The 137,953-nt window shown below is 45.8% G+C and overlaps 2 protein-coding genes across 4 annotated transcripts; one reads left to right on the top strand and one right to left on the bottom strand.

Annotated features, from left to right (window-relative positions):
• Positions 1–12,934: 12,934 nt before the first annotated feature.
• NEMP2 (nuclear envelope integral membrane protein 2) lies at positions 12,935–45,117 on the top strand. 3 transcript variants are annotated; one of them, XM_075000684.1, is made up of 9 exons: positions 12,935–13,207; positions 24,224–24,339; positions 25,742–25,970; positions 26,591–26,663; positions 31,510–31,603; positions 32,373–32,487; positions 34,091–34,316; positions 41,448–41,624; positions 44,449–45,117. In XM_075000684.1, exons 1-9 carry the CDS (start codon positions 13,126–13,128, stop codon positions 44,684–44,686), a joined length of 1,350 nt encoding a protein of 449 aa, XP_074856785.1. In that variant the 5' UTR covers positions 12,935–13,125; the 3' UTR covers positions 44,687–45,117. The 3 variants fall into 3 exon arrangements, with proteins under 3 accessions (XP_074856785.1, XP_074856788.1, XP_074856787.1); XM_075000687.1 differs by lacking the exon at positions 44,449–45,117 and adding an exon at positions 43,344–44,433; XM_075000686.1 differs by lacking the exon at positions 12,935–13,207 and adding an exon at positions 14,540–14,610 and having other exon boundaries at positions 44,449–45,112.
• Positions 45,118–50,255: 5,138 nt separating this feature from the next.
• On the bottom strand, positions 50,256–96,958 carry MFSD6 (major facilitator superfamily domain containing 6). Its single transcript, XM_075000683.1, has 7 exons — positions 96,751–96,958; positions 78,674–80,237; positions 63,758–63,855; positions 59,919–60,080; positions 59,184–59,282; positions 55,419–55,699; positions 50,256–51,341 (listed from the first exon to the last, which is right to left on the bottom strand). Exons 2-7 carry the CDS (start codon positions 80,182–80,184, stop codon positions 51,177–51,179), a joined length of 2,316 nt encoding a protein of 771 aa, XP_074856784.1. The 5' UTR covers positions 80,185–80,237; positions 96,751–96,958; the 3' UTR covers positions 50,256–51,176.
• Between the last annotated feature and the right edge of the window lie 40,995 nt (positions 96,959–137,953).

Raw genomic sequence — 137,953 nt, forward strand, 5'->3', positions numbered from 1 at the left:
AATGAATTTTTCTAGGTATTGCACCAAGATTGCATAGTATCTCACATAAAGTGGCTAGGTTGGGCAATATGTAAATCAATCCATTCAAAGTGCAGAAGAAGGAATTAGTTATCTTATGTGCACTCTTGTTTAAAGAGACTTTGAAGGATTTTCAGATTTTTTTCCAAGTGTTTACAGTTCTAAATGGCCTATATTAATGTAGCTGGCCTGTTAATCAACAGGTCAGTGCACTTCCACCATTTCTCCTTGTGTAAGGATATATGGGAAGGGGATACTAAACTGTAAAAGATTTTTTGTGAGGCAATCAATGACTTTCCGAGGTACTGTGTCTGAATGATCTGGAGCTGTCCTGAGGACTCTCATGTAAAATGGTTGCTGGTCTTTCATGGTTGTCTTGTCTCCTTAGGTGGCATCATTATTCTTTGAAGAAGAAACAGGCTCACTTATCTTTGGATGGGTACCTTAAGAAACTCACCTGGTTCTCAGTTAGGGCTTTTCTTTAATGACTTAGACAGAATGAAGACTGGAGGAGCTGCAGCACTGGGAGCTGCAGGAGGTGGAAGGAGCCAGGCTGGCAGTCAGCTCCTCTCCTGGTAATTGGGAGAGGGAGGTGGAGGTGTGAGGGGAAGAATGGGACAGGAATGGGGAAGGGAAGTGGGGTGCAGAGGACAGGAGTGAGTGATGGAGAAGTGGTCTGAGGTAAGCAGGATGAAGTTTAATAAGGACAAATGCAAAGTGCTCCACTTGGGAAGGAACAATCAGTTTCATGCATACAGAATGGGGAGAGACTATCTAGGAATGACTACAGCAGAAAGGGATCTAGGGGTTATAGTGGACCACAAGCTAAATATGAGTCAACAGCGTGATGCTGTTGCAAAAAAAGCAAGCATGATTCTGGGGTGCATTAACAGGTGTGTTGTGAACAAGACACGAGAAATCATTCTTCCGCTCTACTCTGCGCTGGTTAGACCTCAGCTGCAGTATTGTGTCTAGTTCTGGGCACCGCAGTTCAAGAAAGATGTGGAGAAATTAAAGAGGGTCCAGAAAAGAGCGACAAGAATGATTAAAGGTCCAGAGAATGTGACCTATGAGGAAAGGCTGAAAGAATTGGGCTTGTTTAGTTTGGAAAAGAGAAGATTGAGGGGAGACATGATAGCAGTGTTCAGGTATCTAAAAGGGTGTCATTAGGAGGAGGGAGAAAACTTATTCTTCTTGGCCTCTGAGGACAGAACAAGAGGCAATGGCTTAAACTGCAGCAAGGGAGGTTTAGGTTGGACATTAGGAAAAAGTTCCTAACTGTCAGGGCAGTCAAACAGTGGAATAAATTGCCAAGGGAGGTTGTGGAATCTCCGTTGCTGGAGATATTTAAGAACAGGTTAGATAGATGTCTATCAGGGATGGTTTAGACAGTACTTGGTCCTGCCATTGGGGCAGGGGGCTGGACTCGATGGCCTCTCGAGGTCCCTTCCAGTCCTAGCGTTCTATGATTCTATGATCTGTTCATCAGTGATAGATACATATGGTAAATAGTAATGTTCTGGGCCTGAATTTTGTTCCTCAGTTCTGTATCTGATGTGTAGTAGGAATCCAGCTAAGATTTAGAATATTGGTTGCATGTCACACACAACAAACAAACAAACAAACAAACCCTAAATTTGACATACTAAGATAAGCCAAAATATATTTTAAGGGCCCACTACTAATTAGATGCTTTAAAGAATGTTGGCCTATTTCTGACCTTACCCATTACTGTTTAAATCAGGAATAAATCCAATGATATTACATAAAGACATATAATGACATCTGAACCAAACTCTTCATGTTCCCAGTATTGTCAAGGGTCTGACCCAAATTTGAGGTTAAAATTAAATATGGATGTCCTATGAATGTGGGATCAGGTCCCGGGAGATCTGCAAAAACTAGAAGCCAAGCAAAAAGAAAAGGGGACCTATTACCCATACCAGCCTACTTAAAGAAACTTCAGATTGCGTCCCCCTTACACATGCTATAAGAGGACAATCAAACATTCCCCATTCCATACCAGTAGTATAACTGGAAACCAGACAATTTGACATATTTTTAAATGTGCAGTTGGCCTCAACATAAGTATTTGGCACTCGGGTTAAGTATGCAGAGTTAAGAGAAAAAAAACACACGGAGTAAGAAATGCAAATAATATGGTCCATTTGCCTATTCAATAACTGCACTAGCATCTCAAAATTCTATTGTTCAATTCCAAACTGAACTTCCGCATGCATTATGAAAGGTATCTAAAGTACGTACAGTTTAGAACTAGCAGACATTCCTAACAGTACAAAATCTGGCCCACTATCTATACATTTCAAGTAAAGCATAGAAATTAGCATAAAACTACTGTAGCAATAAGTAGCTCTATCTATTTTCTTGTAGATCATTTTCCCACAAAAAATAACACCATATTCTGCCTGAAAAATATTTCAAACTAATGCACTCTGAAAAGGCAGTTAGAGATTAACAAAATAGTGTGAAATGGCTCTTTTTTGTCTATTTTTAACATCTAAAAAGACACTATAGTGTACCTGATTATAAACTGTATTATTTGCAAGGCACTTACGGAGCATGAATGATTTGTATTGTCAGAACAAACATTCAACAGAATACACCAAAGCACGTGATGCTGTTTAAAGGGAAATAAAGTTGCTCTCAATTCCAAATAAACTAAGGCAAAGTCAGAAATGTACATGCAGGTATTATGCTATTATGATTACATGGAGCAAGCTAAAAGCAGAAAGGCTGCTTGTTTTGCCATTTTCTCTTGCTTTTCTAGGAAGGCAAATATTAAGTACTTGGGTTACAAATCTCCTCTCACAGTCAATCCCACTTCCTTTGACGTTCCCCTCCCACAAATGACACACAATCCAACACCCACCTGCCAGCCCTGAGAATAACAGAATTGCTGTAGATCTAACAAACCTCCAGCCAAAAAGATAAAACATTTTGTAAATGCACACAAATTATACCATTTGTTTATGTCAAAAGGAAAAAGGTGTAGGTGGGGGAAAAAAGAGGGAAAGACCAGAGAAAAAACCGTAATCACCTGGACTTTGTATAGAGATTTCAACTGTGTTGAGATTAGAATAATCTAGGAGTTTTTAAAAACTACACAATAGCGTGCAAAATACATTTTAACAAAACACTGCTTTACAGTAGTTGGGAAAGAAACAGACTTATTGAATCCATCCTGCAAAGGTTCTCTTCAGCAGCCCCACACCAGAGAATATTTCAGATTTTAAAAGTTTATATTGAAACTATCTGAAACATGTATTAATGAAAAAGTTTCTCTTCATCAGGATATAATGCTTAAATGATCCAAAAATAGCAAGTTTCATTTAAAAAGTCTTAAAATACATATAATACATAGTCTGAATATCCTTAGGGATATTAACCAAAGTTCAATATGCTGGCAAAATGGCTGGGGTCTTTGAGGGAGGGAGAAATGGAATTCAGTGTGTGAAAGTAGAGAGAATTAGATTGTAAGAGAGAGATGAATTATACTGTAATAATAATATAAATTCAAGAACAGAAGAGAGAAGGTTATGTTAATGTTATTTGTAGGTATGCAGGATGGATCAGAGTGGAGCCAGGTGTGTCTGGGGTAACAGAAAAAGGAACATTAGGTGTTAGACAGAAAGTAATTGAGATAACCAGGGAGATATGGACAGGAGACTGCTGAGGCTTGATATGGAAATGAAGATATGTGACTAGTCTCATGGGAATCATGTGAGTCCTGCCCCCTTTTGTAATCTTGTTAATTTTGCTTTCTTTCATCTGTATAAATCAAGGGGTTTGAGCCCTGTATGGCACTCACATTTTCTGGGTGCATTAGCAGAGCAGCTTTGCTAATAAACAGAGTGGTCTGACAAATTTGTGAGTCCTGAGTCTGACTTTGGCAAGTGTTATACCAAAAATTGTATTACTTTGCAAAAAGTTGCCTGCAATCATTGCAGAGGATATGATCTTATTTTAGGGGGTCTCAAAAATTGGGTGACGTAATACAGTGTTATGGACATTTCAGATGGGGAAAAAAAAAACCTCTGAGGGCTTGTCCTTCGAAGGGGGCATGTAAATGTGCCCGAATGGAGAATAGCAATGAGGTGTGGTGCTGCATATGCAGCACCTCATTAGCATAATTCCCACCACGCAAACTTTGAAGTTGCTAACTTCAAAGCGGCGGCAAGGAGTGTCGCCGCAGGCACTTTGAAGTACCTGCGCTACTTCGAAGTTCCCTTAGTCCCACAACATTGTGGCAGTAAGGGCACTTTGAAATTGCATGGGTACTTCGCAGCGCACGTGGCTACACTGCTTGCTGCCGCTTTGAAGTTAGCAAGCAGGAATTAGCCTAATAAGGTGCAGCTTTTGCCACATATGCAGTGCAGCACCTCATTGCTGTTCTCCAGTTGGGCTCTTTTACATACCCCCTTCAAAAGAGGAGGTTAGTGTAGATGAGCCCATACTGTCCAACTGCTGCACATCCCTCATAGAGGATGAACCAGATGCTAAAACCGATGCTATCTGTACTTGACTGGATGTGTGCCTGCTGTCTTTTACTTAAGTTTCCCATCAGGGACTACTGTGGGATCCTCATTTTCTGCAGCACTTATGTTTTCTCTAGCTGCTTCTCAACTAAATATTAATCCTGCTCCTTCTGCAGCAAGTATGGCTGAAACCAGTCAATAACTTCCACCATTCTTTCATATCATATTTGAAAAGAAATATATTTAAAAATAATAAATTGCCTTTAAGCTTGAACAGCAAGCTTTAGCTTAGGGCCCTGGTGTCCAAAACTCTAGCCACTAACCACATGTGGCTATTTGGCCAGTAGAGTGTGGCTAATTTGCTAGAACAATAAACATATTTTTAGAATAATGTGGCTAGTTTGCTATATCAGCAGCCATTATAGGGCAACATTACAATGAAAGTCATGCATCCTGAAAATAAGAGTTATAAATAGGAAATAATAACATTCAGCATCCTTAACTATAGCAGATACCACTGTAACCTCAAGGAATATTTAGCATGGTAGAACACTGTCTAATATATACTATAGCTTGCTTGATTGAAGGTGTCCTCCTTGGACAGGTTTCTGTTTTTAGAGCGTGGTCCCCTAAAGCTACCTTTTAATTCTGATCCATACTGAGTGACTGTAACCGTAAGACAGTTATTGAAAGTTAATTAGCAGTGAAGTTCAAAGAGCTCCAGGAAGGAAAATACAAAGGCAGAAAACTGAACAGAGATCTCCTCTCATGAAGAAAAACAAAAAAACCTCAGATATGTTGACAAAGAATATCTCAAACCTGACAATGGGTTCTTTAGTAACTGTCACTATTTACAAACCAGTTGTTAATGAACATAACTCAGAAGTGACATATTTGTTGGAAATAGTTCTGTTACGTCAATAAACATCACTAACATATCCAGCATTTCAGCCTTGACTACAGTTATGACACAGAGAGGCTGGTAAAGGCAATCTTACAAGTATCCAAATAAGATAAATATAGTTCAAGAAACAAAACTGTTGGTGGCTCCTTTCTTTAGAGTCCGAATTTCATGCTTAGTAAATCAAAAACACTGTACATTGTATCTGATGTAAACTATTTTGGGTTATATTTATCACTGCTTTGGAGCTTGCAAGGCATAACCTACATTTGTATCTGTGCTAAGTGACTGCAAAGTGGGTGTTAAAGGGTACCAAATCAGAATGACAGTATTGAACCGCCTACTTGGCACAGGTGTAAATGATTAGACAAGGTGCAAGGCAGTGGGCAGGCATCGTACATGTTCAAAAAAGCCAAGCTGAAAAATAATATTGTCCACGAAGGCAAAAGAGTTAGCCTTACAAGGGGCAGATCCTATTCTCATTGAATGCAATGGACTTCCCCTAGTGATTCCTTTGGAAATTGGATCAGGTGCTAAATAATCCAATAAATTGTGCAGTGACAAAAGGGATCTGACAAGGCAGAATTTAAAGGACTAATAAAAGATTGACTATAAAATTAGCAATGCTAAAAAGATTTGACATACTTGTGCTTATCAATTAAGAAAATATTTCACAGACACATAAACAAATGCTCAATCACTTTTCTTATTCTCCAGCCACATCCTCACATCTTGCCCTGGTTTGCAGATGACCTGCAAAATAAGAGGGCCAAGAGAAAAGACAAGCACAATGGTGGTAGTCAAGTACAGAATTCAGGTTGCATCTGGTTCAGCAAAGGTTTCGATAAGTCAGACTAAAGGGCTATGTCTACACTACAGCAATTTGTTGACAGACGTTTCTGTCAGAAAATATCTTCTGACAAAGCTCCTATTGACAGATTGCAGCCATACATGAAAGCTTTGTCAATCTGCTCTGTCAACAGATTGTGGCTGGACTGCCCAGGCATGCTCTTGACAGAACGGCCAACCAAGAGACCCAGGGACCCAGAAGCCCTGTCTGTTGACAGAGGGCTTCCCGGAGTGTTCACATGCCTTTTTTATTGACACATTCTCTTGAGAAAGGCATTCGGCCTCATGGGAGAAGCGGCAGAAGGTTGCTGACTAAAATGCCGAGTTCTGTCAACGGTATTTTGACAGAACACATTTTTAATGTGGATGCTCTGCAAGTTTCATCAACAAAACCAGGGTTTTGTTGACAAAACTGTCTAGTGTAGCCGTAGCTAGGGGTTTTTAGAAATCTTATGCTGTAATTGTGAAGGAGGCAAAGAAAAGTTTCTTTGTCTACCCCTATAGCATCTGCAAAATCTCACTCAGGAGATTGGTTTTGGGGAGTAGAAGGCCTGATTAATCTGTGCTGCTCAGTATGGTGGCTTATACAAGTGGGCCCTTTTATGAGGAAAGCCTGTTACTTTCCATATGAGTTGCATGAATCTAGACCAAGCTTTGTGCATTTGGAGGGAAAAGGGGAGAGTGTGCAGAGCAACTGACCAAAAAGACGAAGTGGGTCTTTGCCCACAAAAGCTTATGCTCCAAAATACCTGTTAGTCTATAAGGTGCCACAGGACTTCTTGTTGTTCTCAAAGATACAGACTCACTTGGCTACCTCTCTGTTACTTGACCAAAAAGATTAATAGATCCTCTGTGCTTGAGTTATGTCTGGTATCCCAATCTGAGGCTATGTCTAGACTTCAGGGTTTTGTCGACAAAACAGCCATTTTGTCGATAAAACCCATGGACTGGCCAGATAACAAAGCGCATTCTGTTGATAGTAAGTGGACAGAACGGAGCAGTTTTGTTGACAGCCGTATCCCATTCGCCATGAGAACACCTCTGTTGAGAGAGATCTGTTGACAAAAGGCTGCAGACGACGTTCCAGAGGGCCTTCTGTTGACAGAAGAGACCTCCAGGACACCATGCACTTGTGTTCCACGCAGGTGCCCTGGTGGACACCCTGTCCACAGCAATCACTGCTCTATGGTTCCTGCCTCCGGGCCTTCTTAGAGCCGCAGGGAGCCCAGGGACCCTTGTGGCAGGAAGCTGAGTGCAGGAGCAGTGGCACAGCATGTAGCTGTCTCCAACAACCTCACAGCCACACTCCACCAGAAATGGCTGAATGACACACCCTGCAACCTACCTGGGCCTTCAAGGAAGCAGACCCAGGGGTCCCAGGATCCTCCCCAGGGTTCCAAGAGGTGCGCCCCATCCTGGAGGGGGCCAAGATCCATGCTGTGCTGTACTAGTGGGAAGAGAAGGAAACCCTGCAGGACCCCAGGGACAGGGACCAGAACACCAATAGTTATAGCCAGGTGGCAGAGGCCATGGCAGAATGGGGCCACCCCTACTGCACCCTTGAATAGTTCTGTGCCAAGGTTAAGGAGTCACCACACATGTGTGTGTGGGCCTGGGACACTTGGGGGCAGAACACCTGACCTGTCCCTACTACACAGAGCTGCACTACATCCTGGAAGGAGGTGAGCACATCACTCAGGGCTCAACACCCCTCTGGTTGAGCAGGAGCCCAAGGAGGATGACCAGCCACAAGAGGGGCAGCAGCAGCAGCAGCAGCAGCAGCCTCATTTAGAGAAGAGCAGTCTGGTCATCACCCTGAACCCAGACCCCAGCAACCAAGGTTGGCGAGGGTTCCTCCAGTGAGTGCCCTGTTGGTCACACACCTCAGGGCATGGGAGGCAGGCACCGATGGGCAGGCTGTCACTTGGCTGGCTTGCACAGGACCCCACGCTGTGGTCCCAGCACATTGAACCACATGCAGGGGTAGTGTGCACCGCCCAGACCCAGCAGACAGCCCCTGGGCATGGGTGGCGTTCTACTCACAGGCCTTGTAAGTGTCAGACTACAGGTATGCGTGTGTGTGAAGGGGGGGCAGCACTTGCCACAGCTGGAAGTGGGCTAGCCAAAGGCACCAACATGACCCCAGACACACCAAGGAATATGGCATGTCACATGGGCATGCCTGCAGGTGCGGAGCAGCACCCACTCCTGCAGGCTGCGCTGCGAGCTGCAGGTGTGTGAGTGGGCCCTGGGAAGGGCCAGGCTGCTCCCAGCTCACCCACACCCAGGTGGGGACCCCTTTGTGGCCAGACAGTCTCCTTAGCTTCTAGCCCATTGACTGAGGTGCAGGGGCAGCAGTGGCTAGCATGGTCCTGGAAGCACCTCAGAGTCCCTGTGTGACAGGGCCCACTGTGCACGCCACATATCTTTGCTCCCGGGACAACCCCATCCCTTGGCCTGAGGATGTTGGTTGCTGCTCACAGTGGGGAGCATGACCTCTGTGTCTGTGTAGCGTGAATGACTCAGCATCTCTCCCGCCTCTTGTTCCATACAGCAGGACCAACATCGACTGTGTAGGGTGAAAATCCCTCAGGCAGGCCATGGCTTGTGCTAAAGACCCCCTATTCAGTTCTTAAAGTCTTGAGTAGGCCTATAATATAGAAACCCAGCTAGCATGAATGGAAAAATACCTCTCTGGGCCCCCTTTTCCCTCATCTCTCTCAGAGGACCCAGAGAAGGTCATCCCAGCTCACGCAGGAAGGGCCTTGAAGCCTGAAGAGAGGAATAGCTGCCTCAGCAACCACATTCCAAAGAGAGGCCCTGCATGTGGAAAACAATTCTTAGTACTTTTAGTGATTTGTGCTTTAAATCTTCTAGATAACCACCCCACGCCATGCACCAATGTGGAGGCATCACATCCTCTAACCTATCTTGACATGAACCTGCCATGTATCTGCTTTGTTTAACATGTAGAGGAAACCACCTGTACTGGAGATAAGATGTTCTATAAGCTATGGGTAGAGATACTCTGTAACCTTTTCACATTATTGGTTTACTGTTGTAGCCAGACATGAACCCCCCCACTTGGCCTTTTCTTCCTCTCCCCCCCACTGGGAGAGACAGAGAGAGAAACAAGCAGGGGAGACAGGTAGCCTTTGATGTCCTGGGAACGCAGGTGTGCTGTCTCGCCCAGCCTCTCTACTATACACAAAAACCAGACAGTGAATGGGCTAGCTAATGGCCGCCCTTCTGGCTGATCTCAGTAATTGACACACCTTGATCACTTCCCCAGGAAGAACGGGGAACCCCCGCCCATCACCTTCAAAGGTGCCCAATTGTCCACAATTCACAGGTGCGAATTGAGCCTTGCACCTTCCCTGGGAAACCTGGGGTTCAAACATATTCCTCCCAATTGGCCCCTTGAGACCAGGAAGAAGCGTACATGACAAAAGGAGTATAAAGGGGCTTGGCAGACCACCCCCCCTTTGAGTTTCAATCACCTACACCTGCTGGCCAGGTCTGGAATTAACTCCCGAGACTGGGGACGCCTGGTTCGTATCTACTTCTTCCCGAGGGATTGAGAAAAAGATTCTGGGTCACACCGAATCTAAGAGGCAGGGGTAAGAATTACACCTGTATTACACTTCTTTCCTATAGGAATTGAGGGAAAGACTCTGGTTCCACCAGGTCCAAGAGGTAGGGGTGAAAATTACACCTGCAACTTGCCTTTCTTGTGTACACATTAATTGTATTAGTTTAAGCTAGCTAGTTTGTCTAAAACTTTTCCTAAATTAAATTGTGTTGTTTCCCCTTTAAAAACTGTGAGTACTAACTTGTACTTTGATCATTTGTCTTAGTTAAATTGTTTCTATCTTTGTATAAATAAAAAGTAACTGTTAAAGCCTCTCTAAGTGTAATTTTCCTCTTGCTGCTGTACCCGAACTAAACACAAACCAAAAAACCCAGCCTGCCCTGGCTGCTTAGCGTAGCTGCTGGTGTGGCATCACCCCCATTGCCCCACTGGACCTTTAGCTGGCACCTGGGCATCGGCTCACAACTGTGCTCATTTCGTCTTGCTGCTAGAACCAATTCAGGCGTGGATGATACCGATGTAGTTTCCCCCGACCATCAATAATCTATATAATCAATTGTAATCTACAGTCTGGCAGTAGTCCACTGCATCCTGATGGACAAAGTGACACTCCACCAGCGCTGTGTGTAATAAACCCTCCTGCTTGCTTCATACATGGTGTCCAGACTTTGTTTCAACAGACTGAAGGCCAGGCCATCCCTGGAGCCAGAGCAGGAGGGTGCATGAGGACAACCCTGGCCTACCACACCTGGGAGGATGTAGAATGGCAGTCATGTGTGTGGGACCAGCTGATGTCCCACTGTGATTCAGTCACCAGCGTCTGGCAAGACATGCGGCCCAGCTGCCTGCTGCTGCCTCTACTGCCCTACACCCACCTGCTCTCCTGCAAAGCACCCTGGACCCACACCTACTTCCCTGGGCTATGGCCATGCCCCCTCCACCTCCTTTCCCCCTGCCAACCCAGAACCCCCCCAGTCCCTCCTCGTCCATGCCACCCCTGGTCTTAGCCCCAGCCCAGCCCTGACAGTGGACCCAAACATGCAGCAGGAGGGGATCCCAAGGCTGACACTGCTTGGGGTCTTGCTTCCCTTGGGCTCAAGGCTCCTCTCCATCCCATGTTCTGAGGCCTCCCACCCCATTCCAAGCCTTACTGCATGTCGCAGTTGAGATGTCCTCACCGCTGTCCCAAGCCCACTCCATCTCCCAACTGAGCCCCCCATACTTTGTGAAGTTTGCACATTAAACCAATTTATCATTCACCACAGAAGTATGTGCATTTCTTGTGCAGGGGTTGGGGAGAAGTGAAGGGGTGAAGGGAGGGATTGTGGTGGGGATGGGCTAGGGGCCTGAGGCCTCTGCAGGGGGGAGGTGTTACTGGGGTCCTTGGGAAAAAGCTCTTCTTCAGGGCATCTTGGATCAGCACCCCATCCTGATGGGCCTGGTGGATGGCAGCTATGATTGGCTGCTTATAGGCTCACCTCTCATGGCCAGTGGCTGACCCTCACCCCTAGATGAAGATCTTCCCCTCCCACTCCACAATGTTGTGCAGAATACAAGCAGCTCCCATAAGCTTGGGGATGTTGCGCTCCCCAACGTCAAGGCAGGTCCACAGGCACCTGAACTGTGTCTTGAGGCAACCAAAGGCGCACTTCCCCGGCATCCCAGGGCAGTTCAGGCGCTTACTGAATTGCTCCCTGCTGGGGGTCCAGCTGTCCCGCACACACCATCAGGAGTTAGGCCAACCTAACTGGCATGCAGGGCACAAGGTATTTCAGAGCCTGAGCAATGGAACCAGGCCAGTTGAATGCTCTGAAGGTAGCCCAGGCTGGGGAAAGGCAGTAGCACGTGGTTAGATTTTAAACACAAAGGGTGCATCTACACTCGCCGGCTACTTCGAAATAGCCAGCACAACGTCAAAATAGCACACGTCACATCGACACGCACTGTGTGCTATTTCGATGCTGAAATCGACGTTAGGCGGTGAGACGTCGAAATCGCTATTCCCATCCAAAGATGGGAATAGCACCCTACTTTAATGTTCAACGTCGAAGTAGGGCATGTGTAGACGATCCGCGTCCCGCTACGTTGAAATAGCGGGGTCCTCCATGGTGTCCATCAGCTGAGGGGTTGAGAGATGCTCTGACCAGCCGCTGCGGGGCTCTATGGTTGCTGAATGCAGCAGCCCTTAGCCCAGGGCTTCTGGCTGCTGCTCCTGCAGCGGGGGGGGGTCCATAGTGCGTGCACAGGATCTGCAACCAGTTGTCGGCTCTGTGGATCTTGTGCTGTGCAGGGCAAGCGCGTTTGGGAGGGGCCCTTTAAGGGAGCAGCTTGGGGCTTTGCTGGCCCCTTATTTTGATGTGGAGCACTTGTGTGTGCGGACGCTCCGCGTTTCCTTCCGCGGCGGCTCCTTTTGACGTTCTCTGTCACTACTTCGACACTGAATGTGGATGGCACCAGCCCTGGAGGACGTATTGACGATACGCGTCCAAGTACCCTATTTTTATGTTCTGACGTACAAATAGGCTACTTCGACGTTGAACATCCACGGCACCAGCCCTGGAGGACGTGTAGACGGTATGTGTTGAAGTACCCTATTTCGATGTTCTCACGTAGAAACAGGCTACTTCGACATAGTGGGCTAGTGTAGACGCAGCCAAAGGGTTTAAAACCAGACCCGAGCCAGAGGGCTGTGCGCTGGGGCAGCCCAGGACACCCCGTCGCACAAACCGGAGCGGGCCCCGCCCAGGAACTGAAACCCAAACCCTTCCAGTTCCCGGCTGTCGGGATGTGGCTCCCGGGCCGCACGCACTCGGGAGCGGTCTCGGGGTCGCAGCCGTAGGACCGCCGCGCGACAACCCGCCAGGGACACCCCGCACAAAATGGCGACCCCGCCAAGCGGGCCCGGCTTTCCGGGTCAGGCGCGCGGCCAAGGCCCGGGGCGCGCACGGCCGAGCGCGCCTCAGCCTGCTCCGGCGGCCCAGGCCGCCCGCGAGGCCGCAAGGGTTTAAGCGCTTCCCGGCCCCAGCCGCCTCTGGGAACAGCCTTTGGCCGGGGGGTAGGTCGCTCTCAAAGGCACCGCCGCGGCCTTACGAGCCCTGCCCCAGAGGCGGGGCCGCGGCTCCAGACCCGGCCAGCCGATCGCCTCGGCCCAGCCTCCCGCTGCCGGGCGGACCCTGCGGCGCCGGCCTATCCATCGGCCCGGGCTCGTGGCGTCTCGGCTGCCGGCTCCGCCATCCCACGTGCCCCTTCGAACGGCGGCGGCGGGGCCGATGCCGCCGGCGCGCTCCCCGCTGCGGCTCCTCGTCCTCCTCTCGCTGGGGGCCGGGGCCGGGGCCGGGGCGGCGGGAGCAGGTAACGGCCGGGCGGCGTGTGCGCGGCGAGGGGGAGCGGGGCCCCTGCAGCGCCGCCGAGCCCCGACACTCGCTCGGCCGCCTAGCGCGGGAGCCGCGGCGCCCGTTGGGCCGCTTCGTGCCGGTGTGTGCCCTGAGCAGCGGCCGAGGGCCCGGGAGGTGGACGGGATCGGGCCCCGCGCGCCAGGGCTGGCACCGCCAGGGCAGCGGGCGCTCGGCGCCCGAGGGGGAATGGCCGGTTCGTAAACACAAGGGAACGACGGCGGCGTCCTCTGTGGGCCCGTGCGTGTGGCCTGGGCTAAGCCAACGAGAAGTCCCGCGGCGCCTTAGAGCCCGACCGACCGATACTTGCGGGGGCAAAGACCCGCGCAGCTGGGCAGCCGGCCGGCGGCTTTGCTCCTTAGAGACCCCCCGGGGGAGCTGCCCGTCTCCCCCTGCTGCAGGTGTTCTGCGTGGCCTCGATCTCCTGTCCCACTCCAGGGAGTGACCCCAGATTTAGTCAGACTTTCATTGGGGATCGTGGCCCTTGTCAGAGAGCCTTTGGGGTCATTGTGCACATCAGAGCTGTGTCTACACGTGCACGTTACTTCGAAGTAGCGGCACTAACTTCGAAATAGCGCCCGTCACGGCTACACGTGTTGGGCGCTATTTCGATGTTAACATCGACATTAAGCGGCGAGACATCGAAGCCGCTAACCCCATGAGGGGATGGGAATAGCGCCCTGAACGTCGAAGTAGGGACTGTGTAGTCGTTGCGTGTCCCGCAACATCGACATTGCGGGGTCCTCCATGGCGGCCATCAGCTGAGGGGTTGAGAGACGCTCTCTCTCCAGCCCCTGCGGGGCTCTATGGTCACCGTGTGCAGCAGCCGTTCACCCAGGGCTTCTGGCTGCTGCTGCTGCAGCTGGGGACCCATGCTGCAGGCACAGGGTCTGCAACCAGTTGTCGGCTCTGTGGATGTTGTGTTGTTTAGTGCAACTGTGTCTGGGAGGGGCCCTTTAAGGGAGCATCTTGCCGTTGAGTCCGCCCTGTGACCCTGTCTGCAGCTGTGCCTGGCACCCTTATTTCGATGTGTGCTACTGTGGCGTGTAGACGTTCCCTCGCAGCGCCTATTTTGATGTGGTGCTGCGCAACGTCGATGTTGAACGTCGACGTTGCCAGCCCTGGAGGACGTGTAGACGTTATTCATCGAAATAAGCTATTTCGATGTAGCGTTCACATGTAGACGTAGCCCAGATGTGACCTTGTGGCTATTTGCAGGTGGGTTTTACTAGTGATGGAGGGAGCCATTGAAGGGATCCAAAGTTCACGTTGTAGTATAATTAGTAGAAAACGAAAGTTCAAGCCTTGGGGTCCAGTGCGGTGCTGTCTTTCTGCCATCTTTGTACGAAACCCCACTCTAAGGTTTGCTGCTTTTCTTCTTCTGTTGGCTAGATGGGAGGTAAAGTTATCCTTCTAGGAATTATTATAGTAACTCTGCCAAGGTATCAAGTATTGGAGGGGTGGCTGTGTTAGTCTGGATCTGTAACAGCAACAAAGGATCCTGTGGCACCTTATAGACTAACAGAAAAGTTTTGAGCATGAGCTTCCGTGAGCACAGACTCACTTCATCAGATGCTGCTGATCTGATGAAGTGAGTCTGTGCTCACAAAAGCTCATGCTCAAAACTTTTCTGTTAGTCTGTAAGGTGCCACAGGACCCTTTGTTGCTGTCTGCCAAGGTAGTGGCTGGGAGGACCAGTTGTTTGTCTTCAGAAGATCCAGACTATATCCCAAATCGTGTGTTTTTTGCAAAGAGAAGTCTTCTTCTAGCATTTCAGAGGTCATGGAAGCAGATTGCCTCCAGTCAGTATTGGCAGAGAGGAACAGCCTAGAATTTCTGAAATTTCCACTATTAACCAAAATGGCATTGTCCCACAGAAGGATCCAGAGGGCTGAAGCCGACAAACATCAATATTTTTCTATTCCATTCATTTTCTGAATGAAAATGCTACTAGAATATCTATAATATAGGATATAATTAAAGTATCTGAATAGATAATATTTCATTCTTGGCCTGAAATGGTTGCATTTACTTGTTTGGGCCCTCCCATGCTAGCCAAGAAATGTCATATACAGCCTACCTACTCAGCCATCTTCGCCGTGACTCCCCTAGAATTTAAGGAGATAATAGTAGTGTTATACAAGTTAGATGTGAAGAAATATATTTAAGAATGGGCTCTTCAGTCTAGCAGAAAGGTATAACGTGATCCAATGACTGTGAATTGAAGATAGGCAAACTCAAGTCTAGAAGTAAAGTGGACGTTTTTGACAGTGAAAAGTCTTAACCATTGGAACTGTTTTCTAAGTGTTGTGGTGGAATCTCCATCACTGACATTTTTAAAGTCAAGATTGGGGATTTTACTATAAGAATGATTTTGGAGAAGTTTCATAGCTTGTGTTGTGCAGGAGGTCAGATTAGATTATCACAGTGGTGCCTTCCAGCCTGGTAACCTATGAATCTTATTTGATTCTGCTTATGTGAGTTATACAGTACATGACCACTGTTCATATAACAGCTCCAGTAAAATGGGCGCTCTTTAAAGGACACAGAAAAATGCAATACTTCCTTACTTGACTCATTTCTAGCTCCTCCTTTCTGAACACTCAGATTGCTGTACATAAGACATTGATCTGTAGTGAACAAATCAAAGAGCCTGAGATAGGATTTCAGGGGAAACTGTCTGCTTGAAATGTAGCCAATTAAAAAAAAAAGTTCAAACAGTTGCCGGTACCACACCTGTTCCCTGTCTGATTTTTTTTTTTTTAATTACAATCACACATTTCCATATATAACAGTATTTTCTCTTCCTTGCTGCTGTGTGAGAGATCCATTTATATAAAAGGGCAGCTGACTTAATCAACCGAACAGGGAGAACCATGTTCTATAAATCAAGCACTGTCAAATGTGCAAAGTAAATACACTAAAAAAAAAAATGAAAAATATTTGTCTCCACCTTTTTCAGTTATAATAACCCACGGTCCTTTTTGTAATAATATGTAAAAGCAGTTCACACAGAAGTTTGATTTTTAAGGTGATAGAATCACTTTAAAAACAACAAGAAGTTCTATGGCATCTTACAGACTAGACCGACGTGGAGCTGTGTTTGTACGGGAGCTCTCTTTCAAAAGGCTAAAAATCAAATGACAGCAGTTGAAATCTAGCCTTTTGAAAGCATGCGACTACACACTAAAAACGGATCTAAGGTTTGATCCACTCTTTCAAATGATCACTCTGTTCTTTTAAAAGGGAGAGTCCACATGACTACGTGCGCTCTTTTGAAAGAATGGAGCCAGAGGTGCCGCAGAAGAGGGCCTGTATTTTTGAAATTAAGTGCATGTGTAGACACAGCTTTGGAGCATAAGCTTTCATGGGGAAAGACCCACTTCATCAGATGTATCACTTCAGTTTTATCTGTAGTCTGGCTCATGAAAACTGAGGCAGAGTTTATCTTTCATCAAGGAGAATAATGAAAGCCAGAGGGACTGTTGAGATTCAAGTTGCAGTACTGATGTGTAGCACAAGAGGATTCTATGAAAATGCTTGTTTCATGCATTGAAGGTGTCTGCTCTTTTAGGATTCTGGTCCTGATTCTTTCCGCAGCTTGTACTCTGACATATTTGGACAGTTCCCTTCCCTCTATATTCTTACCTCAGAAACTTACCTAAATTCTGTTTCTCCTGATGGTGAAATCACTTGTTCAAAAGGATCTTCCTTGGTTTATCATTAATCCAGACATCACTCTCAGAGTTCAGGGTGTACTTGAAGTAAAGGATGGCTTGGGTCATCTGGAAGTCCTGTGGTACCTTATAGACTAACAAATGTGCATCTGACGAAGCAGGTCTTTGCCCACGAAAGCTTAAGCTCCAAAATCTCTGTTAGTCTATAAGGTGCCACAGGACTTCTTACAGTTTTTGAAGATACAGACTAACTGAGCTCCCTCTCTGATACTTGGGTCTTCTGATTTTCTTCTGAGAGGAACATACATATTGAGCTTACGATGGTACTGGTAAGAAAACATCTACTAGACCTCCAGGCGTACCTCGCAGAGAAAGCAGTTCTAATATGAAAAGACAGTTACTATACTCACTTAACCATGGCCACACCCTCTGCTTTTGATTCTGGAAGGAATTCAAATACTTTTTGCCCAGGCTGGCAGAAATATCTCTGCCTTAGGGACTGGCTGTCTGGCAGGGAAAATAAACTATCTGCCGACAGTTTGCTCAGTGTAGTTCTGCTAAGAGAATGGAACCTCCTTACCATGGGGTTCAGTTCACTTTTAGCCAGTGGCGGTGCCCATTCATGAATCTAGTTTTGATGTTAGTAAGTGTGGCGCAGTCCCTGGCCCCACCTCACACCCAAGTGCTCCTGTGTTACCCTCAGAGTTCCACAGCCCACTCAGGCCTCTGCAGCCTAGTCCCAGGTCACAGGCCCCACAGCCCAGTCAGGCCTCTGTGGTCTAAGTTCTCCTTGCTTCAGGCTCACAGGGAGGTGGGGCTAGGGGAGCTTGGGCCCTCTCACTCCACCAGGCTCCAGCCCGGGGCCTTGGTGGTGGTGGGTAGGTGACCCCAGTCACTAGCTCAGCGAGGATCCTCACTGCAACACACTGAGGTCACTAGAGACCTTCCCAGTTCCCCATCCTGGGCTACTTCCTACCCAGTTCCTGCTGTGGTCCACCATCCCAACTCTGGCTGTGTTTCCCCCAGCCGCTCCTGCTGTGGACTGCCACTGCAGCAGAGGTTGCTGCTGCTCCAATAGGAGCTCCTTTCCCGCTGCTGGCCAGACCCAAGTCCTAAGCTTCCCCAGCTTTTATACCTCAGCTGCAGCAGGAGCATGCCCGGCAGGGCCTTTTCCCCCCAATAGGCCTGGCCCCCACCCCCCTGCTCAGTGCTGGGTTGGTACATCGCATCATAAACCCTCCCCTTTCAGAGAGGGCCCCCGGGTTGCTCCTCCCCCTCTTGTCAGGGTTGAGGCAGGAAAAAAATCAACGTTTATGTACACCTTTCCTGGCTGGTGTGCCACTTGAAACGTGTATGGCTGCACAGACAAATACCAGTGTGTAATTCGCATGTTTGAGTCATACATTTTTTGCAGCCATTTAACTGTTGCATGGTCTGTTACAAGGGTAAAATGTTGCCCAGTAGGTAATGTAAAAGGCCCTCAATGGCCCATTTTACCGCCAATGCCTCCCTTTCAATTGTGGAGTTCCTGGTCTCACAGGGAAGCAGCTTGTGGCTTACGTAGAGGATTGGGTGTTCTGCTCTGCCCACCTCCTGGGACAGTACCACACCCAGGCCCACCTTGGAGGCATCTGTTTGTAGGATGAATGGACTATCAAAGTCTGGCTGGGCAAGGATGGGCTCCTGGGTTAGGTGGTTTTGTAGTACTCGAAACGCTGTCTCACATTCCTCTGACCACTCCCATCTTCAAGGTTGTTGGTTCTTAGTCAAGTCCATCAGTGGGGCAGCTATGGTGGAAAAGTTACGAATAAACCAGTGAAAATACCCCACTAAACCCAGGTATTGTTGTCCCTGGCACTTCATGGTGGGTGTGGGGTACTCCTGGAGGGTCTACACTTTATCAATTAGCAGCTGCACCTTCCACTTTCCCATGGTATTCCCTGGGTACGTCACCTCTCGCTGGCTCATATGGCATTTGGCAGGATTCGCAGTCAATCCTGCCTCCCCTGGTGCCTGTAGCACCTTCTCTAGGTATCGGAAGTGTTCTTCCCATGTCTGGCTATATACAATGATATCGCCAATGTATGCAGCCGCGTATCCTTCATGTGGGCCCAGTACCAGGTTCATAAGATGCTAAGCCACTGCCCCATGAACCCCAAATGGCAGCCTCATAAATTGATTAGTAAGAGAGAGAAAGCCATGCTAGTCTATATACTATCAAAACAAAACAGCAGTAAAGTAGCACTTTAAAGACTAACAAAAATAATTTATTAGGTGAGCTTTTGTGGGACAGACTGGTCTGAAGAAGTGGGTCTGTCCCACAAAAGCTCACCTTATAAATTGTCAGTCTTTAAAGTGCTACTTTACTGCTTTTCTGTTTTGACATTATAAATTGGTACAGCCCGAATGGTGTCAGGAATGCTGTTTTTTCCTTTGCCGTGGGGTCAAGGGGATCTGCCAGTATCCCTTCATGAGATCTAGTGTTGAGAGGAACTGGGCATCCTCCAGTCACTCTAGCAGTTCATCCACCCGGCTCATGTGTCAAACTCTGAGAGGGCGTTCACTTTTCAGAAGTCGACACAGAATCGCACTGTTCCATTGGGCTTGGGGACTAACACAATAGGGCTGTGCCACTCACTTCTTGACTCCTCAGCCATGCCCAGTGCCAGCATTTTGCCCAGCTCCTCCTGTACAGTGTCCCACATGTTCCTGGGCAGGGATCGATGATAGTCTCTCACCTGCTGAGCTGGGGTGGTAGTGATGTGGTGGCTAGTTAACTGGGTCCTCCCTAGCTTATCTGATAGAACCTGTGGGGACCGGGCAATCACTTTTTGCATCTGTTCTCATTGTTCCACCTTCAACTCGGGTCCGAGGTCCACCGATTTGGGACCCTGGGTCTCCCCGGCTGGTGGCCCGAGTTCTGACTCCAGTGGGGAAGAGGCGATTGTCATAGGTTCATATGGTAGACACAAGTCTCTTTTTCCTCTGCCCTGGCAGCCTTACTTCATAATCCATGGGTCCCACCCCACAAGTCACTTCAAAATGGCCCTGCCATTTGGCTAGCAGCTTGGACTCATCTGAGGGTAGTAAGAGTAACACCCGCTCTCTGGGTTGAAAGGTCCTCATCTTGGTGCTCTGGTTATAGTTTTGTGCTTGGTCCTCCTGTGCATTCCGCAGGTTGTCTTGGGCCAGCCAGTCCAGCTCCTCCAGCAACTCCCAAAGATGCAGCACCTAGTGGACTGACCCCTGTGTGCAGGTTTGCTGCTCTTCCCCCACCTCCCTCACTCAGCCCAGGATTCCCTGTGGGCGGTGCCCGTACAGTAGTTCGAAGGGGAAGAACCCAGTGGAGGCCTGAGGCACCTCTCATGACAAACAGAAGTGCCGGGAACCATTTGTCCCACAGCCGTGGGTGCTCGGAGCATGGCTTTGAGAGTTCTATTAAAATGCTTGACCAACTCAGCTGTTTGTGGGGAGTATACAGATGTCTTCAGGGTGCAAATATTTGGTAGATGGCACAGCTCAGCCATGAGCTTGGAAGTTACGTTGGTCCCTTGGTCCATTAGGATCTCCTTAGGAAGTCTGATCCTCACAAACACCTTCAGGAGCTCATTTGCAATAACCCTGGCTGTTGTGGCTTGTAATGGAATTGCCTCTGGATAGCGGGTGGAGTAGTCCACAATAGCCAGAATGTATTTGTTCCCACTCATGCTCTGCTCAGTTGGGCCCACCGGATCTATGCCTGTATACTCAAACGGCGTCCCTACCATTGGTAGCGGTACCAGAGGTGTCTGTGGGACTCCAGACGAGTTGGTCTTCTGACACTCCGGACATGAGGCACAATAGTTGCCGATGTCCTGATGAATCCCTGGCCGCAAAAGTCACCAGGCCACCCTGTGTAGTGTTTTTTCCTGGCCCAGCTGTCCTCCCCAAGGTACTGCGTGAGCGAGCTGAAGTAGTGCTTGCCAGAATTGCTGTGATACCAGTAGTTGGCAAATGTCCTCCTTCATCTGTCGATCCTTCACCAGGCAATACAGCTGATCGCCCCGGATCTCAAACCAGGGTCCCTGAATCTTGTGCTGCAGCCAAGCCTTCTCCAGGCTAAGTTCCTCAGCGTGCTTCCAGGCCTGGCTTAGGGTAGTGTCATTCTGTTGTTCTCCCAGCAAATCCTCCTTCAGGTTGATGCCCGTCGGCTGGAGGTCAATAGGCGGGGCTGTCCTCTGGGCCTGGGGGCTTCCGCCCAGCCCCAGACTCCCCCAAGGTTCCCTCTGCAGGGTCCTCTGACTCCTGTCCAGCCAACTCTGTCTGCACAGGGTGGGGTTTCCTCCTTTGGCAGATCCTATCAGGCTTCACTTTGCAGGAGGTCTGTGACATGGGGCCAGACCCGGCCTAGCACCACCAGATATGCTAGCTTCAGGGCCACTACCACTGTCTGGGGTTGCCTGTTGACCCACACCGCCAGGAACACCACGATTGTGGGATAAGCCCTCACACCCCCATGTATACATTGCATTTGCACCGTGGTGTTCCCCTGAGTGAGCCCTGTGGCCAGCTCTTCGTGGATTAGGGTTTGGCTGCACCCTGAGTCTACCAAGGCCAGGGTCTCCCTCCCATCCACCTTCACCAGAATCACTATTAGAGAGTGGTCCCTGCTCTGGGCTCGGGACCCAGCCACCTGTACCTGCCCAAAACTGCAGTCCATGAATGGGCAATCCTGCTTGAAGTGACCTTCCTGACTGCTCATAACAGAGGCCTCTGCTCAGGCCAGCCAGTGGAGGCTCCCAGGGAGGAGTAAATTGCTATCAGACTGGGTCCATCTTCCGTCAATCTGGCGCTTCGCGGCGTGTCTCTCATTCCAGGCTGCTTTCATGAGGTCATGCAGCCACCAGGGCCGATGTGGACCCCATCCCTCATGGTCTTGTCCGGCCCCCCTGTTTGGACCCTTACCCAGCAGTCCCGGACCATGTGGTGGTCAAGGCTCGGCCTTCAGGGGTTCCTCTGCTGCCATGTAATCCTCCATCAGGGTGACGGCCAGGGTCTCGGGTCAGTGCTGCAGCATCCACTCCTTCCCCACTTGGGTTAGGATTTTCATGAACTGTTCCAGGACTATTAGTTCCACCAAGTGGGCCACTCTCCTCAGGTCCAGCTCCAGCCAGCGCCAGCACTGGTCCCGAATCTTCTGGGCCACCACCCGGGACCTCACCTCCAGGGGTTCTTCTCCTGCTGCAGCCGCTGGCGGTATGTCTCCACCATGAGCAGCAGGGAGCCCAGAGCCAGGAGCAGCAGTGCCGGTCAGTTTCCCAGCTCCCATAAATGGCAGGGAGCTGCAGTACTGACTGGCATTGCTGCAGCTAGATCCTGGGAGTCAGGAAAGCAGAGGAGAGCCAGGAGCCAGGTACAGCTGGTGGGAGGCAGGAGTGCAAGGGCCTGGCTGCTGCCTAGTTCCCAGCTCCCTGCCACTCGCAGGAGCCAGGAAACTGACCGGCACAGCAGTGCTGGTTGAAAATTCACCCCACAGATCACTTACACCGGTGGTGTCCAAAAGGAAGTCCACCAATCACCACATGCCCCCGCACAGCCAGGCTCCCTTCCCCTCACCCCCACAGCCAGGCACCCTACTCTCCCGCACCCCCAGTGACTCACTGGAGCTGTCCAGCCCCCAGTCGTGCAGCCCCGAGAGCCGCACTGGGAAGGAGCCTCCAGGAAGGAGCTGTGGTCAGGCAGCGTCGTGGGTCATGGCGCACAGCTCCTGGCCAAAGCCACAGGAACTGCACTGGGGGAAGGTCTGCAAGGGCTGCCTGTCAGCTGCTGCCACGTGTTTGTGGTGGGGTGTGTGGGTGGAGGGGTGCCCCACTTATGTGGCACTGCTGAGTGGCATTTTGCCACAATTGCAGTGCTCTGTTCGTCACATCTGGTGAGCAGGAAGCGCATTGGACAGCGTGGACTTACACAGTATAAATATCCCTATCTAATCCTGAAAGCAGTAGGGAGTTTGTAAAATTCCCGTGAAGCAAAACCGTGGAAGTGATTGATTAGACAAGTTGCTAATGCCATTAAGACTGCTAGAGACCACTAATTACCTTCACCACGAGATATTAACACTGAAAATTATGTTAACATTCAGAACACGTAGGAGAAATAGTTCTACTCAAAAGATCACATATTTTAATATGCTACTTAAACATAGCAGAATTACGCTATTTTTTCCACTTCAAATTGGTTCTGATGTTAAAAACTTGGGCAATCAGCAGCAATGTTGTGTGGTAAACAACTGTTTTAACTTCTAGGCCCATTTTCCTCATTAGACTTCAACTATCAGATTCACCATTGGGGTTACACCCAGTTGTACAAAGAGTGGAGTCATGGGCCTTATCCAAATGCTAGCAAAATACAAGCACAAAAGTCGTACCCCAATGTAATAAGCCAAAACAGGCAAGAGAGAGAATGTGCTAAAATGATGCAGGAACCTTAATCACATTGGAAATCATGTGGACTTAAGCTTATAAGTGCCTAGGTCATGTTTGAAGTTGTAGCTTGGGCTCTTAAGCTATTTCAGTGCTTCTGAAAATATGAACCTATAGCAGTTTTTTTTTATTCCAGACTTTCTGCATATTGCTTATGGCTAGAATGACCACATTTCCCTGACCCAAATATGGGACAGGGAGATATTGGGGGTAGAGGGGGAGAGAGGGGCAGCTCCTCCAAGCCCTGGGGAGCCAGGAAGGAGGCGGCAGCCGCCGACACTCCCTGGGAGCCCTGGGGAACTGTCAGCCCCCCACCCCCCCTAGCCCCAGGGAAGCCGCAGCCATCAGTACTCCCCGATTCCCGGGAAAGCCACAGCCGCCACCCCCGCACTCCAGCCCTGGGGAAGCTGCAGGCTGAGCCCTGGGAAAAACAGCAGCTGCTGCCCCCCTCCAGCCCTGAGGAAGCTGCAGCCCCTGGGAGCCCCTGGGAAGCTGCAGCTGCCAGCACTCCCTGAGCCCTGGGGAAGCAGTAGGGACGTGGCAGACGCCCAGACTCCCCCGCTTCGCCGAGGCTCAGAAGACTCCCACCGGCAGCTGCACCTGCGTAGGTGCTGGCAGAAAAGGTCAACTGGGGGAAGAGCCCAAATACAGGACAGTTAGTCCCTTTTAAAAAATTAGTCAGGATGCCTTTTTGGCATCACTAATACTGGATGGATGGTCACCCTATTTATGGCCTTCAGAATACCAAACTACAATACAACAAAAGCATGGAATGTAAGAAGTGCGCATGTGCCCACACATTGAAATGCACTTAATTTTGTGTTTTTCTTTCTTTAGATAAAAACTGTAGCCATTTGAAGGAAATAGACATCATACAAAAACCAGATGCAGATTGCTACTGTTACATGCAAAATGAAACTATGCACTTAAAATATATTTGGTCATCTATTCAGGTAAGATTCTGTGTCTGAGCTTACTTCATATTTTTAATATGCGATACATGGTTTCCCAGAACCAGTCTAATCAAGATATAAGGTCAGAAATGCATTTCAGTATAAAATAGTTGTAAGGTTTCATAGTTGGGATCTAGAAAGAAACACCTTTTAGTGGCATTCTGCTTTCACTTCTAGTGTGGCTGACTTGGCAATTTGATGTCATCAGTTGCACAGATGGAGGGTTTTATTTGCGGAGAACAGAGAAACATCAACTCATTTGTGTTGTGAATAAGCACTGTATGTTATATTTTGACTTTTAAACAGCAGCAACAAGAACAAAGCTACATAGTATCAGCTGCATATTTCCAATAGGCATGGCAGGGGTGAATCTTTTAAGATATGCACCTTATGTTTTGGACTGCAAAGTACTACAAAATCTCAACTACTTTTGGAAGCACTGGACACTTAAGGCACCTCTTTAACCTGGGGCTATGGAGCAAGTTCAGGATCTGCTCCTTGGATCTTGTATCGCATGGACTCCCTGAGTGGGGAAAGAAACAGTTTCACTTCACCTCTGTTGGAGGAATGGGCTCCCAGTTCTAAGGAGTGTGAGATTCCTCTTCATCCCTGCTTAGGACTTTTTTCTCCAGGCAAATACAAGGTGTATGGCCATTTTTATGAGCTGTGGCAGATTTTAGGCAGTGATCACATCCAACAAGTGGGAAGGTTTCTTGACATAAATGGTTAAAAGCATACAGCTAAGATTTTCCCCAGCAGATCACTCGCGCATTTCCAAAAGAAGCCTGTCCTGTAAGAGAAGATGATTCTTCTTGTTGTTAGTCTTCCATTGTTTAAGGTGCCTAGGCTCATTAGGTCAATTTTAAGTATCTTTTCTTGTTCAGAAAGTAGAGAAGATCGGTGTTACAGCTCTTCAGGGAATGAAGAGGGGCTGGGTGTTTTAACAGAATTTTTGTCACAGTCTCTTCTGCTTTCTGACAACTTCCATTTTTGTTCTGCTGTCACCTATGGCATGCAGCTACAGTGTCCTTAGCCACAAGATGCTTCAGGAACAGTGGGTTCATAACCTATGAGGCAAATGAGCCTGTGTGTCTGCCAAAGGAGTTGTGGTCAGTCAGAATTAATTGTGTCAAACACCTCTAGCATCACAGCATTCATGATGGAATTGTAACCTTAAGACTTGGTTCTTCAGAGGGATCCATGCACTCAGATGGTGCCCGCTGACTTAAGTGAATCTAAGTATAATAAAATTAGGTAACCGATTTAAGGGACTGATGCGAGATTAATATTCCCTAGGCTACTGTTATTTCTTCCTGTGTTTTGTTCAAATACTGGGTGTGCTTTTGAAAGATATCTATCGAGCTGACTTCCTACCATGTATGTTTTGTTTTTCTGTTTTCAGGTGAAGATTAACAGCACAGAAATGTTCAAGTTTGCGCCTTTCTTGGCTGAAAGCAATTGTCATAATTCAGAAACTGTAATTGCATTTTTCAAGTGTGTTGTTCAAATTGCTTGGCAATCAGAGGCATCTAAAGAAGTTGTCATAAACATAAACCAATATGGAGAAAACGTGTGTTTCACAGTCCAACCCTACGAGAAAGCACTCTACACTGTGAGTGTACGACGAACTAGTAAGTAGAACGATGCTTTCTATTCGTCCAACAAATGGACTGGATAGCATTGCCAGCATTATCTGAATACAATAGGCCCGTGACTTACACAATTTCAACTTGCCCATTTCTTAGAATAACACGAGTGGAAATCAACTAGCGCTGCTGTGCTGATCATATTCCTGGATCTTGCAAATGGCAGGGAGATGGGAACTAGGCAACAGCCAGGCCCTTGTGCTCCCAGCTCCCAGCAGCTGTATTTGGGTCCTGGCTCCCCTCTGCTTTCCTGACTCCAGGGAGCTAGGTGCGGCAATGCCGGTCAGTTTCCCAGGTCCCCGCCATTTGCAGGAGCTGGGAAACTGACCAGCACTGCTGCCTCTGGCTCTGGGCTCCCTGCTGCTCATGGGAGCAGGGAGCCAGGTGCAGCCAGGTCCAGGGGACCCTGGTCCTGACTTATGTGAAATTTGACTTATGTGTGGTTGCTTAGGAATGCAACCTATGTGTGAGTCGTGGGTCTACTGTAGTGCATTCTGAGTTGTAAATTACCTTGGTGGAACAGTTGAGACTTTGTTCTGATATTTGTACAATTAAAACCATTTAGATGAAGTAGCCTAAAATCTTTTTTTTTTTTGGATTTTCAGGGGTTGATAGGAAACTCATCCTTCTGTTTGTAGCTGGTGTTTTTCTGTTCTATTTTGCAAATGCCTTGAGTAGGTAAGTGTTAGCTCATTTATTTTGATATTCTTTCCAGAATCTTTCTTTGTGCCTTCCTATTCACTCTTTGTCTTCTCTCTATAGGGCTGTGTCTACACTAACATTCCTCTTTCGAAAGAGGCATGCAAATGAAGAAAATTGAAAATGCAAATGAGGTGCAGATTTACATATCTGGCACCTAATTTGCATATTATTCTTTCAAAAGAGCTTCTTTCGAAAGACAAAAAGCAGTGTAGACACGGCTCTTTCAAAAGTAAACCGCATCTTCAAAAGGATCCTTATTCCTATAAAAACTGGAATAAGGTATCCTTCGAAGATGGGTTTTTTTTAAAAAGAGCTGCATCTACGCTGCTTTTCTTCTTTTGAAAGAAACGTGCAAATGAGGTGCCAGATATGTAAATCTGCACCTCATTTGCATTTTCAATTTTCTTCATTTACATGCCTCTTTTGAAAGAGGAATGCTAGGGTAGACATAACCTTTTTGTATAGCTTAGTGATCCCAAGCCATTGCTTTTTTAAAATGAAATAAGAAAAATATATGTAAAATATCATAATATTTACATAGGGCTAAGCACAGCCCTAGCCTAGCCCTAATATAGCCGTGCAGAGGAGAAATGTGATGCAAAGATTGTTCAATTACGTGGTTCTGTTAGTATTTCCAGATAATGGCTCTTATCACTTGTGGGTGTATAGGAACTTCAGCTGGGATTCTACCCATGAGTAGAGCCCTGCAAATCCATGGATATCCACTTTATATCTGCAGGTGTCTGCATCCGCTGATGTAGATGTGGATATCCCACGTCTCTTTTTTGCATATGTGAATACAAATTTTATGTCTGTGCAATACACTGCGCCATCAGTATTTTAAAGAGGTCTTAGTGAAGGCACAGGAACAAACCATCCCAATGCACAGTGAGAAAAGCAAGTATGATGGACAGCCAGCTTGGCTTACAAGGGAACTCCTTGGTGAGTTTAAACTCAGAAAGGATGCGTACAAGAAGTAGAAACTTGGGCAGATGACTAAGGAGTATAAATATATGGCTGGAGAAGGCTGGGGGGTAATAACGAAAGTGAAAGCACAATTGAAATTGCAGCTAGCAAGGCATATAAAGAGCAACAAGAAGGGTTTCTACAGGCATGTTAACAATAAGAGGGTTATCAGGGAGGTTGTGGGGCCACTGCTGGATGAGGGAGGTAACCTGGTGACAGATGATGTGGGAAACGCTGAAGTACTCCACGCTTTTTTTGCCGCAGTCTTCACCGACAAGCTCAGCTCACTGACTACAACACTAGGCAATGTAGTATGAGAAGGAGACGGGCAGCCCTCGGTGGGGAAAGAACGGGTTAAGAGCTATTTAGAAAAGCTAGACACAAACAAATCCATGGGTCCAGATTTAATGCGTCTAAGGGTACTGAGGGAATTGGTAGATGTCATTGCAGAGCCTTTGGCCATTATCTTTGAAAACTTGTGGAGAGCGGGAGAGGTTCCAGATGATTGGAAAAAGGCAAATGTAGTGCTCATGTTTAAGAAAGAAAAGGACAACCCAGGGAACTATAGACCAGTCAGCCTTACCTCAAGGAATTCCATTTGGAGCATGTGGAACAGGGGAAAGTGATCAAGACTAGTCAACATGGATTCACCAAGGGCAAGTCATCCCTGATCAATCTGATTAGCTTCTATGATGAGGAAACTGGTTCTGTGGACATCGCTAAGTCAATGGATGTGATATACCTCAACTTCAGCAAAGCTTTTGATACAGTCTCCCACAACATTCTTGCCCATACGTTAAGGAAGTATGGATTGGATACATAGACTGTAATATGGATAGAAAGCTGGCTTGATGGATGGGCCCAGTGGGTAGTGGTCAATGTCTGGATGGTGATCGATTTCAAGTGGAGTGCCCCAGGGATAGGTCCTAGGGTCAGTATTGTTAAACGTCTTTATTAATGACCTGGATTAGGGGGTGGACTGCACTCTCAGCAAATTTGAAGATGATGGTAAGCTAGGGGTCAGGTAGATACACAGGGCGGTAGGGATAGGATCCAGAGTGATTTAGACAAATTGGAGGATTGGACCAAAATAAATTTGCTGAGGTTCAACAAGGAGAAGTGCAGAGTCCTGCACTGGGGACAGAAGAACCCCAAACACTGTTACAGGCTGGGGACTGACTGGCTGAGTAGTAGTGCAGTAGAAAAGGACCTGGGATTATAGAGGATGATAAACTGGATATGAGTCAACAGTGTGCCCTTGTAGCCAAGAAGACTAACGGCATATTGGGGTGTATTAGGAGAAGCATTTCCAGCAGGTCAAGAGAAGTTATCATTCCCTTCTACTTGGCACTGGCAAGGCCACATCTGTAGTATCACATCCAGTTCTGGGCCATCCAGTATAGACAGGATGTGGACGCATTGGAGCAGGTCCAGCAGAGGGCAACGAAAATGACTAAGGAGCTGGAGCACATGACCTATGAGGGGAGACAGAGATCTGGGCTTATATAGTTTGTGGAGGAGAAGATTGAGGTATGATTTGATAGCAGCCCTCAACTTCCTGAAAGGGGGCTCTAAAAAGGATGGAGAGAGACTGTTCTCAATGCTGATGGATGGCAGAACGAGAAGCAGTGGTCTGAAGTTACAGAGGGACAGGTGTAGGTTGGATATTTGGAAAAACTATTTCACCAGGCCTGTGTCTACACTAGCCAAAAACTTCGAAACGGCCATTCAATTGGCCATTTCGAAGTTTACGAATGAAGCGCTGAAATACATATTCAGCACCTCATTAGCATGCAGGCGGTCGCAGCACTTCGAAATTGATGCGGCTCACCGCCGCACGGCTCATCCAGACTGGGCTACTTTTTGAAAGGACCCCGGCTACTTCGAACACCCCTTATTCCCATCTGCTCATGGGAGTAAGGGGACTTCGAAGTAGCCGGGGTCCTTTCAAAAAGGAGCCGCGTGGCGGCAAGCCGCATCAATTTTGAAGTGCAGCGGCCGCCTGCATACTAATGAGGCGCTGAATATGTATTTCAGCGCTTCATTCGTAAACTTCAAAATGGCCATTTGAATGGCCATTTCGAAGTTTTTGGCTAGCGTAGGCGTAGCCCAGGAGGGTGGTGAAGCATTGGAATGCATTGCATAGGGAGGTGGTGGAATCTCCGACCTTCGAGCTTTTTAAGTGCTGTCTTGATATAGTCCTGGCTGGGATGATTTAGTTGGGGTTGATCCTGCTTTAGGCAGGGGGCTGGACTAGATGACCTCCTGAGGTCCCTTCCAGTCCTTGAATTCTATGATTCTGTGATCACCTCCCTTCCAGTAAGCTAATGAAGCTGTATAAAGGGATGTTGCAAATTTCCCTTTCCCATAGTGGGGAATCTTAGGAGGAACTGGGTGTAAGACGAGGTCATCTGGGCCACACTGCCCCTATTGCCAGCCCTGCCCAAACCTTATTCTCATGGTTGCACGTTAAAGACCACAAGCTAGCTCTGATGTTTCATGTAGTGTTGAAGGAAGATATTTGCTGTCATTTTGTTTCATGTTGGAGTTTGGCATCAGTTAATTTGTGACTCATCTCAATTTTAAGTTCTGTTCCATTTTTAAAATTTTTGGATCACCAAATTTTAAATGGTATTGGGTCAAATTTTATCAAAGCTTTGGATTTTGTAAAAATATGTTTATAAAAAAAGTTGATAGAACATTTTTATTTCCATGGAAACATTTAAAAAAATAAAATAAAAATTCTTGCAATCCAAAAGTCACAGCATTGTGGATAAGGAAAAGAAACTGACTAGAAACATGATACTGTAGAACCCCGAGTTGTGCGCACTCAAGTTGTGCGAATCTCAGATTAATACTCCACTCAGGGGAGCCGGGAAACTGATCAGTGCATCATTTTCTCGCTCTTGTCAGTGGTGGCAGCTGAGATTCAGGCTTGACTCTCGGCTGCCACCCCTGACAGGAGCAGTTTCTGTTTAATATTCTGTGAAACTGCTCTTTTCGGGGCGGCAGCCTGACTCTTGGCTGCCGCCATGGACAGGAGCGGGTGTTCCCCTCTCCTGGAAGCAGCGGGCAGCCCAGACCCAGGCCGGTCAGTTTCCTGGCTCCCCGGAGTTATGCAAAATTTGCCTTACGCAGGGTTGCACAAGAACGCAACCTCCACGGAAGTCAGGGGCATACTGTAAACAAAAGTAGAACTGAGGAACTGAGTTCCCTGAGATTTCGAGACATGGAAAAGTAAACAAAAGCTGAGAAAAAGAAAAGTCACTGAGATTATATTTTAATTCTTACAACTCTAGTAATCTACTGCTGTTCGCAATACAGAAAAAAATGTTTGTTTGAAAAGTACTAGATTTTCAGCTCCCTTAAGTTCACAGTCAGTGCAGCAGAGGAGCTGTCTGGGACATAGTGTAACCCTTCTATAATTTAAGAGCAGCTCTAATAGTTGCCTCCATCCCACAAGCTCATCTGGGCACCATTTAGGGACTAGCTGGAGTGCCATGCACTGCCCCCCACTTCCTATACTTCTTGCCACCCTGTCACAGGGGTTGAAGATGAGCAGGCAACCTACAGTCATCTGTGCCATCAAAAGAGTCCTTTCTTTCCGGGAATTCTTACCTGCATCTTTATGGAAGTTTTCTGGTTGCCTTATTCTGCCTCTGTAGTGCACAGCAAGCGAAGCTAGAGCTGAGAACCGGACCCCAGACAGGTAACCTGAATGTGTTTTTACCTTCCATATGTGACTGTGTTCAGTCTCTGGTTAAGCACAGCATTACACTTCTTGGTACTTCCAAAACAGTTGCAACTCAGTAAAAGATTTTTTTACAGTGTCCCCCACCTTACTGTTCCCTAACAGGAGTGCTGTTTTCTTTTACTCTGCTGGAGTGGCACTGGGTGTTCTTGCAACGCTAGTCTTTCTCCTGTTGGCACTTAAAAGATTTATTCCAAAGGTGGGTATACCATGTGGAAAACAAAATAGTAAACAGCAAGTCTAGGGCCAGATTCTGATCTCTCATTGGTTTTATGATAGAAACTCCACTGGCTTTGATGGGGGTTTACTTCCATGTAAAACCAGTGTACTTGAGATCAGAGTCGGGCCCTATATGCCATCCAGACACTGAAATAATTATGTTTTCTGATGTACAGTGACAAGCATTTATTCTAAAACCATAACTTTAGGGTGTGGTTTTAGTCTCTCCCAGCTCAGTTTGCTTATGTTGTGAGAAAATAAATCAGTCAAAATTAAAACATAGTTTTTGTGGCAGTTGTGACCTTGATGTTATTTTTCATATCCAGTAGCAAAATTGTCTCACACAGGCAGGGCTGAATCTTATGCCATCCTGTTTTCCACCCAAAATGCCTTAGTCTCTATAAAACATTTCAGAGTCAAATATTAATAATTATTATTATTAATACATTGCATTAGGATGTAACTTGAGAGTGTCACCACACCAAGACATGATACAGCATCAAGAAATTTGGAAAAAAATCCCATGCAGAGGTCCTGCTTCACTTATCTTGAGGCTTCACAACATGATGTATCAGAGTTAACAAGCGAATCAGCTCATTACTCTTCAGTAGATGGTGCATCTGTCTCTATATTTGTGAAGTCCCCAGCCCACTGTGGCCCATTTGTGATTCGGACCTGTGGATGCTACTCTCATATAAATAATAAACCACAACTTAGTTGATTCACTAACCGTTTTCTTTTACTCGCAGCACAGCACCTTTGCAATTTTAATGAGTGGCTGCTGGATGTCCTCTCTCTATTTTATTTACTGTTTGAAAGGGGAAATGAAGTGGCTGTGGTCTGAATATAGAAACTACTTACTGGGTAAGAGAATGAGCACAGATGTGCAGAGGACAAGTTTTTGTGAAGAGGTCAGAATGAACAGTTTGTAAGAATTGCCTTGATTAATATTTTTCTCTCTGAATGTGAGGTGTGGGTGGATTCTGAAGGCCCCTAAGCTACTCAACTGAGCATTTATTCTCATTAGTTCCTTACCTAGGGAGTTTGATGTTGGCTTGTAGAGGCAAGAAGAGGGAACGTTTTGCTCATCTTAGGTCTCCAGTCATTTTCATTTCATACCCACCATGGAAACAAGAAGGGAGGTGATGGTGAGAGAAGACAGTTACAGTCTCTTCTCTGGAGCTTAGAGTCAGGTTGTGCTGTCTGGAATAAGGGAGTGGCAACGAGGCTGGGGAACCTATTACTTTAGCACATTTCCTCGTCATCCTCCTTGGGCAAAGCAACTGTATAGCCTCTGTTTTCAGCCAAAGCTATCCTCCCTGGTGTTAACCCCAGTAAACAGCATAATGATAGGAACAGTGCTGTCTTCCTTGAGTACAGCAGGCATCTCTGGCACTGGGAGTTGCAGCTAGGGTGCGCTTACTCCCAAATTTTTACTAGTGCAGAAGTCATTAGGAACTCCCATGCTCCCTGCTGGCCTGTGTGGGAAAGGATTGGGGCACAAGCTTGTAACTTGGTTTCCCCACTTGCTCTAGCACTACAGAGCGCTGCTCTTAGACCACTGTGCCAGCTCCTTGTGCTCCAAGCCTGTTGCTATACTCTAACAGCTTTCAGCTCAGTTGAATACAATATCACTTGTGTGTGTGTTTTTGTGAGTGGGTGTGTGCATGTAGACTCACCTTTGGCTGAAACATATGCAGCAAAGTACAGCAACAAAGGTGTTCTTGCAGAATTGCCATCAGGGCTGAAACCAAGAAGCACTGCTACAGGAGTCTGGACTCCTTTGGATGCTTATCCAAATGGAAGCACCAAAGCTCTCAGCATTCACTCTTCACCCCAGCGGAGGGCAAGCAAAGCTTGAGCATGTGCTTTTAGCATGAGTGAGGCTAACTTGATACACACATGGGCAAGCTTATCAACTTCCCTTACAACATTTCATTTGAAAGTAAATACTGACTTATTGTTTGGACAGCACCTAACGCAAGTACTGAGGTATAATTAGGACCTTTCAGTAATGCAGTTCCACACAATTCTAGGAATTGCACATGCAGATGAATTAAACTGATCATTTAAATGACAGTTAAACACTGAAATGTAATGGCATTGTTAATGATGCTCTGGAACGCCTACCATTTGCATAAGCGTTGATTTAACTCTAAGCAAATATACAGGATATTTGTGCACACAGATAGCCAGCCATGCCTTTAACTCACCATCTGCACATGCTGGCACAGTTTGCATATGCAATCATAATTACATATACCAATCCAGTGTATCCCCTGCATGTACCTTTTTGCATATGTGTTTTAAATATCAGACTCTTTATGTTCCTAAAATACATAGTAGACAGCTTGAGGAGCAGCGGTAGGCTTTGCTGGGTGGTAGTTTTAAGATGCTAGTCTGCTATAAAGTTAATGTAGATCCTTTTTTGTCATTCTATATATGACATTTCTTTCTGTTTTCACAGGGTATCTTCTGACTGTTGGAATTATCAGCTTTTTGGTTTGTTATAAGCATGGACCACTAACCAATGAGCGAAGCATAACCCTCTTGACATGGACATTACAATTAATAGCTTTTATCCTGATTTATTTTGGTGTCAGCATCCCCCAGGTGGCATATGCCATCATAACCATCCTCTTCTGTTCAAAAGGCGCGTGCTATCCTCTTGGCATGGTCTGTTTTGTGGGCAGGTTGGTATCCATTTTCTGAATGTATGAGTCACTAGATCATAAGTTAATATTTTGAGGTTAATAATTTGGCATTTTATGTGGGTTTTATTATCTGTTTGTTACTAATCTTAGTACTAATCCTTACCTAATGAATACAGACATTAGAGACAAAGTTTGAAACCCCAGTGGATGAGAATTTAATAATTCTCAGTGCAGGGGTTTTAAGCCATGGATCTTGTCATAGAGAGAATGGCTTTTCTGCAGCCTGTGATAAGTGATGGCTTTTCAGTCAAATGATTGGTTATACTGTAGGGACAACCACATGGTTTCCTGAAGGCTGCAGGACTTTGATTTCTAACAAAAGTAACCTGCAGATTTCTATGGGACAAAACAGTTATCACAAGATGACTTTGCACATTGGATATTCTGATAAAACTGTAGGTTAGCTGGTCATCCTGGCCCTATTAAAGTCAATGGGAGTTTTCTAGTGACTTCATTAGATGAAGGTTTTCACCCCAGATGTCCTTATTTATTCTTGCTAGGCCCCAACATCAATAGGGGAAGAAACCTGCACCTACCAGGAACTAACTCTATAAAAGTGGGCCTGTGTTTTGGCGCTTGGGTCCATCCTGGAAGCAGCTCCAGAGAGGTGATATTTCATAGTGCTTTAAAATCCTGATTTTGGTCTTTTGCATATGCTGTGGGGCGACATGGGAACAAGCTTCTCTTTGCTATTGTCCTGTGAATTTATTGTTTCATCATATCAGCAGTAACACGCAAGTGATTATTCTTAGGCAGTTCCCAGTCTGTTACAGTGAACTACCCACTGCCTTGTGCATAGGTTCAGGAGACCCAAAGGCTATGGGAGTAAACCCACACAGAAAATCGGGAGTGGAGACCCGAAGGCCGTTAGCAGGGAGGATTCGTCCAACCTGCTTCCGGCATCTCCTTGCAGTCACCTCAGTGCCAAACTTCTGTCTTTCCTTTGGATTCAACTGGGGCAACCGAGAGGGGGGCAGTGCCCCTTGGGCAATGCACTTGCTCCGAACACTAGCCCAGGCAATGCGGTGTGTAAGAGGGAGCGAAATGGAGAGGACACTTCATCCTTGCTGATAGCATGAAAACAACATGGGAAGTGGCCATTACTCATTAATAAGTCCTCCTCAAATGGCAGAGAGGATGCCGCCACTGGTTGCTTCCGCTGGTTGTTTTCCCTTGACATAAGCTGAGGAAAACTGGTATATTCACTCAAGGTATACCTCAGCGACCCAATGTCTTTCTGGATAACAGTCCGTTAGATGTGGTTCAACAGTTCTATTACCTTTGCTCTACTGTCACCACAAACCTATCCATGGATGAAGAACTGAACATCAGAATAGGGAAGGCAGCTACTATTTTTGACATACTTAAACAAGCATGGAATAATCCTAAACTGACAGTGGAAACAAAGATACTAATCTACCAGGCATGTGTATTGTATTCTGATATATGGATCTGAGACACGGACCACCTACTCAAACCAGGAGAAAAAACTGAACAGCTTCCATCTTCACTGCCTCTGCAGAATTACAAATATCAACTGGCAAGATAAAGTTTCAAATGCAGATACCCTGTCAGGATCTGGCATACCCAGGCTCATAGCAATCCTCAACAGCAGAAGGCTACAATGGCTTGGTCATGTGAAAAGAATGGGCAACGAATGTCTTCTCAAAGAAATCCTGTTCAGTGAACTGTCATGTGAGGCGAGAACAAGAGGAAGACCAAAGCTAAAATTCAAGGATATATGCAAAAACGCCATGAAAAAATTCAACATTGATCTAAACTCCTGGCAATCTACATCGTTAGATCAAAATACATGGTGACAATTGCTATGACAGGGCACATCAGCCTTCGATGGTATATGTTTAAGTCATGCAAAAGAAGATCGTCTTAGAAGGAAAAAAATTCAGACTCAAGAATCTGGAAACAGACTGGCATGCGGTTATTGCAATTGACCATGCAAATCCAACATTGGATGGATAAGCCATGAGAGAAGCTGCAGACACAAACACTGCCCATAGAGCCTATGACCACTAACCACTGTCTCTCAAGACAAAAAGGGGCCATAGTACACTGAAGCTGGCTTTACCACAACCACAGTGATTTTAAAAATTACTTATTTTCTACGTTTTAATGCCACTCAGTTTTTAAAAAACATTTTAATATTTCTTTACCCTCCTCCAGAAGCTTGGATAAGTGGGGGGCTGGGTAGTATAATTTGTTATTTGATGAACTCTGATTTTTCCTTCCCAGCTGAAAAGAATAAACTGGTTTAAACAGCATCATGTAAGAACAACATTTATCTGCTCAACCAAATTCACAACCATGAAGAATGCCTCATACACTATGAAATCTAGTCTTTTGTTTGCTTTTACCTTATACAAATTTAATGTGTTGTTGCTCCTGACTCAAAATGGATTTGTGGGGGGTGAGGGGGGATCGCAAGATAATTTTAGGGTGATCACAATGTTGCCACCTCTATTTCTGTGCTGTCTTCACAGCCCAGCAGCTGGGGAGCCCAGCTCTGATAGGAGAACCCTGCCAGCAGCAGCAGCAGCAGCACAGAAGCAGGGGAGGCAATATCATACTACGTCACCTTTATTTCTGCACAGCTGCCTTCAGAACAGGATGGTTGGGTAGTGGCTGCTGTGGACCAAGGGCCAAGGGCTGCAGGCAGCAGCACAGAAGTTACGATGACAGTAGCGTACCATGTCCTCTTTACTTCTGGGCTGCTGCTGGTGGCAGCTCTGCCTTCAAAGTTGGGCAGCTGGTCGGAAGCCACGGCTTTCCAGCTGCCCAGCTTCTAAAGACAGTGTCACCAGCATCAACAGCACAGAATTAAGGGCAGCAGTACCACAACTCCCCCACAATAACCTTGCAAACCCCCTCCCGCCAACTCCCTTTTGGGTCAGGACCCCGACAGTTACAACCAGTGCTTTTTTCCGAGAGAAAAAGGTGGCGGAACTCAAGCCTAAAACTGGTGCACCCCCAACTACCTACCAAGCCGAAGTCTAGCCCCCTCAGTGGCTTAGCCCCACCCCGTGCAGGGCCAAAACCACCCCCCGTGGGGGGCAAAGCACCCAGTGCAGGGCCCAAGCTGCCCCCCGGTGGCTTAAGTGCCCCCCACTGGGGCCCAAGCTGCTCTGTGTGGGGGTCCCAAATTCCACCCCCCCCAGCAGCTTAACTGCCCTGCACAGGGCCTGAGTTGCCCCCCTGCTGACTTTGCCACCCCCTCGGGGAGTCCAATCTGTCCCCCCGGTGGCTTTGCAACCTCCCCTGGTGAGTCCTAAGCCAGTTCCCATGTGCAGGGCCCAAGCTACTCTCTTCTCCCCCATGCCTAGGCTTAACGCCCTGCGCCTCCCCTTGCACAGCCCCAACCTTTGCCCAGGCTTACTCCCCGCCCGACTTCCCATGACCCCAAAACCACTATCCCCAAGCCCCAGGATTCACTTACTGGCTTGCATAGGACTTCCACTGCTATTCTTTCCCAACCAAACCCTCTGGCAGCACAGTAGGGGCAGCTCCCAGCACCTTGCTGGGGTGAAAAGCTAGCACTCAGTGTGATCAGTTTAATTGCCAGAACCCTCCTGCTGGCCACTAAACCAATTAAGTCGAGTGCTAGTCTTTCAACGTGGCAGGCAGGTCAGGGAGCTGGAAGACTGAGAGGCAGGCGCCCCTAATGGCTCCTTTAAGAACCACATGCTGCTTGGAGCCCCCCCGGCCCACCAGCTTCCAGAATGGCGGCACGGGGGAAAAAGGTGTCAAAACACAGTTCGGCTGTGTTCCATCAGGAGCAAAAGGCCTGGTTTTGAAATTTCAGATTTAAATAGCGGAAATAATGAAATTTACTATTTTAAACGTCTCATGACCCTGAAATTGACCAGATAAATAGGGCCCATAAGTATAGTAGGGCCCCATTTATGTGACATAAGTGGTACTCAGCTCCCTCTGCACTCAGTGGAAAAAGCATTATTTTAAGTAAGTGCAGAATGTAGCCAAAACATACCTTACCGTAAGTATATACTCCAGCATCTCAAGCTGTGTCTACACGTGCACGCTACTTCGAAGTAGCGGCACTAACTTCGAAATAGCGCCCGTCGCGGCTACACGCGTCGGGCGCTATTTCGAAGTTAACTTCGACGTTAGGCAGCGAGACGTTGAAGTCGCTAACCTCATGAGGGGATCGGAATAGCGCCCTACTTCGACGTTCAACGTCGAAGTAGGGACCGTGTAGACGATCTGCGTCCCGCAACGTCGAAATTGCCGGGTCCTCCATGGCGGCCATCAGCTGGGGGGTTGAGAGATGCTCTCTCTCCAGCCCCTGCGGGGCTCTATGGTCACCGTGGGCAGCAGCCCTTAGCCCAGGGCTTCTGGCTGCTGCTGCGGCAGCTGGGGATCCATGCTGCAGGCACAGGGTCTGCAACCAGTTGTCGGCTCTGTGGATCTTGTGTTGTTTAGTGCAACTGTGTCTGGGAGGGGCCCTTTAAGGGAGCGGCTTGCTGTTGAGTCCGCCCTGTGACCCTGTCTGCAGCTGTGCCTGGCACCCTTATTTCGATGTGTGCTACTTTGGCATGTAGACGTACCCTCGCAGCGCCTATTTCGATGTGGTGCCGCGCAACGTCGAAGTTGAACGTCGACGTTGCCAGCCCTGGAGGACGTGTAGACGTTATTCATCGAAATAGCCTATTTCGATGTTGCTACATCGAAATAAGCTATTTCGATGTTGGCTTCACGTGTAGACGTAGCCTCAGAGTGTCTGGTTTTGTGCTGATCCCTGGCATGATTTCAGGTTTGGTTTTGTCTGCTGTTGCAGAGCCACAGAGTGATGAGCACATACAACATAACAAGAAGAATCTCCCCCCAGAAAGGCAGGTTTTGATGGGTTTTGCAAATAGTACGTGTTAAAGTTATTAGTTTGTTATTTAGTTTTGCAGAACAAACCTAAATTTTGAGGCTTCGATAAAATGGTTACAAAGGAAGCAAAATGCCCAACTCAGTTTAGTAGGCACCTGTACATACCACTGATAAGGTGATCCCCTAGTAAGCTTTAGTACCTGTTCACATTGGCCCCATTAGGAGCTTTGCCATTGATTTCAGTGGCCTTAGGATTTGACCCCTACTGCACAAACAGGGAGAAACAAGAACCTCAATCCTTTCTCCAGTGAAGAGAGAGCTGGCTAGTGTGGGTTCACTTAAACTCTTTTGGTGGGCGTTCACACTTTGCTCAGCTAACTCCAAAGTTCACAACAATGAACTTGAAAGCAGTCAATAAAAAGCAATAAAACACAGTACTTTGCCAAAGTGATATTTAAATAGGTCATAAATTACTGTGCATCATCACAGCAGCTATATCAGATTATAAATATTTTGGCCTCACACTACCCAGCTGTGTATTATTAAGGCAAGATTTAAAATGTGTCTGTGTATGTAGAGCGCTAACAAAGAGAGACATATATAGAGTAAACTCTTGTTCATCTGGCATTTGATCAGCTGGAACTCTTAGCTAACTGGCATAATGCCGGCAAACCCTGAGCCATGACGAGCTTCCCTCCCCACCCGATTGCTCCCAGACAGTCCTGGGGTGCTGTGCAAGTCCCCCCAGGCTGAGTGGGTCTATTGGCAGCTCTCCGCTTGGGGCTGCCAGGGGAGTCCCAGGCTGCGTCTACATGTGCATGCTACTTCGAAGTAGCGGCACCAACTTCGAAATAGCGCCCGTCGCGTCTACACGCGTCAGGCGTTATTTCGAAGTTAACTTCGACGTTAGGCGGCGAGATGTCGAAGTCTCTAACCTCATGAGGAGATAGGAATAGCGCCCTACTTCGACGTTCAACGTCGAAATAGGGACCGTGTAGACGATCCGCGTCCCGCAACGTCGAAATTGCTGGGTCCTCCATGGCGGCCATCAGCTGGGGGGTTGAGAGATGCTCTCTCTCCAGCCCCTGCGGGGCTCTATGGTCACCGTGGGCAGCAGCCCTTAGCCCAGGTCTTCTGGCTGCTGCTGCGGCAGCTGGGGATCTATGCTGCAGGCACAGGGTCTGCAACCAGTTGTCAGCTCTGTGTATCTTGTGTTGTTTAGTGCAACTGTGTCTGGGAGGGGCCCTTTAAGGGAGCGGCTTGCTGTTGAGTCTGCCCTGTGACCCTGTCTGCAGCTGTGCCTGGCATCCCTATTTCGATGTGTGCTACTTTGCCGTGTAGATGTTCCCTCGCAGTGCCTATTTCGATGTTGGGCTGAGCAACGTCGAAGTTGAACATCGACGTTGCCAGCCCTGGAGGACGTGTAGACGTTATTCATCGAAATAGACTATTTCGATGTCGCAACATCGAAATAAGCTATTTCGATGTTGGCTGCACGTGTAGACGTAGCCCCAGTGTGCCGTGGCTGCTCCTTCCAGTGCCAGCCAGGTCCCTGGTGGCCAGGCAGGGGGTTGGCTGCAGGGGGGCAGCCAGCAGTTTCCCATGCCATGAGGCCAGGTGTAAGCCCCCCCAGCGGCTCCCGCTTTCCCCACCAAAAGGTAAATGGGGCAGCATTTGAGGGGGACCGGTGCTGGGGGAGGTGGGAGGCACTGAACCTTATTATGGTGGGGGCACTGACCCCTTCCTGTGCCTCCCCCCCCCCCAGGTGCTCTAAATTAACTGAAATATTCACATATCCAGCAACGTCCCAGTCCCGGGGCTGCTGGATACAAAAGAGTTTAGTGTATAATGTGTGTATAAATGTAAAGCAAATAGCATAACATCATCCTGCCTTCGTGTGAGGGACAGACAAATAGATACTTCAAAAATCCCACATAATGAGCCTGATTTTCATGCCTAAGATCCATATATACTTTTGTGTGTGTGGGGGGGGGCGGGAATGAGAGAGTAAACAACGTGCAACAGATGTTAACAACTTCGCTACGCTGTAAACGGCCAAGCACACACTGGGCCTAATTTTCAGCCTCTTCATCCTTGTATGGCTATTTTGCGAAAGCAAGATGATGCTCTGCTCTTTCCTCGACAGCCCCTGCTAGAGAGAGAGAAAAAGTCAAAGTGATGCAGTGAGCAATGTACTTCTAATGTGTGAATTCCATGCATGATAGATTTGGAAACGTGAATTGTTTCTTTTTGGTTTAGAAAAATCAAGAATTTGTTTAAATCAAAAAAACGAGTGTTCCGGTTTCTTACTGAAGAGGAGTACAGGGAGCAGGCGGAAACAGAGACTGTGAAAGCCTTGGAGGAGCTACGCTCATTCTGCAGGAGTCCAGATTTCTCGTCATGGCTCGCTGTGTCCAAACTCCAGTCCCCTAAAAAGTAGGGAAGACTCTCATCTCGTAAAACTGACTGCTTTTTAAAGGTGCTGTTACATGAGAAGCCAAATGCTTCTCACAGCAGCATAACTTATAGCTCTGACCCTGCCAGCACTCCACCATTAACTCTGTTCATGGGAGTAGTTCTCTTGGTGTCTAGGGCCACATATCTTTCAACCTAAAGGACTGAGGTGGCTTGAACTCTGTGTTCTTCTGGTCCTGGGCTGCTCTAGGTTGCAGAATACTCTCAGTTATTTTAGACAGACCTAATTATGATGGCCCAGAATCTGCAGTGATGCTTGTAGCCCTGTCCCTGATATGCACCTCCCATTCCTGCATCTGGTGTGTCTCCTACACTGGAGCTTGCAAAGGGGTTCTTGCAAAGAAGCACATTTCCTGCTTTGGTGGGACTCATCCCCTGGCGGCCTATGGAGCCCCTAGGGCTTTTTTGCGCTGTCTCAGCCAAGGCTTAAAGGGGCAGACTGGAAGTGAGGATCTCACCCAAAAGGCTGGCAGGATCTGGCCCTATAAGGTTCTGTGTTACCAAACATAAACCTGTTGTTTGGAGCATCAGCCAATGGCTCTCTTCCCACAGGCTGAGCACTGGGCTGCATGACGGAAGTTGACACTAGGCAGCTTATGTAGCTCTAACTATGTAACTGTCCACATTACAGCCTTGCTCTCACCAGTCTGTGCCCTACTACACTGACACAATCCCACCACCAAGAGAAGTGCAGTAGGGCTTATGGCAGTGTAGTTAGAGCAGTGCAGTGCCTATGTAGATATTGCATTCCTTGCATTGGCTGTTGGCTTTCATTCTCCAGCCTCCCTGCTTGGACCTGGGCTGCCCCCTGCCTGAGAGGCAGCTGGAGGAGGAGCAGCCCAGGTTCCCAGTTGGGGCAGGGAGTGGAGAGCAGGGTGTGTGGGAAAGGAGTAGAGAACTGGTGGGAGCTTCACACTGTCCCTGTTAGGTTGCTGCTAAGAAATACCCTTTGCGAAGGAGGGCTGGGGAGACAGGAACCACCACAGTTATTACTGCAGTGGGTGTAAGTCAGCCTAACATAGTTTCAGTGTAGACATGCCCTGAAAGTAGGGCTAGGAGGGGTGTGGAAAGAGCATCTTCTGCCCCTGGGAACCAGAGTGGATGGAGAGACCATGTCCGGGACAGTTCAACAGAGACACAGGCGGTGAATAAAATGAATGACAATGGGCTGTGAAGGAGGAGGGGCCATTTCAAATGGGGGCTGGCAGCCAGGGGAGTTAAAGGAGGCGAGTCAGAATTCCAGCATGCTGCCCCTGAAAACCAAAACTAGAACCTTAAAATTTTAGCAGCAGAGCTCTGTGTTCTACGCCCCACAGAGCTCAACCTTGCCCCGCAGGTGTGCGTCAGAATTCAAAGGGCCATCAGCTTGGAATTTGATCCGTTTCCAAAACTGAGTTCAAAGGTGTTTCAAGCTGCACCTGTCTTCCCATGACCCTTCCTGTCATCAGGTGGTCGTAGTCTTCGAAAATGTCTATCTACCTCGTTACCATGTTAAAACTTGGACCAACCAGCAGGAAAACTAACTGCTTATACACAACACCCTGCCAAATGCACAACGTAAAACTGAGAAGAGTTATTTAAAAAAACAAAAACAAGAGTCTGGCAGAAGTTTAATTCTTAAGCTGACTGTGTCTGTAAGCGTTCATTAAAGAATAATTATATTTCTTCCCCTTATGGTAGCAAAGAAAACCTACCAGATGAAACCAAAGCCATGCTGTCTGCCTGAGTCTGCAGTACATTTGTAAGAAGAGTGAACAGTCCAGTGGCATCAGGGAAGTTTTAGCTGTGAAGCCTAATGATAATGACAGGACTATTAACTATTCAACTGGTGATCAGTGTAACAGAGCTGTGTCACTAATGTGCTTTTCTTGTGTGCCTCCCTACTGCTCAGACCTTGCAGGCACCAATAATGTTCCCCACTTCTGTAAAAACTGCAGCATCCCCTCTGACTTTGGCAGCCCAGCTGTGCTTTGGCAAAGCAAGCTTGGCAGCATGTCAAAATGCATGGGCCAGTGTCACACAAATGGAATATAAGCACTCAGTCAGTACCCAGCGAATTACTGTGCTGCTGGTTGTCCCGTACTCTGTGAATGCCCATTTTGGAGTTTACCTGGCGCTGCTGCAGAAATTCCAGCCTGTCACACCAGTGCACAGGGATGCTGCTGCAGAGTCCACAGGCCCTGGCTCTTAGCAGTGCTGTAGTGCAGGAACTCCTGGGTACTGAGCTCTTCCATCTGTTTCGGTCAGGAACAGAGCATCAGCACTTCTTGTAGCCCTTTCTCTCTCCCGCTCGCCACAGACTTCAATGAATCCTCAGACCATTCTTGGGGGGAAAAGGCTTATTAGCCCTACTATGCTAGTGGAGAAGGCAAGTGACCTGCTTAGGCCTACACAGCAAGAAGTCAATTATACCCCAGTCACTGGGCCCTACAACCCCAATTCCCTCTCCAAGGAACCCAGATTACTTAAAGCTCCAGGAAACACTGAAAATGTTTGAAACGGGGGGTGACAAGGGAAAACAGCCACTTACAGTGACAGAGTTCAGTACTGGATGCCGCCCTTTTCAATTCACCCGTGTGTGTGTGTGTGTGAGAGAGAGAGGCCTTCGTTCAGGCGTGCAGTCCAGCATGCCGCGGGGGCATGATTCCTGCTTTGACGGCTATCTATATACACACCCAATGTGCAGGGCTCTGCCCCAAGTCAGGTCTAACTGGCAGCCTTCTGTGCACTTGCAGGTCTTTGGTTTTCTTCTTACCTGATCCTTTCCCCTTTTTACATCTGACAGATTTGCCAACTTTGTTTTGGGCTCTCCCCATGTGTCACCTGCAGAAGCGAGCGCATACGATGAGCAATATGGCATTGGAGGGTCCTTTTTGGAACAGCAGCTCTTCAGCACGCTGACTGTGCCAGAGCAGAACCAACTGGCTAGTACTACGCAGGAGGACGATTATGAAGATGAGGACATGCAGGAACTAAACGAGAGTGAATATGCTCCACACTCTAACAGTACGGTATCATTTTGAACCATTTGGAGACTCTCCTGGCAGGGAAGAAAGTGAACCTGAGGTGGAAAGGAAGGTGACCTAGTAAGCTCCTCAGAGAGCTCTGCTTCTGAGGTGGCTGGAGAGGGCAACCAAGGTTCTTTGAAAATTTTTTTATTGCTTCACAGTTGGAAATACCAGTAAGTTGCTGGGTTTTTAAAGTCAATGTCACTTAATTGCTATTTTGTTACCTGATCTGTGTATTTACAGGGCAGGGACCAGTAAACCATAGAGCATACTTGCCCCACCACTGTGCCTCAGCTCTCCTTAGGGTACTGCCTCTTCAGAGCTCTGTTCTCTCTGCATGCTCCCTCCGTCCTGGGAAAGCTGTCTGGAGAGGAGCTCATTAATGACACTTTTACTATCAGCTAATAAATTCCTCTGAACATCTTTTCTAAGGGGCTGAAAATCCAGTGAGATTGTCATTCTTCTTTTTGGCCAAAGATAAATGGAGTTAAAATGTTTTAGAAACCTGGCAGCTTACACAGCTGCAGCCTTGCTTACCATTCTGACCTGGTCTGCTCCCTTCACTGGGTTCATCTCACCTTCCACAGCTGTTTTAAGTTCCTCACCCTTCTTTCAAAACCCTTCTGCTCTGCTTTTGTTGCTCTTCCCTCAGTCTTTGTACTCTAGTCCAGCCATACACCTAGCTCTCAGTCTTCTTGTTCCTTCTCCCACCCACATCTGCCCTCTTCAGTGTGACCCCTTTGCAGCAAGAGCCCTCCATCTGATCCAGTTCTACATCTCCTCCTCCAAATGTCTCCCTCTCTAGGAACGTGAGAGGAATATGTCTTTTCCCCAGTGTATTCTTATCCTTCCTTTCAGCCTAAATCTCCTCCCTCCCCCACAACTAATACAGCCTGCCATCTCCACCATTGCAGCCCCACAGGTGTGTCCAGTGCGGGCTGCAGAGCCTAGGGCTGTATTAGCTCCTCCAAAGAGTCCGTGTCAGAGTGGGTATCTGGGGTAGGGTTAGCTGGGGAGAAGCTCAAATTGTGCAGTACAGAGCACCCCTAAGTGGCCACAGTGTCCTGGGAATCCACCAGGATTTGGCAGTAGGTCTTGTAGCTCATTCTGAGACTGGGAAGAAACCTTGTCTCCAGGACCACAAGCAGGGAGTAAGTGTTGGAGGGATGCTCCTGGAGATCTTCTCCCTGTTGTCCTTCTCCAGGGTTTATCTCAGGAGTTGGAGATTTTGTCCCAGCAATAAAATAATTATCAGCAGTCATAGAAGATTTTCACCCAACCCTGTTCCTACAGATAGGTGTCCCTTGCCCAATCACTTGTCATACACACTCTGCTTCCTATCAACCCCACTACCTCTCCTTTTGCAGCAGAGCAGGGGCCATTGTTTCTCCCAACTGCTGCTCCAGATACACCACAAACTGTCCCATTCCAACATGCACCCTTTACGCCTAAAAGGTGTCTCTGCAGAACAGGCCGTGCTGAGCTTGAAGCCAGGCTGACTCAGTGGCTACACTCAAAGGAAAAGTTCCCCTTTGCTGTGTGGAGATTTTTCAGTTGCTATGCTGGAGGGAGGGAGGGAGGACACAGTGTAGGACTGAAATTGCATAAAACAGTGCCAAAAATCAACAGCTTACCATACGAGCAGGTGCCTCCTTACACTGAAATGTCACCAGAGCTTGCTTATCTATCAGCACTTCTCAAGCAGAATTAGAGGGGGACTCCAGGAGGTTCTAGAGTTTAAATGAAAACTGTAAAATAAGAAATGTTCTATCTTATAGTAACGAGAAGCCTAATGCCTGTTAAACACCAGCACACCATTTCTTTCGTTCAGGAAGATAAGCTCATCCCATAGCTGTACAGTGGGTGTGAGAGTGAAAACCGGCCCGTGCGATGGAGCTGGTCAACCAAACTGGGACCAGGAGAATGTTAGCAGCCAGAGGCCTCTGCTAAGCAACTCCCTAATTGTCACCAGTACAATACAGGGGAAAGACCCAGCTAGACTCCCAGCTGCATCTCTCCACCCCAATGCTAGTATCCTGTTGGCCTGTTGTTGGCCTGTTTCGGTGCGTTCGCTAGCAAGATAAACTCAGCATGCTATTAGATACACTCACAAAACAGTGGTCAGAGCCCTGCAAGAGGCTGATCATGCCTGAGGTTGCTGACTGCCTTGCGGAGGGGTGAATCTCCCTGTTGGCACAATGGCCTTACATGGCTGGAGGAGGTTTGTATCACATCTGGATTGTAGAAGCTAATACTTGAGGTGTAGTGTTATAACTAAAGCCATGAAGGGTTCACGAGTATCTGGACAAATCAAGGAAAGGCAACACAGTATGGATGTATTTCAGGCTTGCTGCAGTGTATTAGAAGAGAGAAGGTATTTTCAGCCACAGTGTGCAGCTAGCTGAAGGCTCACAATCATGAATTTACTTTTAGGGACATGTTTTGTCCCAGCTTAAACCCAGGCAACCCCCTTGGGCTTTATGAAATAAAACAACAGATTAGAGCTGATGTCCCACAGCAGTATATTAGCATTGCGAAGAAATGTACTGCCCCTTTAAGGGACAGCTTGGGATGTAATCAGAGACTCTGCTCCCTCCTAGGGCTGGGCTGTATAAACAGAAAAGAAATTTGAGCAAGAGATAAGGAAGTAGACAACAGGTGTTTGTTTTCTCTCAGGCTGGCCCTTCTCCTGGAGCTTAACTAGCAGCTTTGTTGAAGTTTGGGAGTGAAAGCAGGTCCTCCTCGCAGACCCTTCCTGGCAGGATAGTTGAATTACTCCTGTCGTGAAACCTTGATAAAAGAGAACTTCTTTAGTGTGTGAGAGCTCCCTTCTGGGTGTCCACACAAACCTCTCGTTCTTCCCGAAGTCACACACTAGGTCAACAATGGGTAATCCAGGCTAGTGAGTGGGCCAGATGAATGGCCCTCCATCTCAGTGAGCTGCAAGACTGTCATGACCAAGACAATCTTCTCAGGTAAGGTAGCTGTGCTAGCTGCATCTGCACACCTAGAATTCTCGGGGCGTGCCAACTGTCCCATAGCAGCAATTTGACTGCGAGCGCCACTATGCTCCCCCTGAATCTATCGTGTGGAATCAGCACACACCTCACCTGCCCTTGCTTTGTGCATGGGTCACTTTAGTAGTGGTGGTAGTAAAAGAATCTTTCATGTCTGGAAACCAGCAGAATCTGGCAACCCTACATATGGGCAATGGTAAACAAAATGTCTCCTGGCCCCCCCCACCACACACACACCTCACTGGGCTGTCAGTTGCTCACCACTGCACCATGTCTTTGTGAGGGCTGGGAGTAGAACCCAGCTCTCCTAACCCGCAGGCTTACTCCATTACCACTGGAGTATCCTCCTTCCCTTAAAGACTTGTATTCTGTTTTATCCTCTGCTTCAGGTTTTTTGTTCCACAATTTCAGGTTTTGGATATATATCTGAACAATGCAAGTGCAGTCGACATACTATGCTGTGTCTCAAGTTTGTAAGTAAAAATATTTTTCAGCAAACGTTTGCCCCAGAGAAATGTTTGCATAGAGTGAAATCTTCCCAGACTTCTCCATGTGCACAGATGAGCCAAACCTCGGCAGAACCGCAACGTACTAACAATAACTTATACTCCTCTTCTTCAGGCGCACATAAGAATGGTCTGACCCAATAAGGTCAGTGTTTCATCTAACCTGTTATCCTGTCTTCTGTCAATAGCCAATGTCCGGTGCTCCAGATGAAATGAACAGAACAAGCAATCAAGTGATCCATCACCTACAACACATTGCCAGCTTCTGGTAGTCAGAGGAGTTTGTCAGAGGTTTCCCCTTTATGAGTACACACGAGAGAGCTATAGATTCCCCCAGTGTTCCCCTTTTGCTGCTCCCACGTGCCCCCAAACATAAAGCAGTTCGGAGAAAAAGATAAACTTGACTGTACCAACAAACATTGCTGCTGGACACACTGGTTTAAGTATATTCATTTAGTTAGGAATTAGCAGCAGGACTAGAACTAGGCTTTGAAAATATTCAGCAAGTTACAAAAATGTGGTCACAAGTGGCAGCTGAATTCACTTTTTACTCGATCTCCTGGCCTGCAGGGAGGAGAACTTGCATGACTCTAACCTCACTCATACAGCTAAGCTGAGCTATTTGGGATGCACTGGCCTCTTAACAGCTCTTCATTACCATGAGACTATGATTTGCTTCTACATTCTGCTCCACCTCCCAAACAGATTTTGATTGAGACACTGCTGTACCTTTCACCCATATATATTAAAACAATGTAAAATATTTCATGGGAGATCCTTGCCAAAGCTGTTTAGGACTGGCTTTTTAAATTCAGATCATCATCATTTATGTGGCCAGTGCCTGATTATATAAAATGGGAAATTCAATTAAAAAAAATCAGACAGGCTCTTCTAAGCACATTATACTTTTATTATATATATTTTTCCGCTACAATTTTACAATTTTCACAAATATCAAAACCCATGTGTACATGTTCATTTTGCAACAGGGAACAAACGTACAGTTCCAAAAGACCAGGCATTTCAAAGAAACCCTTTGGAAGTGTAAATGCAATATGCAAGATCATCACCTTGGATGCAGGTGCTGTTCAGCAGAAGTTGAAGAAATGCCATATTGCAAGAAGTCTCTGAGAAAATTGAACACCTTTAGCTTGTCACCTGTTCAGTTTGCCATTCCCAAAACATTATACAAACATTCAATAAATACATTTTGGATTTTAAAGGACACTTTAACAAGTCATGAGAATTTACAGTACAGTACATTTAAATTCAAGTGCAAAACATAACTAGTGGCTAGTTATTAACATTTATTTGTACTCTCTGTGGTGCTGGGCCCAGGCACCCATTCGGGCGCTCTGCCTCAGCCCCATAGGCCTTGCTAAGGTATGTGCTGGGGTGGCAGGGAGGCCTTACTTCATACCACTGGGGATCAAGGGGACTGGAATTTCCACCCACCACTTGATTCTCAATCATCACTCTCCTCTTCCCCCATCATACCCAGCTGCATCATGCCGCAGGCCACGCACTGAAGTTAAGTGATGCTGCCCGCACCTTCTGCCAGGAACCTGGCTGAGCATGTCAGATACCAAGACATGCTGAGCACCTGTAGTTTCTTACCAATAAAATGGCTCAGCCCTTTTCAGAATCAGTTCGCTGATGTGAGACCCTGGGCCAAACACTGTCCTGATTTACACCCCAGGCTCTCCCATTGATTTGAGCCTCAGACCCAAGCTTTCCTCTCAGCAGCAATCTGTTTTATGAACCAGGCAGTGGGCTAGCTACAACTAACATTCAAACCATGACTAGATGTAACTCAAAATCTTCCAGTGTCTGATATTGCGTAAAACAGTCTCTAAACGTATGGTCATTTCAGCAGGCTTTGCTCACTGAAACTTGACCACGCTGTTTACAGTATTCCCCCTGCTCCAAACCCCCAGTCATTATGATTTATACATGATTCCCTCCACAGGCACTTTAAGATTTCAATATCTTCTCTACATAATCACAGCAGGAATGCCCAATTCAACATTTAATATGGTGAAATTAAAAATAAAAAATATAGTGTCCACTGGAAAACTCAGTCTCAAGCCACCCAGTTTTCAACGAGGTTTGTGGTCTTAGGCATATCATCAAACCCACATACTCAACACTTAGCAAACATCCTTTATATTGAAGGGCTGTTAGCATATGGAGATGATTTCCCCAACTCCATTTGGGTCTTTCTAAAACACCCTTTGCAAAAGTTTATGCCTTGCCAAACTAAATCTCTCTCATTAATGGCAGCTTTACTATTCAAAACTTCCATTCTGCATCACTTAATCCGTCACCACGTTATAAAAACAAACAAACATTCTTGCTGAAGCTATTTGTTTTGGAGAAGTCTTTGCAAAAGACTAGTTTGCACGCCCTTTATAAATTTACTTTGTCTAACATCTCTTAATTGTTTATTTTTTTCAGGGAAATGCCATTTTTCTCCTAAAAAGGTAGCGCTTTCTTCTCTAGTTTAGTTTCTCTGTGGGGCAAAAAAAAATTAAACTAATTCATCAAATGGGGGAATTATATCAAGTGATTTAGTGTTTTGGATTTTTTTTACAATACATTTTTCAGTACAAGCTCCCCTTTCTCTGCAGATTATGCAGATTCCCATACCATCTGACCAAACTTTAGCAAAGCAACTGAGAATTTTAAGGCCGTGAGATTCAGTGCCATTTCCTTTCCAAGGCCTTCCAGACCTTTACCTTCCTCTGCAATGTGGCTGCTGCACATTGTCATAAGCATGGTCTTAAATATTTAAAAGCTTGTGATGCATCAAGTTGTGTGTCCAATTCCAAGACAGGCTGAGCACCTTAGTTCCTACTCACTTAAGATGAAGGGCTCTTTTGAGCTCTTGTTCCACCACTTCCCAGCAAAGAATAAGGATTCCCAAGCAGTGGATTCGATCGGATGACCTCATCTTAGTGCTCTGCAGCAGGAGACTTAGCATTACTGACCAACAGAAACTGATCCAACACTAGGGGGCTCTGGGTCAGTTTGGGAGTTGAGTGTTGCTGTAGGTGTTGCAGAATCTCTGGATTCATCAGTGTTTCTCAGATTTGGGGGCTGTTCTGTTAGGTTGGCTTCTGGAGTGCTCTGATTCTCACTGGCTTTCTAAAGAGAGAACACATGCAAATTTAAGTGCATGCTCATATTCCACTGTCCCCATGGGAAAATGCATTCAGACACTTCTCATAATTCAGAGAATGTTCTTTCACTGAATGCATGCACTACAACAAGTGAACAGAAAGCAGGAAAGCGGTAAGAAGCAGATAACATTACTAACAATAAGCAAAAAACAACTTACCTTCCATTTCTTTTCCTAACTGCACTTCCACAAGAAGCATGCAAAAAAAAAAAAACTCGCTATGTTTTAAGACCCAAAAACTACACATAAACTTGTACTGTATACAGACGACAATCTCCACTAAGAGTAATGTTTGCTACAACATATGTCATCCTCCCTTTTGCAAATCCTCCTGTATTTCTTTAACATTATTTTTAAGTCAGCTATTTCTCAGACCCACTAAGTAGCAGCACTTTTGCAGTAAAGGGACACACGTTTCGCCCAATTTACTTAGCAACAGGCCTCTACTTAGTAATAATGGCTCGGTCAGCAATTCAAGCATGCAGTTCTCTGGTTCAGTCAAGATGATAACAGAGAACACTCTTCTGAAATCTTGTTCAATATTAGTACTACTGCATCTTCTAACCTTAAGATTTCTCTCAGATTATTTGTTTTATATCAAGTAATTAGAATGGTGAGCATGCTCCTTAAAGGATTTCTATAAGCAAGGAGGAAATGAGGAATCAAAGGTTTTTTTTTCCCCCTAGTTAATCCCTTTTTCTGTGCTTTCAAAGGCTGTGGCCACACTAGCTCCTCCTTTTGGCGGGTTTATGGTAATGTGGCATTTCAGGATATGCTAATGAGGTGCTGTCATGAATATGCAGCACCTCATTAGCATTATAGCAGCCATGTGCGCTTCAAAACTGCTGGTTTCGAAACTCAGCCACCTGTGTAGCTGGGGGCCTTTCAAAATGACCCCCTAATTTTGAAAGCCCCTTACTCTCAAAACCAAATGGCAGCACCTCATTAGCATATCCTGAAGTGCCACATTACCATAGCCCTTCTGAAAGGAGGGGCTAGTGAGGCCACAGCCAAAGTGTTTCCTCCAAATGACCAACTTTCATGTGAAGGCTTTCAGGAATGCTACTTAAAACATTTGAACAAGGTAACTGGGCAGCTTCTTCTGGGTTTTGCGTTAAACTCAAGCTAAATAAGGTGAAATAAAGCAGACAGCAATGCGTGGGGTTTTGTTTATTAAAAGTTAGAATTAAAATGTAGGGAAGTTCTGTAAAAGGAAGCAATTTTTTGAAGGAACAGAAATGTTTAAATCTCTCTTTTGCTTCATGGAACTGAGATGCATTGTAAGTGCTTCAAATGGAGGGCTTGGGATAGGAGTTCATTCTGGGTCTACACTACTACTTAATACAGTGGGGAAAGAAGCTTTGCATTGCAGATGCTTAAGTGTCTTGTTATGGTATGGTTGAATACTCACTGGCCACTTAAAGATCTGTCATTCACAAACTGGAAGACACAGACTATTGAAAATGCCAGTGACAGAACAGCAGACTGCCATGCTGGGAGTGCAGCAAGCTTGGGGTGGGGGGGGATATTAATGCCATGTTTAACCTAACTTCAAAATTTGGATTTAGTTGAGCAGAAATAGCGTTTGACATTTGCCTCTAAAAAACACAGGCCTAAATGAGAGATTGTGCAGCACTGCATGAATGCAAAGATAGAGGGCATCGGGGCTTTAATAGAATTATCCCAGGGAAACGAACAATCTTCTCCCAGCAAAGATTAATTCTTTGCAGCCCACAAATATTAAAACTTATATTTATTAGAGACTGGTCCTTAACTCTGTCAGTCACATGAGGAGTGCAAAATGTAATGCACAAAATTCAACACTCTTAATACATGGCTCTGGGAATGGCTGCCTGAAGTTATGAAAAGGGGAAAGAAGTTCTTAAGAGACCAGAGATGGCAGAGAGTTATAGGAGGCGAAACAAGACTTGAGAGTGCTCCATAGTTGCCCAAGTCAGTTGCTAAGATTATCACCAACCCCAGGGGTGGACAATAATTTTGGCAGGGGGCCTCTCCATGAATTGGAGAAGTCATCAGGGGCTGGCTCTAGGCCCTTTCAAGGGGCAGGGCCTACAGGAGGGTGTGTGGAAAAACCCCCACAGACACTCTCCATGTGTGAGAGGCAGACTTGTGAGACGGGTTGTGTGTGGCACAGAAGCGCAGTGTGTGGGGGGCACAGACTAGGGGTGTGACTGTGCACTGGCAGCTTCTGCTGGGTAAGGTTCTGAGAGATGCCACACGCTGTCGCTTTAAGACACAGAAAGCTGTGTTGTGTCCCCCTGTGCACGCCCCCCCATCGAGTGCGGGGGCGGGGGCGGGGGGAGGTGAGTGAGAGCATTGGCTGCTGGAGAAGCCTTAGAAACTGCCCTGCCTCCTCAGACACGCAGTCACTCATCATACTTCAGACTGGAGCAGCTGTTGTGTGTCCCCCTCTCCCCAACCCCTGCTCTGCGGAGATGGGGTAGATGGCCGGGGGACACCCGGATTTTAGCACTCCCCTGCCCCCTACAGCTAGTAGAAGGGCCCTGGGAGCAGCTCAGCTGCAGGATGGCACAAGGTGGGGGAGGGGTAGCCGACCACACACTGGCAGCACACACGGCTAAATCAGCTGCAGGGGCCAGACAAATGCTGGGTGGGCCAGATCTTGTCGCTGGGCGGGGTTTTGCCCACCCCCCCAGGTCCAACACTAAGAAAATGTGCTGATTAGCTCTGGGAGAGAGAGAGAGAGAAGCAAAGGGTGAAGCCGGTTCTTTGCCCTGGGAGGTATGGCCTGTTGGCACCACTGTCTGGCTCTAGCTTTCAACTGACGGCACTAACAGGGCACGCAGACAGGCATTCCAGAGTGGTTTCTAGCTGGATGCTCACTCTGCCTGTGGCATGCAAGTCTCATTGCAGCTAATGGAAGCTCAGCATGCGCTCTAAGGGAACATATGCAGAGGGATATTGAGGAGAATACAGGCAAATGGGGGAGGAGGGCGACAGCTGGCGAAGTTAGGATTTCTTCAAAGGCAGCTGGGCATCATCTGCAAAGTCAGGTCCAAAATCACCTCCCTGATGCAGGGCAGGTGGAGATGATGTGAGTGCAGACGTGGGACGGCAGATACGCAAGGGAGAAGCTGTACCACTCCTCCCCCAGGCAGACAGGAGAAACAGGCACTTGGTTACCCACATGGGTTTTAAAAACCAGCATGGACAGCAGAAGCACAAAATGCCCCTCTTGCCTCACCAACCACTGCGCTCCAACTCTATTCTGGAGGGAGCACCAAAAGATCAGATGGAAGTCCAGTCTCCAAGGCCGTCCAATCCTTGGCCCCTCTGCCAAGAGTCCTAGTAAGGGTGCTGGGGGATTCTGTAATGTGAACACTGGAAAACAACAGCTCATTTTGCATAGGTCAGAGACCAGCTCCCAAGTCCTAATCAGTCACCACAAGCCTAGCCGTGGTCCAGTGGGTTGAAGGGCTCCATTTCCCACTAGTCATTCTCTGGGACGCCCATTTCCACCATATGTTGCATGTTTGGCAATTCTAAGCCCCCCCCCCCCCCCCCCCCACCTCAAATGCCCCCAGGTTAATCTCTAAAAGAAAACACTCAATTGCAATAGAAACAGAGATCTACCGACATGTTACACCTTAGTGATTATGCAACTTTGTTATTGTTCACCCTGGAGCCACAAGTCCTGCCAGCACAAAAATGTAAAAACTAACACAAAACCATGGTCAATTTACAGGCAATTCTAGTATTCCCCAGCTTGTAACGACAAAGGGGATGAAGAGAAAGGGGAAACTAGACTATACAGCAGCAGAAAGGGCTGATCGAATGAATTACTGTACACCCCCACTGTATCACACACAGACAACAACTGCATTTGTTAATATCCTTCAGCTTCAACAACTCCCGGTTTCTGATACATGAATGGAGAATGCTTGCCAGATATGGACAATTTTGTCATGTTGTAGTTTACATTTGGGCTTAAAGCCTTCGGCAGTACATTTTGAGGTGAGCCGTAATGGTGATATGAACGTTGTGTATTAAGAATGGGTTACCTGTAAAGGTTGGTTCTCAGTCACCAGATTGCTTTTAGATAGCTGTACCATCTCCTTTATTTGATAGACAGCATAAGCCAGAGTAACCCAAGGAGAAGAACTGATCCCCCAAGCAGGCTTGTTCACGTCTTCCTGTTCTTCTTGGTGCTTCGTTTTCTTGGGAGGAAGTCTGGGCTCAGTTCGAGGCATGATGTCTTCTGATTGTTGTTGTATGAGGTCGATGGTTGCTATGGGAACAGGACTGGAAGGCACTGGGATCCTTTCTGCCAGCATTGTCTTCTCTGAAGTACAGGGCAACATAATCAATGAAAAATCAGTGATCATTACAAGGAAATTGGGACTCCAAGTGCTGAACGTGAACATATATTAACATGCTTTGCAATAGGCTAAGAATTGGTTTGCTCCCTCAACTGGCAATGGACAGTGGGATTACCCTGGGCTCACCAAAAGAACGTCCTGTCATATTGCCAATGAAAAGTCATGCCACACTGGACCTAACAAACATTTTGGAGCATAAGCTTTCGTGGGCAAAGACCCACTTCATCAGATACATCTGATAAAGTGGTTCTTTGCCCACGAAAGCTTATGCTCCAAAATACCTGTTAGTCTATAAGGTGCCACAGGACCCTTTGTTGCTGTTACAGATCCAGACTAACACGGCTACCCCTCCGATACAGGGACTTCTTCTTGTTCTCGAAGATCCAGACTAACACGACTACCTCTCTGATATTAATAAACATTGTAACACGTCTATATGGAAAAGTGTAAGGAGTTAGGCATATTGACTAAATAATACGTCCTTTACGGCTGTGAGTTAAGACAGGCCACCCAAAGATAATCCACATAATCCTGGCAGGCTGTGGGGAAGTGATGCTTATCTCCCTCTGACCTGCAATAGGCTGACTCTTGTACGATCAAAGTGACTGTGCCCCCGCCCCCATGAGCAAAATGCTAATCAACAGATCACAGGGCCTGAAAGGGAAAAACCAAAGAGCAGTTTTCCTGTTTATGGCTAAGCCAGTGAACTTTTTAATCTGTATCTGCAGTACAGATAAACCCCAGGTGGTCCTTCAATCAATCTGTGACAAAAACAGTGCGGATAAGCACCTGGTAGGAGATGGAACAATGCCTCGTTAGTCACATTTAGCATCTAGAACACAATGATTTTATTTTAGATGACCCCCATTTGTTCCCAACACCCTCACTCCCTATCACTCAAATCTCTGGCCTTTGATAACACACCCCTAAATAACTATAGCTGAGTGCTGGGGTGCTAAGCACAGTGGTGACCCTGGGTCGATTCTTACAAGTCGGAAGATTCTGTTCCAAGTCCAATCCCTTTGGGACAGTGGATTGAGGAGTCCATGGAGCGTTCCGTGGGACAGCAGCTGCCTGTTTCAGAGGGCGGACTTGGAAGTTGGTAGAGCAGCGCTCTACCACATACAGGCCGTGTCTACACTAGCCAAACACTTCGAAATGGCCATGCAAATGGCCATTTCGAAGTTTACTAATGAAGCGCTGAAATACATATTCAGCACCTCATTAGCATGCGGGCAGCCACGGCACTTCAAAATTGACGCGGCTAGGCCAGACGGGGCTCCTTTCCGAAATGACCCCGGCTAGTTCGAAGTCCCCTTATTCCCATCTGCTCATAGGATTAAGGGGACTTCGAAGTAGCCAGGGTCCTTTCAAAAAGAAGCCGCGCGGCGACGAGCCGCATCAATTTTGAAGTGCAGCAGCCGCCTGCATACTAATGAGGCGCTGAATATGTATTTCAATGCTTCATTAGTAAACTTCGAAATGGCCATTTGCATGGCCATTTTGAAGTGTTTGGCTAGTGTAGATGTAGCCACAGACAGCTTGCAGAGCTACAGCAGAGCTCCCTCATGCTGAGGGCAAGTGCCTCATAGTCCTGGACTGTGACAATGACCCTCTTCCCTCCCTTACATATGTGACAACTGAACACAGACTGTTGAGAATGTGGCTCCATCAGCTATTTTGCTACTAAGCTCAAAAAGCTGGTTTTCAATCTAGGCATCAGATCCACAGCAGAGCTGCACCTTAACCTCAGTGACGCATATCCAAGGAGGCGGCAAGTGCTGTTAATGCCTCTCTTCATATGGCTTTTTCAGTTTTTTGATGCTTATAAAGTCCCAGGTCTCATTATAAATTCAGTTTCTTTGGAAAGCATCAGTGGAGGAGATCTGTATTGGGGTAACAGATGCCTGTCCCCTTTCAAAACCCAGCAACGTTATTATCCTGGAACAAAGCCTCATCTCTCCCTCAAGTCCTTGAAAAGAGGCCACCCTATGCTCCAGAGACAGTGAAAAAAAAAAAAGATACAAAACAGCAGAGGCCACCATGCACACTAATTCACCCACAAGATTCCCAAGAGAGCTACTCCCGCCTTGACTCGGATTCATGTCTCTCTGCAGCACCATCAGGCCAGGGTGTACAGGAGCGTACTTCTGGTTCTGTTTCATGCTTGTGTTGTCATGTTACGTACAGCTCAAGAAATCTTTTGCAAAAAACAAACATTGCTCTTTATACACAGCCCCTTTCCCTGGCACTGACCATTCATAACTAGAATGGCCAGGGGTAAAATCCGATGGCCTGTGTTATATTCAGGACACCAGGGTAAATGATGAGGATAGTCTCTTCTAGCCTTGAATTTCTGTCTTTACTTTTCCAGCAGTAACATGCTACACTCATATCTAGCACAGAGAAATCAGAGAAAAACAGAAGTTACATTAGGGTCTGGTGACAAAGGAAACCCAAGGATCTGTCATGGTGGTTTTGACCAGCAGCAGCCATTTCTGACACAGGGTAGAAATGATCTACTTTCTACCAATTCTTACAAGGTGACAGGATGTTCCTTCACTCCAAAACAGTTTTAACAAATGCCTGTAAATATTTGACCAGTGCAGTGATTTACTGCCTAACACACTGTGTCCTAAATGGCTGCAGGACATTTATTATTTATATCATAATTAAACTAGATTTTTTAAGCAATAGATCTGTGCCCTGTAAAACAGTCTAGAGATGAAATAGATGTTTTTTGCCCCTCAGACATTTTCAAAAGAAAAACTTAAATAAAATACTTAAACTGATATGGCAAACACAAGGACATTCTTCGCTTTACTCTTGAATAATCCCATTTAAAAGTCAATGAGATTATTACAATGCTTAAAGTAATGTGGGACTGATGTTTAATATTTGCAAACAAGTACACAGATGCAGAAGGAAAAATAATACTTGTAATACTACATTCTAGGGAACTATGGCCCAAGAAAAAATACGAATCCATTTGAGATTCACACATGCACTCCATGTACAACAGAAATGGCAATTACCCTGTCAAAGTTCCACTTGTGCCATAATCACTTGAGCACAGGCAGAGGAAATTTATGTGAAACAAAATATTTGAACATTCTTAAAGGCAGACAACTCAAGAACTACTGAAGGACAGCCCTTGTACATTTAGGTTAAAAAAATAGAACTTCAAATCTATCCGGCTTTAATATGGAATACAAACATTTCAGATACACCGTTATTGCTTTCCTGTCCATGAAACAGGTTTATTTCTCTCTGTAATAATACTAATGTATAGGATTAATGGTGGGGGGGGGGAAAAGTCACAGCTCCTGAGGAATGATTTTGGGCTAGTTTTCCCTGTATTATGACCATATCTCTCAAATTTCACAGCGTGTCTCTCGAGTGATCATCAAAACATAGGAACAACCTTGGTCTCATTGACCTATTTACCTTCTTCTTCATCAGGAACAGCTAGCCACTGGATTAATGCAAAGAGTAGCAGGATCACTAAACAAGCCATTCCTATCCCCCTGAATGTCGCAGCAGCCCCTGTAATGAGAATTCTCTTCAGAGCTTTTGTTTAGGAAATACAAGAGAAGACAGACAGTGTAACGACTTCTTCACCACTTAACATCCCATGTAAACATTTTTGTCTTATGTGGCATCTCTATTGCTGGAGGTTTGCACCCAGGGCATCCCAGTCTGTATGGCCCTCTGCTAATCTCTCTGTGGATAAGCAGTTCTTTTGATCTGTTCCAGATACCACATTGTCCAGCCAAGAGCAAATGCTTGTTAGGTTATATGGTTTTTCCTTCTGCCACTTCCAGCAAACAGGTTATTTTACACATACTGAATAAATTATGCTTTCGCTTCTCAATAGAGGTTGCATGACAGAACCAAACGACTGGGCAGCTCCTAAAAGTTTCATTCTTCTGCCTAGCTGTGGCTGGGACAGTGCTTAGAAGTGGATTTGCTCACACAGCACTATAAACAAAAGGCATAACATTACATACACATACAATTAACACTATAGACTATCTACGTGTGTATAAATAGACTTTGTGTGTGCTTGAGCGTAACAAGCATGGCTTCGTTAGCAATACATTAAGTGTACATATGCTTTTAGTTCAGTTTTGCTGCACTCCTAAGAAACTGAATTCACACTTATACAAAATGTTTGCTTACCTAAGTAGTTGACCAAAACCCCACCAATCATAGCCCCACATCCTCTGCCCAGACCTAAGTGGAGACCTTGGAGAATTCCTTGAGCTGAAGTTCTTAATTCTGGTGGCACTGCAGCACTAAGGTATGAAATACAAGCTGCCCATATGGCTGCATGGGTCACACCTACAGAGAGGAAACATTTCAAAAAGCACTAAGCACATTATCATATCTGTTTTCATAGAAATCACAGACTCCTGGAGCTGGAAGGGACCTCAGGGGGTCATCTAGTCTAGCCCCCTGCCTAAAGCAGGATCAACCCCAACTAAATCATCCCAGCCATGACTTTGCCAAGCCGGGACTTAAAATCCTCTAGGGATGGTGATTCCACCACCTCTCTAGGAAACCCATTCCAGGGCTTCACCAGCCTCCTGGTGAAATAAGTTTTTCCCAATGTCCAGCCTACACCTCTACCTCTGTAACTTCAGACCATTGCTCTTTGTTCTGCTATCCATCAATACTGAGACAGTCTCTCTCCATCCTCTTTAGAGCTCCCTTTCAGGAAGTTGAAGGCTGCTATCAATTCACCCCTCACTCTTTTCTTCAGCAAACTAAATAAGCCCAAATCTCTCAGCCTCTCCTCATAGTTCATGTGCTCCAGCCTCCCAATCATTTTCATTGCCCTCCACTGGACCCACTCCAATGTGTCCACATCCTTTCTATACTAGGGGGGCCCCAGAACTGGATGCGATACTCCAGATGTGGCCTCATCATGCCTCGTAGAGGGGAATAATAACTTCTCTAGATCTGCTGGCAACGCCCCTCCTTATGTATCCCAATATGCAATTAGCCTTCTTGCCTACAAGGCCACACTGCTGACTCATATCCAGCAACTCATTCATTGTAATCCCCAGGTCCTTTTCTGCTGCACTGCTACTTAGTCCGTCCCTAGCCTGTAACAATGCTTGGTATTCTTCTGTCCCATGTGCAGGACTCTGCACTTGTCCTTGTTGAACCTCATCAGATTACTTTTGGCTCAATCCTGCAATTTGTCTAGGTCACTCTGGACCCTATCCCTACCGTCCAGTGTCTCCACCTGACCCTCTAGCTTAGTGTCATCTGCACGTTTGCTGAGGGTGCAATCCATCCCCTCATCCAAGGCATTAATAAAGATGCCGCACAATACCGGCCCCAGGACTGATCCTTGGGGCACTCCACCTGAAACCTACCGCTAACCAGACATTGAGCCATTGACCACTGCGCAAACTGTGACTCTCCTAGCTGTTTAAAATAGCCAGAGATTGATTCTGTGACTCCATTTCACTGTTACACAATCTTGATGTACAAAGGAAGCTGTAATGAAAAAGGCGCATGGAGCAGGCAAGAACAGACCTGTTCTATCTTGGCTGGCCTTTGTGAGGACTCCTCCATTTGACATCAGTTAACTATTCTATTTGGAACAAATCTGACATTGTTTCCTCAGATCACAACTCTGCATTGCTCTTCCTTCAAGTGCCCCTGTCAAATTATAATCTTTATATAACCTATTATCAGGAGCTTTCTAATGAACTCTGTGTAAAAGAGAAAGATTCCAGTATCGTAGCCTATCCAAATCAGCATATAAGCTAATCAAACTTTAGTGAACAAACTGCCCCTGTTCTCCTCTCCCCGAAAAAGTTATTTACTCCACAGGAATAACCCTTTTTGCTAATGTGAACTGGAGCTTTGGATGCAAAAGAAAGGGAAAATCGTCCTGGTATTTGTTTCTGGAGCTTCTTTAGACAGTTGCCACTTTTTAACAGCTCAGTATCTTTTAAACACTGATATCTTGAGGTTACCAGCCTCACCATCCAATTTAAAATGACTGCTATCGGACAAAGGAGGTAATTTTATACTGGGAAAAATTCTTTGGCAGAATAGAGGTCAGCTCATTGCTTTGAAACTGAAACAAAAGCTTTAGCAAAGCATTTGATACGGTCTCCCACAGTATCTTTGCCAGCAAGGTAAAGTAGTGTGATTTGGATAAATGGACTAGAAGGTGGATAGAAAGCTGGCTAGATCGTTGGGCTCAACGGGTTGTGATCAACAGCTTCATGTCTGGATGGTGGCACTATCAAGCAGATTACCCCAAGATTTGGTTCTGGGGCAGGTTTTGCTCAAATCTTTATTAATGACCTGGATGAGGGGATGGATTGCACCCTAAGCAAATTTGCAGAGGACACTAAGCTAGGGGAAAAGGTTGATATGCTAAAGGTTAGAAATGAGGTCCAGGGAGACCTAGACAAATTGGAGGACTGGGCCAAAAGAAATCTGATGAGGCTCAACAAGGACAAGTGCAGAGTCCTGCACTTAGGATGGAGGAATCACAAATTCTAAATTCCACCCTAAACAGAAGAAGTTTGTCATATTTTCCTCTATCAAGTCTGCTACATATGTAGTTCGACAAGAAAGTCACTAAGCATTGAAAACACTATTACAGCATATAGTGACAAGTAACTTGTCAAATTAAACAATTTTAAAATGTACTCGTGTGATATGTATAATTAAAATATAAATATTTGGAAACCAGCGGCACTACATCAAACTAGACACATATTGACACCACAACTTGTAGTTACTCATCGCATGTTGCTCGCTTTAAATGCGAGAGTCAAAGCATCCAGGCCCCACAGTAGAACCACCTCAAAAATGGTACAGACTCAAGCTCTCTAATCCGGAACTCTCTCGGCTGGCCAACTCTGTAATCTGGCATGATTTTAAATTAGCCAAGTGACCACTTATCATGAATGTGGCCAAGTTTCTCATGGTCCTGTAACATTTGTCTACAGCCATCAGTGCTGGCTCTTGGTATTCTGTGCTGTTGTTTAGCTGCAATTTACCCCATATGTCTTCTAAGAGCCCAGTAAGCAGTGGGAGTGTTGGTAAAGTGCTAGACAACATCCGGAAACATCTCTTGTCTGGCACCGGTCAAGTCCTGAGGGTGCCGGATGAGAGAGGTTCAACCTGTAATATGGTGGGTTGTGATCTTTATCTGAAATGTGTTGCATGCTACAGTAAATGAAGAATACAGATGGTAGGTCACTCTGAATTACAGAGATCTAATACGCTTTTAAAAATATCTCAAAGGTCTCTAAAGAAACCAGGATTTTTCGCCTGACAGTAGCACTCAAAATGATGCTTTTGGACAGACCACAGAGGTATCATTAATATCTCTAATTTAAAGCAATGGCCCTATAATAAATTGATTTGAATAAAAATGTAAAACTAAGAGCCTGTCTTGCCTTGTGAGTACATGCAGAACTTCGCTGCAACCTAAGTGCCTGACAGATTACAGCAGCACATTCAGTAGCCTAAACTGTAAGTAACAGAACACCACTGAAAAACAACTGCAGAAAATTTAACAGACAGCATGTTTTGGAACAATATTCCTGGGTGGCAAGGGCATTTAAAAGTTAACACAAACATAAATCCACCCTTTTTAATGCCTCTCAAAGGTGTTGACTTTTTCCATTTAAGAGTCATAAAGAAGCCTAAGAAACCAAGCAACCAAGCAGCATTTGCAGGTGTACATTTAACTCATGCTCCTGTCTCCCTGTTTATTTACAGGGTGTGTTGATCTCAAACAGATCTGTTTGCTTCAACAAGCAAAACAGTGGGGCAGATCAACTGCAGACCCAGCCTCCTGACGTCAAATCTTTTCCATGACAACCCCTGGAAAAATTTGAGAGACCAGAAGTCTTTTGGGATAGTTATAGTCAGAAGCAAAGAGCTACTGGACTTTCTCTTAATCACAGCTCAGATGGCAACATGAATAATTTAAGCGTCTTGCCTTATCCTATAAAATCATAACTGCATCATCTTACCTTGAAGTACTTCCATTGGGAGAACAGTCCAGGCATTTTCCAGATATGAGATGTAAATGTAGCGAGCTGTATTACAGGCAAGGCCAATGTAGAGCACTCTAAAGGGAAGAAGGGGATAAAAAAAAACCAGTCAGATGCTTGCAGTTTCTGTGTCTTGTACAGTACCATATAATTGCTTTCTAAATCCTAATAAAAATGTGAAATGCAGCACCAGGAGGAGTATGCTCACATGCAAAAAATTCTTACTCAGGAAAGTCTTCCTTTACAAAGATCCCATGTCCAAATGCTACCTCTCCCTGCACTGCAGGCATGCAGTTTTTCTTCCAAGCTAAAAATCAATATGTAATTGATGTAATTTATATAAAACCCAAAAATAATTATTTTTGGCTCACCAATGGAAAACAAACTATTTGCAGTTGGAAAGATGTTTCTGTATAGGGCTAACTGAGTGTCTGATTAAACAGTGTCTATTCTTGGTTTTATGCAATGTACTACTGTCAAATATTTTAGAGAGAATATGGTTTCCATCACACCTTACGCCAGCCTTTTTAAATGCCTCAGTGATTCAGACATCATGTCCTGTAATTAGTAACAGAGCCATACTATTTAAGATGAATACAGGTCCATATTAGCCATAAATACTGCATTTAGTGACATGACTCAGGTTACAGTTGTCACCTGTCTAGTTTTCAACAGGACAGTCCAGTTTGGGAGCAAGTAGTAAAGAGTCACGTTTTAAAATAACTTTTGAGCAGGAAGCTCAGTCTCATCTTCTTGTGACACTATTTACCCAAACATTCTCTCTCCTCCCCTGCCTTCAGGCTTCAGCCCAATTGCCCCTTCTTCACCAGGCTAAACTGACATTCCTACAAGCAGTATTTTGTACATCATGTCTTTCCCTAGCTCTAAACAGGAGACACTGTAGTAGGAGGAGACAAATCACCTTTTCCAGGGCCAGGGAAAGAGGCATACCGGGGTAATTGATTAAATTAGTCTAAATAAGCAACCAGTCATTTTACGTTGTCTGTAACAAACTGGGAACGCAATCTCTAAAAGTCAGAAAGAAGGAGAAATGTGACCAACCCACCCTGCCATCCACCCTGCTCCCACATAGCCATAAAGGGGTAACACTAACTTCCTCCCTGGTTCACCTAAACTCACAATCTCCTTTTTCGATTTTTTTTTTTTAAATATTTTTGCTCTTGATTTCAACCACATTTTTAGCATTCTGATTATTATACCTCTTTGGAGGGGAAAGATGAGACTGCAGTATTTACTGATCTGAGCTCAGGTGTTCTATAAAAGAGCTTGTTGTTCAACTTTCAGATTTCTAGTGGACCGGTTCCAAGAAGGAACGAGTGCAGAAAATTCAAGGTGACCCACAGACGTTTAAAAAAAAATCCTAATCTCAGAACGATGTACTGGCTCTCCTGAAAAATCAGGACATGAGGGTCACGTAGGACAGAACCACAAGAAAATTCAACGAGGGAAAAGTTGGCCCGGTGATTAAGACACAAATATGAGAGTGAATATCAGGGCTTGCTTTCTTTCACAGCTGCAAACTAGGTCCTATGATGTCTTCCACTCAACACAAACATACTATGCTTGTGATAACTGCACACAAACATAATTCTCCTGGAGCCAGCCTACAGGAATTAGGAAAACCTGTGTTTTCTGCAATGATGTCCAGATATGCAAAGTTCTCAATATTTTATGTTATAGTAATTCATGTACTTTTGCAGCGAGTCTTATAAGACAGGCCAGCTCCAGACTTTATGCTTCCACGTATGTAGCATAGCAGAGAGTTAGAAGGGGTCCCTCGCTGATGCATATTGCCAGGACAGAATACACTGAAGGATACTTTGAGCAGAAGAGATGGACATTAACAGGCAAAGGGGGCTGGGAGATTAAATCTGTAGTGAACAAGCACTACAAAAATTTTGTTCTTTTCATCCATTCATCTCTACCATCTTTCTTCCCAATGACTTCAATTTCTTTTCCTCGATTGGAAATTAGGAGAAATTACAAAGGATGAATATAAGCAAACAATATGTGTATGTAGGGGCAAGATTAGAAAGGCAAAGGCACAAAATAAGCTCAGACTAGCTAGAGACATAATGAGTAACAAGAAAATGTTCTATAAATATATTAGAAGCAAGAGGAAGACCAATGACAGTGTAGGTCCACTGCTCAGTAAGGAGGGAGAAACAGTATCAGGAAACTTGGAAATGGCAGAGGTGCTTAATGACTTTTTTGTTTTGATCTTCACCAAGAAGTCTGATGCAGAAATGCCTAACATGGTAAATGCTAGTGGGAAGGTTTAGAGGATTTAAAAAAAAAAAATTAAAAATTACTTAAAGTTAGATGTCTGCAAGTCACCATGGCCTGATGAAATGCATCCCAGAATATTCAAAGAGCTGATAGAGGAGGTATCAGAATATTTAGCTATCACCAGGAGACATTCCAGAAGACTGGAAAAGGGCACATAGGCTGCAGCCACACTTTGCCAAAACTTCAACATGGCCATGCCAATGGCCAAATTGAAGAATACTAATGAGGCGCTGAAATGAATATTCAGAGCCTCATTAGCATGCTGGTGGCTGCGGCACTTTGAAAGTGCCACTTCTGAACGTGCGCGGCTCGGCTACATGGGGGTCCTTTTCGCAAGGTCCCTGCAGATTTCGAAATCCTCTTAGTCCTATCAGCTGATAGGAATTCCTATCCCCCGTGTAGCCAAGCCCCACGCATTTGAAAGCGGCACTTTCGAAGTGCCGCGGCTGGCAGCATTCTAATGAGGCGCTGAATATTCATTTCAGCACCTCGTTAGTATTCTTCGATTTGGCCATTAGCATGACCATATCAAAGTTTTGACCACGTCTGGCCATAGCTATAGTGCCCATCTATGAAAAGGGACAAAAGAACAACGCAGGAAACTACAGACTAGTCAGTTTAACTTCTGTGCCAGGAAAGATAATCGAACAAGTAATTAAGGAATTCATCTGCAAATATCTGGAAGAAAATAAAGTAATAAGTAACAGCCAGCATAGATCTGTGAAGAACAAATCATGCCAGGCCAATCTGATAGCTTTCTTTGACAGGATAACAAGTCTTGTTGATAAGGGAGAAGCGTTGAATGTGGTATACCTAGACTTTAGTTCAACATTTGATACATGAACTTCTTATCAATAAACTACACAAATGCAACTTTCATGGGGCTACTATAATGTGGGTGCATAACTAGCTGGACAGCCATTCTCAGAGAGTAGTTAATCGTTCGCAGTCATGCGGGGAGAGCATAACACATGGGGTTTCACAGGGGTCTGTTCTGGGACCGATTCTATTCAATATCTTCATCAACGATTTAGATATTGGCATAGAGAGTACGATTATTAACTCTGCAGATGCTACCAAGCTGGGAGGAGTTGCAACTGTCTTGGAGGACAGAGACATAATTCAAAATAATCTGGACAAACTGGAGAAATGGTCTTAGGTAAACAGGATGAAATTTAATAGGGACAAACACAAGGTACTCCACTCAGGAAGAAATAATCGGCTTCATACATACAAAATGGGAAGCGACTGTCTAGGAAGGAGTACTGAAGAAAGGAGTTGAGGGGTCACAGTGGACCACAAGCTAAATGTGAGTCAACAGTGTGATGCTGTTGCAAAAAGAGCAAACGTGATTCTGGGATGTATTAATGCGAGTGTTGAGAGCAGGACACGAGAGGTCATTCTTCCACTCTACTATGTGCTGATTACGCCTCAGTTGGAGCATTGTGTCCAGTTCTGGGCACATTTCAAGAAAGATGTGGAGAGATTGCAGAAGTTCTAGAGAAGAGCAACAAGAATGATTACAGTTCTAAAGAACATGAGCTATGTGAAAGAAATGGGCTTGTTTAGTTTAGAAAAGAGAGGAGTTAGAGGGCACATGATAAAGGTTTCAAGTAACTAAAAGGGCTTTACAAGGAGGAGGGACAAAAATTGTTCTCATTGGCCTCTGAGGATAGGACAAGGAGCTTAAATTGAAGCAAGGGAGGTTAAGGATGGACATTAGAAAAAACTTCCTAACTGTCAGGATGGTTAAAGACTGGAATAAATTGCCTACGGAGGTTGTGGGATCTCCATCACTGGAGATATTTAAGAGCAGGTTAGACAGACATCCACTGGGGATGGCCTAGATGGTGCTTGGTCCTGCCATGAGGGCAGGGGACTGGACCTGATGACCTTTTGAGGTCCCTTTCCAGTCTAGTGTTCTATGATTGACTCCTATGCACGCACTTTCTTGCCAACTTCCTCCCAAAGAGAAAAATGGTCCTATCCAGGAAACACACTTTTCATGCCTCTCCTCATCAATTTCTCATTCACTGCACTACACCCATTAGCTCAGATATAAAAATTAAGTAAGGAATGCAAACTGAGTTCAGAGTTCTCCAACTTAGTAGCATGTGCCACTATTTCTTAGCCACTATATGCTTCCAATTATACTTGTTCTTCAAAACCTTCAGCTAGATATTTATAAATAGAAGCTAATATGGCCAAGATAGGCATATTTGGGTGTCAAAAGATTAAGCAGTTAATTAGAGGTGGCCTGATTTTAAGTGCTGAGCCACTGAATTCAGGAGCTAGTTAAGTACTTACAGAGCCCTCAACATAAACTCTGAGCAATTGCTTCTTCGATTTTTCTCATCTTTCCATTTCCTCTAATATCTCAGGAAACAGCAGATCTGTGCACATAATGGATTTTTCTGCTCACTGACAGTTATGAAATGAAATAATAATAAAGCTTCAGAATCAACCAAAACTGAAAAAATCTGAACTGAACCCTGACCTCCAGTTTGTAGTCACTTATGCCTCTTCCCCAGCCCAATAACCATACACTGTCATCCACAGTGGCAATTCATAGTCCACCACCACCTCCTCCTCTTGCTATTTTGTGAATGACATAGAAGGTCTGGGGGAAAAAATGATGTCAAAACTATTTGGCAAATCTGTGTCAAATTTACCCATGGCAGCAGTCCCACTAAAATTACATTTTCCAATGAAGAAAATGTTCATGTGAATATTTTGCCCAGCTCTAATTACTGCTCAACTGCCCCACAGGAGAACAAAGGGCTCTAAACAATTTTGAAAATCTGTCCACTTTGTCTAGGTGCCTGCACATGAGCTATTTTGAAAATTTGGCCCTGATGCTTTCAACTACCTACCCTCCATATGACATGCAGACAAAATAGTTAAGTGCCAGCACATAAAAACTAGGAAGCAACTGGAAGAACAGGCTTATGCCCAGAATAGAGCAGTGGTATTCACATCTTTCTTTGGGTGCTATCTCAGGCAGAAGTACTCAGATTGAGATAATTGCTCTCTGGCAGTGAAGAAATTTGGGCCCCTTCTTTATTGAGATGGTTCAGAGAATGCCTTATCTTCATTCTACCTAAACTTTTCTCTCCCCGCCCATCCTCTATTCATTTACATCTCCCACTAGCGTATCACTGTTAACCACACCCTGACACATTACGCCTAAATATATGCTAACAGATATTTTGGAACATAAGCTTTCGTGGGCAAAGACCCGCTTCATCAGATGGAGTCATCCTCCTGGAGGTAAGTCAGACAAGGGCCCCACGCTGTCCCCAGGAAGGGGCAGGGAGCCTCTGCGTGCGGAGCCTGCAAGGGCAGGGGGGACCCCCCGATGCGCAGGCCCACATGTCAGTGCCCCCCCTACAGGTGGTCCAGGCCATCAACAGCCTCCTTCTGCAGAGGGTCGTCCACCTCGGCAACCTGGACGACGCCGTGGCGAGATTCGCAGCCCTCGGATTCCCGAACTGCTTTGGCGCGCTCGATGGCAGCACATTGCTATCTGCGCCCCAGACCATAGCACGGGACACTATATAAACTGCAAGGGGTACCACTCGGTGGTGCTCCAAGCACTCGTTGATGCCCAGGGCCGGTTTAGTGACATATGCGTTGGCTGGTCCAGTCGAGCCCATGATGCCTGGGGACTCCGCAACTCCTGGCTGGGGTAGCACATGGAGGAGGGCACCTACATCCCTGCCCGGGAGCTCCCTGTGGGGGGACACAACAATGCCACCCTGTATAGTGGCTGATGGGGCGTACCCATTACAGCCGTGACTGATGCGCCCCTACACTGGGCACACCACTGCCAGCCAGGACGTTTTTAACAACCGCTTGAACCACGCCCGCAACACTGCTGAACGCCTCAAGGGGCGTTTCCAATGCCTCAACGTGCGGCTGGACATCAGCCTGCCCAACGTTCCCAGGGTGGTCGCGGCCTGTTGCGCTCTGCACAATTTGGTGTAGGGAAAGCAGAAGCGCTACATGCCCAGGTGGGCTGTGGACCACGGCCCTGGCTATGAGCAGCCACCCACAGCCCCGTGCCACCAGGCACATCATGAAGGGGTTAGGGTCCGGGAAGACCTCCGGGAGGCCTTCAAGGGGAAGCCACGCTGACCTCCACCTGCCACATGGCTCACACCCACCCTGCAGCACGCCCCCCCTCCAACACACAGGGGACACTGAGGTGCACAAAAGGGTTTATTAACTGGGGATTAACTATATGTAAATAAACGGCTGTTGAACAATGGCGTGGGGTCTTCCTACTGGGGCTAAATATGGGGGGAACAGGGGGAGAACTCTATACAATGGGGCTGGGGCATGCCCCCATGGCTGGGGCCACAGGCATGGGCAGGCCTAGTCCCCCACAAGGGGTGGAGGGGTGAGATCCCCAGCAGGTATGAGTGCCCCTGGTGCGGAGGCCCTGTCAGGGCTGGGAGGGGGCCAGAAGGACGGGGAGGTAGGGTTGGTCAGGGGCTGAAGAATGATGGGTGATGGGATGGGTGAGGCGGGGTGGGGGCTGGGAGGGCCGGGGAGGGGATTCCCCTCCTGGCTGGCCCTGGCTATCAGCCAGTGGCACAGGGCAAGACGGGCAGATGGGCTAAGGGTGGGCAGGATGAGGGCGGTGTGTCCAGGGGCAGCAGTGGGAGCGGGTCCAGGGGCAGGAGTGGGAGCAGCTGCGGGGCCTGCTGTCGGAGGGCTGCGGCCCCCTCGGCTCAGACCTCCCTCCACCAGGCCCTGTCCTCCCACTCCATGAGCGGCCACTCCCGGAGCATGGCGGTCTGCTCCTGGATGGCTGTGGTGTGGGCCTCCGCCACCTCCTGGGGCTTGTAGCGCTGCTGGCATCGGGCCTTCCGGGTCTGGCCAGGTGGCAGCTGGGGCGATGGAGAGGAGGGCTCTCCAGCTCCGTCTGATGGTGGCGCAGGTGTGGTCCGGCCTTGAGAGGATGATGCTGTGGCGACACAAGGGGAGAGCAGCCACCCATCAGTGCTGTTGCCCAGGTCTGGGGGCTCCGCCCGGGCCACCCCCACCATCCCCGGTTCATCCCCCAAGGTGGTGCCTCCCCTGCCGACCCCCCCAGGGCTCCTGTGTGCCCGCCGGGACCTCGTCTGTGGAGCAATTGCTGGCTGCAGCCTGGCCCCCGCATCCCTCCCAGCCAGGGAGGACTAGGGTGCTGTCCATGGGTGCAGGTGCTGGATGGCACCATACTTGGGTCTGGGATGGGGCAGGGTCCCGCCCGATCCACTTGTCACCTACCTGGAGCTCCGGAGAACAGGTCCGGGGACACTGGCTGGAGGTACCGGAGCTGACTGAAATGACTAACGGGCCTCCCTCCTCCGAGTCGCTCCCGGGCCCCGCAGGTGTGGTCTGGCTGGAGGGTCCCGGCTGCTCCAGATGGTCTGTCTCCCGGTCGGTGTCCGGTCTGCACGTGTCCACCACCACCGATGGCTCTGGGACGTCCTTTGGGCCAAGAAGCTGTTGCAGTGCCCAGTAGTGTGGGCATCTCGGGCCAACCCCGGCCCCTGATTGGCTGTGGACGTCCTTGGCCTGGCTGTAGGACTGCCTCAGCTCCTTTACTTTGGAGCAGACCTGAGCGGCTGTGCGCTGGGGGTGTCCCCGCTTCTGCAGCCCCAGGGACACCCGCTCAAAGGCAGCTGCATTGTGGGGCCTCCCTGTGCTGTGGAGCAGCACCTCCTCCTCCGCCCAGAGGCCGAGGAGGTCTTTTACCTCAGCCTCTGTCCAGGATGGGCCCCTCCTTTTCTGGCCCTGGCTCTCCTCTGGCGACCCCTCGGGCAGGGAAGTGGGGGCCTCCTGGGGTGCCCCAGAGTGCGGGGAGCTCGTCATCCCACTGATGGGCTGGGTGGCACATCAGCCTGGCTGCTGGAGCGTGTATAGGGCTTAGCTCGTGCTTCTCTAGCCTGTGCACACACTCAGCTTCCTGCACGGGGTTTCTGGAGCCGTGCAGCTTTAAGGGACTGGACCAGGGAACACAGAGCCCCGCCAGAGCTTGCTAGCGCATCTCCCACGTGCCCTGGAACCGCCGCCATGGCGGATCCGCAATTTCGAAATTGCGGGCCCAGAGCATCTACATGTGCATTATTTTGAAATTTTATTTTGAAAGGGGCCGGTCTTCCCAATCCCGGATGGGAAGAGCGGTTTCAAAATTTGGGCCCGTTTTTGCCGAAAACAATTTCGAAAGAGGCTGTTGGGCGTGTAGATGCTCCGCAGCCTCTTTCGAAATTGGGCCAACTTTTGAAATTAATTTCGAAATAGAGTGCTAGTATAGACGCACCCAAAATGTCAATTTGCTGGAGACAGAAGAGGAGAATGACAATATGGTATAAAGTGTTGAAGAATGGGACTTGGAATAAGGACAACTGAATGCTAATACTCCCTGGTTACACCTACACTGACCACTCCCTTTTGAAGGAAGCATGCAAACATGACAGATTGAAAATGCAAATTAAGTGGTAATTTGCATATTCAGAACCTCATTTTCATAACAGCCAGTCGCCATTCTGGAAGAGTACAAAAGAGCCTTTCAAAGGAAGCCCATCTGCACAGCTGTTTTGCATTTCAAAAGCAGGTCTTCTGGAATGGCCAGTGGCCATTATTACACAAATTACTGTCTCATTTGCATTTTCGCTCCACCGCATTTGCATGCCCCTTTCGAAAGTGAGGGGCCAGCGTAGACATAGACCAAATCCTTGTCAGAATGGCTGTTGCACTGGGCAAGTTATTTAACTTCTAAACACCTTCTCCCCGCTCACCCCACTCCACCAACCTGGAAGACAGGGAATACAGCCCTCTTCAATAAAGCACTTTGAGATTCCACTTGAGTCTCTGGGTAAGCAACAGACATAAAGTACAAATAATATTAAACACTGCTCTATCAATTTTCTGGTTGCACAAATAGCCTTGTAACTACTTTGCAGGCATTTCACTGTGCATGAAGCACTATGGAGATCTCTAATATGTTTAGGACTGATTTTGAATAGTATAGCAGTGTGTGTCTCAGTGCTAGAGTGGGACAACATTTTTCAGAAACTTTATTTGCCGAAAAGTGCAGCTTTGTCAGGCCTAGAACTCTATGCAAATTTGAGACAAATAGTTTCAGCTAATCACAGAAGAGAAGTCAGCTGATAGAAATGGTGCTACCACCACAGCCCTCTTGTAATTGTGAGTCCAGTGATTGTGGCGCTTATCAGTGATGTGGGAGACCCAGATTTGAATCCCTGCTTTGAAACAAACCTAAAACAAACTTTTTCAGTTCACAGAAAATTCCCGAAAATTTCAGAGTCAGTTCAACCCAAATCCATTCTTCAGAATCTCCATCAAACCAAAAAAATCAGTTACCTACCCACATCTACTGAGAGCTCACATGGGAGGTCTAAACCTGGAATGCTGGAATCATCAGTTTCATGAGATCGGAGGATGACAACTGTGAGAGCTGCTGAGAGGAAGGAGACAGGTGCTTGACCAGTTAGCTCCCAGATCTACCTGCTAGATTCAGCCTACTCTGAAAGCACCCATACATTCTCCTGTTTATCTGTCTCTGTCAGAGCACATGATACAAGAATCGAGCCAGTGCCTGTCTCCAGAAACTCAGACAGGAGGGACGGTGCATGCATGCGATCAGAAAAATTATAGCAAGAGAGCGTCTGTCCTTTAGAACGGGAGGAATAATGCAGACATCAGTATACTTCTTGGCTGGTGGTAGGGATTAAAGGAAGGTAAAACAACGTAAGCAGTGACCTTTCCACACCACAAACAGAAAAGTCAGTCATTTCCCCCACAACAGATCCAGGAAGTCTTCAGGGCTGGGATGGGGGAAGTGGTAGGAAGCTTTCACTCCCACTACTATACAGACCTTACAGCACAGTATTTTGGGGACTCAATGTTGTATATGCCGAAGTTGTTACAACATACAAACCTGGTCTCATCTGATTATCCCTGTTTTCCATCTGATACATTAAACATCCCTAATGTATTAACGTGATACAGAACAACTATAAGACTAACACATTTATTTATTAGGTAATGAGCTTTCACGGGTAAGACTCACTTCTTCAGATTCAAAAGCTCATTACTTAATAAATAAACGTGTTAGTCTTTAGGGTGCTACCACGCTGCTTGTTATTTTGTGAAGCTACAGACGCACACGGCCACCCCTCTGAGGTATGAGTGTAGCTGAAAGCTAACATTACTCATTTTACTATCAGGTAAAGTAAACTTAAAATAAAGCAATCTTATCAGTGTGTGTATAAAACAATGCAAAGAGGAACATACACAACCATTCGCTTCTTGCCACTGCCAGGTAGTTTTCACTTTTTGTGAGGGACTTTTCTATTGCATTAAAAAGCCTACATTATTTTGCGGAATTCAAAGAGATAGTGGAGAAAGACAGCATCTGAGGCAGTGTGTCAGTCACTACAACTAAAATATAAATAGATAATTTTAAAATATGAAAAGGTAAGACCAACAATAACTATGTATTCGTTGTTTTAGCTGTGGTTACAGGGGGACGTGCTAAACTAGCTACTGTTAATATCTGAGCAATTTAGGTTGAGTGCAGTAGACTCAGCCCAATATCCATCTAAGTTTGAAAAAGACAGAATTACTTTTTAAAAAAGTAATTCTCCTTTACATGGAAAAGGCACGAGAACAGCATGAAGGCCAATACCCCCATCTTCTTCCATTTTATCCTCCTACTTTCACAATCCTGCCATTTCTTCTTTCACACATGAAATAAAGAGGGTTTGATACTATAATCGAGAACAATTTGAAAACTCCAGGAAATGGAAGTGACTTAATGTAGCCCTATGACACACTGTTCTGACTCCCCTGCTTGTGAAGCTACAGGCCACGGGTTGGCAACCTGCAGCTCCAGAGCTGCATGCGGCTCTTTAAAGAGCCCCTTGTGGCACTGGAGGCTGCCACTGCTTTAACTGAATTTATTTTTTTTTTTGTTTTGTTTAAGCGGTGGCAGCCTCCAGAGCTGCTGAGTAGTCAGCTGCAGCAGGGAGTCCTGCAGAAGTCAGCCAGCAGGGCAGGGGGCCCAGGGGAGAAAGCTGGCAGTGCAGGGGGCCCTGCAGAAGTCAGTAGGCCAGGAGGAGAAAGCCAGAAGGTCAGGGGCCACCCACTATGCTCACGGGGGAAACCTGCAGGAGAGCTTGGTGGGGATGGGGTTAAGCCTGCTGGAGCGGCACAGAGAAAGAGGCGGCGGGGGATGCAGCACGGGGGAGGTGGTGGCAGCCATGAAAGAGAGCTACACTCGTGCTCTGAGGCAGGTTAAATCTGGATATTGGGGGGGGTAGTTTGGGGCTGAAGGGGTTAAACCTGGGGTGGATTTGTGGGATGAGGGGTAAAGCTTGGGGATGGGGATAAATAATTGTGTGCGCTGTTCTTAAAACTAGGGGTGGCAAAAAGCATGGTTTGACATTTTTTATATATTTATTAAGGACTGTCTCATATTCACATGCACTGCGGCTCCTGAAGTATTGATTTTGTAACAGAATTGGAAAAAATGGCTCATCTCACTATTTCAGTTGCAAACCCTGTTTTAGCCCTTCCTTCCCTGTATGTGACTTTACAGGCTTCAGGATCCTTATTCTTCCTTTTTTACTGTAACTCCTAATCACAGGGGAGCGCTGTAAAATAAAGCTTTACTAAAATAAAGTTTATTAAAAGTAAACTAACTCATTGATATGAAGGTTGGGAACATCAAAGGTTAATCAAAAAAAGAGTCTTGTTTTAAAGGTATTGTAGCCAGTCAGGAGGGATGGAACTGCAGGAAGTTTTGGATATATGATCTGTATTTCAAAACTGGCAGTCTCTGGTTCAGTAACACATCCATCTCGTCATACACCGATTTAAAATAAGTTTGACTATCACCTGCTAATGACGGTTCTTTCCATGATTATTACACATTTCTCAATGTCACTGTGACCCTCAAAGAAAATTATGCATTTAACATAAGCACATCCCAGATCCAGGTTATCTCCACAATTACAGAATATTATCATCTCTTGTTCATGGATATAATTATCATCTCTTGTTCATGTATGTACTTTAAAAATAAATATATAAATCTAATTTACAGGGCTTGAGCTCCGTGAAGGGATACTTTCTCGCAACAGCAGGTGCCACATACGTATATATTACCTGGGCCACGCTGTTACCAATACATGCAATACACAGAATTTAGCTGTAGACTGTCAAACAGAACTTCGTTTCTTAAATAATCCTTAAATTTATCCTTTTATTTAAAAAGAAAGCTTCCCTTTCTATGATTGTTCTTTTCGCTTGTCTTTTCCATCCAAATGGATCTCGATCCAGAGTCATGAATATACTACTTCCAAATATCTGGCACAAGACCTCTTGTTGAAACAAACATAGTGCCTCTTAATTGCAAGCATTATTTGTGGGTTTTTTCCAAGAGAAACTGTACGTGCAGAGGAGAAATACGTATCTTTTTAGACTGCAATCCATCTGACAACTGTCACGTAACATAAAACTAATATTCCAAATACTTCACACGAGAGAAGGAAAGCAAATGTAGTATGCCCAACAGACATTTCCAAGCTGCAGGTATGGAGACCTCGAGGTTTCAGCATGGTCTATGAGCTGAACATAAAAAGTATCTTTTGCTATTAAATTACACTCTTACTTTTCCTTTGCCTTCAATAGTGTAAGCAAATTTTGTTGAACAAATTAGGTTTAAAATTTCAACTTATGAAAGCAATATAGTCTTATTAAGCAACCTACTTAGCTGGAAGAATGATATGAAAATGCAACAAGAGCTTCACCAATAATGACAAGCAAAAGGGAAGGGAGAGAATATTTCATGATAAGCACAGAAAAGCTTATGCTGGTTTCCTTAAAATAATGGAACTAAATTAACTATAAGCCTAAAAACTCTATTTGGTAAAAAATCTGATATCCCAAGTGCCTGGCACCATGACCTGACAGCTCCCTTGAAATACCCTTGGGTGAGGTCAAGAGATGCAACTAGTGGGATCAACTCACCAACAACAGACAGGACACAGAAAAAACACTTGGGCCATGTCTACACTACACTTTTCAGGAGGGGCATGGTAATGAGCCACAATTGGCAGATGCCAATGAGGCACTGCCATGAATATGCATTGCCTCATTACCATATTGCCAGCTGCACGCAGTTCGAAAGTGCCACTTTCGAATCGCGCGCCGCCTGTGTAGACGGGGGCCTTTCAAAAGGACCCTCCCAGAATTTGAAAGCCCCTTCTTCCTAAAACCAATTATCCATGAGCAGTGCACGATTCAAAAATCAGCACTTTTGAACGGCATGCGGCTGACATTATGGTAAGGAGGCACTGCATATTCAGGGCAGTGCCTCTTTAGCATTTGTCGATATGGCTTGTTACCATGCCCCTTGCGAAAGGAAGGGGCTAGTGTAGACATAGCCCAGTTGAAATTGCACTGACATCTACAACACATAACAAATCCTCATGTGTGTTAGAAGAGGGCACGGGAATAAGACTATATATACAGTTATGTGAAAATGCAAAATGTCTTTGTTTAGGGGGATCACCATGATGTATGTCAATTTTTGTATGCAAGATAAACAAACCCTTTATAGATTACTGTTCAAACACATAATGGAATTTTTAACCAAAATCATCTGAAATTACTTTAAACTGCCAAATATCACTAACGTGCTGAGAATACATTTGGGGTGTTTGGAGTAATCATATTAATGTTCAACTTGTGTATTAAAATTACAAGTCAGTCACATGTCTTAGTATATGAGAGTGAGAACACGTATCTTTGAAATAAAGGGCAAGAGTGGTTTGGAGAACTGTTGTGTACCTGTTCATAGCCACAATAAACAGGATCTGCAATTCACAGACTGCAATCTGGTTCAATTCTCCAGAGGATACGTTCGAGGTATTTCCATGTTTTTGTAATATGGAGTTATAGCACTGGACTATATTACAGAGTCACTGTGCCATATTAGGAATTTGAAAGGGAAAGGATATTAAAAATAAGACTGGTTAGAAAAAATTCCTAGTAAACTTTCACCAGTTTTTAGCACTTTTTCAGCACTGAACGTTTGCTATAGGGATCTTTTTCTGTTACCTCTTCTGTTTTGATTATACTAGGCAAGGTTAGAGTCCAGTGTATCAGAAACTATACTATTTCTGGGTGTACAGTGTTCCAGCACCAACAAAATGTCACTCCCTGACATGCTGCTAGGGACAGTGGTCACAAAATATTCACATCTTCACTGATGGGGCTCTTCAACAGTTCAAAGACAAGTGAGGCAGCCTGAATGCCCTGCTTATCTGCAAGATAGGGATAGGGTGCCCGCTCCAGACAGAACCACTCTTGGTCTAGCTCAGCCAAGAAGCGTACAACTTATAAGAAGTCTCATTTTCAAGCTTTGCAAATATAGTCAAAAAGCAGATTAAAAGGAAGAGACACTTTAAAATAGAGAAACATGAAGCTAACAACCTAATACTCTAAACATTTAGCTCCAACACCACAGGCAGAGTTCTTCAGAGATTATTGTTGTTTGCTTACCTGATGTGACCAATCAGTTCAATCAACTTGTGGCTAAAGAAGTAGGCAGTCAGCTCAGACACATGGCTCAAGACAGAACAGACGCCAAAGAGGGTGGTAGTGCCATTCAGGTCTTCCAAGTGCCAGTAGAGAAATGTGAATACAAACCCATACCCAAACCCCATAAACCAAGCCACAAACAGCACAGACCCATACTGTATGCTGCAAAGGAGCTTTATCAGTTCCCAAAAACTGAATGACTGAGTCTGGCTTATGCTGCTGGGGGTATCGTCAGAAGATTCAGTGGAGACATTTCCATCCACTTGTGGGATCTCTACCTCCTTCCTCTTGTTTTCATCTTCTTTGTAGTGGTTATAATGGAATCGGAACTGGGTGGCCACAATAAACGCCACTGACATTAGTACACCAAACACTATGAAAACAATCCTGTAGTTCTTGTATTCAGGAGCTTTACACCCCAGACCTTCAATGATAACCTCGATACGGGTATAGTCTATACCAATGCCCACCGATAGCATGGCCAGTCCCCACCCCAGGGAACCCCACATGCGCTGCAAGCCATAGCGATCCCTGTGTTTGCCAAGGTACTGGAGAGTCACGGTGTCCACAATGGTAACAGAGGAGGCACTGAAAAACTCTCCTATAATGACAACCAAGAGAATGAGTAGAAAGATAGCTTCTACTTCTTGATTATCATAAACCAGCATGACGTGGTCAAAAGACACTGGCTTCGTGGTGACGAGAGGTGGCACCGTAGGGTGGGTCATATTTCCTGGGGAAGTGGTGGTATTCCTTGAAATAAAATTTGTATTGTTGTTATCCAACGCAAGGTCTCCATCTCTGGTCCCAGCAGAAAATGAAAACGATTCCAAAGGTGGAGGACTGTTAGCTGACAGGCTCCGTTTCCCACGACCTTTTTGGATTGTAGCACTAGCTGTAGTTAAGAGAGCAGACATGGAGGCATTTTGTGGCAGTGATGTTGAAAGGTGGCTGGCATTGGAGGGATGTGGTGGCGGTGGGACCTTTGGTACGCATCTTAAAGTAGCTGGTCTAACAAATCCAACACCCAGGTTAAATAAAATCCAACATAAAAGCGAAAAGAGGAGGACAACTTTCCCTTTTTTAAAGCGATCTGCCACGACTCCCCAGAAAGGAGCACTGCAGAATTCAATGAAGTACCTAATACCCACTAAAAGTCCACTCTGACTAGGTGACATGCCCAGCTGTTTGTAATACACAGGAAGCAATGGGTAAAGGGATCCATAGGCAGAATAAAAGAAAAAATAAAAGACCTTGGAGATCAGAAGATCATTGTTTATTTTGACACAGTGCCTTTCTAGCCAGTCTAGCTCCTCATCTGGGATAGTGGTGGTCTCAGTTGAAGGAGTCTCATTTTGGGGCTGAGGATCTTGCTCCTTGGAAATTCCATTGAAAGGATCAGCAAGCACATACTTTCTCTTCTGCTCTTCTTCATCATCAGTTAAAATGGCAACTTTATCATCGGCTGCCATAGTTCACCATGAGCGTCTGATACTCAGTGCTCTCCCCAGTGACTGCAGTGATCCTGTAGGGCAAAGGAAAAAAAGACTGCAGTTAGAGCACAACACAGAGACAGAGGTGCAATCCTGGAAGGTCAGGCACTATGGAATTTAGGAAAAAAAAAAAAAAAAGGAGAGAGAGAGGTTCAGACTTACAAGCCCTGCCCCATAAATACTGTGGGAACTGAGGCAAGAAAAACATGGTATTTAACCACCAATTCATTTTTGCTAGACAATAAGCGCAATTATGAAAACGTGGATTTAGTGATTGACACGGTCATGACTCATAGCAACCTATATTCCGGCATCAGTTCTGTAACTCATTGCAATAACTGTTCTTTACACTTGTTACAGGAGACACTTTCAAAGGCACACATCGAAACTAGAAATTGTGTGACATGTGCCTTATGCCTTAGAAATTTCCCCCTTCAAATCTTGGGCTTTCCTGAGAATCTAACTCCAATATTTATGTAAGCAGTGCTGTAACCATAGAACAGGGAATGAAGTGACTTAGGGAACAAGTGATGAGATACGGAGCTTTTCTTCACCAGACACATCCATTCCAGCCCTACACTTGCAACCTACACAAAATTATTTGAGCTCCCTCTGTGGTCTGATTTTCAGAAATGCTGATCACCTACAATTTCGGCTGAAGTTATTGGGAGTGTGGTTGTTCAGGACTTCTGGAAGAAAGAAAAATAAGGGCCCCTTAGTTCCTAATGGGCAAGTAGTTGCATCATAAAAATCATCCCACAATTAGGTTGTAAGCTTCAGTAGGTAGAGGAAAGGACTGAACAGACATGGGACTAAACTAATCTTTTATCCCGTCACATCAAGGCTCAGAAATACAGGAGGGATCGGGAGAAAATTTTTATGGTTCATTCTGTGGAGACACAGTGGACTTTAGGAAGGTCAGTCCTGTACCTTTTCACAAATAATTCATTTAAAAAACTTTAAAACCTCCAAAAATTAGATTTTGGTGTTAAGAACATCTTTCATAACCAAGGTGCTCATCAAAGATCTTACTAATGGAGTTAGTTTTTTGTAATTGTCCTTACTGGGAACAAAGCACTGCCCTCTTACAAAGAAGTGCAGTCTCTTCATTTTTGGCTACCAAGTTGGAGACACATTCCATTCATTTGAGGTTTTGTGGCATTAATATTTGTAAACTAAACCTGGAAGAAATTAGAATAGCAAATTATGTAAATATTTTATCCTAAATAAATATTTCAGTGCATGTTTCTGAGTAAGCCAAGACATGCCACAAAACAATTTAACATAAATATTTAATAGAGACACTCTTGCCTGAAGCATTGTATTTTTGTCTTTTCAATATGGATCAATTCACATTTCGAACCAAAAGTTTAATGACTACGTTTTAATTATAGAGATTTCAAGTTCTTTTGGGTTGCTGATAAACTGTTATACTGACATTTATTGGACGTCATAATACTTACGTTCTGAATTATACGTTTCTCCCGTGATTCCTTCTATATTTTCGAAGAAACTGAACTTCCTGGTTTCAAAAAGCTGCAAAGCCCACATAAGATTCCAGTCTCCTAATATTTTACAATCACACTGGAAAGCTTAGTTTTACTTGATTATAAATTCATTCTTGACTGAAATAAAAAGCGAGATTATCCTTTTAAATAATCTGATTATAGGTGGGAATTTTCTCCAAAACATCAAGGACAATAATGCCGCATCTACACTCGCAAGTTCTTTTGAAAGAAATTCTTCCAGAAGATCTCTTCAAGAAAAAAAAAAAAAAAAAAAGAATCTTTTGAAAGAGCACATCCACAAAAAAAAGCACACACACACACAAAAAAAATCAATCCTCTCAAGAGAGAGCGTCCACACAGCCCCCACTCCTGTGAAAGAACAGGCCAGGGATCAAAAAAAAAAAAAAAAAAAAAAAAAAATCAGGCACCATGTGGACTGCTGTTTTGAAAAAAGACACACACACACACACACACACACACACACACACACGGTGTCTACACACTTTTTCGGAGAGAATCTTTCAGAAAAAGGTGCTCTTCTTCATCTGGGAGAGGAAAAGGGCTGCCAGAAAAAGTGATGTTTTCTTTCAATTTCAGATCAAAATAGCACATTTTGCGTGTAGACGCTCCACAGGTTCTTTCAGAAAAGGCACGGTTTTTTCGAAAGAACTTGCTAGTGTAGATGCAGCCTAACTGAAACGGGATGAAGTCTAAAAGGTTTCTTTTTAACCCAATAGTACTCATTAGTCTTTTTCTATTTAAGTTCTGTTCCATATTAAACTAATGTGTACTAGGAGTTTTAAAAATAACTATAAAGATGTAGACAGCCTGTCAGATGAATTAACAGGAGCACTGGATGATCAAGATGCTAAAGGAGTGCTCAAGCAAAATAAGGCCATTTTGGAGAAACTTAATTATTTACTATCAAAACAAAAAGGCAGTCAAGTAGCACTTTAAAAGGTTAACAAAATAATTTATTAGGTGAGCTTTCATGGGTCTGACTACTTGACTGCTTTTTAGTTTTGATAGTAAACAGACTAGCACGGCTCCCTCTCTGTTAATTATTTACATTGGTCTTCACTGATGAGGCTGTAAGGGAGTTTCCCACACCTGACACATTCTTTTTGGGTGACAAATCTGGAAAAAATTGGAAAATTAAACAGAAATATGGCACCAGGACACAAGTATTCACCCAAGAGTTCTGAAGGAACTCAATTATAAAATAGCAGAACTACTGAATGTGATCTGTAAACTATCATTTAAATCATCTTATTTAACAGATGACTGGACGATAGATAATCTCGTGTGATTTTTAAAAAAGGCTTGAGAGGCAATCCGGGCACTTACAGGCTGATAAGCCTAACTTCACAACCAGGCATACTGATTTAACCTATAGTAATGAACAGAATTATCACACATACAGATGAATTCAATTTACTAGGGGAGAGTCAACATGGCTTCTATACATGGAAAATAATTCCAGTATACCGGAGTTCTTTGAGAGGGTCAACAAACATATGGACAAGGATGGCATATTAGATATCATGTATTTGTACCTTCAGAAATCCTTTAACAAGGTCCCTCAACAAAGACTCTTAAGCAAAGTAAACTTTCATGGGTTAAGAGGCAAAGTCCTCTCATGGATCCATAACTGGTTAAAAGACAAGAAACAAATTGTAGGGACAAATGCTCAGTTTCAGAATGGAGTCAGGCACAAATATTGAGGTCCCCAAGGTATCTGTACTGCGATCAGTACATATATGCCATACCTGATGTGGAAAAGGAGGTAAACTATGAGGCGGCAAAATTTGTAGAGATGACAAAAAATTAGTCAACATAGCTTAATCCAAAGCAGACTGCAAGTATTTCACAAAACTGGGCTAGTGCACAACAAACTAGCAGATGAATGTCAATGTTGATAAATTCAAAGTAATGCACAATGGAAAACTTAATCCCAACTACACATATAAAATGATGGGGTATATATTAACTGTTTACTACTCGAGAGAGATCTTGGAGTCATTGTGGATATTCTCTGTAAAAACAAACAGTTCCATGTGCACAGTAGTCAAAAAAAGCTCAAAGAACGCCAGGAACCATTCTGAAAGTGACAGATAAGACAGTAGTTATGAAGCCATTATCTAAATCCATGGTATGCCCATACCTTGCGTATATATATATATTAGAAATGGAAATGATACAGAGAAGGGCAACAAAAATGGCAAAGGCAACAAAAATTAGGTGTATGGAACAGCTTACACATGAAGACATTTAAAAGACTGGGACTTTTCATCTTAGACAAGAGATGGCTAAGGCAGGGGATAAGCTAGAAGTCTATAAAATATTGACTGCTGTGACAAAAGTGAACAAGGAAATGTTACTTACCTCTTCAGATAACAAACAAACCTGGGGTCACTCAATGAAATCAACAGGCAGCATGTTTAAAACAAACAAATACTTCTTCATGCAACAAACCCCCGTCAGCCAGCAGGATTCATTGAAATGAGATGAATGTCAAAATTAAAATGGGGTTCAAGAAAGAATGAGGAAAGTTCACAGGAGAAGGCCATCAATGGCTATTAGGCAAGATGGTCGTGAATGCAAACCCATTCTCTGGCTGTCCTTAAGGCTCTGACTGCCAGATGCTGGGACTGGACTGCAAGCAATGCATCACTTGAGTATTGCCCTATTTTATTCATTCCCTCTGAAGCAGCTGGCATTGGCTTCTGTTGGAAGATGGGATATTGAGCTAGATGGAGCATTGGTCTGACCCAGGATGTCATTCTTGTGGACTGAGCAATGAATAGCTCTAAGAACACTGTCCCAGTAATATAATGTAACATTTAGTCTGGCAAGCTCTACCCTCTCTCTAGACTCCAATACTACAGCTTTTATCTGCAGGCATTTTTATTACAAAGTCATTTGTGACAATCTGCGATTCTTAAACAAGTTCATTTTTGCTGGTTCTGGCGATTTTATCATGAATGTTGCAAAACTTGGATTTTTTCCTCACAACCCCAGCTGATGATAATTACCACTCAAAATCATTTTGTAAAAAAAAAAAAAAAAAAAAAGGGAAGCTTTGGCCCTCCTGGTTTAAAACAAGAGCCCTAGGCTTTAAAACAAGAAAAAAAAAAGAACAAAAACTTTGCAAAGATTCATATTTTTAAATCAATGTCACGATTTTGGGAGGGGGGTCAATCTTGATCTATAAACGTGTGAAGCTGGCAGTACTTGTGTGAAGTTGGCAGCGCTTACACTGGATTTTTAATTAACTGATGGACATTGCTGGCAAATTAAAAAAAAAAAAAAACAGTTGTTTTCTTGCTCCTATATGCTAACATCACAAGATACTTGCTTCAAACCTATTTTTGTATTGTACATTAGGTCTGGTAGATTAAAAACCATTCGTAATCAATTTCAAACTACTTAAAATGACTGTGGCAAGTTCTTTTGCACATTCACAGTCAATTTTTTTTATTATTATTGCTCACACGAAACCAATTCTGTTGGTCACCAGGTCAGAGTTGCATTTCAGTCCTTTCATTTTTTTACGCCTCCCTTGAGTCTGTAACTCAAGGGTAGGCAGATTCCTACACACATGTGGAACCCGACTGACATCAATAGAAGTCAGTTGCAGGACCACTGCCTTATTATCTAGCCTCATAGTAACCTTATGAGACTATATGCATCTACCTGCTCATCTAATTCTAGCTGCGAGGAGTTATTTTGTCAGAGTTTGGTTTCTCTCTGTTATAGACAAGTTCTCTTTTACACGGCAAGATCAAGTGGCAAAATATTTTGCAGTTTGACACCAGCACTTGTTAGGTTAGATAAGCCATCCTGATGCAGAGAAGCCAAAATAACCTTGATTAGAAACAGAAAGACGCACATTGTATTGCCAATTCTAGGTACATGGGTTCAAAACTTTCTGATCTAGTACAAAAAGGAGGTGGCTGGCAACATACAAGAAATTTTTAAACACAACAAACAATTCTTATGTTTTACTTTCAATTCCCTTTTCCAATTTAAATAATCTTAGATTTAAGTTTTCTACAGTATGTTAATTTTATTAAGTTTATGGATGACTAATATAATTGATTAGTAATGTATTAAAATTGGTCATTATTGTTATTTAACAATACGAAGCTATTGTTTCTTTTCTCCACAAATTTTTACATTTGCCATTGTATCCATTTTCCTCTAAAGTAGTTTAGTATGTGTATTGCAATAGAAATACTTTTATTTTCACTATAGTTTATCCAGCAACTTCTTAGTGTCATGGGAAAATATTTAATTAAGCAAATTTTAAAGTATACATTTCAGTGAATGCCATTATACTCTCCACTAATGGGACACAGTATCTATACTAACCGAAATTTCATAGGATTCCTTTTCAAGTTTTGAGCAGAGTCAGTTTTTTCGACGGAGTATTAATTACAAAAAAAAAAAAAAGGGGGGGGGGCGGATGAAAATGAGCAAACAAATAGGTTCATTGGAATTTCCAACCGGAGTTCCAAACCTGGCTTTCTAACGTCTAATAAAAAGGTAACAGCCTGATCATTGGGCAGCTCTACAGTGAAAACAAAATAAGTACTGTCTCAGCAAAAACATTCCTAAGTTATAGATGCTCTGAAGTGGGAGGAACAGCCTGTACTTTCCCCATTCCATGGTTAAATTGACTACAACATCACTATTGCAATTTTACAAACATTACTACTTTGCAACTGTAACCCACACACCTTTGTGTAGTTAACTGTCCCATGCAGTGGTACCCTAGAGCACTTCACAGACAAAACAAAAAAGCAGTCAAGTAGCACTTTAAAGACTAGCAAAATAATTTGGTGATGAGCTTTCGTGGGACAGACCCACTTCTTCAGACCATAGCCATATCAGAACATACTCATTATTTAAGGTGCAGAGAACCAAAATAGTAACCAAGGTGGACATAGAAAAAAAAAATTATCAAGGTGAGCAAATCAGAGAGTAGAGAGGTAGAAGGGGGGGGAAGAATTACATTAGGCCAAGTATGCAAACAAGGCCCTACAATGACCCAGAAAATTCCCATCCCGGTTCAAATCACGTGTTAATGTGTCGAATTTGAACATAAAAGAGAGTTCAGCAGCCTCTCTTTCAAAGAGTGTTGTGAAAATTCCTCTTCAGTAAGATGCAAACTTTTAAGTCATTAGCAGAATGGCCCTCTCCATTAAAATGCTGGCTGACCAGTTTGTGGATCAGGAGTGTTTTTATGTCTGTTTTGTGCCCATTAACTCTTTGTCTAAGAGAGTTAGAAGTCTGTCCAATATACAAAGCATCTAGGCATTGTTGGCACATGATGGCATATATGATGCCCCCTGCCTTCTGCCCCTCTGCTCTCTGATTTGTTCACCTTGATTTTTCTGATTTGTCCACCTTGATTACTTACGATTTTTGGTTCTCTGTGCCTTAAATATTGAGCCTGGTCTGGTATGGCTACAGTCTGAAGAAGTGGGTCTGTCCCACGAAAGCTCACCTAATAAATTATTTTGTTAGTCTTTGAAGTGCTACTTGACTGCTTTTTTGTTTTGATAGTATATAGACTAGCATGGCTTTCTCTCTGTTACTATTCACAGAGGAAGAGTAAGTTTCCTATATAGCCTAAGCTAAGAGTCAACTGGCCTTTAGCTCAAGCTGTAGACGTGCCTGCATTAAGCTCCAGCAGTCCCTGGTTTGAGCCAGCAGTTACACAAGTTTTTCCAAATCCACAATATTGTAGTTCGGAGGGACAACATGTGGATCAGCCTGAACAAACTACAAATGTTGGTAGCCAGGGACAAGCAAGTTGAGGATATCCAGACTAGAGCCCTTAAAAATGTACTATCTAACATGAGTTAATCGGCAGCCAAGAAATCCTACAAAAGACAAAATTTTAGAACATGGTGATGGGAGTGTGGGGTTTTAGCCACCACCTACTGAACACAGAGTTCTGATCTCATCCTAGAAATAACAGACAAGTTCTGAAGGCTTCTTTTACCAACTTACCCAACGATTTATCCAGGTCCCCAGCATCTGAACACCTCTCAGACATAAAGTATCATAACAACACCTCTCAGTTATGAGTTATTAGTCTTCCCATATTACAGCTGCAGAAAGAGGAAGCCACCTGCCCAAAAATCACACAGGAAGTCTGTGGCTGTTCCAAGAACAGATGCATAGACTCCGTCTATGAGACCATCCTTCCTCTGAGACTACTTACGTAAGTGTATATTGGCTTCCTTTTAACTACAAACCTGTCCTTCCCTTCTCTTTTGTAACTGGGTATTGTTGCTCTTTAGTTAAGGAGTAGCGATCATTCATTCGGGAAAAAAAAACTTTGAAAAAAGAAATGATTCCTTCTGTTATAAGTCTATTTCTTTTCTTCCACTTCTGTTGTATTTATTTGGGTTTTATTTCAAAAATTCGAATCTATAACCATTTTACTCCTATTACAAAGGATTTTTCAACAAAAAATATTGAATCATCATAAGGATCATATATATAGCCTAAATAATGATCCTTCTACAATAACTGTTACACACGAAGAAAAATGAAGCAACCTTTTGCTCTGAAAAACAAATACAGCTAAATTGGGCACCTGGTGCCAGCTCTAATTTCTAACATTACCCTCTAGAGACAATCCCAGAGACTTGTTATAACCAACTTGGCTGGCAGCAGCCAGCTGTAACTAGATGTCTTATGTGGATTATTTTAATATTTGACATTAAAGAATGAGTTTTCAATAACCGGATTAAGATACGTTTATAAAAAAATCTTTAAAAGAGAAAACAATCTGATTTGTTCCCAAAGCATCTAGAAAAATCACAGAAAACACATTTTTGATGCACTCCAATGTCTCCATACAAGTTAAGGTTTTAGTTGCTCTCTTCAAGGACCACAATCATTCAAGGAATTGGAAAATACAGAGCGTCAATCTATCCCAGGCAGCTCAACCTGGAAAGAATCAAGTACATCAAAGCTCAATTCTCCCACTGCACTCACCCTGCCAAAAGCCTGAGAAAATGTGTGTGCTTTGCAGCATGTGCAGAAGTCAAGCAATCAATCAAAAGGGAGCAAATGCAAATTTGAAGGGCAGCCTTCATAGAGAAGTCCAATCAACAGCCCCATCTCATTTAAATCAAGCGTCTCCACACATCACAAATGCACCAATACAGCACAGACACAGCAGCAGCTGGCCAGGGAGGCTGATCACAGGCCACTAGGGAAGGGGCTACACTTCAGTTAAACATTTGCAGCTGGCCCATGTCCGCTGGCTCAGACTTGCCATTATAAAACTGCAGCATAGACATTCAGGTTTAGCCTGGAGCCCAGAATCTGAGACCCTCCTGTCCTTGCAGGATTCCCAGGACCTACTCCAAGCAAAAATGTCTACGCTGTAATTTCAAAAGTACTGTGAGCCTGGGTCAGCTGACATGGACCAGCTGACAGACTAACTGCAGTGCAGACACACCCTTAAGGTTTTATAGGCCAAAACTTGCATCTTACATTCCATCTAGAAACCAATAAGCAACAAAGTTTGATAACTTAGGTGAACTGCTAATACTATGTAAGTCCTTGACTTTAACAAGAAAATGAGTGTACTTGAAAATAAAAAGCAATATAATTCTAGAGAGCCTCAAAATAAGCATATTAATTGCAAATGCTATAATTTATTACATACTTAACTGACAAATTCCTTCTGTAAATGGAGTATCTTCAACAGCAGTGTGCACAAAATGATACCTGTGTAGCTCTGAAAACTAAAATCTGAGACTAAAGCACCCAAAACAGGAAGCATTAACCAATGCCTTCAAACCAGTTTCAGCAAGGCTTTCCACGTCAAATTATTAACATGGCATCAAGCTCCCATTTAACCCTCTCGGATTTTCATTAAACTTGGCCAATAAAAGAGGTCCGCAATAAAAGAGAAATTTCACAAGAAACTTTCTATTAGCAGATTTACGTATTCAGTTACTCCTTCCTCAAAATAAACTAAAAAAAACCTTCACATCAGTATCTTGCTGATTACTGTTTCATTTAGAAATACCCCAGTACCATAGTGGAGGAGCCATCTGCATCAGTGCTTGCAAGTTTTGCACTTCTATCTTAACGGATACTAAATATTCACTGCTAGCCATCAGAACCAATAAAACAATGCATGAACCTACGTTAGGCATTCAGAACTGGTATTTCTAGTGTTGAGCTATAGAGGTAAAAGTATATGGACTTGGCTACACTCAGCAGAGATCAATGCTGCCACAGTCCATCTGCTGGAGTTTGATTTAGCACATCTGGTAGGAATGCACTAAATCAAATTCAGATGGTGCCCCTGTTGCTGCCAGCACTCCTGCTCCTTGCAAGGAGTAAGAAAAATCGACTGGAGCAAACACTCCTGTTGACCTCCAGCAGGGGAGACCACAAGGAAGTGCAAATTAACATAGGTCGCCTCTAGCCACATAATTAACATAGTTGGAGTTGTGTATCTTAATTTGATCTTCCCTACTACCGTAGGCCTGGCCTATAAGCTAACTTCCCTTCACAAAATCCTGACCAGACAATCTGTTTCAAACAATGGGTGAAGGAAAGAACATTAGCAAATGCAGAGTTATGGACTAAAGTGTGCAGTTGCAAAGTCATTTGGTCAGGGAATTAAATGAAGCATGAGGCAGAAGTCGGATTCCTTCTAAGCAAAAGAGCTAGAGGAGCATTGTTAGGGTACAAACTGGTGAGTGCAAGCGTGATGCTAGCACGATTCGAGGCAAAACCGTTCAACATCTCGGTCATTCAGGTGCATGCACTGATTTCGGACAGTACGGAAGAAGAGATTGAGATATTCTATAAAGACTTAGCAAAGACTCTGGAAGAGATACAGAACAGAGATGTGTTGATCATCGGAGGAGATTGGAACGTGAATGTCAGAACAGATAACAAAGGTTGGGAGAGAGTCATGGGAAGGTTCGGATATGGAGAAAGAAAGAAACAAGGTGAGAAACTATTAGAATTTGCTATGGAGCACAAGATGATGATCTGCAACACGAGATGCCAGTAAAGGACTGTAGGAGGTGGACATGGCAATTGAATGATGGGAAGTCCAAGAACATGATAGATATGATCTTGAAAACAAGAAGATAGGTAACATCAATCCGTACAGCATGGCCAAACTTTCCAAGGAATGGATATAGACGTGGACCACAGTCTAGTGATCGTAAATATCAAGATGAAACTCAAGAGAAAGTATAAGACACAGTTTAAGGACCTGGCAAAGCTAGGCGAGGAAGAAATAGGGAATATGTACAGAGCAGCACTCGAAGAGATGATTAGGAATGCGGGCACAGAGAAAGACCTAGATAAAACAGTCAAAGGAATAACCACGGCGATAGAAGAGACAATTGAGCAGACTGTTCCAGAAGAAGAGCTCAGTAAGAAGTAGATTACGCAGGAGACACAGAAGTTGGTCCAAAAGAAGAAAGTATTGAAGATCAGAAGGGATGTTTCTGAGAGGGCAGAACAATGATATAGAATGAATTGCAACTAGGTAAGGAAAGTGGCCAGAAAGGAAAGAAGGGAAGGCACTTACAGAATGGACAAGATCCACGCTAGTGGCAGTATACAAGAAAGGAAGTGCATTGGAGTGCAAGAACAACAGAATGATTGCCCTAACAAGTAATCTAGGCAAGGTGCTTATGATAATACTGATGGAGAGACTGAAATTGAGTTAGGGCATCTAGCAGACAAGCAAGCGGGATTCAGGAAAGATAGAAGTAACATACAGCAAATATTGGTACTAAGACTGATAGCAGAGAAAGCTTGACAAAAGAACATCGACAATTGCGTAATTCATTTTTCAGAAGGCATATGACAGTATAGATCAGAAAGTGATTTTGGCGGTTTTGGAGTCGTGCAGAGTGGATTGCAGACTGATACAGTTGTTGGAAGATATCAATGACAATGATGAAGCAGTGGTGAGAACGTGCGGAGAGATGGGAAGTTGGTTTAGAACAAGTAGAGGTGTGAAAAAAAGATATCCAATATCGCGGAGTATCATCATCATGCACCTAGAGAGAACAATGGACAAGATCAAGGAAGAAGTAGAACGGATATCTGTGGAGGTGATGAAAAACAACAACTTGAGGTTCATGGATAATATAGTTATTATTGAAGATGAAGAGAAGCAAGAGAGAATGGTGCACGTGCTAAACGAGGAAGGGAAATGGTACACACTGATTATGAACAATGATAAAACAAAAACAATAGTATTTGGAGATAAGGAAATAGGAAAGAAGATCAGTGTAGATGGGATCAAACGAGAGAATGTAGAACAGTTCACATATCTGGGAAGCAATATAATGTATCATCTAGACAGTAAGAAAGAAATCGTGACTAGAATAATGAAAGCAAGAGCGAGTTTGAAGGAGCGGGATAAGATCCGGAAAAGCAAAGCAATTAGCTTAGGAACAAAGCTGAGAGTTTTAAAAACGTGTGTATTCAGCAACATGTTGTATGGATATGAGACATGGGTGATAACAAAAGATTCAAAGAGAAGGATATCAGCATTTGAGAGGCGTTGTTATAAAAGATCCCAAGAATAGGATGGAGGCAGAAGGTCACCAGCAAGGAATTATATATAGGAAGATACAACTGAAAGAGAACCTACTGCAGAAGGTTATACAACGGAAGCTACAGCTATTTGGGCATTTCTGTAGAATGAACAATGAATGAAAAAACAAGACCCGGTATTTGGCATAATGGACAGTTTGAATAGGAGAGGCAGACCACATAGAGAATGGGCAGATGATATTGTAGATTGGTGCAGAGCTAGTCTACAGAAACGAAGCCACTCCCCACCAGACAGGGAAAAGTAGAAGGATATAGTGAGTGAGGCATCGGACACCAACAGGTGCTGAGCCCACGCTTGTTGAGGATGATGATGGTATTTTGCCATCAAAACCACAGCATGGAAGGGATGAATTTACAACAACTAACAAGTAGTCACATATTGACTACAATGGGACTATCCCCCTAACAAAATTACATGTGGAAGGCTTTGTACGATTATGCAATGTGTATGTATTACGCTTTGCTGTTTTAACATCCCACACAAAAAACCATGTGCACAGCCTGTCATATAGCTTTTTAGAAACACACCCATCAGACCTGAAGTGCTTCAACACCAGTTTGCACACCAAAAGCCCAGCTACAGAGTACAGTCAGGCCCACAGTACTGTACTATCAAAATTTGAAGTCTTATCCTCCTTTAAATCTATTTTAAGGGACCTTTGGTATGGCACCTACAAATCACTAGCATTGCTTACGCTGGTCATCATCAGCTCCACACCAATCTACTATACCATCTACCAATTCTCTGGGGGGGGGGGGTGTCTGCCCACTTACCCTGGTGACCAACTGAACCTTCCAAGACCTCTGTGACTACAATTCATGCAAACACCCTGATCTCTGCTATTGCCTCATTTTTCCTCTGGCACCATCACCCTTTTGATTCATCTGTTTGGTGTTATCCTGTCCGGACCAGAGGCTAACTCTGCGTCATTTACTTCTCCAAATCCTCTGTTCCTTTTAGGGGATTAAGGCAGCACAAGAAAAAAAAAAATTCTCCACTGTCCAGTACCTGACTATTTACACCTGAGCAAAATGGATGTAAAGTGCTACACTTCTGGTCTGGCAACATTTTATATTCACTTTGCCCATGTAAATGACTATCCAAGATACAAGGCAGAAGGCGGTCAGATTCTGTATTTATTATATGTATAATTAAACTATGTTCAGGAGACACTAAAGTTGTCATTATATGGCACCCTTACCAGTGTCAATAAATTTGATGTTCCAGAGGACCTATCTGCTTAATTAGGAATTATTGTATATCCTTATTTCAAAGTACTGCAGAAAAATATTTGCCAAACAGTATAGTTTATTCAGCTGTAATATGATTTGACTTCTAGAATTTTCTCCATTCACTTACATAAAAAATATTGTTAGGGCCCAACTAGGAAGGTGAAGATTTTTGCTATATAGTTTAAATCCAAGAATAAACTAATCTTTAACAGATTACATTAGATAGTGAAAATTATATGGGTTTTACATACGTAGTTTTCATTTTAAAACTACCAGTAAATACATCTTATAATGTTGCTAACACAAAATTAAACTCTATACATAGCAGCAAGCAAACACTGTTCACAGATATATACTGAAATTCTGCTGGGTTTGTGAGAAAAGCTCATATACAGATTGGACATCTATAGTCCAGACTTCTGTTGTCCGGCAACATCTGTGATCCAGGATCCCTGTGGGTGCTCCTGGGCTCAGCAACTCCTTCCCAGCCCTCCCAGAGTTTCTGGACACCACAAATAGCTCATCTGCGACACTCAACCTTAAGGAAAGAGGGCAAGGAGTCGGAATGGAAAGGACACTTGGGGAAAAAGGCACAGTGGCGGAGGAGCCCCACAGCTGGATGCCAAGAGCACAGCTCTGCAGCCAATGGTGGGGGCCAGGAGCACAGCCTGGTGACTGCAGAGCTTCGTGTGCTCCCATAGGCCTGTGATCCTGGCCCCTAGCCACAGGGCTCTAGCCACCCTGCCTCTCCTCCCATAGCACCGCCCACTCCCAGTCCACTTTGACCCCTCTGCTCCTGCCAGAGTGATGCTCTGCAGCTGGCAACAGCAGAGGGGTTGGCTTTGACTTCTTCTGGGTCTGGCAGATTTCCTGGTTCAGGACCAGTGAGGTACAGTTGAACTATACATGCCCATAGCTTTGCTGGTAAATGAAGTATGCAAGAGTATGAACAAAGAGTTCCCACTGACAATGTGGTTCATTCACTAAGAGCTTAATTTTTAAGAGAATATACAACAGCTGAATAGCTGCCATAAGGAGTGTCATGTCAAGATACCCCTAGCAAGAGCTAGGAAGCAGCAATTCCTCTCAAGATATTTTAGAAGAAACTTGGCATTTGCCCAGTGCCTCCAGTGAAATAGAAACTATTAGCACAATACATTCACTTCATCAAAATCTAGATGGTCAACTGGGAAGCACTGGTTAATTTGGCATGGAATGGCTCAGTAACACAGACTAGCTAGGCCTCGCCCACAACACTCAATATTGTGTTGTTGCCATTTCTAGAGAACGAGGTTAGTAGCCCATGGAGGTTATCAACTAACCACGGCAGATGCCCTATTTGAACTGAGAGGAAAGACTGGATGCGACCAATTTCCCCAAAAGAAGCACATGTGCCAAAAGCTTCCTGACTTTCAGCGTGGTCAAGCTCTGGGATAAATTACCTGTAGAGGTTGTGGAATCTCCACCACTGGAGATATTTAAGAACAGGTTAGAAACAGGTTAGTGCTTTATCCTGCAGTGAAGGCAGGGGACTGGACTCGAGGACCTCTCAAGGTCCCTTCCAGTCTAGTGTGGTATGATTCATCCACCCAAAGCATTTGCATTCTCATAAAGGACCTGGGAAAGCTAATTTAAAAGAAACATGACTATCAATCAGAAAGGTCAAACGTATCTGAAGAACAAGTTTCAGAGATGTTAGGAAAACACAATGACAGCAGAGTCAATCTCCCAACTACAGTGTAAATGAGCAAGTTCTGGGAGAATGGGAGTGGAAGATGATAATCTACAAGGTAGACAAGAGGCACTGGAGGTTAAGGGTAGGGGGAGTGCGGAGAGGGTTGCACTACGTGAGAGAGAGGGTTGCTTACTATGATCACTATCACCCTCTTACTACTTATGACAGAAGGAAAAACTTTTAAAGCAATCCCCTTAACTGCTAAATCCTCCTGCACTATTAACAAAAAAGTGCCTCATCTCATCCCCACGTGCAAGCACGCTTACCACTGAGAAACACTTCAACTGAACCTCCACGTTACTCGAGACTTAGATGGAATCACCCTGTCACCCCTTGAATTTCCAAACCCTCTTCCTTCTGTTCACTAGCCCTGACCCATCTCCCTGATGTCAAGAGTCTTTCATCCCACCACTGTGGCCCACAGCAAAGAGAAATGGAATGGAGTTGAAGACACAGGACAAGTTCTCCAGAGAGAAGGTGGCCTATTGCTAACTCTGCAAAAACACCCTGAGTGACCTTGGGCAAGACACTTATTCTCTGTCAATGCCTTATCTCCATTATTCTCTCAGTGCCTCACCTCCCTACCTCACAGGATGTCTTGAGAATACAGGCACTCCCATGCAGCAGCCCAGAACCACTGACCAACTGCTAACAAAACAATGGATCCTAGCAACTGTGCCTGATCCTCTCCTTTTTCCAGTCTCATCTGTCTGGAGGGGCACATCCCCACTTCGAGTTATTGGGAAGGCCACTGCGAGCAAAGCTTCCCACTATGTTCCAAAGACACGCAGAAAAATCTCACCCCCCTTCAGTCTAGGGCATCACGCATGCGAAAGGACCCAGCTCGGCGGGGTGCAGACTGCAAGGCCATCTGCTGTAAAAGGCTCACAGCTGGCTCTGCTGGAGCTCGTCTGCGCACGGACACGTGCGCGGCAGGGGGAGCGATGGCTCGGCAGCGCCTTTGTTTGCAAGGCAGTCACGTTTGCGGAAGTCCGCGTCGGAGCAGTGCGGCTTGCACGTTACAGAGCAAACAGAAAGCGAATTACCGAGCCGGGCCGCCCTGCAGCTGGCACCCGGTGGAGCCGGTTCCCCCAGAGCGCGCAGCCGGCGAGCGGAAGGGCCGGGCTTAAGCCCGGTGAACAAACAGGACGCTGGAAAAAGCAGCAGCAACAGCGATGAGTGTCGGAGCCCAAGGAAGGACAAGTCGCTGCCAAGCTCCCGCCCTGCCCCCCGGGAACCCCACCCGACCTGCCCCCGGCCTCCCCGCCTGCTCCCCGGGAACCCAACCCGCCCTCCCCCTGCCCCCGGAAACCGCACCCACCCACCCTGCAAAGGGCCGCCGGCCGCAGCCAGCTGCAGGAGGGAGGCGCAGCGACTCCGGGCGGGATCTCCCCGCTCTCTCCCCAGCGCGCGTAGAAGCGGCCGACAATGACTCACCTGGTGGCGGGGGGTCCCTCACGGCCTCTCCCCCGTCGCCGCTGCTCCCGGAGCGCGCTGCTGCTACTGCTGGTGCGGGCGGGGGCGGCGCACCATCACCTACTGCTGCCTCTGCGCACGGGCGCCGCGGGCTCAGCCTCCGCAGCCGACCCGACCTCCAGAGGCTGCCGCAAGGTGCCGGCCGCAGCTCCGGCGCGGCAGGAAGCGCCGGCGACACAGCGGCCAGGACTCCGCCCCGCGCGCTAGGGGGCAGCCCCGCGCCGCAGGCGGGAGCCAGCACCGGGGAAGGGCGCGCCAGGCCTGGCAACATCTTGGGCGGGGCGAGACGGGGCCCCCTGGCAGCCCAGGCGCGGGTGTGCCGGTAAGGGCCTGAGATCTCCACACGTCACCACCACCACCGCCTGGCCTCGGGTATCAGCAGCCTCACTGCCACCCCCCACATGCGCCCTCATTGACCCCTACCAAAACCTTCCCGTATCCGCCCTCATTGACCCCCACCGACACCCCCCGCATCCGCCCTCATCGACCCCTACCGACACCCCCCGCATCCTCCCTCATTGACCCCTACCGACACCCCCCGCATCCGCCCTCATCGACCCCTACCGACACCCCCCGCATCCTCCCTCATTGACCCCTACCGACACCCCCCGCATCCGCCCTCATCGACCCCTACCGACACCCCCCACATCCGCCCTCATCGACCGCCACCGACACCCCCCGCATCCGCCCTCATCGACCGCCACCGACACCCCCCGCATCCGCCCTCATTGACCCCTACCGACACCCCCCGCATCCGCCCTCATCGACCGCCACCGACACCCCCCGCATCCGCCCTCATCGACCGCCACCGACAACCCCCGCATCCGCCCTCATTGACCCCTACCGACACCCCCCCATCCTCCCTCATTGACCCCTACCGACACCCCCCCATCCGCCCTCATCGACCGCCACCGACAACCCCCGCATCCGCCCTCATTGACCCCTACCGACACCCCCCGCATCCGCCCTCATCGACCGCCACCGACACCCCCCGCATCCGCCTTCATCGACCGCCACTGACAACCCCCGCATCCGCCCTCATTGACCCCTACCGACACCCCCCCATCCTCCCTCATTGACCCCCACCGACACCCCCCCATCCGCCCTCATCGACCGCCACCGACAACCCCCGCATCCGCCCTCATTGACCCCTACCAAAACCTTCCCGTATCCGCCCTCATCGACCCCCACCGACACCCCCCCGCATCCGCCCTCATTGACCCCTACCAAAACCTTCCCGTATCCGCCCTCATCGACCGACACCGACACCCCCCGCATCCGCCCTCATCGACCCCCACCAACACCCCCCACATCCTCCCTCATTGACCCCTACCAAAACCTTCCCGTATCCGCCCTCATCGACCCCCACCGACACACCCCTCATCGACCACCACCAACACCCCCCCGTATCTGCCCTCATCGACCACCACCAACACCCCCCCGTATACGCCCTCATCGACCGCCACCGACACCCCCCGTATCTGCCCTTATCGACCCCCACTGACACCCCCCATATCCTCCCGCATTGACTCCTACCGACACCTTCCCAATATCCGCCCTCATTGACCCCTACCAACACCTTCCCGTATTCGCCCTCATCGACCCCTCCCAACACCCCCCGTATCCACCCTCATTGACCCCTACCAACACCTTCCCGTATCTGCCCTCATCGACCCCTACCGACATCCTCCCGTGTCCGCCCTCATCGACCCCTACCGACACCCCCTCTGTATCTGCCCTCATCGACCCCTACAGACATCCCCTCCGTATCTGCCCTCATCAACCTCTACCGACACCCCTTTTAAGTTCCAGCTTGACAAGGTCCTGGCTGGGATGACTTGGTGGGGGTTGATTTAATGTCAAGCCAGGACTTAAAAAACTCAAGGGATGGAGAATACAGCACCTCTCTACACAATGCATTCTAATGCTTCACCACCCTCCTGGTGAAGTAGCTTTTCCTAATATCTAACCTATACCTCTCCCTCTTTAACTTCAAACCATTGCTCCTTGTTCTGCCATCTGACACCACTGAAAGTAGTTTCTGACCATCCTCTTTAGAGCTCCCCTTCAGGAAATTGACAGCTGCTATTAAATCACCCCTTAGTCTTTTCTTCTGTAAACAAAACAAGCCCAAATCCCTCAGCCTCTCGTCATAGGTCTTGTGCTCCAGCTCCTTTAATCATTTTTGTTGCCCTCTGCTGAACCTGCTCCAGCACATCCACATCCTTTTGAAACGGGGAGGCCCAAAACTAGACACAATGTTCCAGATGTAGCCTCACCAGTGCTGAATAGAGGGGAACAACCACTTCTCAAGATCTGCTCAAAATGCTCCTCCTAATGCACCCTAATATGCCATTAGCCTTCTTGGCTACAAGGACACACTGTTTACTCATATCCAGCCTTTCATCCACCATGACCCCTAAGTCCCTTTCCGATGTACTGTTGCTTAGCCAGTTGGTCCCCAGCCTATAACAATGCTTGGGATTCCTCTGCTCCAGGTGCAGGACTCTACACTTCTCCTTCTTGAACCACATCAGATTTATGTTGGCCCAGTTCTCCAATTTATCCAGGTCACTCTGGATTCTATCTCTACCCTCCAATGTATCTACCTCTCCCCCTATCTTTGTGTCATCTGCAAACATGCTGACGGTGCAATCCAGTCCCTCATCCAGGTCATTAATAAAGATGTTGGACAACACCGGCCCCAGAATCAAGCCTTGCGGCACTCCACTTGAAACCGACCGCTATCCAGCTATTGAGCCATTGACCACTACCTGCTGGTTCCGACCATCAAGCCAGCTTTCTATCCATCTTGTAGTCCATGGATCCAATCCATATGTGCTTATTTTATGGGCAAGAATGTTGTGGGAGACTGTATCAAAAGCTTTGCTGAAGGCAAGGTATATCACATCCACTGACTTCCCCATGTCCACAGTGCCTGTCAGCTCGTCATAGAAGCTAATCAGATTAATATAATTCCCCTTTTCTCTGAAATAACTGTTATGAATATATAAACACGAGGGGGCAAAATTTTACATTCTTGCCTCCGGTGCAAAATTAGCTAGTTACAGCTCTGCTTTCCCTCCCTCCCTCCCCCATTTTTTAATTGCCTTGGGTCACCAAGTCTTCCTGTATTGTCAGAATGGGTCTCCGTCTGGAAAAGGTTGGGAACTGCTGCAGTAAAGAAGTAAGAGCTTCAGAACGGATGTTTATACTCACTATCATTTAAGCTTAAATTAAGCATCTGCTAGTCTTGACCATACACTGAGTTTGGAGAGTCAGGATAGTCTAAATTATAACACTTATTCTGACTCTGCAATCTCTATGACACATGTCTCTGTATACAATGCTTTGGTTCTATTTGTACTGAGTACAACTTGTGCTAGCCAGTCTTAGCTTCAGGTCTGACCTGATAAAATAATTAGATATGCCCAGAGGCTGCTGCTCTCTGCCAGTAGGCATACAAGTAAGAAAACAAATGCTATGGAGTTCTAAAAAAGGTACTGGGATTAGTCAGGAAATATTAAGGCAGCACTTTTTAAGGAACAATTGTATGCACTGCTGCCGCCCAATTTTAACTGTCAAAAAGGGAAGAGCTTTTGGCAAAAATTCAATCTGTTTTCACCTGAGTTATTCTGGCATGCCACAGTTCATCACCATTGTAGCAGTTGGGCTGTCACAGATGATTATATCATAGCACGAATCAACCAAGCTTGGATGGCAGGCTGATTAAGAAAAGCAAACTTTCCATGCAATATTGGTGTGTGCGCACGCATTGCACATTTTCCGGAACAGAGCGGTATTCAGAGTTAAATTAATTTGGAGCCCAATCTTGCAGTCCATTTGCAAGGAAAATTCCCCTGAAGCCAGGGAGAGATTTCCATCCATAAAGATTGTCAATTTGAGTCTCTAAGGTGTAAAGATATGCCTTTGGAATTCTTCAGAAAGCCCAACTGTCAGACGTCTCTCACTTCTACAGTATTTCCTGCTGTTTGGAAGTAGCACCAACTACATGTGACAACGTACAATGTGCTGTAAGTAGCATTGTTATAGACATATATGAAAGCAGAGAAAAGAGTTGTGAAAGATGGGAAAGAGAGAAACACTAGTTTCAGATGAGATCTAAAAATTGTATGAAAATCAATGCAGCAAAGAGATACAGGAAACCTGTTCTGAATGGCAGGAACTGCAGAGGAGAAGGATCTAGGTTACAACAGTGGCAAGTCTGTGTGGAATGCTAGAAAGGTGATCAGTACTACATGAAAGGAAATAAACAGGAAGGAGATAAGTCTTCAGGTGATAGGCAGGACTGAGGGAGAACACCCTGAATGGAACAGGAAGTTAGCAAAACAAAGGATGGAGCTGGTGTGGCAGCTTGGACTTGGAGAGGTTTCTGGAAGGGAGTGGCAGCACTGCAAGCACAGGGAGGTGAAGGACTCAATGAGAATTTCAGCAAAGGCAAGCAAATCAGTGCCTTAAATAGTGTTGTGGGGCTTGTTAAAAGCAGATATTAGAGCCAGATGTAGGACAAAACAGTCCTCTAAGTCAAGGATAATGAAAAGATTAGAAACAACATGAACGAGAGGTGATTAGGCAAATGAGAGGTGTTAGGGAAGGAAGGAGAAGGAGATGAAATTGTGCTTTCCCAAGAAAAGTATTCCTATATTTCAGACATTTAGCATGTGTGTAGCTGCTAACTTGAGCTCTACCTGCTCCTGCACCAGGAGACGAAATTTAGATGAGTGGCTAGGCCGACCCCCAGTGGAAGGAGGGGTGGGGCCAGATCCATGCAGTGTCCCCTTTTCCTTTTGGGAAATATGGTCATCCTATTAAGGAAGGAAGTTGAGTGAAAGTCAATAATTTACAGAGCAGACAGAGAGAGTAGAATCATGTAAAACTTTAAAACCATATATACAGTAGAGTCTTCTCAGTGACTACCAAAAAAGCAGTCATGTAGAACTTTTAAGATTAACAAAATAATGTATTAGGTGATGAGTTTTTGTGGGACAGACCTGCTGCTTCACATCCATAGCCTTACCAGAACAGACTCTATATATAAAGCACAGAGATCCAAAAATTACCAAAGTTGACAAACCAGAAAAATTGTTATTGTTGGCAAATCAGATAGAAGAGCAGAGGGGGACCGAGCGGGGGGAATTAAGTGTTAGATCAAACATCAAAGTATGTGAAAGAGTCCTTATAATGGGTCAGGTAATTGCTGTCCCTGTTCAAACCACATGTTAATATGTCAAATTTGAATATGAATGTTAGTTCCGAACATTCTCTCTGTAGGCAGTTGTTAAAGTTTCTTTTCTGCAGAACACAAACTCTCAGGTCTGTAACAGAATGGCCCAGTCCATTAAAGTGCTGGCTGACAGGTTTGTGTATTTGGAGATTCTTGATTTCTGCTCTATGCCCATTCATTCTTTGGTGAAGACAAACTCAGTGAAGACATCCTCAGGGCTTCTGCAGGCACAGCCAATGGTTCTTAATATAAGGGGACTTCTGGCCCATTTCTAAGAGTTATCATCACAGGACCAAACATCAACCATAGCATCAGGGGCTCTTTTACCTGCACATCTACTAATGTGATATATGCCATCATGTGCGAGCAATGCCCCACTGCAATTTACATTGGCCAAACTGAACAGTCTTTATGTAAAAGAATAAATGGACATAAATCAGACATCAGGAATAGTAATGTACATAAACCTGTAGGAGAACACTTCAATCTCCCCGGACACTCAGTAACAGATTTAAAAGTAGCAGTCCTACAACAAAAAAATGTCAAAAATGAAACAGAGAGTGAAATCTCTGAGCTGCAATTTATTTGCAAATTTATTGGTTGACTCCATCAACCAAGGATTAAACAAAGATTGGGAGTGGCTGGCCCCTTACAAAAGCAGCTTCTCTGCTCTGGAAGTTCACACCTCCACGTTAGAATCTGACAATGGGCCACATCCCCCCAGCTGATCTGACTTGTTTTTTCTCCTCTCTTGATGTATACTACTGATAATGGGCCATTTCCACCCTGACTGAATAGACCTGGTCAGCTCTGGCCCTCCCTTTTACTGGGACCTCCCTCTTTAAATATTCCTCTGAGCCCCCCCCCCGCCCCCCCACATCTGACGAAGCAGGTTTTTGCCCACAAAACCTTATGCTCCAAAATATCTGTTAGTCTATAAGGTGCCACAGGACTTCTTGTTCTACTAAAAGTTAGTGGGCATTTGTGGTTGGTTAGCTCCCGGTACCAAAGAAAAGAGAAGGGACAATGGGAAATCAGGACTCTGAGACTAACAGTCTGCAGAGCCAATGGGGAGAGGCCAGCACTCCAGGTCAGCCTTATTGGAGTAGTGTATAAACCAGGAAATTCCCCACAATAGCAGGACCACTCTCTGCTTACATGTACGCTGCAGTTAGCTGAGCCACTCTCTGATTCTTTCCCAGTGAAATGTGGGAGTACCTGTCTGTCCTTTTGCACACAGAGGGAATTGTGGGAATCCACTGGAGGACTGTCAAAGCTCGAGTGATTTAGTCTGCCTCTTGACTGCAAAGTGAGTGGGTTACCAGCCTGAATGAAAGCAGCAGTGGGGCTCTGATGCTGACCTGGGCTGGCTAGCCTGGGTTGAATTGCACGCATGATTACTCTCAGCTGAGGATTTTGTTGGTAGACAGGAGTACAGGGGCAACAGAAGGTAAGAGCTCTGTCTACCTCTGCAGTGAAAACATATCTTAAAAGGCAGAATACCAAAACCCAAACTCAGAAAGGAGATATCTTGACACAGAGGACTCACCTATTATTCGTCTATGGCAGTGACTCCCAAACTGTGGCCCAGTCAGCTCACCACTCGTGACATCCTCAGGGCCATATAGCATGTGCATATATATGCTGTATGGATGAGCCCATATAGCAGCAAGAGCTGCATATGTGACTCACAAAGATGAAAAGGTTGAAAACTGCTGGTCTATGGGGAAGATTTTTAAAGGTCTAAATGGAACTGAGCACTCCTCTCTTTTGCCTTTCAAAATCTCCTTCTAATGTCTCTTTCAGCTTCTCAGATGCAGACCACAGGAACTATGCGGTGAAGACCAGGAATTTAGTAGGGTTCAAACAAGAATTAGATAAATTCATGGATGTTAGGTCTATCAGCGGCTATTAGCTAGGATGGGTAGGAGTGGTGTCCCTAGCCTCTGTTTGTCAGAGGCTGGATATGGATGACTACCTGTTCTGTTCACTCTATCTGGGGCATCTGGTATTGGCCACTGTTGCAAGACAGGAGACTGGGCTAGATGGATCTTTTATCTGTCCCAGTGTGTCCGTTCTTATGTAAGATGAGAGAAGGTGTCCGGGACTGTCACAGCCTCATAGGATAATTATAAACAGACAACATTATCATGCATCAGCAACAAAAAGAATGAATGTTATTTAAATAATGGAATTGCCATATATTTTAAAATGCTCTGTATTACAATCTGTCAGGGATGGGTACCTTTGTCAGACTATATAAATATCTACCGGGTCACTAGGTATTTGTAATCAGGGGTCCTAGGTCACAAAGAAATAAGTGATCTTTGCAATCGCAGACTCCATCGGCTGAAGCTGTCAGACCTAGCTGTCATGTAGCTCAGTTAGCTCAGTAATGCAAATAGCTAAGATGGCGCCTCATCTTGCAGGCCTATGTCATTCCTCAGAGCTATGATTTTGAATGGGTGGATTTAGCCATCTCTCTCTCTCTTATGGCTTGCTTTTGACATCCCTGGAACATTTCTTAAAGGATATATTCTCTACTCTGTGAATGGGGAATTCAAGCAACGACAGGTTGAAGTTCTCTAGTCTGGGACCCATGGGACTTGACTGGTACCAAATGAATTTGGTGGACCATGGGAGGTCAATATTTTCTAGCATGTTACCAACACTTCCACTGCCTCTTGTGCTCTTGGAAGACATTTAGGGGGAAATTACAGTTAAAAACAGCACAGAATATGAGAGCCAGCCTTAGTGACTGCAAACAAACTTTATGGGACCATGGGAAACTTGGTCACACCCATGATAAGTGGTCATCCAGCTAACTAAAATCATGCCAGATTACGGATGTTGCCAAATGAGAGTGCTGTACTAGACAGCTTCAACCTGTATATAACTGTATAATATTTGTTAGCCAGAGTGAAGAGAGATTTGCCATAATCTGTGATAGGAATGTGCAGTTATGGCTGAGGAACATTGAGTGTTGATAACAAAAAAGCATTCCAGTAGCACTTTAAAGACTAACAAAATAATTTATTAGGTGATGACTTTCGTGGGACAGACCCACTTCTTCAGATCATAGCCATACCAGAACAGACTGAATATTTAAGGCACAGAGAACCAAAAATAGTAATCAAGGTTGACAAATCAGAAAAATATTATCAAGGTGAGCAAATCAGAGAGTAGAGGGGCAGAAGGTGGGAGGGAGTCAAGAATTAGATTAAGCCAAGTGTGCAAAAGAGCCTTTATAATGACCTAAAAAATTCCCATCCTGGTTCAAACCATGTGTTAATGTGTTGAATTTGAATATAAAAGAGAGTTCAGCAGCCTCTCATTCTAATCTGTTGTGAAAATTCCTCTTCAGTAAGACACAAACCTTCAGGTCGTTAACAGAATGGCCCACTCCATTAAAATGCTGGCTGACCGGTTTGTGGATCAAGAGTGTTTTTATGTTTGTTTTGTGGCCATTACTTCTTTGTCTAAGACAGTTTGAAGTCTGTCCAATATACAAAGCATCTGGGCATTGTTGGCACATGATGGCATATATGATGTTAGTTGAGGAACATGAGGATGTGCCCATGAATCTGTGAATAACCTGGTTAGGTCCAGTGATGGTATCTCCAGAATAGATATGTGGACAAAGCTGGCTATGGCCTTTGTTGCAAGGAAAAGTTCCAGGACTGGTGTTCCTGTGGTATAGACTGTGATTGTTGGTGAGAGTCCTCATAAGGTTGGGAGGTTGTTTGTAGGAGAGAGCAGGCCTTTCACCTAGGGCCTTCTGGAGTGTGGCATCCTGATTAAGGATAGGTTGTAGGTCTTTAATAATGTGTTGCAGTGGTTTGAGTTGGGGGCTGTAAGTAATGACCAGTGGTGTTCTGTTACTGGCTTTTTTGGGCCTATCTTGGAGTAGCTGGTCTCTGGGTATTTGTCTGGCCCTGTCGATTAGATTTTTTATTTCTCCTGGTGGGTAATTCAGGTTTATGAATATTTGGTAAAGATCTTGTAGTTTTCAGTCTCTGTCAGTTGGATCAGAGCAAATGCGATTGTACCTAAGGACTTGACTGTAAACAATGGATCTAGTTACATGTGCAGGATAGAAGCTAGAAGTGTGTAGGTAAGTATAGCGATCAGTGGGTTTCCGGTAGAGTGTGGTACCAATCAGGCTATCCTTGATTTGTACTGTAGTGTCCAGGAAATGTATCTCTCGTGTAGAGTAGTCGAGGCATAAGTTGGTGGTGGGGTGCAGATTGTTAAAGTCTGTGTGGAATTCTTCTAGAGTCTGTATACCATGGGTCCAAATCATAAAGATGTCATCAATGTATCATAAGTAGAGGAGGAGTACCAGGGGACGAGAGCTGAGGAATTGTTCCAGGTCAGCCATAAATATATTAGCATATTGTGGGGCCATGTGGGCACCCATAGCAGTTCCAGTAATCTGGAGGTATAAATTGTCCCGAAATTGGAAATAATTGTGGGTGAGAACAAAGTTACAGAGGTCAGACACCACATTGGCTGTTGTGACATCAGGGATGGTATTCCTGTTTCCTTGTAATCCATCTTTGTGTGGAATATTAGTGTACAGAGCCTCTACATCCATGGTGGCAAGGATGGTGTTATCAGGAACTTTTCCAGTTTTGTAAGTTCCTCAGGAAGTCAATGGTATCTTGTAGATAGCTGGGAGTGTTGGTGGCATAGGGTTTGAGGAGGGAGTCCACATAACTGGATAGTCCAGTGGTGAGGATGCCAATATCTGAAATAATAGGGTGTCCGGGGTTTCCAGATTTGTGGATTTTGGGAAGTAAATAGAATAATCCAGGTTGGGGTTCAGATGGTGTGTCTAAGAGAATAAGGTCCTGAGTAGCAGCAGGGAGTTCCTTAAATAGTTGTAATTTCTTTTGGAATTCCAAAGTGGGATCAGCAGAGAGAAGTCTGTAAAATCTGGTGTTGGAGAGTTCTCTGGCTGCCTCCTGTTCATAGTCTGACTTATTCATGATGACAACAGCACCCCTTTTATCAGCTGGTTTGATTATTATGTCTGGGTTATTTTTCAGACTCTGGACAGCAGAGCGTTCAGCATAGTTGAGATTGTGTCTCATTTGTCATTGTTTGCGTATAATGTCAGTCTGAGCATGGTTGCGGAAGCATTGTACGTAGAAATCCAGACTTTCGCTACGCCTATCAGGGGGAGTCCACATAGCATTCTTCTTCTTTTGGTGTTGGTAGCGGGGGTCGAGAGACTCAGACTGTTGTTCATAGCTGTGTTGGAAGAATTCCTTTTGAGGGAGGCGGCGAAAGAAGGCTTCAAGGTCACCACAGAATTGTATTAAGTTTGTGGAGGAAGTGGGGCTGAAGGAAAGACCCCGGGATAAGAGAGACTCTTCTGCTGGGCTGAGTTGGTAGCTGGAAAGGTTAACAATATTGTTAGTTGAGCTGTCATTGTTGTAGTTGTAGTATCCTGAGATATGAAGTAATTTAGAAAATTTATTCTCTTTTCTTTTTTGTGGATCAGCAGGTAGTAACTGACATTGATTATTTTCCTGTGTATAAAAGAATGTTTCATAGCAAATCTACACAGCATCCACAAGGATCTGAACCAGTACTGCTTGAATCTGGCACAGATTTCCATGGACTTCAATGACACATTGAGGCTTGAAGGAGTAGTCCTGTTGATTTCAGCCAGTAAGAATTATTTACATAAGGAAACGTTACAGGAGTGGGCAATATTACTAATAAGTGTCTGGATCATGGCCAATATCTGAAAATCCTCATTTTCCTTGAGAGTATAGATCCCTCCATTCTTTCACACATGGAACTGAGGTTTTGCAAGCACTGGTGGGTATTTGTCATCACAGTACTGGAAATGGACAGTACTTATCATGGTTCTCCAGCAATGCCAAGAAAGTTATGCACTTATAGCTACTAAAATGCTCTATAAAGTGAGAATGTGGTTACAATTGTTCCATTTGCAGTATTTTTAAGACAAGCAATAAAATGCTATAAAAGATATTCTCACTATTGTTACTTAAATGGGTATGGGTCTGATCCAAAGGACATTGAAATCAATAGGAAGATCTCCATTGACTTCAGAGGGCTTTTGGTCAAACCCTAAATCACTACAAAATTTAGTATCGAAATATAATAAACAAAAAAAACCACTACATAAGGAAGCCTTTGTCCGTGAGGATGCAGAATGAGATTGAGAAACTCTTACTTGAAACCTCTAGAAATCAGAGCATTTGAAAGTAGCTGTAAAGTTCTTTGATACATAAGTATTTGATTAATTTTAGCAGTACTTGAACAAATTGTGAAATTGACCATTTTTATTTACAAAAATGTCTAGGACTTGAAACATCTTGACATTTTCATTGCTTTGGATTGGGAATTGAATACTCTCAATCCTTCTGCACATCAAGGGCCATCCTGCTGAAAAACACAATGTTGTTTTATTATAATTGTAGTGGTAGCCTCCACCGATAGTGAACTTGTCAATCAGGGCAATGTTGCATTTTAGCTGACTGCAGGAGATGTGTCTGTCTTGACTTACAGAGATTTAAATTATCCTACCATTTTCCCAATTATATCATCAAGTAAAATACTATGGCAAGAACATTAGCTGTTTTGAACTTTTCGAAATTACCCAGTAGCCTATAAATAGACACATATGTTTCTCTCTGTTTAAAATCTTCAATATTACTACCAAATATTATTGATCTGGTAGTATGTGCTTGCCTATAATATAGGGTGACCGTATCTCCCTGTCCCAAATACAGGACAGGGAGATATGTGGCGGGGGGGGGTAAGGCGGCTCTGCCCAGCTCCACCAAGCCCCTGGAAGAAGGCAGCAGCCACAGGCCCTCCCCAGGAGCTCGGGGAAGTGGCAGTTGCCAGTCTGCCCAGGGAGCATCAGGGACTCGGCAGCCAGCCAAGCCCTGCAGAGGAAAAGAATGAGCTGTATTATAGTAGTGCCAGCTAAGATCAGGCTCCCATTGTCCTAGGTGCTGAACAAACACAGAGCAAGACAAAGCACATAGGCACAGAACCTGAAAGGTACATGGGGGTTAGGTGCAGATATACCTTTGACGATCTAGTGTCAAAAGTCATCCAAGAAGCCAGTGGCAAAGCCCAATGAGACACTGGAATAAATCCCACTGCAAGATTTTCCCACTGAAAAACCCCAGCTTCCCATGGGACATCCAGAAAAAGGACATGTCCCAACAGCTCTTTGATACAAAGGGACAAATTCTTGGGTTTATTTTGGCTTTAAAATATTTTGTTTGGGGAAATCAGAGATGGCCGTTTCCATTGGTTTTGGGGCTCTGAGGGTTATATGCCCTTCCCTCTTATTGCCACTAAGAAAAGTTGGGAGAAGTTATAAAAAGGAGAGAGAGTTGCTCTCATTGGCTAGCAGGGAATTATCTGGGGACGGGTCTCTGGCCTGTCCAGATGGGATGAGCACAGGGGTCCCTTCTGACCTTGCAATGGATGAGAGTTTTTCTTCTTTCTAGAAAAGTGAAAAAGTGTGAAGAAGTGTACCCTGTCCCTGCTCCAACCTCCCTCACCACTGCCATTGGAAAAGCAGAAAAAAAAGTAGATGGGGGAAAAAAATCTAAAACTCCCCCAAGTGAAATGGCTAAATTTTTTTCCACATCCAAAGAGCAAAGAGAAACGCCATTTGAACAGCAAAGAAAACCATGACAGCTTGACAATGGCTATTCAGTAGGAGGCTGCTCAGGTGAGGTTGCCTTTCTTGGAAAATTGAACTGACATAGCTATTTGGCGGGGGGTGGGAGGGAAGATCTCAATTTTGATGGAACCACATTTTCAGTGAAATGTTGCTCAGCCAAGAGCAGAAGCCAAGAGTCCTGTGACCTAGTCACTTCATTGGGTCATAACTTCCAAAGCGCCAAAGTCCCCTTTTCAAAATTAACAAAGGCCAAGTTCCTCCAAGGTATTAGGTGTTTAACTCCTGTATTTTAGATGCTCCACACCCAGTGAAATTGGTGGGAATTGGAGACCTCTAGCCCTTCAATTCTCCTGGCTTGTGTTAGTTTTGGAAATGAGGCTTGGGAACACTGGACAATATTTACTCTACTGAGTAGGAGAACCTACAATAACCAACCAATGTTTATCTTAGCTCTAGCTGTACTGATAGCAGCGGGGGGCGGGGTGGGGTGGGGTTTGGTTCTTGATATAGGGCTGTTCCTTAGCAGGCCCTTCTGAATCCCTGGCCAGGCTGTGAATCCATTTTGGTTATTTGAAGCACCATTAAATGCAGATTTGTGCCAGGATCACTTAAACGGCCTTTGGAAGAAAAAAACTCAGCTTGAAATATTTAAGAAGGAGCAGTGCATCCCTGATTATTTATGAACTCCAGATGCTCCTGGGCCAATCCTCTGCAGCCACAGGCAGACAGCATCAGCAGGGGAGGGCCCAAATATGGGACAATTGGTCCCTTTGAAAAAATAAGTAGGGACACCTTTGTGGCGTCCCAAATATGGGACTGTACCTCCTAATACGGGACAGATGGTCACTTTTCTAGAATACCACAATTTGCAATAAGACATGGCTCATGTGGAAAAAGGGCTCAGTCAGGTTTGCTGCCTCATCTAGCTAGAATAGAAGTGTGAGAAATATTTAAACAAAGTTGTTTAGTGTAAATATGAATAACATTTTCTCTGGAAAATAACATTGGGCATTATATACTTGATATAGGCACAATGCACTTTTTATATTTTATGGTTGCCATTATTTTTCAAGATAGCTGAGAGACATCTAGTGGAGAGGATTCTTAATTAAACAGATTAATTTCCCTTACAGAATCCACCTTGTCTAAGGCCTGGTCTACACACAAATTTAACTAATTTAGGTCAATTTTCTAAGCAATCAGTCAATACTACAGGGTCTGTTCCACCTACTTTAAGGGCCCCTAAAGTCAACTTTGGTACTTCTGCTTTCTCAAGGAGTAACACCAAAATCGACCTTGCATGGTTGACTTTTAGGTAGTGCGGACGGCGCATTGTGAAAATCAACCTTCTTGGCCTTCTGAAGGTGTCCCACTGTGCTCCAAATTGACCACTCTGGCCACCACTTTCACATCCACTGCTCTTCACATATACAGCAAATGGCCCAGGAGAATCTGAATTTCATTTCCTTCTTGGCCAGCATGGTGAGCAGAGCAGTCAGCACACCTCAGCAGCGTACCTGTCCATGGATTTCCAGGGTCACAGACAAGCTCCAGCATGGAATGTGCAGTAGATCCAGGACCTTTTGCTAGGGAGAACCCAACTACTGTCCCCAAATAGTCAGTGGATACCTCCCAAGAGATTCCTCAGGCAGCCTCTGGCAACAGCAGGGAAGACATGCAGGATGAGGAAGAGGAGTACTTTGAGTCACTAAAGCCCTTACTTCATCAGTCAAATGAGAAGAGAAGGTTCAAGGAGACCTTGGAAAAAAAGTATTGTCCAAAAAATATTGTCATCAAAGGAAAATCTCCCATCTTAGTCAGGGTCTGAGTATGTTCCACACAAAACTTAGATAAATGTCTGACTAGTTTGAATAACTCTTGTGTGATCTGGTCTGATTATATACATGAGGGATTCAAGCATATTGATGATATCAACGAGGCTAAGGTGTTTAATGCAAAAATGTGTTTGTTTTCATTAAAAAATTAGTGGTGACCAGATCCAGAAGACAATATTAACAATAAGGGGGATGGAGATCAAGCCATAACAAACAAAGAACTAGTTAAAGAATATTGAGAAAAGTTAGACATATTCAAATAAAATGAAATTCATTATAGGATGCCTAGGGAGCAAGTTGAAGGAATCTCTGAACTGTTGGCAGTGATCTTCGTGAACTCATGGAGAGTGGATGAGGTCCCAGAGAACTAGAGAAAGGCAAAGATAGTAAGTATATTTAAAAAGGGGAACAAAGAAGACCTGGGGAATTATACACCAGTCACTCTAATGCCAATACCTTGAAAGATACTGGAATAAATTATTAATTTACCAAATTGTAAGGACCGAGAAGATAATAGGGTTTTAAGAAGAGCCAGCATGGATTTATCAAGAATAAATGATGCCAAACCAACTTAATTTTCTTCTTTGACATGGTTACTGGCCTAGTACATTGAAGTGAAGCAGAAGATATATTTTGATTTTAGTAAGACAGTCCCACATTATATTCTTATAAACAAAATATAGTAGGGAAATGTGACCTAGATGAAATGACTATGAAGTGGGGGCACCACTAAACAATGGAACATAACTGAAGTTCAAAAACTAATTGTCAGTGGTTCACTGTGTAACGGAAGGGGGCTTACATAGCGGGGTCTGAGGGGTCAGTCCCCTGTCTGGTTCTATGTAGTATATTCCTCTAATGACTTGGATAACACATGTACAATATGCAAGCAACACCAGCATGGGAGGAGGTGGAAGCATTTTGGAGGACAGGCTCTAAATTCCAAAGAACCTTGACAAATTGGAAACTTGATTTGGAACTGACCATCTTAAACTGAATACAGACAAATGTAAAGTCCTCCACTTAGGAAGACCAAAATCAAATGTACAACTACACTCGGGGTCAGGGCAGGGGATGGTTATGTGGTAGTACTGCTGAAGAGGAGATTTGCTGTGAGAGTATACAACAAATTAAATGTGCGTTAAATAGCAGATATAGCCAGCATTGCTTAGGTCCTTGTAGGGGCTCAGAATGAAGGTTGCAAGTGTCAGGGAAGGAGAGTTGGAAGGTCGGGGTCGGGGGCGCTCAGGAGTCAGGGCAGCGGGCAGAGGGAGGCAGGAGTTAGGCTCTGCCTGGCTGCCATCTCCTTGGGGTTGGCAAGGGCAGTGGAGACTGTGATTGTCAGCCATGGTGTTGGGGGCCATGTTGCCCAGCCATTAGCTCCCTGAGGCTCACCTGAAGTCATTATGGAACATAACTGTCCCAACTATCTGAGCCCTTCTTTTCCTTTTTATCAGAAACAATATATTCTAGACACATCCCATTGTCCTGACATAACCAAACGCTTACCTTGCTTTAAATTATGCTAAGAGGAAGTTGCATACCAAATTTGGTGGTCCTACCATTTATTATAGGAGGAGTCCTTGAACAAAGAAACACACAGGTGGACAGATAGACAAGACATGCTCACAAACGCTCCAAAATATATAGCAGACAATGTATGCAGCTGCAAAAAACAAAAACAAAAAAAGCCAATATGATTCTGGACTATATCAACAGAAGTGTTGTATGTAAGAGATGGGAGGTAATTGTCCTGGTCCACTCATCACTGTGAAGGCATCAACTGGAATACTGTGTCAGTGCTAGGTGCCAGACTTTAGGAAAGATCTGAACAAGTTGGAGACTCCAAGGGAGAGCAACAAAATTGATAAAAGGTGTAGAAAACCTGACTTATGAAGAAAAATTTTAGAAAACTGAGCATGTTAGTCTTGACCAAGAAGACTGACAGAGGACACATTAACCCAGTTATCAGTATGTTGAGGGCTTTTATAATGAGACAAAACCGTACAGTTGTTATCCATGTCCACTAGAAGTAGGACAAGAAATAATGGGCCTAATCTTCGGCAAAGGAAATTAAAGTTAGAAATAACTTCTACAGTCTCTGTCACTGGAGATTTAAAGAACTGGTTGGGCATACATCTGCCAGGGATGTTCTAGGTCAGTGGTTTTCAACCTGTGGCTGCGAGCCCCGGGGGAGCCACAGAGTATATCTAAGCCAGAGGGGTCTGTATCCACCATTTGAAATTTTTTAGGGCTCTGCAGATGAAAAATGGTTGAAAAGCACTGGTCTAAGCTGAGTTGGTCCTGCTTCAGTGCAGGAGGCTTGATGACTTCCTGAGTTTCTTTCTATCCCTATATTTCTGTGATTCTATGAAGCAAGAATAAAAAAGATAAGAATAAGAGTATATCACTTACTTAGCATGAAAATGAATTAATCATTTAAAAATAAAGTCATTGGACAGGAGAAAGTAAACTTTATTGGGGAAAATATGACTAAACTGCTATAATTTTACTGTTTATGTCTTTTGTACAGACTGGAAGTATGTGACTATAATAAATACACAGATATTATGCAGTATGGAATATAACAATAGACCCAGATTTTTAAACATGTTAGATATATAAGTGCAAATCAGGCAACTGTTCATGTAAATTCTTCATGTGCAGTTACTCCTGTGATCATTTGACGATCTGGTTCATAATACAATTACTGTGTTTCCAAGAGCAAACCAAGATATTGTTATTTGCAATGCTTTTTTCCAGAAAAAAAAGGTGCTGGAACTCAGCCCCAAACCATCCCCCCCAACCCCCAGGCTTAATGCCCCCGCAGCCCCAAACTGCCCCCCATCCCCAGGCTTTAACCCCTCACAATCCCAACCTCTCCCCCCTCCCGCCCGCAGGCTTAACCCTTTGCAACCCCAAACCTGCCCCCACATCCCCAGGATTTACCTGCCTCAGATGACAGCTCTGCACTCTGCCCACCTCCCCGGCTGCTGAAGGATGAGGAGACAGCCTGGAGTTAGTGCCCACCCCGCCCCCGCACAGCGCAGGCGAATGGTACAGTCTGGGCGGTGGCTGCACTAGCACTGGGTGTTGCAGTGGCAGTGGTGGCAACAGGGGAGAGAGGACAGCAAACAGGCAGCGGAAGAGTGGCTGCCTTTCTTCCCCCTTTGGCTGTGGCTCCCTGCCGTGGCTGGCTCTACTGAACGTAGTGTGTGGAGCAGGCTGCAGCAGCCAGGCAGTGCTAGCCAGGCAGGAGGGAGCAGGGCCCTCCTGGAATGAGAGCAGAGGAAGCAGTGCTGGCCATTGGGGTGAGCTGGCTGCTTTCTTCTGTCTCCCCGGCATGGTCAGGGCGTGCCCGCCTGCAGCTCCTGGCAGTGGCTGGTGGGCGGCGCACTGCTGGGGGTGTGGGTGAGCCAGGTTGCTGCTCTGGTCCTCCACAGCTGCCGCCTTTCCCTCCTCCACTACTCCCCCCTGCCTCCTCCTCAGCATGGCTCCAGCAGGAGCAGGCTCAGTGGTCTCCCCCCACAACTCTCCTGCAGCTTAGACTTCCCTCATGTGCAGCGGGGCGGCTCCCTGCCCCGCTGGGTTTCTCTTCCGGGGCTCCCCAATGCAGCTGAGTGCTCAGTGGCTGTGGAGGCTGCCACTGCTTAAACAAAAATAGTAAATTCAGTTTTAAGAGTGGGCATTGTTTAAGTGGCAGCAGCCTCCAGAGCCACAAGTGTAGTCAGTGATAGTAGTGCTCAGCACTGCAAGTGGCTTCTTAAAGAGCTGTGTGTGGCTCTGGAGCCAAAGGTTGCTGAGCCCTGCGCGTGCAACTCGCAGCTTCCAAAACAGGGGCCAGAATGCTATTCTGGTGTGTTCTGCTGGGGGGGAAAAGAAAAAGGCCCTGGGTATTGGTAAGAGAAAATCCTGGGAGAGAACTGAACAACGGTCACATGAGGTTTCTGCTGTCTTTATCCTCAAGCGTGAATAACAAGGAGTCAAAAGCAATGTCAAATGCAGCTGAGTGAGGTGAGAATTTTTACTCCTTACCGACAAGGCAATCAGATAACCCTGCAATGCTGCTACCCTTGACATGCATATTCTGTGGAGAAGCGGGCTTTTAATTTGGCACATTTACACGCATGAAATTCATTTGGCAAAGGAAAAGAAAAGCAATATGTAAAAACAAATGCTAGCTGCAGGATATATGCCTTTCATAGTTACGCATGCATTTATACATATAACTGGGTGAACACTAATAGAGGAGCTACTGTTTGTGTGTTAAAGCATTAAGGCCCTGAACCTGCAACAAGTTTCAGGAAGGCAGACTTTGTGTCTTCAGCGAGGCTTCTTGTGGATACAAGGGCTCTCTCCCCTCCTCTAGATGTGAGGAGGTGGGGTGCAAAACCTGGGAGTACTGCAGTTCCTCCCTGCCCCATGCCTACTCCTATCCAGAAGAGACCACGCTCAACTCAAAGGCTTTTGTGATCAGCTCCAGTTGCATGTTGAGATGATGGGTGTAATTCTTTTTCCAGGTAAAATGCTCATTGACTTCAGCAGAATCCACATTCCATCCTATAATGTGAATCTCATTGAGATTTATTCTGATTGGACCAATCCTGAGTCTTGTCTCAGAAAATTTACACAAGTATAGCACTGCTAAATGGGAAGCAGCTATGGAATAGTGGAAAACATCATTTTATGTCTTTTCCCCAGAAGCCTATTTGTAAATCTCTTCTACGCTGTACCAAGTACTCCTAAGCCAAGTAGCTGGAGATTTGAATTACGCTCACACCCAAACTTTCCATGCTCCAATGCATAGTGGTACTGCCAGGCTAATGGGTCAGTTTTAGAGTAGAAGGTCTAAGACCTGGACATCCACAGGCATTTTAACAACACTGAGGCTATGTCTACACTACAAAAATAACTTTGAAGTAGAGCATCGACACACAAAAAGCATCTCCCTTACTAAGGTAGGCTCCCCCCTACTTCAAAGTAAGGGGCCAGGCTGATATGATGCAGGCAGGGGTCACATGTTCATCCACAGTCGGCTCTTGGTCCAGTTCGTCCATTACTGGTAGGAGCTTGACGGCATCGAGGGCTGCGTCAACCACAACATTCTCGCGTGAGTACAGCTCGGAGTAGTGCTCAACCCAGCGCTCCATCTGTTTGGCTTTGTCAGCGATGACTTCACCAGATTTGGATTTCAGAGGTGCCATCTTGTTCTGGGTGGGTCCTAATACCTTCTTCATACCCTCGTACATTCCTCTGAGATTACCAAAGTCGGCACAGTTCTGAATGCTGCTGCATAGCTGGAGCCGGTGGTTGTTGGCACAGCGCCTGGCTGTCTGCTGTACTGTTCTTCTGGCCTCTCTAAGTGCTTGCTGGGTACTCTGGCTCGGTGAGCGTTTGTACTCCAGGAGTGCAGCGCGCTTCTTTTCAATGACTGGAATCATCTCATCAGATGATTGTTTGGGATCTTCTTTGCACTCCTCCTGAAGCATACCTTTGGATCTTCAACAGAGGGCATCTTGCTGCACACAAGATCTGATGGGAAACTGTTTAACCTTGCAAGGCTGAAAGCTAAGTCTAAGGTGCGAGAAGTCCTCATCAGAGACATGCTGTTCGCAGACAATGCTGCTGTAGTGTCTCACACAGAAGACCAGCTTCAAAAACTGCTGGATCGGTTCTCCAAAGCGTGCAAGGACTTTGGGCTTACCATCAGCCTAAAGAAGACGAACGTACTCGGTCAGGATGTTGCTGAATCCCCATCAATCAGCATTGACAACTATACGTTAGAGGTTGTCCACGAGTTCGTTTACCTCGGGTCCACCATCACTGACACCCTGTCGTTGGACACTGGGCTAAATAGGAGGATCGGAAAAGCGGCCACAACCCTGTCCAGACTCAGCAAGAGAGTGTGGAATAGCAACAAGCTGTACACTCACACCAAAATGCAAGTCTACAGAGCCTGCATCCTCAGCACCCTCCTTTATGGCAGCGAGACTTGGACCCTGTATGCCCACCAGGAAAAGAGGCTGAACGTCTTCCACTTGCGCTGCCTCAGGCACATCCTTGGAATATCATGGAAGGACAGAGTGACCAACACTGCCGTCCTCGAGCAAGCTGGAATCCCAACCATGCACACCCTCCTCAGGCAGTGTCGACTCCGCTGGCTTGGCCACGTCCACAGGATGAACGATGGAAGGATTCCAAAAGATATCCTGTATGGTGAGCTAGCCTCTGGCAAAAGACCTCCCGGATGCCCCCAGTTGCGTTACAAAGATGTCTGCAAGAGAGACCTCAGAGAGGTAGACATCGAGCTGGACAACTGGGAAGATCTAGCAAACGACCGCAGCAGATGGAGGCAGGGGTTACACAAGGGCCTTTAGAAGGGCGAGGTGAAGATCAGACAGCTAGCAGAGGAGAAGTGCGCGCACAGAAAGCACAATAAGGACTTGCCAGACAGCCACTACATCTGCAAGAGATGCAGCAAGGATTGTCACTCTCGTGTGGGACTTTATAGTCACAATAGACACTGTAAATGAAGTCCTCAATTGAAACTTTAAAGGGCGCGATCCATAGTCTATGCAGACTGAAGGATGCCTACTACTACTAGGGGTCACATGGCTGACAAGCACTTCCAGGCAACCAACAAGCCAACCTCTTAAAGGGCCCCTCACAACACTCCCGCCCAGCACGTCCTCAGGGCTTCCAGGCTGCAGACAGCACAGCATGCCCTTTGCACACAGCTGAGCCACTGTGGGGACTGGCATGGATCCCAGCAGCTCCCTGAGGGGGATGTCCTGAAGATGGTGGCTGGCCCACTGGCAGCACTGCTGGTGCCTGTTATGCAGCAGCAGTGCAGGGCCAGCTGCATAGGCCCCGCCCTGCAGACCCTCTACCAGGGGGAGTGGCTGCACCGCACCTCAGTGATCCAGCGATGCTGGACCTGTCCCACCGGCACTGACCGGTGGGACTGCTGTGTGCTGGGAGACTGGGACAGTGACCAGTGGCTGCAAGACCTCCACATGACCCAACAGACAATTGAGGAGCTCTGCCACTGGCTCGCACCAGCCCTCCAGCACTGGGACACCAGGATGCAGCCCACTGTCCCCCTGCGTAAGAGGGTAGCAATTGCCCCCTGGAAACCTGCCACCCTGGACAGCTCCTGCTCCATCAGACATCAGTTCGGGGTGGGCAAGGCTACTGTTGGGGCACTCCTGATGGAGGTAAGCCAGGACGGGGCCATGTATCCCCCAACGGGGGGCACCCAGCAAGGGGTGGCCCTCCACAGTGCAAGGGGGAAGCTCTGCATGGGACCGAGGATCATTGGGCCACACACTCATGAACTCATTCCTCTTGTACTCCATTCAGGTCATCCGGGCAGTCAACACCCTCCTCCTCCACCAGCTGGTCACCATCGGAGACCTGGACATCACCCCAGCAGGCTTCACGTACCTTAGGTTCCCTTCCGTTTTGGCGCACTGGTCGGCATGCACATTTCAATCTGTGCCCCGGAACATAGCGTTGGGGCCATCATGAAAAGAAAGGATTAGCATTCTGTGGTCCTCCAGGCCCTCATGGATGCTAACAACCCACACAAGGTCATCTGTGGGGGATGGTCCAGCAACGCCCATCACGCCCAGGTGTTCAGGAACTTGTGTCTCAGCCACATGCAGCTCCTGGTGGGAGATCTCACCATGCCTCACCATTCCCCTCTGTACTGTGGCCGACACCACATACCCCTTGTACCCATGGCTCATGAGGCCCTACACCGGACATACCAACCCATCCCAGGATCAGATCAATGCACGCCTGAACCATGCCAGGAGTCCCTTGAAACAGGCATTCAGGTGGCCAAAGGGGCAATTTTAGAGGCCTCCTTACGAGGCTGCAGGTCAGTATCCCCGACATGCCAGTGGTGGTTGTGGCCCGCTGTGCTCTCCACAATATTGTGGAGGACAAACAGGAGCCCTTTGTCCAGGCCTGGGCTGCCAAGACCAGCGCTGGGTATGAGCAGCTTCCTGGTGCCCCATGCCACGAGGTGGAAAGGGACAGGGTGAGAGTCAGGGAGGCCTTGCAAGAGGCCTTTGACTGGAGTCCATAATGACCCTCAGCACTGCACACCCCACCACACACCCCTCTCCCAGCACACACGACGGACACAGGGTTAGGGGTGCAAGAATGCTGATTTTGTTTGTGCAAAATAAACTTTTAAAACATATGAACATGTCATCGAAACTATTTACATGAGGGAACTATGTACAACAGGGATCCTGGGGTGGCATTGGGGTTGGGGACTGAACTGGTAGAGGGTGCTGAGATATGGCAGGCTCACTCATCCACTGGGGTGGCGGGCCAGAAGCTGCAAGAGGCACAGAAGCCGCTGCCACCCCAGGTCCAGGGAACCCTGTGGGGCAGGGATGGGGCTGGAACTATGGGGGGTGGGTAGGTGTGTGGAAGGGGTGCGACAATGTCGGGGTCAGTGGTGAGCATTGGGGGGTGCGAGAAGTCAGCTTGTCCTCTGTCACGCTGGCCACCAGCCACTCCACTAGTGCCAGGTGGGCAGCGGGCAGCAGGGCACAGAAATTGGCGCCTGCAGTGAGGACTGCAGGGGGGGCTGCTGGAGGGGCTGCAAGGTGGGCTGGTGATGGGGAGAGGTAGGGTGAGGCCGGTGGTGACAGCCCAGTTAAGGGTCTCCAACCTCCTGCTCCCTGGCCAGCCAGCCCCTCACCACAGCTGTCAGCTCCTGCAGGGCGGCTGTATGTGCGAACACCTCCTCCCCCTGCACCCATGATGGCAGCGTCCAGGCGGGGGTGACTCTGGTGGGAGGCAGGCCGAGGTGGGGTGCCAGCCTCCTGCACCTCGCTGCCTGAGGGCTGGTCATGAGCGGCCCTGGGTCGGCTCCCAGATGGCAGGCATGTGGAGACAGAAGAGGACAGGAAGACAGCCCATCAGTCGTGCGTCCTGACCCTGTGGCTCTGAGCCCCCATTCCTCCCCCATTGCCTGGTGGTCTGGGAGCCCCATGGGATACCAGGTGCAGTACGGTGTGCCTGCGGCTGAATTCACTGCTCCCGCCGCCCCACACACCCCTCACGGGTGAATGCCCTGCGGAGCTAGGCAGGGCTGTGGGCGATGTGCATCGGCCAAGCTCGTGGCCCCCTGCTGTCCGTGCTGGGCGCAGGCTTCCTCTCCCCAGGCCCCGTGGCATTCTGAACCCCTGGTGCCTACCTGCGGGTACCTCCACACATGCAGGCGAAGCCCCGCTGGAGGGGTCCTGGCTTGATGGCTCGGAAGGGAAAACGATAACAAGGGTCCCAGTGCTGGAACACTCGTCATCGCTCCCCAGCGCTGTCCCTGCGTCCCGGCTCCTCAGCAGTCATCACATCTGGCTTCAGCTCTGGCTGCAGTGGTAGTGCAGTGTCGTCTACCACATACTTGGGGGACTGGACCTCCTTGGGCCCCAGGAGCCGGTGGAGCTGCTCATAATGGGGGCAACAGGTGGGCAGTGCCCCTGAGTGGCTGTGGGCATCCCTTTCCCAGCAGTACAGCTACTGGAGCTCCTTGACCTCAATCTGGACATGCTCCCCAGTCTGGACAGGGTTTCCCCAGGAGGTGAGCCCTCTTGCCAGGTGCTCGTAGGCATCAGCATTGCAGTGCTCTACCCCCATCCACAGCAGGACCTCCTCATTCCCCCAGAGTGCGAAGAGGTCCTGCACTTCCTTACCACTCCATGAGGGGCACCTCTTGGGATGCCACTTCACCAGCTGCTGAGATCCCTCAGGGGACTCGCTGGTGGGGTCCAGGGTCTCAGGGTGCTCTGGGGGGATACCATGGCTGGCTGGGGGTGCGGGTGGCAGGTGAGGCTTCAAGAAGGGCCTGTGCAACAGGGGGCTAGTGGTCCCCCTGCTTGTGACATGGTCTCAGCTTCCTGTCTGGGGTTGCCGGGGAGCTGGTTCCTGTCAGGCAGCCGGCAGGGACTATAGAGCCCTGCCTGGGCTAGCTGGACTGTCTCTGTCCTCCATGGGGGGCCGCCTCCTTGGAGGACCCCTTACTTGGAAGTAAGGAGTGCAGTGTGCATCTACACACATTTTACTTTGAAGGTAAGCCTGGGACTGGAGTAGTGAAAAGTGTGTGTAGATGCTCTGCATGCTACTTTGAAGTTAACTTTGAAGTTAACTTCAAAGTAAGGTTGTAGTGTAGATGCAGCCTGAGAGAAGTTGCATCTTCCTATATGTTTGTTTAATAAGCTCGATTTGACTGTAAGATAACTGTGCCACTAGCTAGCAGCAAAATTGTTAACCTCTGTGCAATTTATATGGGACCAAATCCTGCTGAATTCACTCAGTGCCTGGTTCTCATATCACTTATTCTTGTACAAGAGAAACTCAGCTGAATCAAGTGAGTTAAACCAGTGTAAAACCGAGGGGAGGTCAGAATGAGACCATCAGTTTTTTCTCATACTAGCTTCTTGTTGACTACAATCGGATTTTTTGCTAGCATGAGGACAGAATAAGCATCAAGCCTGAAATGTTTATTTCATAAATATAAATGCGTATTTTGTATTTTAGGTTAATATTGACTGAACTGTGTTTGTTATGAACTGTGAGTACAAGATGAATAAAAGCTAACTTAAAATATTTCGCTTTGTCACCTGAGTGCCCTTGGATCTTGTGCTGCAAATGGTTGATTGATGACTAACATCAAAGGCATCACAGTTTTTATCTCATTTGCTCCATGTAAAAGAGTTACACACTGAAGCCCAGATGGGAAAACTCCTTTATTTGCCCTATCCGCAGAACCTTTTATTTACTGGCAAGTACAATCTAAAAATGGAATATTTTTATAACAATTAAAGACACAATTAGAACCATGAGTAAGTATTTACACAATGGGCCTGCATCACTAATGACTATACTGACTTCTAGCCTCATGGACAGAAAATCCATCTGGAAGAATGCAGCAGTAGCATCAGATGGACTCCAGCTGCAACCATCACCTTACAACTGCATAGAGACAACTAGTGGCTCCTCAAGGTTTTACCAATGAAAGCTCATGACCTAATAAATTTGATAGTCTCTAAGGTGCTACAGGACTGTTTGTTGTTTTTCACTGGTATTTGGATGTTCAAGGAATGAAGATTGTGCTCTTGATTAACATGTGTACCATGGTGACACTCAGTGAGAAAGGCTTCAACATTTAAGTTTATTTGCTTTTATTTTGCACTGAGCATCTTAACCTCAACCTAATCTTTATTTTGTGTGCACTTGTCATTTAGAATGTGGCTATACAAGTAGTTGAATTCAGTATTTGTTTTAGTTATCTGCACAGTTTTAGAACAATATGCAAGTCATTGATGCTCTGATGAACCACATTCTCATGAGAACATTCCTAGACTTCCCCATCTTCTCTCTTAGGAATTACAGCCTTGATTCTACATCATTATAGTCAATGGGATTGTTGCCACTGGCTTCAATCAGCATAAGCTCAGGCCCTAAAACACTATGTCATTCTTCAAGTTTTAAAGAAACATCCCAAGCAGAAACATGCAAACAGATTACATTTCTAAAACCTTTGAAGATGGACTGAAACATTAATATTTAACTATTCTCATTAAAGGCTTCTATACATCTGGGATCTTTAAGCTACTGTATGCCAGTCATAATAAGAGTTGATAATATGAATGAATGTATGCAATTAACATAAATACTATACCATAACTTTACTGTGCTGTTTCTACTCACATTGTCAGCTGGAAATCATGAACAGATGAGAAACCTGAAATGTTTGCTTTGTAGTACTATCATTCTAATCTAATATCAATTATTCATGTCTGCAGCACTTCTGACGTGAATTTTTTTTTATCTCTAACATTCCCATTTCCTAAAATACATCATGTTCACAAGGTATTTGAAAAGGGACCTAACGTACTGTAGTATTTACAGTGGAAAGCTTCAAAACATCTGTTTGTTTCAGAGTGTCAAGAGCAGGATCAAAATAACATGGGAATAAAGTTACAAGAAGAAGATAAGAATAACCCCATAGTTACCCAGCTCATTAGTAAATTTATTGGATTCCTCCCCAGCAATGTTTTTTTCCAAACCTGGAAACTAAGTTGAGTGTGAAGAAAAACAACATATGTTTAGTTTTGAACAAAATTTTAATTTAGCTTTGAAGAATCCAATTCTGCAAAATCTTAAGCGTCCTCAACTTCCATTGAAGCTGCTGGGTATTGAGAAAACACAGCAATTTAGAAAATCTGGTCCAACACTAATAATGTAGTACTATACTCTGCAAAAATCCAAAGAGTTTATGTTTTTGGATGTAAAAATCCAAAGAGTTTATATGGTTTTTGTTTTACTTGCTTCTCAGGACTCCCAAGACACAGTGCCATGAAATCAAACTGAATAAGGAAGCAAAATAACCACTTTTTTCCAACTTTGATCTCCAGACTTTGCTGACAAAGCACAAACTTGGCTTATGATTAGTTTAACAGAGAATTAGGCTACATCTGCACTATGAGATAAATTCAGTTTTAAAGAAATTCAATTTCATAATCTCAATATTATGAATTTGAATGTTAGTGTCCACAAACCTTCTGGAAATCCAACCCTCCATTTCTCCAAGTTGAGCTTCTACACCCCATTGCCTTATCCAAGTTCGACTTCATGAGCAATGCATTGTGTGTACCTATCCCACAGTGCCTTAGCCCTGGTTGTTTGTGAGTGTTTGATGCCACTATACCATAATACAAAGTACTGTCCCAGCATTCAGAACATCCAGTAACCACATGAAAACAAACGGTAGACAGCACTAGCATAATCATGGATGCTCAAATCCTTTAAGTCAGTGCACACACCGTTACAGCAGCTTCATGGACTGTTGTGCAATTTTTCTGTCAATTACAAAGTGAGATGATGGTTGAGTATTGTGATGATGATGATGATGATGAAGAAGATGAAGAAGAAGATTTTGAAGAGGAAATTTTTCTACTGCGGTTCAAGAACACACAAATGCTAGCTGCCCTGTAGGCATTGCTGACAGTGGAGCAGCAGTTTTGGGCTCATGAGATCAGCACACACTGGAGGGACATCATTTTGGAGTCAGGGAATGAGGGGCAGTGGCTGCATGGAACTTTGTGATGTGCTGGCGCCCACCATGAAGTGCAGCAACACAAGAATTAGGCTGGCTTTAACAGTTCAGAAGTGAATGGCAATTTCTCTGTGGAAGTTTGTAATGCCTGACAGTTACCAGCCAGCGGCAAATCAATTCCGGGTGGGCAGAGCTGCAGTGGGGGCTGTGGTGATGCAGGTAGCCAATGCAACCTGTTGGCATCTCTTCAGGAAGACCGTGACCCTGAGAGATGTACAGGCTATAGCTGATGGCTTTGGTAGTCAGAGGTATCCTAACTGGTAGGACAATAGGTGGCACACACATCCCCACCATGGCCCTGGCCCACCTGGTCTCTGAGTATATGAACAGAAAGGGGTACTTCTCTGGTATTGCAGGCATTGATAGATCACACAGGTCATTTCACCGACACCAGTGTGGGATGACTGGGGAAGGTTCACAATGTGTGCATCTTCAGAATTTCTGGGCCGTACAGAAAGCTCCTGGATGGGACTTTTTTCCCAGACCAGAAGATCAAGACTGGCAATGTGGAGATGCCCATTGTAATATAGGGCGACCCTGCTTATCCTCTGCTCCCCTGCCTTATGAGCCCTACACAGCAGCCCTGGACCACAGGAAGGAAAACTTCAATCAAAGGCTTAGCAAGTGCAGAATGGCAGTTGAATGCTCCTTTGGCCATTCAAAAGTGAGGTTCAGATGCTTGTTGGCCCTGTTTGGACCTTTGGGAAACTAATGTCCTCACCGTGGTTACAGTGTGCGTTATTTTGCTTAACATTTACAAATCCAGGTGGAAGAATTTTCTGAACACCTGGAGTATCGAGACTGAGGCCATAGGCATGGCTTACTCACAGCTGCCTACACAGCCATCCACCAATAACCATGTGGAGGTAGCAGCAATCAGAGACACTTTAAACAATAGCTTCATGAACAATCTGCCACACATATGATTTTAATGTATTTCTCTTCTGTAATAACAACCAACCCCCACTTACCGAACTCACTTGTGCTCCCCACCAAATGTGAACCAATAAATCAGACTGTGTCTTACACAGATGCTTTTACTTGGTGGGAGGGGCTTAAGTTGCAGGCAGAAGAATGGATTTAGAGGGGGGTTATTTTCCTAAAACAAAGGGCACCTGTGCTATCAGCCCTCTTCACTCATGCCCAGGTGCCTCTGCTGTGAGTCGTCTGAGGACTTTGGTGTAGCAGCAGGCAGCTGTTCTTTCGGCCCTCTCCACCACCGCCCTGTTACCCACAATGATTTGTGCACCCTACTTGTGCATCCCAAAAAATCACACCAAGCTCAAAACAGTAAATTTATTTTGGGTAGAAGAGAGTTTTAAGCAGCAGGGAAAAGAAGAGTGGTCAAGGTTGGTGGAATAGCCTTTTGCAGTGGCCTTTGGGGCTGTAGCAACAGACAGCACTTTCCCTCTCTCCCGGTATTCAGGGACCGCGATGACCGGGGGAGGGGGGTGACCTGTCTTCAGAGGATTCCCAGCCGCTGTGTTGGGAGCCCCTCTGCAGCTTCAGCATGGAGCACAGGACCTCCGTTTGGTCACTCACTGATGTTATGAGCATTGCCACATCCTCCCTTTGGATTGCCACTTGCTCTCTCTGGAAGTCAAGCAAATTCTGCCGCCACCGTGCTGTACTCTGCCACCACTGTGCTATCTCCCTTTTCATGTCACTGGTTTCTGCTTTAGACCACTCCATGTGCTGCAGGATCAGATGCTGCTTGGCACCTTTTGCACTTCCTTGGCCTGTCTCCCATGCTGGGCATGACAGCTGTAAAGTGACGGTCACAGCTGAGATGCAATTCACACTAAACTCTTACCCATGGAATGAATGGGTCTCTGTCTCTACTATCAGGGAATGTTTCTTTTTACAAGGCCACTTAAGGCTTATTAAGGATGGCATTCAAAGCGTTCATTGCACAAGCCATCATTTACCGCCATTTATCCAGAACGTTTAATTGTGGACATGGTAAATTAGTGTCCACTTTGCAGGGAATGTGGGGATACAAAGAACGGTAAGCTGTCCAGTGTCCTGGAGTAGGGGAAATACTTTTATCACCCATTCCTGGAGCAATCCTCCACAAGTAGCAAAGACCTCAGAGCCCGGCAGCTGTGTAGTGACGGGGTGGGGAGGGTTTGATTCCATCCTCATGGATGGCTGGGTGCACAGGGGTTCCCGTAAATTGAAAAAAATGCAGGGGGAAGGGAAATGGGAAGGGAGAACACCTCAGTGCAGCTGGCAGGCTCTTCGGGCAGAGAGACGAAGTGCACGCCAGCCACGTAGTATGGCAGTGCGCTCCAGGGAAATGGAAAAGGACAGGAAGCATTGCAAAAAAACCCAGTCCAAATTCCCATGCTTCTCTAGGTTGCCAGAGAAGATATCACCCTTCTAAAACTTACAGATATGGACAAAGAAGAGCTGCTCATCCTGTGTGACCTGGAAAATTTGCCAAAATGCTATGTGGCGCCATGACACCAGATCACTATTGGTTGCCTAGTGTGGCAATGTGGGCTACTGTGGAAGCCGCAGTAAGTCAGGCCTGCCCAAAAACCTGGTGCAAAAAATACAAGCGTGCCTGGATGAGGCCTTCAAGGAGCTCTCCAAAAAGGATAAGTGCTCCATCCCCAGAAATATAAACATACTGTTCTGAGGGGGCACAGATCCATAGAATTTCATTTCTGTACCCATACCCATACCTATACCTTACACCCACCCACAACCTGCTTCTAGCATTCAGAAAAAAATACTCACCAGAACAGTTTGGTCCTGGTGGACTCGGGGACTGGTGTAGAGGGACCTGCATAGGGGGGACTGGTTCCAGCTCTAGGTCACGGAGGTCTGGACTGTCGGGAAGAATTTCCTTGGGCCCCTGCTTGTTGCCTCAATCCTCCTCTCCATTGGCCTCTTCCTCCTGGCCCTCTAGTTCCCCTCAGGTCACCCGAGACTCCAGACCAGGGCCCCCACAACTGTCATAATGAAGAGTTGGCCAGATGGTGGGGTCCCCCCAAGAAGTACATACAGCTGTTCATAATAACAGCAGGTCCGTGGAGATGACCCAGAATGCCGGTTGGCTTCTCAGACTCTGTGATAGGTCTGCCAGAGTTCTTTCACCTTCACCCAGCATTGCCTAGAGTCCTGGGGGGTAACTTCTGGTGGTCATCAACTGGGAGACCTTATCATATATGTTTGTGTTTCTTTTGGACATCTGAAGTCTGCTTGCCACTGATTCATCTCCCCAAACTGCAAGAAGATCCAGAATCTCCAGATGGCTCCAAGCTGGAGCTCTCTTGTGAGACTGATAACTACCAGACAGATCACTACCCTGAGTGCTCCTGATTGAAGGAGATGGGTACCCATGCAATGGCTACCGACGTGGTGTGATGCAATGGGTAAAAGAACTTTTCATTATGGGTGCCCTGTATATTTTGAAGACTGGGTGCTGATGAATTCAAATTCAAATTTGCAGGCTTCCTGTGACCTCCTTCCTGCGCACCTGAGCCGTGTCTACACGTGCATGCTACTTTGAAATAGTGGCACTAAATTCGAAATAGCGCCCGTCACGGCTACACGTGTTGGGCACTACATCGACGTTAGGCGGAGAGACGTCGAAGCCGCTAACCCCATGAGGGGATGGGAATAGCGCCCTACTTCGAAGTTGAACGTCGAAGTAGGGCACATGTAGACGATCTGCGTCCCGCACCATCGAAATAACGGGATCCACCATGGTGGCCATCAGCTGAGGGGTTGAGAGACGCTCTCTCTCCAGCCCCTGCGGGGCTCTATGGTCACCGTGTGCAGCAGCCCTTAGCCCAGGGCTTCTGGCTGCTGCTGCTGCAGCTGCAGCTGGGGATCTGTGCTGCATGCACAGGGTCTGCAACCAGTTGTCAGCTCTGTGGATCTTGTGTTGTTTAGTGCAACTGTGTCTGGGAGGGGCCCTTTAAGGGAGCAGCTTGCTGTTGAGTCCGCCCTGTGACCCTGTCTGCAGCTGTGCCTGGCACCCTTATTTCGATGTGTGCTACTGTGGCATGTAGACGTTCCCTCGCAGTGCCTATTTCGATGTGGTGCTGCCCAACGTCGATGTTGAACGTTGACGTTGCCAGCCCTGGAGGATGTATAGACGTTATTGATCGAAATAGCCTATTTCGATGTCGCTACATCGAAATAAGCTACTTCGATGTAGGCTTCACGTGTAGACGTAGCTCTGGAGAGCAACGGAGAAAGATGTGGCCGTACCTGGAGGGTAACTGCATAGCTTTGTGGGATACATACAGGACACTTCTGGAGGCTAATAAATTCAATTTTAAGACATGGCGCCTCCACACTGGCCATTAATGAAAATTTTAAATTTGAACTTGACATTACACCCAGCCGGTTCCGACGACAGTATGATATTGATATTAGTGCTCTCTAATTTGAACTAATGGTATTTACAGTGAAGACAGAGACATTTTAATATCAAGCTAACAGCCTTAAATTTGAATTTATCTCAGTGTAGAAGTAGCCTCTTGTCCTAAGTTATTACACTTGGAATTATAAGAATTTAAAATCCAAAATCCACTGAAATCAGTGGAAGTCTTGGCATTGACTTCTCTGGGCTTTGAATGAGGCTGATAGTCATATACCACTGGTCAACTATTCAAGAGAAGAGGTAAGTGACATATAACATTTAAGAGCAGAAGCTAGACATGGTGTTCCCTTTATTTTGCCTGTCTCTTCTGGTCTGTTCATCAGGCCATTCAGTTCCTTTAATTTTCCCGATGTTCACTGCAGTGGAACTGGAAATCCTGGAGATAACCACAATGCTGAATAGTCTAAGCCAGTGGTTCGCCACCTTTTATTAGGCTCAGGATCCATTTATAACTGTTTATGGCCTGTCATGATCCAGTAAATAGCCTGGAGTGGGAAGCCCTGTGGTTGTTTTGGCCTGAACCTGTTGCCTACCCCTCCTAGGAGAGTTGGGTCCTGTCCAGGAAACACAGTGGTGGGGAGCCACAGTGACAGCTCCTGCAATTCCTATGTGGTATGGCTGGCTAGACCAGGCTCTCAGCTCTGGGCATTGCAACCTCCTGCCTGCAGTACCACTCAAGTTTGGCCTCAGCCTCAAATTTGTGACAAGGGTTAGAGGTTTCCAGTGTCACTCACTCAAGTTTGGTCTACTTGAACTCCCATTATTATGATGTCTGGGCCAAACATGAGTGGTATCCAAAGGATGCATTGCCTGGAGCAGACAGGTGAGCCCAACCTCTTCCCCCACCCGCTTCTTCCCCCATTCTCGGGACAGAAGCCAAAGCAGTTGCCAAGTGAACCTTGGAAACATTCTGGCACCCCAGTAGTGTTACTGACATGTTTTTAAGAGTGTGGCTGTAACGATGTATATACTAGGCTTGGTCAAATCTATTCACAGTGTATCACAGTATAACAGAAGGGGCTATGCCACATGGTTTTAACACCCTCTCTGGAATCCAACATCCTACCACATCTGAAAAAGTATGTTAAAAGAACATTAGTGTTACAAAGCAGAACATTTAAAAGTTAGGAAATGCCAGAATTCAAGTTGCTTGGACTTCTCCCTGTCTTACAATGCCCCACACAGATAAGTCTATGGAAGTTTGAGGATGTGCACTGCTAACAAATAGGTCATAGCATGGATGTGAATCACTGAAGAAATCACTACCATAGCTGTATGCCAATCTAACTTAGGTCAATTAAATTTTGTAGTGTAGGCAAGGCCTAAGTCCAGGCTGCAGAGATGTTCTCAGCCTGCTTGAGACCCACAGATAGAAACCTTCTCCTGGAGTCAGGTAGCTTAAACATTTAAGAGCATGTTTAAACAGCACAGGAAAAAACAGAACAAAACCATGGGTGGCGTGTGTTTTTGTGCTCTGCCTGCCCATTTTTGAAAATTATATATCCACAAAGACATCCAATCCTGTCCTGGCTTATTTTATATTAAGAACAGAACAGAGTGACAATAGGTAGCAAGGGTAAGCTATATTGTAAGTTTAATTTTAGCTTGAAAATTCTGTATAAAAAGATTGCCATGAATGCCAGCTTTAAAATGAATTAATCCAGTGGTAAATGTAGTTTGGAATTACAAGAAGACCTTTAATGCTGCAGAAAAATAATTGACAAGGGAAATGTTTGTAGCATTCTGAAGGGAGATCAGTCAAGTTACATATATTTAACATTAGGAATATTTCTGTTTTCTCAGTGTGTGCCTGTAACGCCAGCAGATTATAATTATGAGTTACATGTGAATCAAAGGCTAGTTATAAGAGGCATAAATTTAAAATATTAAGTATTAAAGTAATTCAAAAACTTAAGTAATAGGTAATTAGTTCTCTTTCAGCTCTTGTTTCTACTTTCTTTGTCTTGCTTTTGCTAATGGAATCCCATCCGTTGATCATTCTGCCACATTATATGCAAACGTGTTAATTAGATTTACACATAATTTCCTTTGTTTCTGGGCTGATCAATGGAAGGAATTATTCACAGATAAGTATTATTAGGATTCTGCTCCAAATCACTCCTTCTTTATATTATTCCTTTAAGATGATGCACATTAATATAGGTGGATAGTGGTAAAGTAAGGTCAGATTGTTCCCATTGAAATTAATGAACATGATTTTCCTCTGCCTTTAAGACCTGTGCAAAGTAGATATAAAATATAGGTCCGGCCTCCCTGGTCCAGCACCCTCAGGACCTGAGCGGTCCTGGACCAGGGATTTTGCCTGATCAGGGGAGGTCAATTCCCCTCTTCTGGCATTCCAGCCCCTGTTCTTGGGCTCCTCTCACAGTTTGCACCTGACCAGTGCAGGCCTCCTGGCTCTGGCTCAGCTGCAGCTGCTGTTTCCTGTCCGCAGCCATGGTTTATTGGCTGCTAGCTCCCAGCCCCAGCCAGCTGCTCCCCAGACCCAGCTGCAGCTTCCCAGGGCTACAGCTTCCCCAGGACGTTGCTTCCTCCCCAGGTTGCGGCCTCCTGCCTGGGGCAGGCCATGAGCCACTGCAAGCTGCCTCTCCTCAGCCTGGGCTGCTGGCTTCCCAAGCCCCGGACACTCCTCCCACAGCGAAGCAAGCTCACTGCTGCTCCCCCCTTGCCACCAGGCCAGATGTGGCTGCCCTACCTTAGGCTCCAACTGCTTGTCTAGCTGGCCCCTCCACTTCCCACACCCAGGACTCTGGTCCTGGAAGGAAGATCAGTGGCCCTACCAGCCCACGGATGTTGCCGGACAAGAGAATTTCAGATGTCAGAGTTTGGAACTGTACTGCTATTGTGGGTACAAGCCAGTGCAATGTGATAGCATTAAAAACCCACTTTCTACTAATTTTCCCAACTTTGTAAATTACTTCACAAGGAATAAAGCTTAACAACAGTTTTAATCGTTAAATTTTATATTCTTTATTAGAGCCAAGTGACCCAGAACTCAATAGCTGCCTGTTACATTTGTTACTTCTGGGGTCTGGCCCAAACAAGTAGGGTCTGTAAAACATTGCTAATTCAATATCTTAGGTCAAGATGACAAAATAACTTGAAAGTATGCGAACAATATACAACCTGATTGAGTTCTGGGTCCAAAGGGAAACACTGTGCTCTGGAATTTGAAGTACACCAAAATCAAAGCATTATTTTAATTTTATACAGGTTGATCCTCTCTGGTCCAGCGCCTCACCCCTACCCCAAGAGACTAAAAAGGGAGTTAAGTTGCTCCCGTATGAGGCACAATGCCTCTGTCAACAGAGAGGGCTTTTGGTTCACCAGGCAGCCCTATTTGCAGACCGTCCGGTCGGCTGTTCTGTCAACAGAGGGCGTCGACAGGGGGAGCCTCTGTTAGGTGTGGACATGTTCTGTCAACAGAGGCTCTGTCAGGAAATGTCCCGGCAGTAACTTCTGCTGGCAACACTCTGTAATGTAGACCCAACCTAAGAGTGAGGATCACTGACTTTGGTATACTCCTTCCTCTTATCATAACTCAAAGCAACATGAGGGTTTGGTTTGGGGATGTGCCTGGAATGGAATTGCTTCTCCTAAAACCAAACAGAAAAGAAACTGAGGAAAGAAGAGGAATAGCTCAGTGTTTTGAGCATTGGCCTATTACACCCACAGTTATGAGCTCAATCATTGAGGAGGTATCTGGGGCAAATAGATTTTAAACAAAAAAAAAAAACCCAAAAAACCAGGGACTGTCATGGTGATAGGTCCTGCTGTGAGCGCAAGGAACTAGACTTGATGACCTCTGAAGGTATATCTCCATATTAAAAACAGAATCACCAAATCAAGTACAGTTCTCAAAACTGACTAATCAAATGAGCTGAGTGAATGTTGAAAGAGACCGAACCATGAGGAGCCAGAAAAATAGGATGAACCTGGAATAGGATTGCTTCTCAATAAACCTTACAGAAAAGAGATAAAATGGAGAAGTTTGGAGTAGTGCTCTGTTTCAGTACAGCTAAATCAATGCTTTAGATTTGAAAACTAGAAGAAAATGATATTGGAATCCAAATTGACTATCACCGTTTTTTGTTAAAATATAGCGAATCTATACTACAGTAGGGTCTCAACATTCATGAGGGTTCTGTGCTGAGAACCCTCATGAATGTTGAATTTCGCGAATATGGCTCCCACCTGGAGCCCGGCTGCCAGGGCTCCGGCCCGGGGTTCTGGAGGAAGTGGCTGCTCACAAATTGAATGTGTGAACATTAAGTTTGCCAATCTTGAGACCCTACTGTGTTATAAAAGGAGAGTTGTCTGTCCATTCGTCCGTCCATCTCACTGCGAGCATGCACCACAGTTCCGTATTGTCACATCCCTCCTCCCCTCCAGAAACGCCTCATGAGCGAGGTGTCCCTACATCTGGAACTCACACAAAATAGAGCCTCTTCCCCAAAATAGAGCCCTCTGAACCCCTTGGGCCCACCTCTGTGGTGCAGGGCTGAGGCCGGAGTCCTACCATGGCGGCCCCTGCAGCATAAGCCCCACCACCACTTGGCTAGGAGAGGAGCCCCACCAAGAGCCTCTGCCGCAGCATGGGGCTGGGGCTAAAGCCCCCTTTGCAGTGGGAGGCTGGAGCCAGAGCACCCACCACCGAGCTCTGCAGAACCTACCACAGATTGGTTTTTCTTTCCCTCTCCCATGGGTTGGGGGTGGGTGTGTGGGTTCTGGCCAGGAGAGAGCATGCAGGAGCAAGCTGGGGGTGGGTGTTCGGGGTCTGGGGGTGAGGGAAGGTGCAGGAGTGGGTGGGGGGTTCAGAAGAAGGCTGGAGGTATGTGATCTGGGAGGGAGGGAGGGTGAAGGAACAGTCTGAGGGTAGGAGTCGGCAGGAGCAAGGTGTACGAGACAGGGTCTGGACAGGAGGGGGTGTAGGAGCAGAGTGGGGTGATCTGGGCAGGAGGAGGGGACAGGAGCCGGCTGAGTGAAGGAGGGCATTTATCTCCCTGAAGCAGTGTCCCTGCCCCTTCCCCACAGCCCCGTGCCCAAGGCCTGGAGCAGCTCTGTGCTCCTGTCCAGCAGGGCTCCCCACCCATGGCTGGTGGTGGGCCCTTGCCACAAAGTGGCAGGCCCTGCTGGTGATAATAGTTTACAGGGATGAAGAAAAATACACTTGATGGAATTTCTATTTAAAATTTTTAAACTGACACATTTTAAGAAATCTGAAATAAAACTTAACTTCATAAAAATAATACCGTAGTTTTGGAAAAGAAACCCATTTAAATAAAGCGTTTACATTTTCCTTTTATTTTCCAAAAAAATCCCAAGGACCCAAGCAGTGCTGGGTAAATCTGCTAGTATTTTATGAAGTCTCAGAGACCCAGAAGGGGCAGAAGACCTAATCCAAAACTCATTAAATTCCCTCTGTCTTCAGCGGTTTGTTCACGCCCTAATGGAATGTAATCTGACATCTGAGAAATGTTAAAAGATCTGGTCCAGTCCACCACAGATTATTTCTCCTTTGACTTTAAAGTGCCATGTGTGAAGTGATGAAGGTCTTGTGAGCTTACTCCACAGTGTGAATCTTGTTAGTTTTACGGATTCTACTTGCACATGCCAAAACTGCATAAACATTACCGTCCTAGGGAAAACAACAACAAAATCTGGTGCACCGTCCTCTGAAAACCTGATGAACCAGATTTTTCCTTCTTGTATGCCAGTGTACATCAGAAGTAACTCTTCTGGAGCCCGTGAAATTATATAGGTGGCAAATGGGTATAAATGACAGAGAATCAGGACTGTTATTTTGTAATGCAAATAACCAACCCACAGAATGTCAAAGACAATCAACCTTCTCTTTTTCCACATGCAGAATACACATGGAAATCACCCTGAATCTTACACACTGACAGCAAAATACAAGGTAAGGTGATAAAAAGGGATACAACAAGAAGTTCTGCGGCACCTTATAGACTAACAGATATTTTGGAGCATAAGCTTTCATGGGCAAAGACCTGCTTCATCAGATGCATGAAGAGGGTCTTTGCCCATGAAACCTTATGCTCCAAAGTATCTATTAGTCTATAAGGTGCCACAGGACTTCTTGTTGTTCTCAAAGACACAGACTAACATGGCTACCTCTCTGATAAAGGGATACAGTTTATCTCATCCTGACTCTCCAAAATAAACTCAGTACTTTTCTGTCTATATTCCCGAAGGGACCTCTTATGGGTAAGCTTCTTGAAGAGTCAGTCCTCTCCAGAAGCAATATAGTGGCAGAGCTGTGCAGCTGTATCACATCTGGTGAAGATGCTCTATGCCGAGGCTTCTTACACTTTTTGAGACCATAGGAACAGCAAACAATAATATTTTTATGTGGAACACCTGTGAAAATTTTGTTCAAGAAATTGTCAGACCAAAAATAGAAAAAAATTAGAAAAGCCCAAACAGCAACATATAAAGCAAATACAAAATGAAGTAATTAAGTCAGGTATCATAGCAATGAAGAAATAACTTTGTATCTGGTTTTAATGACAGAAAATATACACCCTCAGTGTGTGATATCCAAAAAGTGTCAGATGATCGTGTCACACCTGTGAGTTGTTCATGGAACACCGGTGTTCTGCAGAGCATAGTTTAAGAAACATTGCTGTGTGCCACTGGGAGAGAGCTCTCCCATGAGCCTAATAAAATCACCTCTGTAAGAAGTGGTAGCTGTGCCAATGGGAGAATCTATGTGCTTAGATTCTTGCTGCAGGGAGTGGGTTATTCACAGCCCAGAACAATATAAGTGGTAATATATACAAGCCCTGAGTGACAGCTGTTATGCTGCTGAAATGGCCTCAATGAAAGCGGGAGGGGGAAAGCAATATAAGCATGCCATCCACACAGAACTACTTACTTGCCTGAGGGGAAGTAACAAGTAACCTAACAAGAGGACAGTGTGTGCTCTTCAGGGTTACTGAAAATAAACCTCATAAGTGCCTAAGAAAATTCACACTTCTTAGACTTCCCCTCACCCCTTACAGCTATTTTCACCCACACTCCAGCTCTTTCTTGCTGTGTTTGAAGAACAGTGAGGGTGAGAAATGCCACAGCCGGTGCTCCATCTCCCATGGGTGGCTTAGACGGTCAGCCTGCTACAGCGTTTCTCACAGTTAATGCTGAGCAAGAGGCTGTGTTGCAGGAGGGGAAATTCTGCTCCTCGCAAGGGAAGACATCAAGATAAATGCTGCTTACGCCATGTGTACATGTACTCATACATACGAAAATATTGCAATAGACTGCACACATATCTGCCTAACCTATCTCCGTAGGGTGCTGAACACTTCACTCCCATAGAAACCAGGAGCTGCTCAGCACTTTGCAGGATCCGGCCTGTGGTCATATCACTTGGGAACGGTCATTTGCCATCTGCTCAAGAGGGAAGATGTGCTGTAGAGGCTGCTGCTTATCTTAATATATAGATGAGTGAGAGATCGTGGAGAAGGGGATGGGGATGCTACTGCCCATATCTCATGGGGGGATGTGGGAGAAAATGAAGAGGTTGGTAGTGGGGGATGGGGTATTGCTGGGTGTAACAGGTGGTGGGAGGGCACATGTGCAGTGATGGATGTTACTGGCTGAGATCCGTGCTGCTGGGCTTCCATCCTAGCAGAATTATAATAGCAGCCGCAATGGTTGCAAAGAACACCCGCACCCTCATGTTCCCATGAGTCCTCTGAGGCCCTACAATGGAAACAACTTCATGAAAAACAGTTTTATATATATCGGAGAGGTAGCAGTGTTAGTCTGTATCTTCAAGAACAACAAGAAGTCCTGTGGCACCTTATAGACTAACAGATATTTCGGAGCATAAGCTTTCGTGGGCAAAGACCCGCTTCATCAGATGCATGAGTGGGGGGTGGGTGATTTGAGAGGGGTATTTAAAGAGTGGGGTCTCAGTAAAAGGGAGAGCCAGAGCTGACAAGGTCTATTCAGTTAGGGTGGAAAAGGCCCATTATCAGTAGTATGTATCAAAAGAGGAAAAAACAAGTCAGATCAGATAGTTTTATACATGTTTGCGCCCATCCTTCCCCGCTAATGAGCTGCAGATGACATTTGGAAAGTGCACCTACTTCTCTCAGATACATTCTTGCTGCGGGACAAAAAAGTCACTGCTCCTGCACTGCTGCAGGCCATATCTGAAAGAGAACAAAGCAGCTATGACTGTAAGTGAATTTAGCAATTGTGGAAGATCATAAACTAGGCTGCAGTTCCCTGGCCACAGAAGTACCATAGTACAGACAAAGGTTCCCCCCTACTGTGCTACACACCCACTCTCTCCTAATGCTTATTTCCATGACGGCAACTTTTAGGGAAAGTAATAGTAGTTCAGCTTCCACAGTCCACTTAGAATCTGCTCCTGGCTTTGAATGAGGTCAGTGGGAGATTTGCCACTGACTTCAGCTTAGCAGTGTTGCCATTCCTCTCCTGTACCCCTTTCACAGCAGTCCGTGGACTCTCTGTCGAGGTTAATAAGATTACTAAATGGTGCCAACTGTCGGGCTGTATTTGTGATGTAGATGCTTTCCCACTGGAAACTGGACTGAGAAAAATCAGTTCGTTCCACACAGGATATTATACAGCTGTCGACATAGTGACAACTAGTCAGCAATAATCTTGGACAGATTTGAGTAAGTGACATTGAAGTGAAAGGCTTCTTATTTGATTCCTCCTTCTGAGTTAGTTTCACTCTTACAACTTCTTGCCTTTATCAGACTACTAACGTGTATTCCACCTACCCAAACTAGCCACAACTGTCTGTGGGAATTGGAGAACATAGAGTCTGGCATCAAGG

The sequence above is a fragment of the Carettochelys insculpta genome, chromosome 8 (assembly GCF_033958435.1).
Source record: "Carettochelys insculpta isolate YL-2023 chromosome 8, ASM3395843v1, whole genome shotgun sequence".
Taxonomy (NCBI): Eukaryota; Metazoa; Chordata; order Testudines; family Carettochelyidae; genus Carettochelys; species Carettochelys insculpta.

Coding starts and splice junctions, on each gene's coding strand:
- NEMP2 (XM_075000684.1), top strand. CDS start 13,126: ATGCCGCCGGCGCGCTCCCCGCTGCGGCTCCTCGTCCTCCTCTCGCTG. Junction 24,340..25,741: donor ATATTTGGTCATCTATTCAG/GTAAGATTCTGT, acceptor TTCTGTTTTCAG/GTGAAGATTAACAGCACAGA. Junction 34,317..41,447: donor ATGGTCTGTTTTGTGGGCAG/GTTGGTATCCAT, acceptor TTTTTGGTTTAG/AAAAATCAAGAATTTGTTTA.
- MFSD6 (XM_075000683.1), bottom strand. CDS start 80,184: ATGGCAGCCGATGATAAAGTTGCCATTTTAACTGATGATGAAGAAGAG. Junction 63,856..78,673: donor GAACTGATTGGTCACATCAG/GTAAGCAAACAA, acceptor TCTTCCCTTTAG/AGTGCTCTACATTGGCCTTG. Junction 60,081..63,757: donor CCCAATGGAAGTACTTCAAG/GTAAGATGATGC, acceptor TCCTCTCTGTAG/GTGTGACCCATGCAGCCATA.